This window comes from Vanellus vanellus (assembly GCF_965231255.1).
Source record: "Vanellus vanellus genome assembly, chromosome: 19".
NCBI lineage: Eukaryota > Metazoa > Chordata > Aves > Charadriiformes > Charadriidae > Vanellus > Vanellus vanellus.
This window is the reverse complement of record NC_138924.1, coordinates 489,394-615,014: the sequence shown is the minus strand read 5'-3', so window position 1 is coordinate 615,014 and position 125,621 is coordinate 489,394. Positions and strand designations below refer to the sequence as shown.

Here is a 125,621-nt window from a genome sequence, read left to right as displayed (position 1 = left end):
TGTGTCAAGGGTGCTGCGCAGTCCTGTGGAGGGAAGTACCCGGAGCCCCGATGACAGTTGATGTGGTACATTATATGATATGACACCATGAAATGATAGAGAACAGGATATGACCTCTCTTTTCCTTTCCCCTGACCAAAGGGCTCCGTAGAGAAACTAGAAGTAACGATTCAGAAGATCATTAAATGGACCTCTTACCTAGAAGTCACATGATGGCAATGGATGGAGAATGACCGTGGCTGCCACGCACTCATGTTTCCTCGAATATCTGCATCACAGACAAACTGGGGACCATTCACTTGTCCCACAGCTACTGGAGCGGGGACAGTCTGTGAGTCAGGCAGCCCTCCCCGGCTGCCTGCTCAGCGGGCCAGCGAGGCACACAGCATCCCTGCCCTGCCCCACTCCAGCGCTGCCCCAAGGAGATGGGGGCTCTCTCCATGGGACCCAGGAGGCCATCAGCATGTCAGCGTGCAGAGCAGAGGGTAGAGCACGGTTCCACCCCAGATCTGGGCTCCTCTTCTATCTTTGACCATCACTTGCAGCGAGGCATTAGGAAACTGGTTCTGTTGCTACATTGCAGTTTCACAAATACCAGTGACAGCTAAAATAGCACTGTCACCCACAGACATGACAATCGGCCATTAATGTTTACAAAGAGCTCTAGAAGCTCATGACCGTGTTGGCACAGCAGAGTTGGCTTAGATGATTATTTGGTTCCAACACCCTCCTGTCATTGCTTTGTCATTGTCCCAGCAGCCACAGACACATACAGAAGAGATTTGCTGGTTTAGCCCATATTGTTTGGGACAGGAATGGTGTCACTGTACTGGCAGTGACTCCAGCTCCTGTTGGAAATGCTGCATCCCCACAGAAGGGCTCTGCTGACTTCCAGGCAAAGGCTTATGGGCGAAGCATCCGGAAAGGAGGGGGAAGAGCAAGGTATTCGTGGTGCTAATGAATGTGTCCGAGTGCTGGACAACCACGGCCGCAGTGGGAAAGGCCCATGGACAGGCTGCCTTTCATGATGGTCCAGTGAAGAGAGGGATCTGGGTCCTCTATGGAGGAGGATGATTACAAAATAGAAAGCACTGCCCAAAGTGGTGGCCTTGTAGGAACGCAGAGGAGGAACGAGAAGGGAAATGAGGAGAATCTCTGGTCCGGCTGAAGGAGAGCTGATTCCACGCCTGGGGCTACTGGGTGCTCCAGGCCATGATGGACGTCATCACCACGTCTCAGTAGACTGAACTCTTTGAAAAACTGAGCCAGACTTGTTAGGAAGCGTGGGCTAGGTGGCATTGCAGGATTCGTTTGACGCAGAGCCTTTTGCTTCACTAAAACGCTCTGTTACTAAGCATGAGGAAAACTGAGCCAGGGTGAGACCACACGTGGGTGCCTTGCTGCCGTGGAGGCAGGGAGCCCGCACCAGCCTGCAGAACGGGCAGCCGGGGAGGGCGTCCCCGCAGAGCCCTGGCACCCCAGGGCACCCGCCGCCGGTGGGGCTTTGGGAAAGATGCAGGGACAGGCATCTCCCACCACACAGCAAAGTTGTCCCAAAACCCATGGGGTCGTTTACCCAATGTGCAAACCAATAACATGCCGTCGAGATATTGGCTATTTATTAGCAGTTCTGCACAGAAATGGGTGTTCGGGGGCTTTTCTGCAGAGCTAGCACACACAATGTTGGAACAGACATTCACTTATACATCGTAAATGACCATAATAATTAACATATTCACTGCTTATCAACTTGTTACCAGCGCTCATAATTCCTTCTCACGAAGCTGATTGGTGTGAAATGTCCTTGTCTTCATTTAAAGGTATAGTGTCTCTTAACTGTACTGTGCAAGCTCAGTGGGTGAGTGTCTTCAAGCGGAGGCGGGTATCCTGACTTCTAGAGGAGTGGTTTTCATATTATAATTAGTCAAGTTCACCTACAGGGCACATTTCATGAGGTATAGCCAAGTTTCTTGGGCAATCAGCCCACTGAAGTTTCTGATACCCGGTCTTAGGTCTGTTTGTTCCTTCTATCCCATTGTCCTGTCAAAAATCATTTACCCAAATGATTTATTGAGTTACAGCCATAGAGGTTTCGACATCAGCAAGAAGGCAGCCCCCATTCAGCCCACAACCCACGGTGCCTTGGCTGCCATCGCAGCTCAGTCCCCAGCTTTGCCTTTGCAGCAGCGAACGCCTTGGCACAGCCGTTGGCTTCCCTGCATCTCTTTCCCAGCACCTCTCTTTCCCCGTTGATGAGTTTGCTGCCACCCCACATCATGCTGAGGGGTCAAACTCCCAGAGCGAGAGTGAATCAAGATGGCCCGAATCAAGGCTGAGGCTTTATTTGCCTGTGGCAGAGAAGGACGCACGGTACCCCGCCTCTAAACAGCTGAGGTTCTCCAGATTCATCTGGGATCCTGCCTGCTCTATAATCCTCCTTGTCCCGTCCTCCAGAGCTCATTTAGACGCTAAGCCGAAACCTTGTGCCTCCAGGGTCACGAGGTCCCACCACCAATGTCCCAGGCTGGATCCACTCACCCCCACACTGCACGGAGTGGGGCTAGGAGGATGTCAGCCTGCTGCTGGTCCATCCCGTGAGAGGTCAGGAGTTGCTCGTCTTGCCTTAAGCATCTAGCAGGGAGCCTGGGGAGAGTGGCTGTCCCGGGGAGCTCCCAGGAAGGGGCCAGGCAGGCTGTGGCATGCCCAGCAAGAGATGTTAGCACCAGCAGCAGCAGCGCCAGTCTGGAAGGAAGGTGTGTGCGGAGCCATGATCCCAAATCCACAGCACCTCTGCACTCCCTCTGCCTCCCCGTCCCAGCTCTTCCTGCGACGTGTGTCCATTTGTGCTCCCAGGACATATAGCAGGTCCCCTCCATCCCCATGACCAATTCAGCCACGCCGCACCTCCAGCCCAGCCAGCACCCAGGCCACCCCCACCTCCGGGGAGCTCTTGGCACTCCGTTTCCCCAGTTGCTGCTCAGGGATGCTGGGGAAGGTGTAGGTGAAGCTGGGCTCCTGGGCAGGGAGCAGGGTGCATGGGCAGGAGCTGCCTGGACCCAGCAGCTCCCCTTGCACACCCCTGTCCCCATGGGGCTGGCCACACGTGCCTGAGACAAGAGACGTGACAGCTTGACGTGCCCAAGACAACAGACCAAGACTGACACCCCTGCCTGAGACAACAGATGGGCAGATTGAGGCTGGGTGTGCTAGAAACAGGCTTGGAGAAAGATCTGGCCGAGCCGCAAACTGCGAAACCACATGGAGAGATGCGACTGAGATGAGACGAGACCAGATGATCATGATGACCTGCTGACCTAGGTGCCACCAACGTCTACCACTTTCATTCCCCTGCTCCTGCCATTTCTACCAGTGCGTTCAGACCCAACGTTTGCGCACATTCCTTGTTCAGACCAATCCTAACGTTCCTGTTACACATCTCCACACAGGGACTAGAATAAAACTGAGAGGTGGAGAACAGGCTGGGGAATGAGCTGGAGACGTCCTTGCTGATGCAGCTCACACCAACACAGCCCAGCTTGGAGCTGCTTTTAGCTGAATGTTCTGGATGTTCTTGCAATATTCAAATACGGGCTTGATGGAAATGTCAAGATTCGTTCTGAAAAATCAATATTTTCTATCAGAATATATAAATGTGCCTAGACATTTTCAATGAATTCTCTCTCCTTTCAGATATGTCGGGCTGTGTTTCCTGCTTCCATTCATTGCAAAAGGAATTCTTGGAGGTTTTGACACCTCTGTTATTCCCCCTATTCACTGTTTTCCTCAACTCTGTTCCTTCCTTGAAGGAAGACTTCGTATTTCAGTCTCGGTTGCTCCTTCCTGCCAAGACAAATAATGCAAATCTCTAAATATTTTGATTTCTAAAACCTCCTCCATATCATACATCCTAAATAGTAGCTATTTATGGAGTCTGTAAAACCTCCACCGTATGGTGTGTTTCAGCTTTCGATAGAAACCACACATGGTATCTTTGGATCCATGACCAGAACAGATTTGGGATGCGGGAGGAAGTCTTTTTTTAGCCCCGAAGGCAGCCTGCTCCACCACACCGACTTGTAGGTTGGAGTCGTGTCTGGGGGATCACATTATCACAGTGCCCCTGGGAGCTGCCAGATCACTAATGTGGGAAACTCTGGTTTTAACTGGGAGCAAATCAGCTGGATCAGAAAGGGAATGAGTGGAGGCAGGCAGTGATTGCAGGGTGGTGTGGCTTTGAGAAAGACAAGCAAGATCTCAGATGAGAAGAGGTATTTTCCAGAGGGATCGAGACTTTCCAGCATGGGAAAGGGAACCTTGCCAGGGGGGATGTAATTGAAGTCTGCAAAATGATGAGTGGCTTAGAAAGAGGGACAAATAGTGATTATTCACTGTCTCTGCCGGAGCAAGAACCACGGACCATCAAATGAAGCTGGAAAGAGCTAGGTTCAAAATGAACAGGAGGAAGCAGCTCTTCATAAGAGGAGCTCCTTGCCAAGGGACATGGTGATCGCAAGGAAATTTCCATGTGTCTGAGTCAGGGCTTGGATTTCAAAGTGATAAGCTCAAGAAGATTTTGTAAAATGAGAATGGTTGGAGGCTGGGACTGCACTCGAGGGACGCAGCACAAATATTTGCCTTTCTTTTCAAGGGGTCTACTGTGGCGACATCTGAAGATATTAAGGCTGGGCTAGATGGACCCTTCACCTGCATCCCCTGGGACTGTTCACATTTGATTACTCGGGACAACTGGTCCTACAGGACTGTAAGGCTTATAGAATAGTTCATGAAATTGCACTGAAATTTATATATCAGGATATGCCTCCAGATGAATATTTTTGGTAAATGTCAGCAGAAAGACGCCAGCAGTTTCTAAGCACGCAGCAAGGCAGAAATGTATTGCTGCAGTTTGTGGGATTTTCCAAGACAAATTTGGGGTGTTTAGAAAAGCCTCACTTTTGGACCAAGAGCCTGAAGTGCAGGAGGTGGCCGGCTGCTGTGTCAGGATGTGGCCCACACAGAAATTTGGTAGCACTTCCAAGGACAGATGCAAGCTGTCTTTGCCAAATTCCAGCCATGCATATATACCTTGGTTCCCCTGAAGATGCCCTCAGCACCGAGCACCCGACCTGCCTGGAGCTGAGCATGGTTTGCCCAGCAGCTATAGCACTGCGTGACTGTGTTAGCTATGGCAGCTGAGGTTCAGAGAAACTAAGAGAAAAACATTTGGGTGTTAGCTTTGAGATACCCAGGACCTGATGTTTCTTAGGACTTGGCATTATGTGGTAACGTTCTACTTGCAAAGTCTGCCTCCTGTTGTCTTCAGCTGGAGGTACGTGTGACGTCCGCAAGCCAGACCGCAAGATTTCAAGAATCTGGAAAATAAAGACCATGCTCCACAAGAGCACTGGAGAACGTTGAGTTATGCCCATATCATAAAGGGAAGACAGGGATAGACTGGATGTCCACATCTACAGCCCATTCCTTCCTGCAGCCCCTGCCTCAGGCACTACCCACGCTCTTCTGCAGCAAGCACAGGGTCCTACACCCAACCCTGCCCACGCCAAGTCGTACACAGAAAACCTTTTCTCAGTGATCATGTTCTGGCAGTCGAAGGCTGTCTCGTAACACAGAAGCAAAGCAAGCTTGCCATGTCCTATTTTGGGAGAGACCAGCAAGCGCGAGGTGGTCACCCTCAGGGTTGCGTGTTGGGTTCCGTGCAATGCTGCAGCTGGACCTGCTGCCCCTGCAGTGGGGAAGCTCTCCAGCAGATGGCAAACACTTCCCACCTCCAGGCCCTGCTCCAGAGCAAGTTTCTCACCTAGGCAACCATCCCTGCAGAACCACAGCCCAAGGTTGCGTTTGGGTCCTGTCCTGTAGATCCAGCTGGAAACCATGCTCGGCTTTGCTTTTGAATTCTCGGACAAATGGAGGCAGTTTCTGAGACTTTAGTGCAGAGATGGTAATGTTTTGGGGTTACATCCCTCCTCGTAAAAGCTGAGCAAGCAGGAGACCTCGCCCAGGACCGGGGTGAGGGCCCCATGGACCCTCACGCTCCTTAGCTAAGCAGTCCTCTCCAAGATGCTCTCCCTGTCCCCTTTCAAGCCACTGCTCTGCCCCAGCTGCTCTCCCGGGCAGGAGCTGGCCCTCCCACACCAGGACTGTCCCTTCCCTTCGCCGCTCGCCACCCCACGTAGCAGCCATGGGGCTCTTGGAGAGCACCAGCAGACAAGGACTCAGCACCAGCATCTGGTTTGCCCAAAGCATGCAAAAACTGGATCAAAAGATGTAAAAACACACACACATAGACATGCAGGCTCCTCCTGCTGCACTGTGCTGCCCCAAGTGCTCCGGACCACCTCCTTTTGGCTCTGGACCACCACCTTTTGGCTCTGGACCACCACCCTGCACCTGAGAGCCTGCCCTCTCCCTGCACCGGTGGGGGCATTTTGGCTCATAAGATGTTTTTGTGCCAGGGTCTGAGGAAACAGCCCTGTCAGCAGGGCAGGGTGGCATCTGCGGTTGCAAGACTGCATTGTTGGAAGCTTTGCCACGGACACTGCCCTCCTGCCGCGTGGCTTTCCGGAAGATGTGTCCTCCAGGGACACCTCGTCTGCACCGGTGGGCTCAGGAGATTGTGCCTTGGGATGTCTAAAGCGGCAACTGAAGGGGTCCGATTTGGGACCTCACCTCTGGTGGGGAAAAGAGAGTGGGATCTTTGCACAGAGCCCTGAGCCCGCCGGCTCCGGCGCAGCCAGCTGGATAACAGAGGAAGGACTGTGGCGCTCTCTGTGCCTCTATTTTCCTGCTGAAACAAGGGGGATTTGTGCTCTCCCTGAGACTGGGCCAGGCCATGGGAGGGTGAGGAGTGTTGCAGCAGCACCCTGGGACTCTCCCGGCTCTGGCCGAGGAGGGGAGTTGGGAAGGGAGCCTCTAGCTCCCAGCCCCCGGGAAAAGAGCATCCCTCTGCCCCCGTCAGGGCCCACAGCCCCTGCAGCCCCTTCTGGCCCCTCTCTTGCCACTTCTTCTTCCCCTTTGCTTGCAGGTCCTTTGGGTTGAGACCAAGCTGAGAAGCAATGTCCTGGCGGAGAGGGAGAAGCCCCCTTCACGGCTGTTATGGGCGGGAGCCTTGGAGCACGTGAGTAGCAAGGGGAGGCTGCCCTACGGAGCCCTGCAATGGGGGGAAGGACCAGCTCCTGTCCCCCCTGTCCAGCCTAAGCCAGCGCTTGATGGGTTTCACAGGCTGCTGAGCACTAGGCTGCCTGAACAGAAGAGAGGGGACACACCATCGATGCTCTCCCTGTCCCAGCCGACACCAGACCTGTCTGGTGTCTCCTGCATATCATCTGCAGGTCTCCATCCTCTCAGGTGCAGACAACCCAGGCAGCTGCTGAAAGCGAGGAAGGTGACCGTGCTCCATAGCCCAAGCCAAGCCCAAGGTCTCCTGTCCCAGAAATGTGAAAGTGGCTGCACTGGGGTGGGTGGCACTTTCTGTCCCCGCACAGGCCAGGCACCCCCATGACAGGCTCTCCCATCACCCTTTGCCTCCAGGCCGCAGCCAGCTTCTTGGACAGGAGTGAGAAGAGCACAGAGCAAACCAAGCAGATGAAACCCAGCCATGGCTTCTGAAAAGGACCTGCTGGGTGAGAAGGAGTGGTGCCCAACCCACTTTTCCTCTGCCCTGCACACTAGCCCTTCCCTATCACCTCCCCATGGAACCTGAGGCAGAAGAACAGACCCCACACTGGAACAGCCCTGTGCCTTCCCCACTTCCAGAGCACCTCTCAACCTGCCCAAAAGCAAGGCACCTCCTCCCACCAGAAAGCAGCCCCAAAAACCCCTGCAGAGCAGCCTGAAAATGAAGCACATGGTCCCACCAGAAGGGAGCCTCCCAAATCCCCGCAGAGCAGCCGAGCCTGAGCCAGAGCCCCAAAGCACAATCCAGCGGAGCCTGGTGGTGGACTGGGCCAGCCCAGGGTGGTCTGACCAGCTGTCTGTGGGCTGGATCCTGGCTCCGTCCTGTCACAGCCCCTCTCTTGGAGGAGGCAGGAGCTGCTGGTAGAAACAGCCCTTTCTGAGCCGCATATGGCCCTCTCCTCTGCTCCTGCCCAGGCCAGAGTCGCCCAGTTGGCCAGCCCAGGTCGCAAAATGGGCACTCAGCCCTGGCCGTGGAAGAAGAGGATGTAACTTCTGCTCTTCAGTAAGAGGGAGAAGATAACACAAGCCTCGTGGTCCCTCACCTCGGGGTCGAGCTCCAGCCCTCCCAGAGCCAGGCTTGCACGCTGGAGAGGTCAGGCAGGTGCAGGATGCTTTTAGCCCAGTGGAGGGGTGGGAGAGGTAGGCAGACCACAAGGCCCTTGCCGTCCTTTGTTGAACGCCCTCCTCTGTTCTTTCTTTCCTCCACCTCTATTCGGCAATGACTTCATTTCTTCAATTATTAATGACTTGCTGCAATAGTGGCTGAATTAAACCCATTACGCCTCCTCTGGGACCAGCCCCAAGGAAGGAGGCAGGTTTCCAGAAAGTACATTAGAGAGAAGGCAGACAGGGAGTCGAGACAAGCTGGGGTGGGAGGAGATGGCCTTGGTGCACATGGGTGTAGGCCATTTCCCATCAGCTGTGAATCTGATATCCAAGACACAGAGACAGGTAAAGTCTATCATGCATGCAGCCCATTCACGCATCCCACTGGGAAGCGACAGGAGAGTGCTTGTGTGGCAATTCTTTCAGCTGAAAAATTAGCCACAAAAGTGAGTTACGCAGGGAGAACTGCTTGCACAAGAGCTCCTGACATCCCACATCCTCAACAGTTGTTCCCAGATTGCCCCATCACCCCTGGCAGCAGCAGACCAGGAGGGTTCTGCGCAGCTATACCCCACCTGAAGCAAAGACACTGATTTTGTGTGACCTGCTTTTAAGGTCCCAGGCACCCAGCTGGCACGACCCAGCATAGTGCCCTTCGCCATCGCAGGGGATGAACCAGCAAGCAGTCTGAGCGAGCTTTCAGTCTCTTTGCAAGAACACTGATTTGTCCAAATTTTGCAGAAAAATCTTGAAGCTCTGGCAAAGGACCCAGCGGGAAATTCACCCCGAGTGGAATGGGTTTCCTGGTCAAAACCACAGGAGCTGGTCACAGCGCAGCAATGCACCAGGTTGAGCTAGAGCAAAGAGCACAAGTCTCTGATGAGTGAAGGGACCTGAGACATGAACCTGGAACAGCTTATGCAAAAGAGCATCTCAGCCATCAATCTGCCAGATGTTCAAGGGAGGCTAAAACCTTCTCCCGCTTCTCTTTCCTTGTTTTTCAGGCATCTGTAACCATTTCTTTGCCCCTCTGCCGATGCTACCAGAGAAATGACCTATCCTCCTTGCTCTGCTCTGCCAGTTGTGCCTGCGGCTGCCTCCTACCCACGCACACACCTCTCCAGGGCCCCTCAGCCACAGCGTGGATGTCACAAGGGCCCACGCAGCCTCCCTGCAGGCTGCGGTCACCCTCTCCACGCTGGAACCTTCTCCCCACCTCCTCCCTGGCCCCAGGCAGGCCTGGGAAGCCCTGAATCCATCCCGCATGCCCAGCGAATCCTGCCAAACGCTGCTCAGCGGGATAGCGGGAGCGCGGCTCAGCCCAGCCACTGCGCAGGGGTCCTGGGGCTGACCTGGCGGAGGGGAGGGGAGGGCGACCCGCAGGCCCAGGGCTCTCCATAACCCGCTTCCCCCTCCCAGGCCGCACGCTGCCCCGCTGCCCCATGTCCGGTCTGGGCCAAGCCGCGGGGCACAGCGGATGCTGCCTCCCCCCACGGGGCCGGGCCAGGCCGGCAGCCCCGGGGAAAGGCCTCAGCGCGGCGGGAGCCGTGCAGGCCGCAGGCCCCGGGCCGTGAGACCACCACCCCACCCCCGAGCCTGCCCGCCCGGGCCGGCTCAGGCCGCCGCGTTGAGCCCTTCGGCAACGGGTCCCCCGAGCCCCGCGGGGGTCTCTTAGCGCCGGGGCGGGACCGGCACGGGCCGAGCGGCCTCGTAACCCGCCCCGAGCCCCCTCGCCGGCCCCGGCCCCGGCCCCGGCAGGGGGCGCCGCGCCGCGGGGGAGGGGCAGCGGGGTGTGAGCGGCAGGTGCGGAGGCCAATCATCACAGCGCGATGGCACGGAGGCGTGGCCGACGGGCTGAGGTGGGCGGTGCTAAGAGGGGGGTTCCCAAAGGCGGGGCAGAGGGGCGGGAATCTCGCGGAGGGGCGGGAGGTGGAGTTGAGTGGCGTCCTGCCGGACCAGTGAGCTTGCTGGAGGTCACGTGAGCTGGCCGACCGAGCCGGGCCTTCCCGGGGGCTCCTCCCGAGTGGCAGAGCGGGCGACCAACGAGAGCTCAGGGGCGGGACGGCGGGCGGAGCCGCCGGGGTGGAGGCGGTGCCGGTGGGGCGTGACCAGGCGTGAGTGGCGGGTGGGCGAACCAATGGCGCGGGGTCCGGCCAGCGGCGGCGACGCCGGAGCGGAGCGGTGGCGAGGGCGCGGCGCGGCGCGGCCGGAGCGGCAGCGGGCGCGGCGGGGCCATGGACCGCGTGAGCAGCTCCATGAAGCAGGTGTCCAACCCGCTGCCCAAGGTGCTGAGCCGGCGGGCGGGCGGCGGCGGCGGCCTGGAGGCGGAGCGGGAGAGCTTCGAGCGTGCCCAGGTACGGGGCGGGGCCGCGGGGCGCCCGGGTGATGCCAACCGGGGGACGGGGCCGGCCCGGGGGGGGCGGGGCCTGTCTGGGGGGCGGAGCCCGCCAGGTAGCTGGAGTTAATTCAAACGGGTGGGTGGCCCGCGTGGGCGGTGTAATTACAGATGGGCGTGGCTTACTCGAGTGGGCGGAGCCAGCCCAGGTGTGCTGCGGGGGGCGGGGCTGTCCCGGGTGGGCGGGGCTACCTCGAGCCGGTCTGGTGTTGTCCAACTGGGCGGAGCTTGGGTTTGTGGGCGGGGCTTGACTCGGTGGGTGGGGGTGGGCGGGGCCGGCACAGGTGTGCGGGGTTGGCTCCAGTGGGCGGGGCTGCTCCAGGGAGGTGGCTGGAATGGGTGGGTCAGGGATGGCTCCGCCCACCCAGGACAGCCCCACCCCATAGTGGGCAGGGGGATCCCCTGGGTCCTGCGCCCCCCGGGCTGTGGCCGAGCCTCAGGGAGGAGCCCAGCGGGTGGGGCTGGGGACAGAGGGGCATGATGGCCCCCCGGGGCTTGGGGACAGCAGGGCGTGATGGCCCCCGGGGGTCTGGGCCCTCAGATGGCTGTCCCAGCTGGGGCGGGGAGCGCGGGGCTCAGCCCTGGCCTTGGCCGCGGGGCCGGGGGGCAAACCTGGCTCCGGCCGGGGCCACTTCCCACCGGCTTGGGCCGCTGGCGGGGTGCGGCCTCCAAGCCCCGCCGGAGCCGGGCGTCACACCCTGGCCATGGCCGTCTCCACCCTGGGCTCCATCTTGCATCCTCTCCTCAGAGGACGCCCACAGGACACGGCGGCCTCTGCCCCCGTCGGCTGGAGGGGATGCGGGGCCGGTCAGCCCCTCGGGTGCTCCCCCCCAGGGACCTCCTGTGCCCTCGGGGACGCCGGCACGGGCAGGACGCGATGCGGGTGGCTCTTAGGAAGAGGTGCCAACGTGTTGAAAAGCGGCCATTGTTTGCTCCCCGGCAGCATCCCCTGTCCGTATGGGGCCTTTCTGCCCTTCGTCTGTGGTTTAAGTGGTGGCTGGATGTCCTGCGCAGAGGGAAGGTGGTGGCAGAGCTGTGGGGGCAGCAGGGACGCTTTGGGGTAAAAAGCTGGCGATTTGGGGAATGCTTGGAAGCAGCTGGGGAGATGCCCGGACAAGCCACGGGGAGGGAGAAGAGGGGTGGACGGCAGCGGGAGGAGCTGGGGACAGGGACGGGAAGGAAAGGCGAAGCGGTGCCGTCCTGACCTACCGTGGGAGAGGAAGGGAAACTGAGGCAGGAGAGGTGATGGCTGGTGGGACCGGCGCAGAAAGCGAAATATTAAGGCTGGATGCGAGATCACACACGGGGAGTCTTCTTACCTTCCTTGCTCACGTTACCTCAAAAATCAATTATTTATCGCACGAGAGGTGGAACTGGGACTAGTTTGTGCGTGCAATGGCCTGCCTGGTCCCTTGTGCCGGCAAACGACCCCACGCGATCCCCGAAGCTCCCTCGTGTTCCCCGAGAGCCGCCGCTCCCCCAGGAAGGGCAGACGGGCTCTGCTGGAGCAGCGGCACCGCCAGCCCTGCCGCCGCCTGCCACATCCCCGCGAGCGGGGTTTAATCTTCCTTGTCCCATTCGCGGACAAACGACACAGCGAGTATTTTTAGGAGTTCAGACCCTGCCTGGTTTTTCCTTCTTCTGTGTGTTCAGTTCTGTGCAATTTCCTTTCTTCTTCTTTTTTGCCTTTTTAATCCCTTTTTTTTTTTTTTTTTTTTTTTCATAATTCTGTCTTTCCAGTTTAGGGAACTTGCCACCAGGCACCCCTCAGATCTTCCACATGTTGGTCATCCGCAGCTTTTGTCGAACTTCTTCTTTCTGTGTTTTTTTTTTATAGAAACTTTGTGGGTTTTGTGGGTTTGGGTTTTTTTTTTTTTAAAGCGACTTTTCTTTAAAAAAGTTTAGTCTGTTAAATGGCCTTTAAAATGAAGATTTTACCCATGTTTCTGCATTTACAGGCTCATTCCCTCCTCGCCTCCAAACCTGCCTGTCTTGTGACAGCAGCACATTCACCAGAAAGACTATTCTGGGCTAAAAGACCCCCAAACAGGCAGAAAGTGTGTCAAAATGGGTTTTTGGTGAGCCTGAATACAACCTGCTTGGGTTTGGCACCACCTGATTTCTGTGGTTTGAGACTCAGCTTGGAAAAACAAGAGCATCTTATGAAGGTCTGGTGGTGGTGGTGGGACATTCTGATGGTGGTGGTGGGACATTCTGATGATGGGAAGGTCTGATGGTGGTACACTGTGTTGCTGGTGGGACATTCTGGTGGTTGGATGCTCTCATGGTGGTGGGAGATTCTGGTAGTGGGACACTCGTATGGTGGTGGGGAATTCTGGTGGTGGGATGCTTTTGCAATGGTTGTACAATGGTTCTGCCTTGACAACATCCGTCTGTTGGCTTGGGGACAAATGGGAATAAATTTCCTGGTGGCCTCTTCTCCCACGGCTGGTCAAGTGTCTCAGTTTTCCTGGTGATGCAAATGCGAGAAACCTGAGGACATGCCAAAACATTGTGTCCCTGCCGTTGTGCTGCTGTGCGTGTCCTTGCTGCCTGCTGGGCGAGAGCTGCTCAGTGAGAACTGCAGAGATCGGGCCATCTGCTTTGGACACACGCCCAAGAGCTCCCCTTTTCTTTTGCCATCAACGCTGATGGTTTTCACGGGAAGTTGAGCAACAGGGACACCAGATCCTGCAGTTCTGCTGTCCTGCAGATGCATGGCAGTATGGGGTGCATCACTGCCATGGAGGGGGCGAGTGTTGCAACAACTGTCTCCCATTTGCTGGTGTTTCACTTGCTGTGATTCACCGCTGCTCATTGCCTCAACCTCAATAGAATAAATCTTTGGGCAGAGAAAAGGTCACCAAGGGAGGAGAAAAAACACCAAAAGTGAAAATTCTGCCATATGTTGAGGTAAATGTTTGTATTTCACATGGTATCTGAGTCTGATGTTTGCATCCCCTGCAAGTTCTCCTGGTTGTACTGAGGAGCATGTCCTGGTGTTGGAGCTCAGGAGAAGGTCTGAAGACCTCCTCATTTAGGTTGGTGCATTGGGATCTTCCCTCCTTGGGTCTCCCTCCCCTTCTCCTCACCGCAGTGGTCCTCAGCAGTCATCATTGTGCCACGACGGTGCCGAGGAGCGAATCTCATTCTACACTGACTCACTTGGCTGGTTTGGTGAAGACTGGATGTCCAAGACTTGGATGAACCAAGATCTTGAGGGTGAAAACAGAGTCAGAAGGACGCAGCACTTCTGCAGGGCATGGAGGATGCACATCAGGGTGAAACGCCAGGCTGTGCTGCTTCTTCACTTGTGTTTCAGACTGCCATGGGGAATTTCCCTTCGTTCCCGGCAGGGACATGGCCAGCGAGGCCAGGTGCTGCTCAGCATCAGGACAGGATGAACTGCAGACTCACAGAGGTGGTGAGTGGCACCCCCAAGCACCAGCTGGCCCCTGGAAAGCTGAAGGTGTGGGAGGGTCTCCTTCTGACCCAGCATGATTCTGTTCAGCTGTTCCTGCACCCGCCTCTTCCCTTTTTTGGGAAACTCAACACTAGAGAGGGACAAATGCGGTCAGAAAGTGAAGACTGGGGAAGTGTCCTTGGAGTGCCAGCAGGCCATGTGCTGAGCTCCAGTCCTTGTTCCTGCCCTTGTGGCTTCTGGGCGGAAGGAAAGCAGTATATCGTGATTGCATGTTGTCTTCTGGGCTGCTGAGATGATGACATAACCGTCCTATATTTCCCCCTGTCCTGAGCATTGCTCTGACGCCCCAACCGTGCTTCATCGTGAGCATGGGCTGCCCGGTCCAGAGGCGATGCTGGGTCCTGGCCATGAGGACATCCATGCAGCGCTGGTGGAGACGGTGCCTGGGGTTGCAGAAGGGGACAGAGGTTTCGTGCTTGTCCCCCAGAGCTCAGGTCTGCTGGGGCTTTGGGCCAGGAGACGTGGTGCTACCTTCTACCGAGGTTGTGTGTCCATCAGGGTCCCTTGTGCACTTGTCTACTGGGGGCAATCCTAAGGGTGATCTGTCCTGATAGTGGTGAGTGTTGGGAGAAGACACTTCTTTAAAATTCCTCCAGAAAATCTAAAAAGCTTGGACTTTATCTTCTTTGGCTGCATTTTTTTCCTAAGAAAGTCACCGAGCAAAGAGAAACGTGGACCACCTGGGTTGCCCACGGCCACCACCTTCTCTTGCGCATTTGCACGATACATCCTTAGGACTGTGTGTTGCTGCTGGACCAGCAACAAAAGCAATTTATGACTCAGAAATTACCCTGGGAAGACGTATTTGCAGCGAAAGAGGATTGCTGAGCTGTCTGCATCATCAAGAGGGCCCTGATGGGGTGCAGAGGGGTGTCAAACCCTGCAGCTGGGGGCTTCCCCGTGGGGAGATGCAGCACGTTCCCAAGTGGGGAGATGCAACATGCTGAATGCAGACGGTGCCATGTCCCCTCAGAAAGGTTTTTTAAGGTCCTGGGCATCTGCGAGCCATCCCACCACGATCTTGCAGAGGCGGGAAAGCTGTTTTCTTTCCTGCCCTGCTGCTGGAGGAGCCCTCTCAAAAACCAGACGCGCAGAGACCGTGCGGAAGAAGAAAAAGTTTTGGGCACAAAATGATGTCAAATGAAATGGGCTGCTTTTTTTTTTTTTTTTTTTTTTTTTTTTTTCCTCCCCCAGGGTTGGTGAGTAAGTCCTGTTGATGTCAGAAGCAGAACTTTTCACAGCCAAACGCAGGTTGAAAGCGGCTCTGTGCGCACCGCACCCTGTGATGGGCTGTGCCACCTTCGGGCACCGTTGCAGCCCAACCACTGCTATTAATGCAATTAATCCCTTTCCCCCCTCATTTACATAATTGGGAATATGGCAACCTATCGGCCATCCACAGCAGCCCCGTTGGTTGAAGACCAGATCAAGCTCGGTACGGCTCACAGTCGCGGAGGAAATACCATTTTACTACTGAAAAAAAAACAATTTTTGTGGTTCGGATGCTGCAGCCGCCAGCAGCTTTGCCAAGAACTTCAGTTCTTACACAGGAAATGAGGCTCCTTTCAAAGCACCAGAGTGGGGCTATATATATAGCCTTTCTGAAAAGATATTTAAAGAAACATATTGACACTAGCGAGAACAGGAAAAAATAGCTCCTGGCTGCGGGGAGCGAGGGCTGAAGGCAGCTGAGCCCATCCTGGGGGAGTAGGTGATACAGGGGATTAATTCACGGCTCTTTCATCTCCAGGAAAATGAGCTCTTGTGCTTTGTGCTGCCTGAACCCCCATGCTTTGGGTCTCCTGTCTTTTAATCGGAATTAGAGGTGCTTGGGATTGAATACAGCCTCAGCAGCGAAGAAATGACTCATCTCATCGCTTTTCAGCGAGTCCCTCTTAGGAACTTATTTCCATCCCCAGGGAAAGGAAATAGTTTGTCTTTTACCAGATTAGGGGCTGCTTTTCTCTTTAGTGCAATCTGGGATGGAAGGCTTTGGGGTTTGTTTGTTTGTTTTTTTAATATATGCAGAAATAACTGAGTTTTTTAATGTGGTGATGGACTCCAGAAGCGGCTGAGCCCCAGGAGGATAAATAGTTTTGGTGCTGGAAGTGAGGGAACTTCTACCAGCGCGTGCAAGAGGCTGCTTCGGTCAGGGACGTGATGTTTTTGGACCACCAAGTGACAAGGGGAGACCTTGCCCCAAATCACACCGGAGGCTGAGCGGGAAGGCAGGGATGCCAAGTGCCGGGGGATGTTCTTGCCCCAAAAAACCGTTTGCCCTCGCTCAGCACATGCTGCCCTGATGGTTACAGGAGGCTCTTTAAAATCTGATCTTTGGAATCCAGATCAGCATGGACCATGTGAGCCGGGGTGGTTGTAACTCAGTGGCTCTGCAGTTAGGAGAGGGTTCAGGGAACATGTACTAAGGAGCGCGGGGGCTCTTGCCCTCTGAACTCCATCCTCCTGCAACGCTGGGGAGGAGCAGCCAGTCAGGTGGATTGTTTTTACAAAATTCCCCATCAGAGGACTCTGAACTGAGTGTGGTCCCCACCACTGGTACCAGCAGTGACCCTTGAGCCCAGGGAAAATGGAGGGGAAGGGCAGGTAGGATGTGGGCGCCTGCCACGAGGAGGGGGTAGCTCATCCCAGTTTTGCTCTTCCAGGGGAAAAAACCTCTGGAGAGACCAAAGTGGAGGGGCTGAAGCTGCAGGAGGGACAATTTTGGCTGAAGATTGAGAAACCAAGGATGGGGAGAAGGTGGCCGTTGCATCTCCCAGCGCATCGTCCCATGGGTGTGATGCGGTACAGGCTGAGCATCGCCTGCTCTGGCACCCTCCAGCACGCAGGCACCGAGGCGTGAGCCCCGGCACCCAAACGCTGTGCCCATCCTCAGCACATCGCTGTGTAACTCCTTCGCTCTCCCGGCTGGTGGGCTAAAACGACTGCCCCAGCCTTTGCGCAGATCCTGAGCTCAACAGATGCCCGGACCCTCCGACATGAGTATTTCTGAGCTGGAAAAACGGATGTATTCCTAACTCCAAGCAAGCGAGAACAAGGGCAGTGGTTAGAGCCAGAGGTTGCCACATCTTTGCAGGCTTGTTCTTGCACAAACCCCACACTTTAATTTAAAAAAAAAAGTTCTTTTTTATTAAAAAATTATTTTTTCATTATGAATATTGATACTTTTGTTTAAAAAAATATACCCAGCATACAGCGAGCGATGCTGGGAGGGCTGGTGAGGACTGCCCCAGGGACACCCCGGTGCAGGCAGGAGAAGAGGCTTTGCGGGCAGCCCCGTGGCTCAGCCCTGGTGGGCTGGGCGCTGGCGCAGGGGTGCGGATAATCGACTTAAAACCCCTCTGTCCTAACGGGATTCGGTCCCACTCCGTTTGCCCCCAAGGCTGACCCACGGCGGGGCAGTGGGGACGCGGGGCCAGCAACCCGGGGGGGGGGGGGGTCACGCCAGCAGCACGATGGCTGGAGGAAGGGCCGGATCCTGGCCCTAATCTCTGCCACCAGCTTGGCTGATTTGTTTTGCACAGTCACCAAATAAGAAAACTTCCTGGGGACAGACTGTTCCCCGGGTGACAGCAGCAACCAGCAGCGCAGCCGGTATTTTAGCCCGGATGCACGAGCCCCAGCCCACGGCTGGACTAATTATACATTGTGTGCTGTTCCGGGCTAATCAACGGTGGAAGGTAAATGATCCCTGGTCTACATGCAAAAGGTGAAGTTACTTGCTCAGAGGCATATACAGACATTTCATATTTTATCATGGACTCACAGAGTGGCTTGGGTTGGAAGGGACCTTCAAAGATGACCCAGTCCCATCCACCTGCCATGGGCGGGGACGTCTCCCACTAGACCACGTTGCTCAAAGCCCTGTCCAGCCTGGTCTTGAACACCTCCAGGGATGGGGGTATTCCCATCCACAGCTTCTCTGGGCAACCTGGGCCAGTGTCTCACCACCTTCATCATACGTTCCTTCCTTATGTCCAACCTAACCCCACCCTCGTTCAGATTAAAACTGTGTCTTAGCACACGGATCTTCCTTTTGTAACTGCTGGGTTTTGGTCCCTTCTTTGGTGGGATGTTTCTGCAGCTTGATAAGTCTCACGCTGATGGCAAGCATATGGTGTAGGTTGGTTGTGGTCATGGTTGGTTTTGTACCACGAGGATGGGCTGCTGCAGGGTATGGCCCTGGCCATGGCTTCCAACAACATCTTCATTCCAGCACAGAGGTGCTCCCAGATGGTCCCAGTCCCCACCGCAGGTGTTGAGGTGAGTATGTCCATCAGCTGTGTCTTGGAGCCTGTGCCCTCCTGGGGGGCTTGGTGCACTCTTGCTGATCCCTTCTTGTCCTGCCGTTAGCCAGCCGTGTTGGTTTGGCACTTGGACAAGCAGACACCGTTGTGTTCTCTGTTCCCACCAACGCAAAAAGCATCAGCGTGGTGGCTGCAGAAGCTGCATTACCGAGATATCAGGTAGCTCCAAAGCTCCTTCAGCTTTATGCAGCTCATAGATTACCAGGCTTTTTTTTATGGCTTTGTCATGAAACTCACGTTGTGAGGTTGACTTGAGTTGCCCAGATCTGCCATCCTTTGAGTCTTGAGGTGGAGAAGATGGTGGCTGTTGAGCAAACTAACAAAACTCTGCTGAGCATGCTTGCAGATCAGATTGCTGAAGCTGTGGTTATTTTATTCCAGGACTTTCGTAATTTTACATGCAATTTTTTACCTAGTCTGACTGGTAGCCAGCTTGATGTGATTGCAATAAATCCCAATTTAACAGCATCAGCCTGTGCTCTTCCTGGGTGGGTTTTTGGTCCTGCTGCCCCAAATGCTGCATCAAAGGCTGTTGACATCTGGGTTTCTGTTCCCTGGTGGTCTCCTGAGGTCTGGGCATCCACCTCCCGGCTTTCCACCACAATTGCCGCTTCACCAAGTGACCCGATTCCTGTGTGGGACGGTGGAGCCCCTCAGTCAGCCCCGCTGTGCTGCCGCAGATGAGCCCCCGAGGAGGGCACGTTAAATACGTACCGTGCAGAAAAGAGGCAAGTTGCAGCAAAGAAAGGGACCCTCTGGGAGAACAGGGCCAGGCTGGAGATTTGCTGTTTATTGTTACCATTTGCCTCTTTTATTCCATGCGAGCAGCTCAGCGCTCTCAATAGAGCGCATGGCATCGCTTTTTATTTTAATTAGCAAATGCTGGCTGGAAAATAGTGTTTTCCAGTCATTGTGTTCACATGGACGTGAACAATAATACAGGGTTTCGTAGGCGCAAATGGTGTTGCAAGGTGCTTGTGCCAGAACATCAGGGACACCCAGGAATTGTCCCTCCTCCTCCTCCTGAGAGACCAGAAAAGAGGTGATGACATGAGTGCTGAGACCTCAACAGTAGACCTCACCAACATAGTGATGCATGTCCTGAGATACAGCTCCCACCAGGCAGCGTTCCTTCAGGATCGGGCATCTGGGCACGGGAGGACACTGGGTACAGCTGCAAAGAGTAATCTGCATCTTCTGCACAAGTAAGATGTGGTCCTTCAACTGCTGCTGGTGAAGGTCACTGTTCATCCAGGTGTAGACTAAATGCCATCACTGCAATCCACTGAATCGAGCATTGATCAGCACTTCTGCATCTCAGCAGGCTTGGCAGCAGGTCACAGTGGTGCTAGCCCACTCTTGCTGGCCCTTGGGCATCGTGGTTGTCCCTTTCCTCCTGTGCCACAGTTACTGCATGCACCAAGCATGCTGTCTTCAGGTTGCTCCTTGTAGGCCACCCAGTCCAGCTCTACAACCCTCACAACTGCTCACATCAAAGATTTTCCAAGGTCTTAAGGCAATGCTGAAGTGGAGGCAGCGGAAGACTTTGACTTCTGTGTTGAAGAAGTCAATGTAGACTAGGAATGGCTCCACCAGAAGAAATGACATCTTCAGCACTGAATAACTCAACGAAGTCATTGAAGAAGACATCTCTTCTGGTGGAGCTATTCCCAGTCTGTGACCTGGTGGAGACCTTGTGTTTTCCCAGCCAGAAAGGTTTTGTGCACTGCACAAATGGGAACGGAATGTTCTGACAGAGTCAGCAAAGTTTGGCTGCTTCTGTGGAGGTAAATACTTGTCTGGAGGGTGCAAAGGTAGGTATTTCTGAGTTAGCTGAATTTTATGGTCTCATTCTGTTACCTGGAACTTGTGTGGTCCGGACTGTCCTGCTAGCATGTGTGGAGCGGGTATCAGGTGAGGCTGTTAACCCCTTCAGCAGCCAGCCTGGGGAGTGGGGACCTGTGTTTCGGTGTGGTTTGTTCCTCCCCGTGGTCCCGGGGGACACTTTGTGCCCTGTCTCTGCTCACTGTGGTACCTGTCATAGATGTTGGTGGATGTACCTGTGCCTCTCCCCAAGCACAGAGCATCTCGTGGCTGCGGGGACACAGCCTTGTGTTGAGGTGACGGGTGGGGAGGGTGATGCACAGCACAGCATGAAGCTGGACCTTCACCTCCTCTCCTCGTGCAGGAGGGTTGAGAGGTGGTGGGATGACTTTGGACATGACACAGCCCACGTTGCAGTGAGTGGGATCCAGCTTGGAGTTTCTACCGTGCCCCACAGGCTCCCTCCTTGGGGGCACCTCAAAAGGTGACATTAGCTGAGGACTTGGGTTGAGCAAGACCATCTTCTGGCTTTGCTTATCTCCTGGTGAGATGCTCTTGGCCTCAAGGGGAGGACACTCACCCCTCTTGTTTGTCTTCCCGGCTATTGCAGTCCCGCTCCAGCTCTTTTTATAGCTCAGAAAGAAGTGCCTTGAGTTTCTGAGTCGTCTGGGAGGCCAAGCACACAGGGAGGAGTCGCAGCTAGAAATAGGGCTGCTCTCTGCTTATGCATTCCAGTTTTATTATTTTTTCAGCTGAGATGTCCAAGTTTGAAGAGTCCCACTGCCGCGAGCGCCGAGCTGGGAACCGTGTCCTGCATTTTTTCCACTCAGACTGGGTCTTTTTTCTCCTTTGCCTTATTCCCAGTGCCCTCACACCAGGCGTTGAGCCTCCATGAGATGGCTTTCCCAGGGAGCGGGGTCTCTCACCCCTGCCTGTATTTTCTGTAAACCCCCAATTTTGTGCCTCGGCGTGGCTGGTTTGGCAGAAGAGCTCCCTGTGTGCCGGCAGCGTTGGCCGAAGCTGCAGAAATTAATAATATCTGGGGTGGGGGGGGGGTGGGGGGGGTGGATGAGCGATCGGGTATTTGCTAAAGCTGCTGGGTGGTGAGCAAAGAGCTCAGGCAAAATGTTCGGCGATTTCTGCCCACTGGGAGGGAAGCAAAGCTTCATCGTGCTGTACGGACGTGAATAAACTGGACCAAAAAGGAGAGGACGCTTTGTTTGACCAAACCTGTGGTTTTCAGCCCCTTAAAATTAGCCGGGATTTTGGCTGTGGTGCAAAGCCAGAGCAGGGGCACGCGGGCAGGGCATCCCGGCGGGTCTGCTCCTCTCTCCCACGGGAGAGGGGTATAATTAACTCTAGCACCTCTAGACTTCTCCGTTAATCCCTTAATACTTGGATACCGTTTTGGGGCATGCCATGGCTGCAGTCTCCCTTTCCGAGAGTTTATATCACGTGGGAACCATTTAGGGTCCCTGCTGCCACTTGCCTGCTGGTGTCTGTGGTCCCGTGTGATAAACCCACCGACACCGATGCCTGCTGGGAATGGGACATACCTGGGAAAAATTCATCTCGGGTCAAATCTGAACCAATTCTTTCTTCTAATCAGCCATCATGTGGAAATGGCAATTAGCCTGACTGTCCCTCTTACATCTTTTATGATTTTAACCCTTTTTCCTCCCTTTCCGCTGCATTCAGTAGCTCCGGGAGCAATTGCTATCCAGCTTCTCTTCCCATCAGTGGGAAAAAGAGATTTTGCACATTGTCGAAGTGCGAAGAACGGCAGATTCCTATCGGAGGGGATGAAGTCGGCCAGCTCCTTTCTTCTGATGATAAGCAAATTTGGGGTATCTGATCCCAGCACCTCCAAAGGACTGTTCCTTTCCAGCCTGCCAAGAGATGCAGCGTTTACTGCTCGCTGACGTAACCAGCATCCTGTGAGCAGCGTGCCTAACCATGGCAAGAGCTTCTTATTCTTTTCCTAGGTATTTCCATCTTTTCCAGCCCTGGAGGGTAAGAAGGACCGGTGCTCAGCTCCTTCTGCACGACTGCCCCATGTCGGGACTGCAGCACCGCAGCAGCGATGCCCGGGCGGTCCCGGCAGCCTGGGTGCTCCTGTACCTGGATGTCTGCTTTTCACTTCCATTTTTTTCCTTTTCCTGGTGTTTAGTTGCAATGTGCTCTTCTCCCAGGTAGCAGCATCGTGCCAATTCTCACCATGCGGATTTTTCTTTCTCCGTGCCCCACCAGTGAGCACTTGGGTATGGTGCGGGGGACTGGCCGCGGCAGCAGGGCTGTGTTCAGGGCTCTCTGGGTTGTTTCTGATAGTATCAGCCAGTAGATTTCTAGCACAATCTTCTTTATTTATCCAAAAATGTAACAAAAAGCCCTGATTCCCCGAATGCCGTAGGAACACAGAGGTTTTTCTCCGCAGGAGCGCTGGGTGCAGCTCCTGCGGTCCTTGGGCTGGTGCCTTGCTCAGCCATCCATTGGCCTTCGGCCAGATGATTCTGGTCCCTGTGGCTTTTGTGTCCAAGAGGCTGGCTGTCCCCCGCCGGCTTTCACAGGAGCCCTTGTCCCTGCAGCATGTCAGTCACACGGGAGCCCTTGTCCCTGTGTCACAGCAGCCAGCCCTGTCACCTTCCAGCAGAGCATATCCCGTGCAGGAGGATGCGCTGGCGGTGGTTGAGGACCACGGTCCCCTGTGATGGGCTGAGCTGGCAGTGTCTGACAACTGCTGAATTGCTGAAAAAGAATTAAATTGGGTGTGTTTCATAGGATGTTGTCCAAAGAAGCTGTGGCTGCCCCATCCCTGGAAGTGTCCAAGGCCGGGTTGGACGGGGCTCGGAGCAACCTGGGCTGGTGGGAGGTGTCCCTGCCCAGGGCAGGGGGGTGGCACTGGATGATCTTCAAGGTCCCTTCCAACCTAAACCATGCTGTGGCTCTATGTTTGATTTTAAGTACTTGATAAACTTCGGGGCTTCGCTGCACCAGCAGGACCCTGTGTCGCCGCTCCGGGAGAGCGGGATAGAGATGCTGCACGTGGCTCCTTTGCTGCCGTGAGCGCTGTATCACAGATGGGGGTGGCGGGTGGCTTGGGCAGAGGTGTCTGCTTCCACTTCAGTTCCAGCTCAGCTGTCGATACCTAGCCAGGAGCACACATTTTGTATCTCAGAGCTGATCCCTCATCGGTTTGTTGTCCTGTGTGCCCCTCTGCCAGTGATGCACGCCCAGCGTGGGGCAGGCAGGAGGCGGTTGGCAGCAGTAAAGTCATCCATGCTCTGGCTGATGTGATTTGCTTTTGAGAGCAGAGTTATCCCCTCTGATTTCCTGAAACAACATGGAGATACTGGGGCTGCCCTTCCCTCTGCCCTATTTAGCTCTGGCAGGGGCATCAGCCACCCTGTCCAGCACTGGGCTGGGGCTGTGCTGCTGCCTGAAGCACAGTCAGGGCTGTGACCAGGGCTGTCCTGCGCCCTGGAGCCATGGGGACAGGTAGGGCATCCCCCCTAATGGAGGGAGACCAGTGGCGAGTGGCGTTCCTCAGGGTTTGGTACTGGTGCTGTTTAACATCTTAGACGGTAATTTGAAAATGGCCTTGAGCTTTTAAAGCACCGCTCCAGAGCGGGTATTTTGCCTAAATCAAGATTTTCAAAGGTATTTGGGCATTAGTCAGCCGGGGGGATTTCCAGAAGTATCGGGGCACCCAAACACCCTTTAAACTACACAGGGCAGTGGTGGAGTCCCCATCCCTGGAGGTATTTAAGGGTCTTGTAGATATAGTGCTCAGGGACATGGTTTTGTGGTGGGCTTGGCAGTGTTACGTTAATGATTGGACTAGATGGTCTTACAGGACTTTTCCAAGCTCAGAAATTCTGTGTATAATTCTGTGTAAATTTGCCTCCAGCGCGAGCGCAGATTTTGTGCTGAAAAGCAGCTGGTTCACCAAGACTGTGACGATTTGGAGGATATTTTTTTACATCACCGGTGTGAGCATAAGGGTTTTCTGAAGGTTGCTGGAACCCTTCCGAAAATCACCGTGGTGTGGGATCAGCCCAGAGGGGTTTGGCTGTATTGCAGTGTCTGAGTCCAGAGAAACTCATCACACCTTCAGCTTCTGCCGATGCGGCTGCTCCATCCCTGTATCCCAAATAACCCATGGTGCGATGCTGCCCGTGGGGAAGGCGTCCCGGGCAGAGCTTTTCCCTCAAAGAGTTGCAGCCAACGGCTTGATGTCCAAGTGGAGACCAGTGTCGAGTGGTGTTCCTCAGGGGTCGGTACTGGGACTGGCGCTGTTTAACATCTTTGTTGGTGACATGGCTATTGGGATGGAGGGCACCCTCAGCAAGTTTCCTGACAACACCAAGCTGTGTGGAGCAGTCAACATGCTGGAGGGGAGGGATGCCATCCAGAGGGACCTGGACAGGCTGGAGAGGTGGGTCTGTGCAAACCTCAAGAAGGTGAACAATGCCAAGCACAAGGTCCTGCACATGGGTTGGGGCAATCCCAAGCACAAATCCAGGGTGGGCAGGGAGTGGCTGGAGAGTAGCCCTGAGGAGAAGGACCTGGGGGTATTGGTTGATGAGAAGCTCACCATGAGCCGGCAATGAGCGCTCACAGCCCAGAAAGCCCCCCGCACCCTGGGCTGCATCCCCAGCAGCGTGGCCAGCAGGGTGAGGGGGATATTCTGCCCCTCTGCTGCGCTCTGGGGAGACCCCCCTGCAGTGCTGCCGGGCCCCAGCATAAGAAGGATCTGTTGAAGTGTGGGCAGAGGGGGCCATGAAGATGCTCTGAGGGCTGGAGCCCCTCTGCTGGGAGGAGAGGCTGAAAGAGTTGTGGTTGCGGAGCCTGGAGAAGAGAAGGCTCCGGGGAGACCTTAGAGCCCCTTCCAGTCCCTAAAGGGGCTCCAGGAGAGCTGGGGAGGGACTCTGGATCAGGGAGGGGAGCCATGGGACGAGGGGGAACGGTTTGACACTGAAAGAGGGGAGATTTAGATTAGATAAAAGGAAGAAATTTTTCACTCTGAGGGCAGTGAGCCCCTGGCGCAGGGTGCCCCGAGAAGCTGTGGCTGCCCCATCCCTGGAGGTGTTCAAGGCCAGGTTGGACGGGGCTTGGAGCAACCTGGGCTGGGGGGAGGTGTCCCTGCCCAGGGCAGGGGGGTGGACTGGGTGATTTGTGAAGGTCCCTTCCAGCCCAAACTGTTCTATAATTCTGTGGTTCTAACTTTCCCACTGCAGAGAAGGTTTCATCCTGCTCACAGGGCCAGAGGAGGGAGGGAGCGGGGTGGCGGGTGCCACCCCGAGCATGGCCGGGTCCCCATGGAATCACCCGTGGGTGAACTGTGGGCACCAGTGGCTCCCAGCATGGGAGCATCTCATCCTGATGCTGGAGAGGCTTCCGACGGAGCCGCCTCTCGCAGTCTGTGCCCAGTCCAAGGGCATCTCAGCCATGTTCCCCATCCTGCCAGGAGGCACAGCCGTGTTTTCCACACCCGGAGCTGGGTTTTATGCTCTCGGTTCCCCTCCAGCCGCGGTGCTGGGGCTGGCAGGAGCGGGACAGTGCAGGCCTTTCTTCTTGGGCTGGGGAGGCCGAAGGGCGTGTTTGTTTTCGAACAAGGAAAATGAGTAAAAACTAATATTTAGATCTCAGGAAGGGATTTCGCACGGAATCGTGCCTGCCGTTCCCCCGCTGGTAAGCGTCAGACAGGCAGCAGTATACACATGGAACACAGTTTCCTTTATACGCCGGGGTTGTTGTTTTTTTTTCCGCCTCGGGCTCCACCCTGCGTCCCAGCGGAGATCCCTGCTCCGGCTCCGCGCGCTCCCCAGGCGCTTCCCACACCCAGCGAGCGGGCGGCACGCCAGGGGCTCGCATCCCGGCAAAGTCGTGGACCTCTGCGGTGGGGAGCATCACCTGCGGTGAGGAGCATCCGCAGGCACCGGAGAGGTGTCAAACACGGGGAATGAGGCCCGCTGGGTACTTTCAAAAAAGCACGAGGAAAGCTTGAGCTCACATACCGGAGCGGGACTGGTTTAATTTCCAGTTATACATCGATCAGAGAACATCCCTTGTTCCTCCTCTGGCCCATCCTGCTCCTCTGCACGGGGAATGGACACCCCATCGCTGGGTGCTGAGCTCCGGTTAGAGCCGGCGGTGCGTGGTGGCCTGGGCATCAGGGAGAGCTGCCAGGGCCGGGGACTTGGGGACCTTAACAAAGATGGATGCTTGTTGCTAAAGTCCTGGGAGGTCCCAGAGGGACGCACATGGAGCTCCGTCCTGCTCCAGTGCTGACAGCCCTCTTGCCTTTAGGCTCAGGTCCTATGTATTTATTAAATACCTATAGGCTTAGGTCCTATGTATTTATTAAACCAGTATTTATTAATTATAAAGGCCAAACCTTCCCAGTGGCAGAGATTTGGACACCAGGAGTGTGTCCTTGCTGGGGGGAGGGGAGGAGGTTCAGCCACAGGGTATCATCCCGGCACTGGTCACCCGCCGCACGTGGGGGGATGCTGAGCAGTGAATGAAAAATGTCATTTTTATCTGTCATTTGGCCATGAGTTCGTTTGCTCCGCTGTTTTCCCCCCCGGACTGAAGTGGACACCTTGATCCCGCTGGGTCTGGTGGGAGGGAGACGAGCCGGCTGCCCCTTTGCAAGACCACAGGCTGCAATCCCGCAGCCCTTCGGAGCCCCCGGCACACCGGCACTTGTGGGAAGAAGCTCTCCGGGAGATGGGGAGGTGGACAGAGGTCTGGGCAGCCAGGCTGGGCAGAGAGAGAACTGGGAACTGGCTTGCCATGCCAAAGAAAGCAGAAAAACCTCCGGGAGCACTCGGAGGAGGAGGAGGAGGAGGCAGAATTGCTGCGAGCTGGTGTTGCCCGCTTTGCTCCGACCTCTCCCCGCAACCGCGTGGCGCTTAAATATGAACATAGTCAGAGCTGGAAGCTTCTCCGGGGCTGGAAATATGTTGCCCATTTCCTATGAATACTTTCACCGCTGCCCGTTAGCTAGCGGCAGGCTCAGCGTCTGCAGCCCTCTGCGTCCCTCCAGCACTGCTTTGCGGAGCGCAGGCAGGGGCTGGTGGGAGCTGGTGGGATCTGGCAGGGATCTGGCAGGGATCTGGCAGGGGTCTGGTGGGATCTGGTGGGGTCTGGTAGGGTCTGGTGGGACCTGGCAGGGATCTGGTAGGGGTCTGGTGGGGTCTGGTAGGGTCTGGTGGGACCTGGCAGGGATCTGGTAGGGGTCTGGTGGGATCTGGTAGGGTCTGGTGGGACCTGGCAGGGATCTGGTAGGGGTCTGGTGGGGTCTGGTGGGGTCTGGTAGGGTCTGGTGGGAGCTGGCAGGAGTCTGGCAGGGGTCTGGTGAATTCTGGTAGGGTCTGGTGGGGTCTGGCAGGGATCTAGTAGGGGTCTGGTGGGATCTGGTGGGGTCTGGTAGGGTCTGGTGGGACCTGGCAGGGATCTGGTAGGGGTCTGGTAGGGTCTGGTAGGATCTGGTGGGACCTGTCAGGGATCTGTTAGGGGTCTGGTGGAGTCTGGCAGGAGCCTGGCAGGGGTGTGGTGGGATCTGGTGGGGTCTGGTAGGGTCTGGTGGGACCTGGCAGGGATCTGGTAGGGGTCTGGTGGGGTCTGGTAGGGTCTGGTGGGATCTGTCTGGAGCCTGGCAGGGGTCTGGTGGGATCTGGTGGGGTCTGGTAGGGTCTGGTAGGGTCTGGTAGGATCTGGTGGGACCTGGCAGGGATTTAGTAGGGGTCGGGTAGGGTCTGGTAGGATCTGGTGGGACCTGGCAGGGATTTGGTAGGGGTCGGGTAGGGTCTGGTAGGATCTGGTGGGACCTGTCAGGGATCTGTTAGGGGTCTGGTGGAGTCTGGCAGGAGCTTGGCAGGGGTGTGGTGGGATCTGGTGGGGTCTGGTAGGGTCTGGTGGGACCTGGCAGGGATCTGGTAGGGGTCTGGTGGGGTCTGGTAGGGTCTGGCATGGTCCGGCCCCATAGGGTGGGGTCCAGCCTCAGGAAGAACATTTGCTGTAGCATTTCCCAACCTATTGCATCAGGTGGTTTCATTTCCGATGAGTTGGTTCCTCGTTCGTTACGTGCACACGCTGAAGCTGTTAACATATAGGGTTCTTGTAGGTGCTGAGGTGTGTGGACACGTCGCAAATCTGCCGGGAGTATCCGCTCAGCCCCCTTGTCCCCCGTCTTCTGGTTTGCGGGGAAATGAAGCTCAGGAGAAGGTGTGAGAAGGTCCTGGACGGTGGATGTGCAAGTCCCGGCTGGGCATTCAGCTGAAGCATCATGCAGGTGGCATTGCCACCAGGTCTGCAAATCTCAAGTCAAGAGGCAAATGAAAGCAGCTAATTAAAATAATTCCTCTGATGGGGCAATTTGAAGGTCACCAAAGGCAGAGGTTTGGAAATTACTGAAGGGAGGAGGGGTCCATGCGCTTTGGGAGAGGGAAGAAGGCACACAAGAGCAGATGCTGAAGGTATTTTGGCATGGCTTCGTCTCTGGCCCCACAGGCACCAGCTGTGCTCCACGTGAAGCCTCCAGCTCCCCATACATGAAGCCACCAGGGCAGGACTTTGGGTCTTCAAAAGGAAATTGGTGGGAGCAGTGTTTTATAGACCGTCTCCTGAGGCATTGGTGGCACTGATCCAGACACAGAGGGGCTGCAAAGTGGAGGAACGCAAACAAAATCAGGAGCCACTGATGTGGGCAAGCGGTCCCATTGATGGGGATGGATGGATGCTGGGGGCATTTAACCCCATAGACCTCTGGGGCTTGCGAGGAGGTGGGTGACAAAGGAGCTCTGGGCGCTGGCAGCCCAGGAAGCAGCGAGGTGGCAAACATGGGAGCGGTGAGCACAGCGCTGATGGTCCGGTAGCGCAGTGGTGACCTTTGCTAACCCTGTTTCCTTCTTCTGGGCGGTTTGCATATCTCGATGGTGTCAGCGTTAGGCTTACAAGAAGGAAGCGACTAACTACAGCGGTGCATTGTGCACGTGTAAAGGAAGACCGAGCCTCAGCTGGAGTCGAGAAGGGGTTCCAGATAATCTGCACGTACTGATGGGGCTGCAGGGGGCACAGAAGAGATCTGCCAGTAATGAGCAAGTGGTCACGTACATATTAGCTGAGGTTAAGTGTGCAGGTTTACATCCCACTGCCACGACTCACGCGGTTATTGCTGTGGCTGCTGAGGGCTGTCCTTTTGGATCGAGGGCTTAAGGTGGTGCCTTCCCCATCCATCACAGGATCATGGACTCAGAGAGTGGTTTTGGTTGGAAGGGACCTTCAAAGATCAGCCACTCCAACCCCCTGCCCTGGGCAGGGACACCTCCCCCCAGCCCAGGTTACTCCAAGCCCCGTCCAACCTGGCCTTGAACACCTCCAGGGATGGGGCAGCCACAGCTTCTCGGGGCAACCTGCACCAGGGCCTCACCACCCTCACGGTACAACATTTCTTCCCCACGTCCATCCTCACCCCACCCTCGTTCCGTTTAGAACCGCTGCCCCTTGTCCTGTCCCTGCAGGCGCTGGTCAAAAGTCTCTCTCCCTCTTTCCTATAAGGCCCCTTCAAGGCCTGAGCAGCCGCAGTGAGGTCTGCGCGGAGCCGTCTCTTCTCCCGGCTGCACACCCCCAACTCTCTCAGCCTTTGTCCACAGCAGAGGTGTTGCAGGCCTGGGACCATTTTGGTGGCCTCCTGTGGGCCGTCTCTCCCAGGTCCGCGCCTGCCTTGTGCTGGGGCCCCCAGGGCTGGAGGCGGTGCTGCAGGGGGGTGTGAGGAGAGCGGAGCAGAGGGGGAGCATGCCCTCCCTGGCCCTGCTGGCCACGCTGCTGGGGATGCAGCCCAGGAGACGCTTGGCTTTGTGGGCTGTGAGTGCACATTGCCGGCTGATGTCCCGTTTGTCACCCACCAGTCTCCCCCCATCCTTCCCCACAGGCTGCTCTCCATCCATCCCTCCCTCCCTCCCCCAGTCTGTGCTGGTACTGGGGTTGCCCCGACGCAGGTGCAGGACCTTGCACTTGGCCTGGTTGAACTTCATGAGGTTCACATGGACCCACTCCTCCAGCCTGTCCAGGTCCCTCTGGATGCCACCCCTTCCCTCCAGCATATCAACTGCTCCACTCAGCTCGGTGTCACCCTTTCCATGGCTTCCTGGCCCTCCATGCCAGGTGGGGAACGGGAGTTTCTTCTGCTCCAGGTTTGGATGGGAGGATCTGCCTGGGATGGGAGGATCTGCCTGGGATGGGAGGATCTGCCTGGCTCCTTGGGACATCAGCAGGAGGGTGAAGAAGCGAGCGGGGAGGATGCTGCTTATCCCGTGTCTCTCTTTCCCTCTTGCATTTTTAATCCCGTTGGCTTTGCAGAGCCGCCCGCAGAGCTCCTGCTAACCTTGGGCCGGCCCTGTCCGCAGGCACTGCCTGAGCGACGCTACGCGGGGCTGGAGCGGTTGCTGTAACACCAACGGGTATGGATTGAACAAGGAGCTAAAAATAACAAACAATCAATAATGGCAGCGTGAACCCTGGCTTTTTGTTGTTTTTTTGTTGTTTTGTTTTAAAAAAATCTGTATATTGACAACACAACAAAGCAGCTTCCTGTGGAGGCGGGAGGGATAATGGAGCCGGGCTCCCTGCACCCCGCGGTTCCGCATCCTGGGAACCCTTCGTTGACCTTCTGCTTGGGGCGATGTGGAAGGGCAGCGCTCCTCCCTGACCCCCCCGGGCTGGCCCAGCCCGTGGTACCCCCTGAAATAACCTCCTCGCCGGCAGCTCCGGGGCTGCCCGCTCCTGCCCGCCCTGCCTGCTGCGTGCCGGCACAAGCCTGCGGTGGAGCCGCCAGCCCTGGACCCGTGCCCGCTTCAGGCTGATCTGCTTTTTCCTCTCGCTTTCACATGCCCAGGAAACGGCCGCATTACAAGGATTTGAAAATGGCCTTGAGCTTTTTAAGCACCGCTCCAGAGCGGATATTTTGTCTAAATCGAGATTTGCAAAGGTATTTGGGCATTAGTCAGCCGAGGGGATTTCCAGAAGTATCGGGGCACCCAAACACCCTTTAAATCTGCCTCCAGCGCGAGCGCAGATTTGGTGCTGAAAAGCAGATGTTTCACCAAGACTGTGATGATTTGGAGGATATTTTTTTACATCACCGGTGTGAGCGTAAGGGTTTTCTGAAGGTTGCTGGAACCCTTCTGAAAATCACGGTGGTGTGGGATCAGCCCAGAGGGGTTTGGCTGTATTGCAGTGTCTGAGTCCAGAGAAACTCATCACACCTTCAGCTTCTGCCGATGCGGCTGCTCCATCCCTGTATCCCAAATAACCCATGGTGCGATGCTGCCCGTGGGGAGGGCGTCCCGGGCAGAGCTTTTCCCTCAAAGAGTTGCAGCCAACGGCTTGATGTCCGAGTGGAGACCAGTGTCGAGTGGTGTTCCTCAGGGGTCGGTACTGGGACTGGCGCTGTTTAACATCTTTGTTGGTGACATGGCTATTGGGATGGAGGGCACCCTCAGCAAGTTTCCTGACAACACCAAGCTGTGTGGAGCAGTCGACACGCTGGAGGGGAGGGATGCCATCCAGAGGGACCTGGACAGGCTGGAGAGGTGGGTCTGTGCAAACCTCATGAAGGTGAACAATGCCAAGCACAAGGTCCTGCACATGGGTTGGGGCAATCCCAAGCACAAATCCAGGGTGGGCAGGGAGTGGCTGGAGAGCAGCCCTGAGGAGAAGGACCTGGGGGTATTGGTTGATGAGAAGCTCACCATGAGCCGGCAATGTGCGCTCACAGCCCAGAAAGCCACCGGCACCCTGGGCTGCATCCCCAGCAGCGTGGCCAGCAGGGTGAGGGGGGGGATGCTCCCCCTCTGCTCCACGCGGGGAGACCTCACCTGTGTCCAGCTCTGGAGCCCTCAACATAAGAGGGTTCGTTCTGGGCGTCATCTCAAAGCATCTGGAGAAAAAGAAGGTTATCAGAAGTAGTCAGCATGGATTCACCAAGGGGAAGTCACATCTGACTTATCTGATAGCCTTCTACAATGGCATGGTTGGATGGGTGGGTGAGGGGAGGGCAGTGGATGGTGTCTACCTAGACTTCAGCAAAGCTTTTGATACCATCTCCCACATCATCCTCACAGGCAAGCTTAGGAAATGAGGGTTAGATGGATGGACTGTGGGGTGGGTTGAACAGTGGCTGACAGATAGAGCTCAGAGGGTTGTGGTTAGTGGTGCAGAGTCTGGTTGGAGGTCAGTAACAAGTGGTGTTCCCCAGAGGTTCCCTGTTCAATATATTCATCAGTGACCTGGATGAAGGGATAGAGTGTACCATCAGCAAGTTTACTGATGACACAAAACTGGGAGGGGTGGCTGACACCCCGGAAGGCTGTGTCACCATTCAGCGTGACCTGGACAGGCTGGAGAGTTGGGCGGAGAGAAACCTTATGAAGTTCCACAAGGGCAAGTGTGGGGTACTGCATCTGGGGAGGAATAACCCCCTGCAGCAGTACAGGTTGGGAGCTGACCTGCTGGAGAGCAGCTCTGTGGGAAGGGATGTGGGAGTCCTGGTGGGCAACAGGATGTCCATGAGGCAGCAATGTGCCCTGGTGGCCAAGAAGGCCAATGGCATCCTGGGGGGCATCAAGAAGAGTGTGGCCAGCAGGTGGAGGGAGGTCATCCTCCCCCTCTGCTTTGCCCTGGGGAGGCCACATCTGGAGCACTGTGTCCAGTTCTGGGCTCCCCGGGTAAAGAAGGACAGGGAACTGCTGGAGAGGGTCCAGCAAAGGGCTACAAAGATGATGAGGGGACTGGAGCATCTTTCTTATGAGGAAAGGCTGAGGGACGTGGGGCTTTTTAGTCTGGAGAAGAGAAGGCTGAGGGGGGATCTCATAAATCCTCCAAGGGAGGGTGCCGGGGGGATGGGAACAGTCTTTTTCCAGTGGTGCCCAGTGACAGGACAAGAGGGAATGGGCACAAACATGACCACAGGAAGTTCCATCTCAACCTGAGGAGGGACTTCTCTCCTGTGCGGGCAGCAGAGCACTGGCACAGCTGCCCAGAGAGGGGGGGGAGTCTCCCACTCTGGAGGGATTCCAAACCCGCCTGGACGTGTCCTGTGCCACTGCTGGAGGTGCCCCTGCTCTGGCAGGGGTGGGACTGGGGGAGCTCCAGAGGGCCCTTCCAGCCCTGACCAGTCTGGGATTCTGTTAAGAAGGACATGGACCTGTTGGAGCAGGGCCAGAGGAGGCCACAAAGATGATCTGAGGATGGAGCCCCTCTGCTGGGAGGACAGGCTGGGAGAGTTGGGGGGGGTTCAGCCTGGAGAAGAGAAGGCTCCGGGGAGACCTTATCGCAGTTTTCCAGTATCCAGTAGGACGGCGCCTACAAAAAAGCTGGGGAGGGACTTTTTACAAGGGCATGTAGTGATAGTACGAGGGGTAATGGCTTCAAACTGGAAGAGGGGAGATTTAGATGAAATATTAGGAAGAAATTTTCGACTGTGCGGGCGGTGAGCCCCCGGCGCAGGTTGCCCCGAGAAGCTGTGGCTGCCCCATCCCTGGAGGTGTTCAAGGCCGGGTTGGACGGGGCTTGGAGCAACCTGGGCTGGGGGGAGGTGTCCCTGCCTGGGGCAGGGGGGTGGGACTGGATGAGCTTTAAGGTCCCTTCCAACCTAAACCATTCTGTGATTCTATGACATGGAGCAGCGCAGGGCATCGGTCAGGAAAGCTGTTCCGTGTTATGATGCTCAAACCTCCCAGCTCAGTGGGGAAAAGAAAAAAAAAAGCCATTGCCACAAACGGGGATGGCGAGGTGGGTTTTTCCTCTAAATCATGCTGTTGCAAATTACACCCCGGCGCCCGGCATTCACTCCCTTCTCCTAAAAACCACAACTCCTCGCACAGCCAGCGATGCTCACCCGGTTCCATGGACCAGAAACAAACCCCAGCCTAACGAGTCCTTGAAGGCGCATGCCCCAAGCAAGCGCCCCAGATCTGGAGAGATGCTGAAAAGAGCTGAAACCTGCAAAAGAGAAAATAAATCATTTTCTAAGTGCTTGGTGGGTTTCCCACTGAACCTGCTATTCTGCATTATACCCAGAGCTCTGAAAAACCCCGGGATCCTGGAGATCCCGTATCAGAAGGATGCTCCGGCAGCATCCTGCACGGTTAAGCCATGGGGCAGGACTGGTTTATCGTGAGCTGAGAACTGCTCTGGGGAGGGGGGTTTAAACTGCTCCTACAGTGGAGCAGCTGGAAAAAAAAAAAAAATGCCATTCCAGGAAGAAAATGAAATTGAGAGACTGTGAATCCGAGGGGTGGTTTGAGAGCGCGGCTCCTGTTTGGTTCCTCCCCTCGGGGAAGACTTGGGAAATACAGAGAGATCAAGAGGGAGCAACAGATATTATTAGTCATCCAGGAGGGAGGCGGCTGCAGGGGAAGAGGGTTTAAAAGGCTTCAGCGTATTTTTAGACCTGGTAAAATGAACAGAGCGGGGGGGAAGAGGCAAGGAGACCTTTGAGAGAGACATAAATGCTTCACGGAGCAGAGTGGCCCGGGCTTTCCGCGCCATCCCGCCCCGAGCATCAGCTCTGGCAGAGATTTGCTTAAATAGAAGTAGGGGATGTAAAACCAATAAAAGAAAACGCCGTCTAGATCATTACCCGACAAACCTCATCAAGCTGGCTGTAATGACAAAAGGCCACATTTGCCGAGAAGTTTTGGCCCTAATTCCCTTCATTTTAGCGGGAGTTGGTTGCCGCAATAGAGTTTAAAAGCCGCTTTGTGGAGCCTCTGGCGGGCTCAGGCGAGATGCTGAATGGCTGTTCCTTCTTCATCCGTCACGGTCTGGACCACACGTACCCTCCTGGCAGCTCGCAGGAGAATAACGGAGCTGCAGGAGGTTGGAGGGTGTTTCCAGGGTGGTGTACGTGGTCCCCTGCACAGCACCGCAGGAGGTTAAATACAGCCAGGGGGGAGAGGAGAGGACTCTCTACCTCTCCGGATCAGCTGGGAGGATGATGAAGGCACTCGGGGGACAGGGTGAAGAAGGGGGCTGCCTCCCCCCCTGGTTCTCTTTGCTTTGCCATCCCTGTTCCCTGCTGGGAAAGGTCCCTTCCTACCCCACCCCCACCCCCCCAAGCCAGAGGGGTTGGCAGAGGCAGCGCCTTTGATGCCCTGGGGTTTTGCAGCATCCCCACAACTGCCCTCATTTGCAGGGCAATTCCCTCCATCCCAGCCGGAGCGCATCCAGCATCTCCCTCCGGAGATGTCCATCTCCATCCGGAGAGGCTGGTCCTCCGCAAGCTCATCCCGAATCGCTGGGAAGGGATTGCAGGAGCTTGGGATGAAGCGTGTGGGTTTGCGCACCCGACTGGGATGCTCCGTATATCCCGCCCCGCTCCTGCCGCGGCGGCACGGAGATTGAGAGCAAATTCACTTATTGCACAGCCTTCGGTGGATTTGTGTGAGTAATTTAAATATTATATAGGTATTTTTGCGTCTATAGCAGTTGGAGGAAAGCAGTCTGAGAGCAGAGGTGATGCTCCTGCAGCTGCAAGGAGCAGCAGGTCGGTGCCTTTACGGGAGCCCCTGGGAATAACCCGGAGGCACCGTGTGGGGCCGGAGCAGCTCTCCTGTGCCCGCACCAGCGTTTCTCCACAACAATGCGGTGAAGCACAGCGGGGAACTCCCCTGGGCTCCGTAAAGCAAGAAGGGAATTCCTTTCAACCTGACGTAGAGGTGGGATTTGTCCCCACGGGTCACCCTCATCCCTCCTGAGCCAACCCGGCTCGGTTCTTTCAGCATGCGGAGCTGGGGAATTTGGGTTTCCCTTTGCTCCGGGGACCCTCCCGAAATTACCTTTCACTTCATTTTACGGTTTTCTTCTAGAGCTGCCTTGGCTGTTACTTTTGTCCTCTAGCTGAAGACAACCCCCCCCCCCTCCCCTTGCTGTGAAGCCGGGTGGACCTGGAGCTCTCTGCCCTTTCCCGGAGTGCTTCCCACAAAATCCGGGCTTTGCCAGCCTGGGGAGGCTCAGCCACAGGCAACCACGCAGCAGCCCCCGCCGGGCCGCACCGGCCGGACACCCGCATGTCCCGGCTCTGCAGCATCCGTAGGAGACCAGCGATAACGGCAATAACCATCTTCCCTCCGACCCGGCTTTAGCACCAAGGGCGAGCTTGGCTCAAAGCTTTATTTTGAACAAAAAAAAAATAAGCTCAATGGTGATGAGTTGATTTAATTGGCGGGATTAAGGAGGGAGGGTGGGAGCACAAAGGCTGTAGGCGGGAGGTGGGCAGCTTGGCACGGCTGCACACCAGTTTCGATGGTATTACGGGGTGTCGCCAGTAAATACGGGCTGAAGGATGGATCCCGCGTATTTTTTTTGGTGCGCTATTTCCCACGCAGGTGGCACAGTAGGAAAAGCCACGTCCTCCTATGCGTGGTGGGGGCGGATTGGGGTTTGCTCCAGAGAATGCTCTTTGTTTTCGGCTGTGCCTTGGCTCCTTGCACACCTGCCTCAAGGTCTCTTCATGCAAATGAGGCATTAAAACCCGATGGCCGAGCGCTAATTGCAGGGCTGCGGCCTCTGGAGAGGATGCTCTGGGAAGCAGGGAGCGCATCCCAGGACAGCAGCGGTTGTGGCATCGGGTTCAGAGCGATGCTAAACCCAGCTAAGGGTGAATTAATGAATTCCAGGATCCCATTAAGCTGGGGATGGGGGGAACACCAGTCTGGGAGCTGGGCTGTGCAGCGAGGATCCAAGCTCCCGCTTTCCATGCCGGCAGCATGGTTGGGAATCGCTCGCCATGTGGGGAGGGCGCAAACCCCGTTGCCCCTTCCCCGTGTTCGATTCTGGGTTTGTCCCCTCTGATTCGGGGCCTGCTTAAAACCATCTGGTCCAGCAAAAAAAAAAAAAAAAAACAACGAGGAGTCGCATACCTGCAGTGCTGCCAAGTGGTGAGTGCGGCCGTCCATCTGTCCGTCCCAGGAATCGCAGCCACCGGAGGAAAACACGACGTGGGTCTCGGCCCTAAAAGCTGCTCCCGTAGCCCGGGCTGGGTGCTGGCAGGGTGTGGGGGTGGCAGCGCTCTGTCCCCACAGGGATGTGGGATCCCATTATCTTATTAAGAGCAGCCAAGTCACCATCCCGGAGTAAGTGGCTGAGCCGCGACTAGACTAGAGTAATCCCGGGGGATTAGCGTGTTCGGCCGGGGCCAGCACCGCAGGAGCATTTTTTTCTTAGGGCTGTGAAGCTTCTCGGCCTTCAGCCGAGGGGCAGCTGAGATGGTTTTCCTCCTCCCTGCTTCGGGGCTGCAGAAATCACGGGAAAAATAGAAGAATTGTTTGGGTTTCTTTCATGCCTTGCATCGGAAGGTGCTGAAGTGCTGCTTGAGCACTGGCAGGAGCTGGGAATAAACAAACTACTCCCGCCTGGGTGTTTGCCTGTCCCACGGTGGGGTGGCAATCCCTGCTGGGACCACAGGCGACGCAGGCGGTCAGCGTGCCGTGCCTGCCCGAGGGTGGGGGACAGAGGCCGGGGGCACTGGTTTAGCACCCCAGTTTAATTGCTTTTGTTGTTGGAGCAGAGATGGCGACAGCCAAGTGGGCTCCTGTGCAAGGGAAACCCTGTGCAGGTCACCCGCCAGACCCTCGGGTGCTGGGCACAGAGATGGGGCAGGGGATGGGGCAAGGGGTCTGGCAGTGGGGCAGGGGATAGGGCAGGAGGTCTGGCAGCGGGGCAGGAGGTGGGGTGAAGGATGGAGGAGAGGGTCCGGCGGTGGGGCAGGAGATGGGGTGGAGGATGGAGGAGAGGGTCCGGCGGCGGGGCAGGAGATGGGGTGGAGGGTGGAGCAGAGAGTCCGGCGGTGGGGCAGGAGATGGGGTGGAGGATGGAGGAGGGGGTCTGGCGGTGGGGCAGGAGATGGGGTGGAGGATGGAGGAGGTGGTCCGGCGGTGGGGCAGGAGATGGGGTGGAGGATGGGAGCAGAGAGTCCGGCGGTGGGGCAGGAGATGGGGTGGAGGATGGAGGAGAGGGTCCGGCGGTGGGGCAGGAGATGGGGTGGAGGATGGAGGAGGGGGTCGGGCGGTGGGGCAGGAGATGGGGTGGAGGATGGAGGAGGGGGTCGGGCGGTGGGGCAGGAGATGGGGTGGAGGATGGAGGAGGGGGTCGGGCGGTGGGGCAGGAGATGGGGTGGAGGATGGAGGAGGGGGTCGGGCGGTGGGGCAGGGGCCGGGCCAGGCCGCCCCGGGTGGGGGGTGGGGTGCGAAGCCCACCGCACCGGGCATCCCCACCACCACCTCCACGCTGCCGCTGCCCCGCCCCCCCCCCCCCGGCGGGGCGCTCCGGAGTGGGCGGTCGGTTCAGCGTGGGCGGTGTCCTGCCGCCCCCCCCCCCCCGCCTCCCCCCGCGTGCCCACCCCCACGCGCGCCCCCGCGGTGCTCCTTTGTTATTCCGGCGGAGCGCCGCCGCCCCCCCCCCCTCCTCCTCCCCCTCCCCCCCCTCTTCCCAGCTCGGCTGTGCCGCCCCTCGCGGGAGCGCGCCGGTGCGCGGGTGCGCGCTTCCCCCCCCCCCCCCTCCGCCCCGTAACCCCCCCTCCTCTCCCCTCTCCGCTCCGCCGCTCCGCCGCCGCTCGGCAGAACCTTCCAGCGCCGCCGCCATGGGCGCCGCCGCGCCGCCCTGAGCCCGCACCCAGCGCCCGCGGGGGCCGCAGCCCCGGCTGCCCCCCCCCCCTCCCCCAACCCCCCCCGCCGCCATGGAGCTGGGCAAGGTGGTAAGTGCGCGGCCGCGGGGATCCCCCCCCACCCCCCCACCCCCCACCGGGGATACCCCCACCACCACCCCGGGGATACCCCCCCCTCTTCGGGGACTCCCCCCCCTCCCCATCCTTCCGGAGAAACCCTCCCCCCCCCACCCCCCCCCCCCTTCGGCAGGGCACAGCATCCAGGGTTATTCCTGGAATCAGGGTTCGCATCCAGGGAAAGTCCTTCCCGGGGAAGTTTGGGAGCCTGCGGATATCGGTGTCTCCCGGTGTAATATCGCGGGGGGGGGGCAGCGGGGGAGCCCCCTCCTTCGGTTCCCGGGGGGCTCATCCTCCCGCTTAACGCTGATCATTCCCCCCCCCCCCCCATCCTCCCGGAGCTGCTGCAGCCTGGAGCGGCGTTTGCTCCCACCCACCCGTTTTTAACTTGCTTTCCCCCGGGCTGCCACTCGGCTCGGTCCCGGCGGTGTCCCCACGTACCGCGGTGTCCCCACCCGAGGGCAGCCCTTCACCCAGGCGTTAGGGATGCAAACAAGTTTGGGGTGAAAAGGGGGGGGGGGGGGGTGTTTAGGGTCCGTTCCTGCGGGGAGGCGCCTTCATCACCCTGCGCCGCTCACCTGGAAAAGAGGGATTTTGCTTTTCACGGTGCTCCGGCGGAGCCGGGTTGGGGACGGGGAAGGTCCCTCGGGTGTCGCCTGGGGCCCGTGGGGTGCTGGCTCTTCTCGGCTCCGTTGCAGGATCCAGACATCCCGGAGGGAAAACAGGAAGGGACACCCCGAGCTGCCTGCGGGAGCTGCCGCTCGGCGGGAGGCGTTGCATGGAAGGATTTCCACCAAAGCTACCTTGGTACCACCGGGCTCCGCATCCCCGCAGCATCCCGGCTCCGTAGAATGGGGGAGCATCCCGTTAGGGCGATACCCCACCCCGGGGTAACGCTTCCCAAGGAAAGTCGGTCCTGGGATGGCGGCTGATCAGCGAAACGCGCGTCCGGAGATGAGCATCCTGCCATCTGCTCCCCGCATCCTCCACTCTCGCTCCTTTATATCCTCCTGTTCCAAAAAAATGCCCAAATATTTGCATGTGCTGGGAAGCAGAAGACTTCGGTTGGGACCATTTGGAAGGTGATCAGGAATATTTGAAGGCAGTGGAGGACCTCAACCACCGACCCTGGAAAACACAGCCATCCTCCCTCCCTGGATAGAAATCACCGCTGCTGGAAGAGATTATCTTCGCATAAAATCCCCACTTAAAATTAAAAGCCCGGCTAACGGGGCAGCCAGCAGAAAAGGCTCTGGCCGTGGCCGAGCCGGCTGGGCAACGTGGAGCACAAGTGATGGAGTGCCCATGTCAATAATGAAACGAGAAGAGTAACGAGTGTTTTTCGTGGGGAGCAGCCGTGGAGAGGGACGGGGGTCCTGGGGAGCCGCCTGGTTTTCTGTCTCTCCCGGGATTCAGCCGCCCACGCTGGGCTCTGGTTGTGCTGTGGGGTCTCCGGCTGTGGTGTGTTGGGAGCGCGCGGCAGAGGTGGCCCATGGTGGCCCCTCACAGTGCTGGAGGTGACCAAAGCACTCCCCAAGCTATGCTGCAGCCTGGGTTGGTTTCTCTTTTGACTGTTATTTCAGCTGGAGCCTTCAAAGGGATCTGAGTTGCATGGTGTCAACTTCCCTGATGGTCATTGTTGAGGTCCCTGATGGTCATTGTTGAGGTTTGGCTTCTTCTGTAGCTTTGCTTTTCTCCCTAAATCAGTTTTTTTGCTGTCCTTTTTTTTTTTATTTTCCCCAAAGGTTTATCTGTGTATTGGAAAAGTCCATATGCCTCAGAATGCGTTTAGAAAACACATGTCCAAGTAATTAATCTGCAGTGGAATCTCGTGGCCCAACACTTTGGGTGCTGGTCCTCCGGTGGTGGGCAGTGATGTGTTCAACGTAGCAAGCTCTCGTCTCTGGTGTTGGTAGAACCAAACCCTTCCAGCCAATGGTGACCAGCACTGCTCTCCCCTCCTGGCATCGGTTGTCTCGCTCGAGTCTTTGGGACCCACCACAAGTCGGTTGGGTGGTCGTCTTCGTTCTTTCCCTTTCCTTGCCTCCAAGATGGAGGAGTGGTGGCATTGCGCTGTCTCGTTCTGCCCCAGCTCTCGTGATGGTGTTGAACTCAGGATTTTTGCTGGAGGCTCTGGAAAGGCCAGGAGGAGCGGTGGTTTAAGTCCTTGCACATGCAGCTCGTGGGCGCATCACCCTGTGGATCCCAACCTCTGCTTTGATGCCACCTTGCTGCCCTTGGGAGGAGCTGGGTGCTGGTGGGGTGGTTCAGGTACACTCAGAATGTGTATCCTTCAACTTATTTTCATTTTTCTGCCATGATAATGGTACCGCAGCTCCCGAGGCGAAGGGCTTGGTGGGAGTTGGACGGCAGCTGCCATGCTCTTGTGTCTGTTTGTGAGGTGAAGACCTCTGGATATCACATCAGCCCTTCCGGGCTTGGCCCAGGTGGTTTCTTTGCTGGAAGCACCACATGTGCTGGAAGAGCTTCTCCATAATGCTCACATCAGGCTTTGCCAGGCTCCAGAGAGCGCTGACAGTGGTGGGTAGACCAAGCATGACGTCAATCTGAAGTCATCATCTTCCCAACCTTGGGCGAGCAGACCCGGAGGCGGTGATGCCAGGGCAGGTGTCTGCCAAGAAGACCCTCGTGGCCCTGCCATCGGCTGCCAACGTGGCTCACAGAACCCGTGGTCATCTTCCCAGTGACTCCAGTTTGGGGTGTCCCATGTGCCACGGGGTGGGGGGCGGAGGGGCAGCAGGGCAGGATGTCCCCAAACACCCCCCTGAGGCCCCTGTGCTGGTGTCCCTTGGGATTCAGGGCTGTCTCTGGTACACCTCGGTCCTCCTTCTCCTGCTGGCATCCCAGCTGGTGGCATCGACGTCTCCTCCTAGAGAGGTACATCTCGAGCCACCACCAGGACCAAACCCCAGCAGATGCAGCGAGGTTTTGGGTTTTTTAACACTGGAGGCCAACATTACTTTGGGGGAAACGGGGTGGTTTTTATGGCCCAAGCGAAGGGAAATCTGAGATCCGTGTCATTTTGGGGATTACTTGGCATGCGGTGGCAGCAGGAGGCGGGAAGGGCGACAGCGCCTTCAGGGAGATGCTCACGCAGCCCCGGTGCAGGTGCTTCATCCCGGCACGTTGCCGGCCAGGAGAGGAGCGCTTTCTTTCCGAACTCATGGATCCGGCAGCGGATGCAGCCAAATCGGCGTTATCCAGCTGGCTTTGCTTCGGCATCTTGCCAGGGAAAAACCTTTCCCAAGCCCCGGCGAGGCTGTGCCTTGCTTTTAGCTACTGGTGGTGAGCGGTGTTTAAAGAGACACGTGTGCCTTCCGAAAAGCTCGCCCGGCATCCCGCACGCCTCCAGGGCCGGAGCGAAGCCTTGCTACGCTGGGATTTGCAATTTCATTAAGCTCACGGATTTTTTTTATTATTATTATTATTTTTAATTTCTTTTTTTTTTTCTTTTTTTTTTTTTTTTTTTTCTTTCCCAGGCTTGTTGTTGTCAGGTCTCCCCTCCGCTCGCTTCCCCCGGCGCCCCTGCGGCTGCGGGGCTCGGTTGCGAGCGGTTTTCCGGAGGTATGGCTCGTCCCAGCTCTCCATTTATAGAAAGGAATTAAGGAGAAATGAGGGAGTGTTACTAAGAGGATTTGCGCTGCGACTTACTCAGTTTCTCCAAATAATTTGCAATAGCTCTGGATTCTTTAATCAACACTCATTTCCTTTTGGAAATAAGAGGGAAGGTGCCGTGCAGCTCCTGAGCAGAGTTCGGCTCTTCGCTGCCGGACGGGAATTTGCAATTCAGAGGAGCCTGAGAGCGTGATTTGGGGAGATCTGGGGGGGGGGGAGGGGGGGGTGTGTGCTTATGTGCGTGTGCAAGAGAAGGGGAGTTCTCGGTGCTCAGAAAACCGCCGTCGCAATGTCCCGGGTCCCTCCGTGCAGTTTTGGGCTCCTCTGTCCCTGTCTGGAGCGGCCCCACACCCGGAGAGGTGTTTTAATTGATGTGAACCACGGTTGGGGGGGGGGTGGGGGGGGGTGGATGTCACCCCGGTGCGGAGCTGTCGGTGGCCCCGCTCTGGTGTTGGGCGAGAGTCAGCAGTCGGCGGGGGTCCTGTGGGATGCGGTCCAGCTCGCTCCCTGCCAGCGGGATTCCTGGAGTCCCATGGGAATGACGCTAAATTCCCCCGGGACAGGGCTGCGGTGGCATATCAAAACCACAGGAGAAGACCTTGTGTGGTCTGGGGACCCCTTGGGTGCTGCCGAGGGAGGAGGAGCTGCTCAGGCAGGTCCCACTGCGCCGGGGCAGAGCTGTCGGGTTGGATAGGCCCTGGTCGGTACTACCTGACTGCTCCTCCTCTGAACGGCCTCGGCCTCTCCGTGCTCCGGGCAGTGGGGTTTCCTCGCCCTGCTCCAGAGGCGCTTGAAACGCTAACGATGCTTGCGGCGTGACCGGTGCTTGCGGCGTGACCAGTGCTTGCAACGTTACCGGTGCTTGCAGTGTGACTGGTGTGGCGTGACCGGTGCTTGCAAAGCTACCAGTGCCTGTGGCATGACCGGTGCTTGCGGTGCGACCAGTGCTTGTGGCATGACCAGTGCTTGCAGTGTGACTGGTGTGGTGTGACCGGTGCTTGCAATGTTACTGGTGCTTGCGGCATGACCAGTGCCTGTGGCATGACTGGTACTTGCAGTGTGACCAGTGCTTTAACGTTACTGGTGTTTGTAACGTTACAGGTGCTTGCAGTGTGACCAGTGCTTGTGGCGTGACCGGTGCTTGCAGTGTGACTGGTGTGGCATGACCAGTGCTTGCAGTGCGACCAGTGCTTGCAGCGTGACCAGTGCTTGTAACGTTACCGGTGCTTGCGGTGTGACTGGTGTAGTATGACCGGTGCTTGCAATGTTACTGGTGCTTGCGGCGCGACCAGTGCTTGTGGCATGACTGGTACTTGCAGTGTGACCAGTGCTTTAACGTTACTGGTGTTTGTAACGTTACAGGTGCTTGCAGTGTGACTGGTGTGGCATGACCGGTGCTTGCAGTGCGACCAGTGCTTGCAGCGTGACCAGTGCTTGTAACGTTACCGGTGCTTGCGGTGTGACCAGTGCTTGTGGCATGACCAGTGCTTGCAGTGAGACTGGTGTGGCATGACCGGTGCTTGCAATGTTACTGGTGTTTGCAAAGTTACCAGTGCTTGTGGCATGACTGGTACTTGCAGTGTGACCAGTGCTTTAACGTTACTGGTGTTTGTAACGTTACAGGTGCTTGCAGTGTGACTGGTGTGGCATGACCGGTGCTTGCAGTGCGACCAGTGCTTGCAGCGTGACCAGTGCTTGTAACGTTACCGGTGCTTGCGGCGTGACCAGTGCTTGCGGCGTGACCAGTGCTTGCAGTGTGACTGGTGTGGCGTTCCCAGTGCTTGCGGCGTTCCCAGTGCTTGCAGCAGTGCCGGTGCTGGTCGCCCAGCCTCAGCCGAGCAGCCATGGCCCAGCCCTGTCCCAGCTGCTGCTCCGCTGAGCTCTGTCCCTCACCCCAGCCGCTGGCCCTGCCAGGGGGATGCTGGCGTGGCGGTGTCACCCCCTTGCAGCTCTCATTGTGCAAACGGGGCCCCGCCGGCCTCTCCTCTCACTTCCCTCCCGGCCCCGCTGCCGTAGCGGCGTTGCACAAGAGGAAACACCGGGGTTGCCTTTGCCGGCGGTGGCGGTGGCGGCAGGGCTGTGGGGCTGAAGGGAGGGCCCGGCTGCCCCACGCGGGCTCCCTGCACCCCCCGAGGCCCCCTGCCCCGCTCCCAGCGCTGGGGGGGCGGCAGCAGGAGAGGAGCCCTTTGGGTGCCCGCGTGGGCACGGGGACCAGGGACTGACATCCCCCTCCGTTGGCAAGACGGGATGTTGAGGCCGTGCTCGTGGGATGGCAGGTTAGAAACAGCCCTTGTGGTGTAGACGCTCGTAATTAAATTATAATTAAAATCCCATCAGCCGGATGGCATTGGGAAGCAGCACCTGTGGGTGGGGGTGAAAGACCTTCTCGGTGGCAAAGAGGTCTGAGCTTTCTTTCAAGGCAGCCCCAAATTTCCCTCCTTCTTGACCCAGGTTCGCGGCCAAAACTCGTGGAGGGCGGTGTGTGCCACCATCACAATCCCCGACCCCGCTTGTCCCTTGGAGGTGACACTTGCAGCCTCGGTCCCTCGCCGCTGCCCTGCGCTCCTGCGGGTTGCTTGGGCAGGCACTGCCGGAGCTGCCGGCCGGTGGAGCGGCGATTTGGGCATCTCCCAAGTCCCTCCCCGAGGTGCTCGCGGGATGGCACCCCTGCCCTGCCCTCCCGGGGGAACGCAGCGGGGAGGTTGGGTGCCCACAGCACCCGCAAGGACATAAAACGTGGAATCCGGCTTTTCCTCGGAAAACCTTTCTGCCGTCCCCACGGACATCGCGTGTGCTTCAAGCAGAGTGGGGGGCTCGGGGATGGAGGGTCCTGGAGGCCACCGCCCATCGCTCTCCCACCGTATCTCCCCACTCGCCGGGGGTCACTGGGGGCCACTTCGGTTGGAAAAACGTCTCCTTGCTTTACCAGGAAAAGCCGGCAGGAAACGGCACTTAAACGGGGAGCTCCGTTTCCAGCTTTCCTGGAGATGCGGCAGCCCCCGGCACTGCTTTCCCTCCGGAGACTGTCCCCGTCCGGTCTTTCAAGGACAGCGGGAGCAGATACGTGTCGCGGTGAAGCCACCGGCTTCGGGAGAGCGGTGGTGGCCCCATCCTGCCTCCGGCTCCAAGCTTCCACTCGCCGGCTCCAGCTTTGTGCTTGGCTCGTTACTTGTGGTCCAAGAGTCCTGTTTGGAGGAGGGGCGTGTGTTTAAACGCCGATCCTGGCGCTCCTCGCACCATGCTGGGTGGCACGTTGTGACTGTCCTGCCTGCGCTGTCGTGGCTGGAGACTGGGATTTTGGACATGGACAAGCTGCACCTGGAGCTGGATCCGTGGCGTGTGTCACCGATGGCTGTTGGGATGTGGGTGTCACCCTCCAGGCTGCCACCGCTGGCAGAGAGGCGCCTTCCGGAGGATTTTGTTGGGATTTTTTTCATGCTGAATTTTATTCTATGGGTTTCATAAACGACAAAGGGCTGCGGCCGCGGGGCCGGGCAGAGCTGCAGGGGTGGCTCCCACCCGTGGTCCTCCTGCGTGGGGAACCTGCTCGCCTCCATCCAGCCCCGTAGGAAGGGACACCTGATGGCATCAGGTTTCTCCACCGCCTGTGTTTCTTTCAGCTCTTCTTAAAACCAAGCTGAAATGCCGGTTTTTGTCCGTGTCCAGCGTGCTGCTGGACTGGGATGCTCATGCCTTGCAGCTGGTGACCGGGTCCCCTGCCAACCCCGAAATGAGCCTCTCACACCTTACTGATGACCTCCATGGTCACCTCCATGGTCCTTACTGGTCACCTCCATGGTCACCAGTAAGCAGGGACCTGGTGGTGAGTGTGGTGAGCAGCTCTGCGCGGCTGGAGACCCACCGTGGTCCCCAGCGTCGTAGGGATGGGGCTGCAAACACCATGGGGATGCACGGACCGGCCCTGCTCGAGAGCATCCCCGCAGCAGAACTGGTTCATACTGGGACATCAGGACCCAGCCCCTGTGTCTCAGCTGAGGGGGTGCTCGGCCCTGGGGTGGGGGTGCAGTCGGCAGCTGTGGGTGAGATCAGAAGCTGTCTCAGCCCTTCGGCACATTGTCCCCGCTCCAGCTGGTGGCTGCTTTGGTGGCAGAGGGACTTTCGGGGGAGGTGGGTCGGGCTCAACGCTGGGGGGGTCTGGGCCATGCCCAGCCGTCCGTGGGGTGCCCGTGGCTGGTGCCAGTTGCCCCCCCAGCCCCGCTCAGCACAGAGTCACCGGGGTCAGTCGTGATGAAGCCGTAGCGGGGCTGCCTCTGAGAGGGTGAGCAAGCCGGGGGGGGGGGGGGTCAAGAAGGATTGCAGTGAGGAAGGCGCTGGGATGAATCCCGCTGCTTTAATTGGTTTATATCAGAAATTAGCTACTTCTGGCAGCGCTGTGCCAGACGGTTTCTTCCCTCGGCAGCGGGATCCTCGCAGAGCAGGTGCCAGGCAAGTGCTCGGCATCACCGTGTCACCAGGAGTGATGCGGGAGCTTGGGGAGAGGGGGACCCTGTGCTCCCCCCACGCCGTGGCCAAGTAGGAGCAGCCACGGTGTCCCCCCCCAGCTGCCGGCACAGCTCCCCGAGGGGGCAGAAATGGCATAGGGTTAACAATCCTGCCCGGCAAACACTTCCAGCAGCTGCTGCTGCCTCTCCGGAGGCTAAATGGAGCGCTGTCTCTGCCCAGGCGTGGGCTTCCCGCGGTCCCCGACACGGTCGCAAGGCTCGCCTGTCCCGGCCAAGACCAAAAGGGCGGTTTTCGGGCAGGGTTGTGCTGGGGAGAGGCCGCCGGCCCCACGGGAGGGTTGTGCGGGAACGGTTGTGCCGTGGGCGGATGCGCCTGTCGGCGGTGGGGTGGCAGTGGGCGCCAGCCGGGGCAGCTGCCTGCGCTGTGGGCAGCGGGTGCGTCTCCTGCCCCTCTGATCCCGCAGCTGGGGCCGTGTCCTCTGCTGCCAGACCTCTGCGCTGTCCTCCGCAGCGCACGGTGGTCTCGCCATCCCACTGCCGCATTCCCCGTGGCCCCCTCCCTCCCCCCCCCCCGAAATGCCCTCTCCCCTCTGTTCCCCCTGAAAAAGAAGCAGGAGCTGCCGGCTGCTGCCTGTGATGCAGAGGGGTTTGCCTTCCCTCTGCGCATCCCACCGCTCCGAGGGCAGGAGAGGGTCCTTTGTTGGTCGCTGCTTTAATTGCAGCGTTATTATGCTGAGTAAATGAGTCCTGGCAGCAGCTGAACCTGCCAAATGCCAACCACATCCCAGAAAGGCATCCGGCAAGGGCAGCATCCAGCTGGCACGAGCAGGGGCCGGGGACCTGGATGGGACCCAGCCACCCACAGGTGCCGGGAGAGCTGAGGGGTCTCAGCGGGTGAGGGGGGAGCGAGGGGGGGGGGGGGGGAGCCCGAACCCTTCCCATCTCACCCCCCTTCCTCCACCGCTTCTCTTTTGCAGACTGTCAGCATCAATAAGGCTATTAATGCGCAGGAAGTGGCTGTCAAGGAGAAACACGCCAGAAATATCCTTCCCAAAGTCGGCGGCCGTGGGACAGGCGAGCGTGGGAGCGGGGCCGGGGCCGCCCGGAGAAGGGGCAGCAGCGAGGCGGCGCGTGGGGAGAGGTGCTGGCGCAGCCGGGCCAGCACTGCAGGCTGGCTGGGGGGGGGCTGGATGGGACCCTGGGGTGCTCTTGATAACGGTTGGGTTTTTTTTTTTTTCTGGCGCGTCACGGGGTCCCTGCTCCTGCTGGTGCAGTCTTTTCTTGTCGGTGGGTGCCCAGCCTTGTGCTTCCAGCGCTGCCATCCCATGGAGGGGGGGGGGGGGGAGGGGTGGATGCCCACAGCAGGTTGTCAGCCTGGGCCGAGGATGCTTTTAGTCCCCAAAGGTGCTTGGGAGTACGCTTCCGCTGAAAGGGGATCCCCCGCATCCCGGCAGGGCAGCCGGGAAGGCTCAGCGGAGGCGCAGCCCCAGCCCTGAGTATGCCACGGTGCTCACGGAGCGATGATGTGGGGCTGGAGGAGAGGGGACAGCGTGTGCCACCCTTGGGGGACAATGTGTACCTGGGCTTGGCAACTTATCAGCTCCCTGCGATGGCCCAGTTCCCCTCGGCTCTGCAGGTACCAGCCGGCTTTGGGGTGGCCGCTCTCCATCGCCGCCGAGGGGGAAAGGAACGTTTCCTTGACTGGCCACCACCATGCATCCTGGGCACGCACCACGAGAAGGGGGCTCAGACCTTCTGGTCGGTGGTGAACCGGCTGCCGCTGTCGGGCAACGCGGTGCTCTGCTGGAAGTTCTGCCATGTCTTCCACAAACTCCTCCGGGACGGCCACTCCAACGTGAGTGCCATGAGCTCCGCTCAGCAGCTGCCTCGGGGCCAAATCCTTTCCGCGGTGGGGCTGCGCGGTGCGGTGGGAGATGCTGGCAGGTCGGGTCGGTGCCCTCCTGGGTGGGACCGGCGCTGGGACCGTTCCCTGCTCGCTTTGCCGGAGCCTTCCCGGCGCTGCACTGCCTGCAGCCCCCCCTGCACTGCAACCCCTGGTGCCAACCGCGGCACCAGTGCGGGAGGAAACCGCAGGGCACTGGTGCAGGAGCCATCAGCAAGGATCCTCCTGCCCCGTGTGCGGATGGGGAAACTGAGGCACCCTGGGGCTGGCGGTGGTGACACCACCGGCAGGCTGCAGGGTCGGGAACGCATCAAGACCTCCCATTCCTTACCCCGGTTGCCGGCTCTAAGTATGGCACGTCTTGCCCTGGTGCTCTGCCTCCTGCCCACGTGCTTTCGTCATCATTCCTCCAGGTCTTGAAAGACTCCGTGAGATACAAGAACGAGCTGAGCGACATGAGCAGGATGTGGGTAAGTGGCTGACTCCACCAGCCGCCGCGGTGGGGACACCCCGGGGGTCCCTCAGCAGCACTCCGTGTCCTGGCCAGGCTGGAGGAGGTCCTGGCTTGGATGGTGGTCTCACCCAGGAGGAGCCAGGCTCCGAGGGCCGAGCAGATGCTCAGCCGTGGCTGACCCGTGACGACCGGGACCTCTCCAGGCTGGGTTTGCTGCTTGTGTTCAATATCCCCTTCCATCAAAATCAAATGCCTTCTTCCTGTTTTATGGCAAAAGCCGGTAAAACTCAGCTCTGGTGGTCAAACACAGCATTGAAATGTGCAGAGAAGGTGGTGAGAAGGTCTTGACCAAATCCTTTCAGCACGTTTGCTGCAAGCCAGCCTGCAGCCCACGTGTTGGCGAGGAGGGTTTTGGCGGTGTTTTTGGGGGAGGTAAGGGAGGTGTCACTCACGGCGCGAGGGGAGAAGACATTTTCACAGCCTGCCTCAGGTCTCAACAGCTTTTTGGTGTCCCCAGGGCCATCTGAGCGAGGGCTACGGACAGCTCTGCAGCATCTACCTCAAACTGCTGAGAACCAAGATGGAGTTTCACACCAAGGTGAGCATCGTCCCATCCCCACGGCCCCAAAAGGAGCGGGTGGTGACACACTCGGACAAAAGCTATGGCAACGTTGCTGTGCAGGAGAGGGGCTGGCAGAGCTGTCCCGGTGCTGTCACCCCTAAGGGTCCTCTCTTCTGTCATGGCTGTCCTGCTGCCTCTGTGCAACATGTCGCAGGCTGCCAGGGTCCATCCTTAGCCTGGATAAAAAGTGGCCCAAGGACCAGTGCCTCAGGGATGGACAGTTTCGTGGTGGATCAGGACTGCTTGGAGGCACCTGGGCTGGGAGTTGGGGGGCTACAAGTTGGGGTGCACGTCCCCTCCCAAGTATCTGAGATGGGCAGAGGTGGAAGTGGGGTCCTGGAGTGGGGAGGGCATGTGGGGGCCGTGCCATGCCGTGCTGTAGGAGCAGCTCCTGCCCATCCCCAGCGCTGCCCTGGCAAGATCGGGAAGGGCTAAAGCAAACGCAGGCAGCAGGGACAGGCAGGAGGCAGCGCAGGGGCCAGCACCGAGCCATAAATCACCCAGAAACCCCTGTGGCAGAGCCTGACTTTTCTGCATCACCACGAATGCGGGGAGGGATGGCGGGAATTTGGGCTGGGAGGTGCCCCTGGTCATGCACGGAGAAGGATGAGCAGCAGCACCGGCTCCAAACGGCACGCGAGCGTGGAGGATTATTTGCCATGGTCAGCAAAGGAGAAATAATATAGATGTGCAGAGAAACCTGCCTTTGATTGGGACTGACGTTTGGATGTAAGGCACTCTAATGCTTTCTGAAATAAGGTTTTTATATGGCAGGAAAAGTGGAGTGGGAGCAACAAGTCAGCCTGGAAATTCAAGAATGACAGGGAGATAGTGAATAACTTCATCTGAGCACCACTGAACATGCACAACTTAGTTCTCAGCGGAACTTCAACAGAGTCACAGGTGTAAGGTTTCCTTATGAGCACCCAGTTCATTGCAGACCATAAATCCCACTTTAGTTTTATCAGGGAAATCAGGAAATCGGGATGAGATAGCACTGAACAAACCTCTCGGTGCCCAGCAGCTCCCAGGGCTTCTGCCCTCCATCACCTGCCGCACTTGGTAAACATCACTACGCACGGGACACTGCAGGGTTGGTCCCGGCCAGAGTCAGCGTGATGTCCCATCCTGTCCCACCCAGTGCTGTCCCCAGCTTGAAATAATCAGTGCCGGTCACCAAAATCCACTTATTCTCTCTTCCCTTTGGGCTCTTGGGCCGTGGGTGTTCCTGGGCAGGGGAATCCCAGGGCACCATCCCAGATTAGGGTTTTTTTTCCCCATTATCAGGAGCTTGTTTCCAGCCCCTGGAGCAGCGCTGCTGGGCAGGTCCCTTCTTCGGGCCGCCCTTCGGAGAGGATGCGCCGGCTCCGGGTCTGCTCCGTGCTGTGCCGGCTGCCAGGGGTGATGGGGAGCGTGTATTACAGAAAGGGAAAAGTGCCCTCTCGTGCCTGAGGAAGCTGCGCTCATGTCAACAGAGCTTATTATTTAGGCAGATGGAATGAAAGAAATAGAAATAGAAATAGAAATAGAAATAGAAATAGAAATAGAAATAGAAATAGAAATAGAAATAGAAATAGAAATAGAAATAGAAATAGAAATAGAAATAGAAATAGAAATAGACTAAGAATAGGAATGGAACGGAAGAAGAGAAGAGAAGAGAAGAGAAGAGAAGAGAAGAGAAGAGAAGAGAAGAGAAGAGAAGAGAAGAGAAGAGAAGAGAAGAGAAGAGAAGAGAAGAGAAGAGAAGAGAAGAGAAGAGAAGAGAAGAGAAGAGAAGAGAAGAGAAGAATCTGCTTGTGGCATTAAGATAACAGCATGCTACCAGGAGGAGAATGGGAAGTCATGGTGGCTTTGAGCGCCCTCATCCTTACAGTAACCGGCTGCGGCAGGTTTGGTACCTGCGGTGTTTCCTTCATTTCCGAGCTGTGCTGGAAAGAAGTGTTTTCTGAAGCCAGGCTGTATCCATCACCCCGATTTGGTTTGGAGCCATGACGTGACCTTCCCCAAAATGCCTGGGCAGCATGAAGAGGCTTTGCCCCCCGGGGCAGATATTGGCTCCTTCCCCTCCAGCTCTAGGGGATGCCATGCGTGAGCTGGTGGCCCCATCTCCTCCCTGCTCAGCAGGTTTCTAAGCCCAGGGAGAATTGGCTTTTCTTGTTGGGGAGAATATGGGCACCACGAATTGGGGATGCTGCGGTCAGCCGGGACTCAGCAGACCTCGTGTTAGCCCCCTTTCCTTCTGACATCACTCTCAGCACATGCAAAGAGCCGTCCCGGTCTCTTGCACTGAAGCCACCAGCCGGATGGGCAACCCTGCTGCTCCCAAAGCTGTGGATCAGGAGATCCTCCAAACCCCTTTCCCAACTCTTGTTTTGCCACGCAGAATCCCCGCTTCCCTGGCAATCTCCAGATGTCTGACCGGCAGCTTGACGAGGCGGGGGAGAACGACGTCAATAATTTGTGAGTGCGGGGCAGGGGCAGGAGGCGAGGGAGGGGGGCAGATGCAGGCAGGGCGGCACGGTGCTGCCGAACCTCACCGGCAGCGTGACCCAGCCGGGGACGGGACCTTGCACCTTCTCCCCAGCCCTGCTGTGGGTGCTGGGAGCAGGCAGAACCCTCGGGCAAGGCTGGGCGCATCCACGCCGGAGCACCCGCTCCTCCCTCTGGGGTGGCACCTGGCACGGATTGAGGTGGCCATAAGGATGCTCCCCAACCATCCTCATCCCTTTTTCCTAGTTTCCAGTTGACGGTGGAGATGTTTGACTACCTGGAGTGTGAGCTGAACCTCTTCCAGACAGGTGAGCCCCTGTCCTGCCCTGGGGTGGTCGGGGTGGGGGTCTGCGGGGGCTGAGCCGGCTCCAGGAAGGATGCTGTCGGGAGGGCCTCGCAGCTCATCTCTTTTTTTGGGTGCTTCACCTGAGTTATTACCACCTGCAGTCCCTGCGTGCCAGAGTGGTGCTGCCTCGTGGCAGCCCTCTGGCAGCACCGCGGAGCCGGCTGCACCGCACCACCCCGCTCCCCCCCAGGCGACACCCCAGTTTCGGGCTCTCCCGCTCCAGCAGCCTCCTCGGGCTGAATTTCTTCTCGTCTTAGCCATGGGCTTGCGACAGGTTTTGGCTTTTATTTGCAGCGAACTCGAGCTGCCAGGGGAGGGGAGGGGGGGGGGGTTATGGCAGTGCTGGAGCTGGGGGAGGCGTGGGGGCACCCTGCCTTCCTCCTGCGCCAGCAAGTTGGGGGGGTAAAAAAAAACCCGGTCTCAACACTCAGGGCTGTCGCGCACCTCTGCGTGCTCGAGCAGTATCAGGTTTGGGGTACATTAGAGCAATTCTGGGATGAGCCTTCATCTGCAACAAGCCCTGGGTGCTGGTGGGACAGGGTTGTTTGGACGGAGCACCCGCGTCTCGGGGCTGCATGCTGGCTGGGCCGGGCAGTGCTGGTGCCGAGGGGCTCGTCCCGTGTGGCACAGCCCCGTCCCCGGAGCGCTCTTGGGAGCTCTCGCTGCTCTGCCTGTCGGAGGGGAGCTGCTGGATGGAGGGAGATGGAGCTGGCATCTTCTCCAACTGCCCTGCTAGCCTGCCTGCTGCACCAGCGCGCCTTGAGGGCCACCGTCCCATGCCTCCCGGGAGACCTGCAAGGCTGGACTGTGACGCGGGGACTGGGCACGGCTCCAGCAGCCCGGCGTAGAATGATAGAATGGTTTAGGTTGGAAAGGACCTTGAAGATCATCGAGTTCCAACCCCCCTGCCATAGGCAGGGACACCTCCCACCAGACCAGGTTGCCCAAGGCCACGTCCAGCCTGGCCTTAAACACCTCCAGGGATGGGGCCTCAACAACCTCTCTGGGCAACCTGTTCCAGTGCCTCACCACCCTCACAGGGAAAAACTTCTTCCTAATGTTCAATCTGAACCTGCCCTCTTCCAGTTTAAAACCATTCCCCCTCGTCCTATCGCTACATGCCCCAGTAAAAAGCCCTTCCCCAGCTCTCCTGTAGGCCCCCTTTAGGGACTGGAAGGCCACAATAAGATCTCCCCGGAGCCTTCTCTTCTCCAGGCTGAACTCTTTCAGCCTCTCCTCATAGGAGAGGTGCTCCAGCCCTCGGATCATCCTCGTGGCTCTCCTCTGGACACGCTCCAGTAGGTCCATGTCCTTCTTATGTTGAGGACTCCAGAGCTGGATGCAGTACTCCAGGTGGGGTCTCACGAGAGTGGCATCCCGCGCCCCAAGCTGCCCCCAGCCCCGTGACACCGGGGCACATCCTGCAACCCCGGCACGAGATGCAATTCACCGTGACGTGGACAAAGGATGAGGGACGTGAGGCGCTGCCAGCTGCTCCCAGCCGTGTCTGGAGCGTGTCCCCACCGGCACACACGGCACACCCGAAAGCCCGCGGGACGGCTGTGACGGGCACAGCACAGGGGCTTTGTGTCCTCGGGGGCTGGGAGCTCTACACGGGGACTCAGAGAAGACCAGGCACCTCCAGCCCACAGTGCCGGGCTGAAGTGTTCCCACGTCTGCGGGGGAGTCCTGGGTGGGAATTTCCCCTTCCTCTGGACCAGCAAATGGCTACGGGGTGGCGGGCTGGGTCCCCAAGGGCCAGCGGGTGTCTCGCTGCGGGTGAACGTCTCTTGTTCTGGGTGACAATTGCGGACGTGGCCGACACGGCATGGCACCCTGCGGTGCTGCCGGAGCCCGATCCTATGCTCCTTTCCCGCAGTGTTCAGCTCCCTGGACATGTCACGCTCGGTGTCGGTGACGGCCGCGGGGCAGTGCCGCCTGGCCCCGCTCATCCAGGTGATCCTGGACTGCAGCCACCTCTACGACTACACCGTCAAGCTGCTTTTCAAGCTCCACTCCTGTGAGTGTCCCCAGCACCAGCTCGGGCCCGGGGGGGGGGGACACAGAGGGGGACACCGGGGGTCACCACCCTGCTCAGGCTGGGCCATTCACCCCCCATCTCCTTCCCAGCCTTTTTTGGGTGGTGAAGGGATTCACTAGGATAAAGGACAAGGAGGTGCAAGTGCTGGGGGACCGAGTTGTCCCAGGAGCCAGCCCTGCTGAACATCCCTCAGACATGGGGACGGTGCCCACCAGGAGCTCCTCTGGCTTTGGACAGGCACTGGCTGCAGAACCGCATCGCCCAGGACCTCAAATTATGGTGGCAGCTGCCTGAACGCCGGCTCTCTGCCTTTCCCTGCCCTGGGGGTGTTTGGGGGGGACGTGATCGCCTCCTGCAGCGGGACGCCGACCCCGCAGCATTCAGACCCCAGGAGGAGGGTGGCCATCTCTGGGAAAGACCCATCCCCCCATGGCCATGCCAGTGGGTTGTCCCCTGATCCGTGCTTCCTTCCCAGCTTGGAGACACCCAGTGACGCTTCTACTTGCTGCTTCTTCCAGGTCTGCCGGCGGACACGCTGCAGGGCCACCGGGATCGCTTCCTGGAGCAGTTCAGAAAGTAAGTGCCCAGACCCGGGGCGCTGGCTCTCCCTGCCGCCGGCGATGCTCCGGGGGTGCTCCCAGGGCAGAGGGAGCGCAGGGGGACACTGGAGCCCCTGTGCCAGGGCTCAGTAGTGGAGTGATGGAGACGGAGGAAGGGCAGGAGTCGGTATTGCTTAGGGCTCTGAAATCCAGCCCGCTTCGACCTCTTGGCTTTCCCTCCGGCTTCCGCCAGGACAGCCGCTCTGCTTGGCTAATCCGCAGCTATTGAATTACCAGATAACGGTGTTATTAATTCTAACGAGTTCCATTAATTGAGAACTCAGAGGGTTGTGATCAGCGGCACAGAGTCTAGTTGGAGGCCTGTAACCAGTGGTGTCCCCCAGGGGTCAATCCTCAGTCCAATTTTGTTCAATATCACGGAATCATGGAGTTTTCAGAGTTGGAAGGGACCTCTAGAGATCACCCAGCCCCACTCCCCTGCCAAAGCAGCATTGCCTGGAACACATTACTCAGGACTGCATCCAGGTGGGTCTTGAAAACCTCCAGAGAAGGGGACTCCCCCACCTCCCTGGGCAGCCTGTGCCAGTGCTCTGTCACCCGAACCGTAAAGAAGTTTTTCCGTGTATTTGAACGGAACTTCCTATGTTCTAACTTGTGCCCGTTACCCCTCGTCCTGTCCCTGGGAACCATTGAAAAGAGCCCGGCTCCATCCTCCTTCAACCCACCCTTTAGATACTTGTACGCCATAATAAGGTCTCCCCTCAGCCTTCTCTTCTCCAGGCTAAAGAGTCCCAGCGCTCTCAGCCTGTCCTCATAAGGGAGATGCTCCAAGCCCTTCATCATCTTAGTTGCCCTTCGCTGGACTCGCTCCAGCAGTTCCCTGTCCCTCTTGAACTGGGGAGCCCCAAACTGGACACATATATTCATTAATGACCTGGATGAGGGGACAGAGTGTATCCTCAGCAAGTTTGCTGATGATACCAAACTGGGTGGGGTGGCTGACACCCCAGAGGGCCGTGCTGCCATCCAGCGTGACCTGGACAGGCTGGAGAGCTGGGCAGAGAAGAACCTAATGAGGTTCAACAAAAGCAAGTGCAAGGTCCTGCACCTGGGGAGGAAGAATGCTGGGCACCAGTACAGGTTAGGGGCGGACCTGCTGGGAAGTAGTTCTGAGGAGCAGAATCTGGGGGTCCTAGTAGATAGTAAATTATCCATGAGGCAGCAATGTGCCCTTATTGCCAAAAAGGCCAATGGAAACCTGGGCTGCATAGGGAAGAGTGTGGCCAGTAGGTCGAGGGAGGTCATTCTCCCCCTCTACTCTGCACTGGTGAGGCCACAACTGGAATACTGTGTCCAGTTTTGGGCTCCCCAGTTCAAGAGGGACAGGGAACTGCTGGAGCGAGTCCAGTGAAGGGCAACTAAGATGATGAAGGGCTTGGAGCATGTCCCTTATGAGGAAAGGCTGAGAGCGCTGGGACTCTTTAGCCTGGAGAAGAGAAGGCTGAGGGGAGACCTTATTATGGCGTACAAGTATCTAAAGGGTGGGCTGAAGGAGGATGGAGCCAGGCTCTTTTCAATGGTTCCCAGTGACAGGACGAGGGGCAATGGGCACAAGTTAGAACACAGGAAGTTCCGTTCAAATACACGGAAACACTTCTTTACGGTGAGGGTGACAGAGCACTGGCACAGGCTGCCCAGGGAGGGGGGGGAGTGCCCTTCTCTGGAGGTTTTCAAGACCCGCCTGGATGCAGTCCTGAGTAATGTGCTCTGGGCACTCCTGCTTTGGCAGGGGAGTTGGGCTGGGTGATCTCTAGAGGTCCCTTCCAACTCTGAAACTCCATGATTCCATGATTCCGTGAGGCGTTCGGCGGCTGGCAGCACATCCGACGATTTAAAACCCTCAAACCCTTTAATTGCAATTTTAAATGCAATTTGCGATTGACGTGCCGAGATGAAAGTCTGGGCACGGGCTGAGAAGGTGAGTGCGGGGCGTTGCTGGTGGGGACACCCTGGGGATGCCCCAGGCTGGCTGTCGGCTGAGCAGGGCGCTCAGCACCCTTAGCAGCATTTTCTGCTTGCAATGGGTCCGTCGGCACTGTCGGGAGAGAGATGCGTTGGTAGAAGCAATAGGGTAGGAGACGGTAACCAGCATATGGAAGCAGTTTGAGATGTTGCTGGTAGAAGGAGGGTCTGCACAAGCCGTTCTCACGGTCATGGTGCTGGGAGCATGGGACAGGGAAAAGAGATTTTCCCCCCAATTCTGTTGAATTTAAAAAAAAAAAAAAAAAAGCCAGCTGCACAAACCTGAGGGAGCTTGTTAAAAGTGGCAACCAAAGGGTGAAACCTTTGGGTGTTGCAAAGCTGAGGAGGGGTCCGTGAAGAGCCTTGCAGAGAGCCTGGGTGCCAGGGGTGCTGCTGGGTGGTGCAGTGGAGCGGAGGTGGCTTTCGGGTGGGAAAAGCCATCCTTGGGTGGGGACAGATAGAAATGGAAAAGGTAAAGCTCATTTCACCAGTGTCCCCATGTTTGTCCTAAATTAAAATATCAATAAGAGATTTTAAAAGCAGCAGATAAAAGGTTTAGGAGGAGAGCGCCAGACCTGAGTCATGGTCACCCAGTTACCCGAGACCTTGGACATGAGGGTGGCTGTGATGCTGCTGGAGTATTACCAGTGCCCAGGGCCGAGAGGTGTTACGGTGCTGGTAAATAAAAAGGGCTTCAGGGAGAGGGGAGGAGGGAGCGGAGGGGCTGACCCGGTGCCTGGCACAGCAGGGAAATGAGGTGTGGGAAAGGGTCTTCATCAAAAAGACAGCATGGGATGGGGTGGGTGCCGCTGCATGCGGAAGGTGGGAGTTGGGTTTGTGAGAGGCCATGAGCTGATGCAGGGTGATGCTGAGCACGAGCATGGGCATTTATTTCCAAAAGCTCTGGGAAAAAATGGAAATGCCCTGCAAAATGTGGGTGACACCGAGCTGAGTGGAGCAGTTGATATGCTGGAGGGAAGGGGTGGCATCCAGAGGGACCTGGACAGGCTGGAGGAGTGGGTCCATGTGAACCTCATGAAGTTCAACCAGGCCAAGTGCAAGGTCCTGCACCTGGGTTGGGGCAACCCCAGTACCAGCACAGACTGGGGGAGGGAGGGAGGGATGGATGGATGGATGGATGGATGGATGGATGGATGGAGAGCAGCCTGTGGGGAAGGATGGGAGGAGACTGGTGGGTGACAAATGGGATATCAGCCGGCAATGTGCACTCACAGCCCACAAAGCCAGGCGTCTCCTGGGCTGCATCCCCAGCAGCGTGGCCAGCAGGGCCAGGGAGGGCATGCTGCCCCTCTGCTCCGCTCTCCTCACACCCCCCTGCAGCACCGCCTACAGCCCTGGGGGCCCCAGCACAAGGCAGGCACGGACCTGGGAGAGACGGCCCACAGGAGGCCACCAAAATGGTCCCAGGCCTGCAACACCTCTGCCGTGGACAAAGGCTGAGAGAGGTGGGGGTGTGCAGCCGGGAGAAGAGACGGCTCCGCGCAGACCTCACTGCGGCCGCTCAGGCCTTGAAGGGGCCTTATAGGAAAGAGGGAGAGAGACTTTTGACCAGCGCCTGCAGGGACAGGACAAGGGGCAGCGGTTCTAAACGGAACGAGGGTGGGGTGAGGATGGACATGGGGAAGAAATGTTGTACCGTGAGGGTGGTGAGGCCCTGGCGCAGGTTGCCCCGAGAAGCTGTGGCTGCCCCATCCCTGGAGGTGTTCAAGGCCAGGTTGGACGGGGCTTGGAGCAACCTGGGCTGGGGGGAGGTGTCCTTGTCCACAGCAGGGGGGTGGACTGGATGGTTTTTGAAGGTCCCTTCCAACCCAAACCACTCTGTAAGTCCATGATCCTATGAGACACGAGGAAAAGTCTTGCCTGGATTAATAACTGCACAGAGGTGAGGAGATAAATGGTTGGGTTTTCTGTCTCAGGGTGATCCCAGCTATGGTGCTGGAACCGGTCCTCTCACCCTCTCACCGTGTTTTAAATGAGATCAAAAAAGACCGAGCAGTGAAGTGTCACGGCCCCTGGTACGTGATTATTTAGGGTAGTCAAAACAAAAAACTGGCCAACGAGAGCAGTGTGATGATGTCACGGCACCGAGGGACAGCTCGATTCAAGGTCATAAACTGCAAACCAGTGCCCATGGGTAAACCACCAGGCAGTGACGTCAGTAGATAGCAGGGCTGTCCGTGGGCTCTGACCACCCAGGGCAGAGACCTTGGGGCAGGTATCAACAGCACCGAGATACCGGCTGGGATGCTGGGGTGGCTGGAAGGGAGGGGAGCTGCAAGCGGCACGGTTGGGCACCACCTCTCATCCCCAAAACTGGAAATCCTGAAGAGGTGTATCCCTGCTCCTGGGGGAGATGTTCCTGCGGTGAGCTGAGGGGATGCTGCGGATGTGGCCTCCAGGCTGGAAGCCCCCAACCCACTGGTGGCCAGGACCATAGTGGGAGCAATGGTGTTGTCCCTTCAAGCTTTGGCCATGGTGAGGATGACAGAGAGGTGACTCTACCTCGGTATGACCCAGTGCAGCCATCCTGCTGCAGTTCATGGTTTCATAGACACAGAGTGGTTTGGGTTGGAAGGGACCTTTGAAGATCATCTAGTCCAACCCCCCTGCCATGGACAGGGACATCTACCACTAGATCAAGCTCCTCAAGTTTCAGATCCTTCTCTCTGCTCATCAGGTCCTGGGTTTATGGGAGGAAGCCTCCAGCAGGCAGTTTGTGCCAGAGGGAGGCTGGTGATGGGGTTTTCTCAGGATCTGCTGTGGGTTTGGTGGCAGCATACACCACCGTCCCCTCTGGCGCAGTGTGGTGGCCCGGTGACACCATCATGGAGCCAGGCGAGGGGTTGGAGCTACCCACATTTGGGGTGGGGTGTCTGGGTTAGGCAAGAGCCATCCCTAACCATTCCCTGCCCCTTGCAGGCTGAAGGACCTCTTCTACCGTTCCAGCAACCTGCAGTACTTCAAGCGGCTGATTCAGATCCCGCAGCTGCCGGAGGTGAGACCCTGCGGTCCCCACACTTGCTGTCCCCGTTGCTGGGGTTGGTGGCACTAGGAGATGTGTTGTCCAAAAAGAGTCGCATTGCCACCTTGCCCAGCTTCCAGGGGCTGGTGGCAATGTGGGGCTCCTGGAGCCTGAGGCTCATCCCTGCATCCCTCCCTGGGTGGGATCCTGCAGGATGGAGTTGCCCCTCCAGCCGGTGGCTGGGATCCCCGCTCTCACCAGCCCTCAGCCCTTGCCGGGATTCGTCCCCATGGGTCCTGGCTCCATCCCTGCTGGTCCTAGTTCCATTCCTACGGGTCTGGGCATGGCCAGCTCAGCACCAGGGCAGGATTTTGACCAACCATGCCTGAAGCCCTGTGGCAGTGCTGGTCCTCCCCCACCCAGCCATGCTCCCCTCCCTCCCCAGAACCCTCCCAATTTCCTACGTGCCTCAGCGCTGTCAGAGCACATCAGCCCCGTGGTGGTCATCCCCGCCGAGGCGTCCTCACCCGACAGCGAGCCCATCACAGATCTGGTGGAGATGGACACGGCATCACAGGTGAGCCGCTGCGGCACTGCCCATGCCCCTCAGGCTGTGGAGAGGACGGTGGGTGCCTTTTGACTCCAGGACCAGGGTTGTTTCTCCAAAACCATGCCGTGGGGGGGGGCTGAGACAGTGGGATGGCCTCAGATCATGGAATCACAGAGTTTCAGAGTTGGAAGGGACCTCTAGAGATCTAGTCCAACTCCCCTGCTAAAGCAGGATTGCCTAGAGCACATTACTTAGGGCTGCATGGGAGATGTTGGGGAGCATCACTGTGGGAGGGCAGTGTGGGTGCTGGGTGTCACATGTGGGTGCCACTAGGTCTGAGCCAGGCTGAATTAGAATTGTAGAGTGGTTTAGGTTGGAAGGGACCTTAAAGATCACCTCATTCCAACCCCCGTGCCCTGGGGAGGGACACCTCCCACCAGCCCAGGTTGCTCCAAGCCCCGTCCAACCTGGCCTTGAACACCTCCAGGGATGGGGCAGCCACAGCTTCTCGGGGCAACCCAAGCCAGGGGCTCACCGCCCCCACAGTGAAGAATTTCTTCCAAACATCTATTCTAAATCTCCCCTCTTTCAGTTTAAAACCGTTACCCCTCATCCTGTCGCTTCGTCTCACGGTGCTTCTCTTAGTGGTTTGGTGCCCTCCAGTGATGGCTGGCTGAGGTGTTTGGCTTCCCAGCATCGCCCCTCAGCTCTGCGTGCTTTCCTTAGGTTTTTGCTCCCCTCTCCACCAAGGGTTGTCCCCAGGCACAGAGCATTTTGGGAGGGGAAGGGACGTGCAGTGAACATGGCTTTGGGGATCTTCCATCCCTGCCGGGAGTTAGGTGGGGACAGACCACGGATGCTCCATATTCAACACGTTCAACTCCCTGGGAGCAGCGGAGGGGATCCAGCCCTGGTGTCCAGGCAGCACGAGCAGGCAGCAGCCCTGCCAGCACGTGGGTTGGCTCAGTGGTGCCACCGGGAATATGGAGGGGATGAGGGCTCCCAGGTGGTGGTGGTGGGTTCACTCCAGGTCCGTGCTGCTCTCCCCGCAGAGCCTGTTTGACAATAAGTTTGACGACATCTTCGGCAGCTCTTTTAGCAGCGACCCCTTCAACTTCAACAGCCAGAACGGGATGAACAAGGATGACAAGTGAGCGGTCCCAGTGATTCCATGGGGGTGGCCGGGATCGGACTGGGAGCTCCCCTCCCTGGCTCAGCATCGCAGCTGCCTGCCAGGCTGCTGCGACACAGCAGCCACGGTGGCACGGGGGACGCCTCCCCTCCCAGGATGCGTCCCCACCTCACTGACACGGCTGGTGGCACAGAGGATGGTACCCCATGTCTCTCCTTCCCAGGGACAGGTTAATCGAGCAGCTTTACGGGGAGATCGCAGCCCTGAAGGAGGAGCTGGAGAACTTCAAGGCCGAGGTGAGTGACAACCCTCCGGTGGTGCCACACAGTGAGCACCCGCGTGGCAGCCCAGGGGCAGGATGAGACCCAGCAGCTCACACTGGGAATGGGGCTGGTGGGGTGCTGGCTGCATCCCCAGGTGGGCAAGGCGGTGACTCCATCTGTCTGTCTGTCCTGCCCTGTCCACGATGGCTTCTGCATCCCTGGCGCAGCCATCCCTGCCCGTACGGGGGGTCCCCACGTGTGCTGCGGGGGGGGCTGCATCCCTGCCGGGGGGTCCAGGCTCACCCCCACTGCCCAGCATCCTCAGTGCTTCACCCCGCTGCATTTGGGGCTTGGCGGGGTGCTACCCGCGGGGTGGCCGCTGGACAGTACCGGCGGGCATCGGCTGGTGCCAGCAGCTACCGAACGGCACCGGGAGCTGCTCGCCTGCCGTCCCCGCAGAGCGCACGGGGCACGGTGCAGCTGCGCGGCCGCGCCAGCGAGCTGGAGGCAGAGCTGGCCGAGCAGCGGCACCTGAAGCAGCAGGCGCAGGATGAGAGCGAGTTCCTGCGCGCGGAGCTGGAGGAGCTGAAGAAGCAGCGGGAGGACACCGAAAAGGCGCAGAGGAGCCTGACGGAGATCGAAAGTGAGCGGGGAGAGCCGGCACCCAGCTCGGGGTGGGGGGTGCGCCCTGGGGTGGGGGGGTCCCAAGTGCTCACCTCGGTGTCCCTGCGTGCGCGGCAGGGCGGGCGCAGGCCAACGAGCAGCGGTACAGCAAGCTGAAGGAGAAGTACAGCGAGCTGGTGCAGAACCACGCCGACCTGCTGAGGAAGGTGGGCTCCCAAAATCCCCACCCCACCCCAGCATCCCCGTGCCCCCTGGCCGTGCCCCCTGACACTGGGGGTCCCTCCCTGCTGTCCCCAGAACGCAGAGGTGACCAAGCAAGTGACGGTGGCCAGGCAGGCCCAGGGGGACGTGGAGCGGGAGAAGAAGGAGCTGGAGGACTCCTTCCAGCGGGTGAGCGAGCAGGCTCAGAGGAAGGTGAGTGGGGATGGGGTGGACATACTGGGAGGGGGGTGATGGGCTTCCCCATGGGGCACCGGCAATCTCCCTTCTCGCCCGCAGTCTCAGGAGCAGGCAGAGGTGCTGGACACGCTGAAGCGGGAGCTGGCTGCCAGCAGACAGGAGCTGCAGGTCCTCCAGGGCACCCTGGAGTCCAGCACGCAGGTGAGAGCCCGTGGGTGGCCCCCACCAGCGCCACCACCGTGGCGGGACAGGCAGCACGGGCGAGAGGGAGGTCTGCCCGCTGTCACAGCGCTTGGGTGAGGTGTTACCCCTCCAGGCGTTACGCACCATTGCCCTGAGAACCAGCTCCCTGTCTTCTTCCTCCCCACATCTGGATGGGTTTAGTGGTCGTACCAGGGGGTTTAACGCTTCTGGGTGCAAGAGCGGGTGGAGCAATGGCCTCCAGCAGCCGGATCACTGACCAAAATCCCTACAACAGCAGGGTCAGGCAGGGCGGCTCTGCCCGCTGTAAAACCCAGGCAGGGAGCGTGCCATGCCATCGCAAGCCTTTGCACGGGCTTCCTGGCGTGCCAGAGGGTATTTCGTGCCTGCGAAGCTGTGGAGGGCAGCGGGGGGTTTCCAGGTTCGTTGTAGAAAGCAAAAGGTGGCAGGAAAATGGAGCTGCCCGGCCCCGGGGTGGGCAGACACTCTGCAGCGGGACAGGGATGGAGCAGAACCAGCTCCAGGGCTGGCAGCCCGCACCTTCCATCTCTTCCTCCATCAGGATAATAAAAGTGAATTTTCGCTGATAAAAGCGAAAGGGCTCCCCAGGGAACCTCAGTCGGCCCCAGGCGAGGCCGTCAGAGCTGCAAGGCTGCTGCCGGGCAGCGGGTGATGCAGGGCTGCGACCCGCATGGGCTGCGATGCACCGAGCAGGGACGGTTGGGGTGACACGAGCCTGGACCGCGAGCAAGTCCCCAAACCAGAGGGTTCACCCTCGGCACAGCTCCGACCACTGTTTTGCACCCACCCAGGCGGGAGCGGAGCAGAGCACCCGGATTGCTGGCCTGGAGCAGGAGAGGGACAGCCTGAGCCGGGCAGCGGAGCGGCACGGGGAGGAGGTGGCCGCCCTGCGGGCCGAGCTGCAGCAGCTGCGGGACACGCTCAGCCGCGAGCAGGAGAGCAGCAAGATGGAGCTGGAGACGTTGCAGACCCAACTGAGAGACAAGGTACCCCGGGGGCATCCCGGCATCCCCCTCCCTGCCAAGCTGCGGGGCTTCAGCAGAGCTGGAGGCAGCGGTGGGGGGGGGGGGGGATCCCCAGCCGGCGTGGCGGGGGCCGTGACGCCCGCATCGGCTCGGCAGGAGAGCGGGGAGCGGGAGCTGCAGCAGCGCCTGGCCGAGGAGCAGTTTGCCCTGCTGCAGGGCACCGCGCGGGAGGCGGAGCGGATGGTGCAGGATGCCCTCGGTCGCATGGAGGATCCCTCTCACATCGGCTGCACCGGCTCGGCAGGTGAGTTCCCCGGCGTTGACCAAACTCAGCGTTAACCCAACCCGACGCCGTGCAAAGCCCTCCATCCCCGCCGTCCTACGGACGTTGGAGAGTGGCTGTGCTGCCGGGTTTGAGCCCTGCCTCCTGTCTGCCTGCAGATTGCCTCCTCTCCAGGACGCTGGCAGCCTCCGAGTGTGTGGAGCGGCTGCGGGATGCGCACGGCAAATACCTTTCCAATCGCACAGGTGGGAGCCGGCAGCCCCGGGCAGGGCTGGGCTGGGGGAAAGGGGCAGCTCGGGCACTCGTGGGCCGGGTGGGCAGCGCCCGCCGGGGCTGAGGCTTGTGCCCGCTCTCCCACCGCAGCCGTGGGCTCCCTGCTGCCCTGCCTGGCCCTCTTCGCCCACCTCGTCAGCGACACCCTCCTGCAGGGCAGCGCTACCTCCCACGTGGCCCCCATGGAGCCCGCTGACCGTGAGTGCTGCGCCGCGGGGCGGGCAGGGGGCTGGGGCGGGCAGGGGTCCGGATAGATGGGAGCTCTGGTGGGCATGGTGGTGGGTTAAGCAGAGGCTGGCGCAGGCAAGGTGCTGGGGCGGGCAGGGACCAAGGTGGGCAGGATTCTGGGGCAGGCGGGATGCTGGGCTGGGCAGGATGGTGGGGCGGGCAGCGGTTGCAGTGGGCAGAATTCTGGGGTGGGCAGGGGTGAGGGCAGACAGGGGCTGGGGTGGGCAGGGGCTGGAGTGGGTAGGATTCTGGGGCAGGCGGGATGCTGGGCTGGGCAGGATGGTGGGGTGGGCAGCGGTTGCAGCGGACAGGGTCTGGGGTGGGCAGGGGCTGGGGCAGACAGGGGCTGGGGTAGGCAGGATGCTCGGGTAGGCAGGGGTCGGGGCAGGTGGGATGCTGGGGTAGGCAGGATGCTGGGGTGGGCAGTGGTTGCAGTGGACAGAATTCTGGGGTGGGCAGGGGTGAGGGCAGACAGGGGCTGGGGTGGGCAGGGGGCTGGGTTGAGCAGAGGCGGGCACAGGCAAGGTGCTGGGGCGGGCAGGGGCTGGGGTGGGCAGGATGGTGGGGTGGGCAGCAGTTGCAGTGGGCAGGATGCTGGCGCGGGCAGGGGTGAAGGCAGACGGGGGCTAGGGTGGGCAGGGGCCAGGGTGGGCAGGATGGTGGGGCAGGCAGGGTGCCGGGGTGGGCAGTGGTCACAGCGGGTAGGATGCTGGGGTGGGCAGGGGCCAGGGTGGACAGGAGTAAGGGGTATCTGTCCCCACGTGTGGCATCCTCAGCCTCTTGTGCTGCCCGCACAGGTCTGCTGGAGATGTGCAAGCAGTGCGGCAGCGAGGCTGTGAGCTACCTCAGTGCCCTGCAAGACCCAGGAACGGTGGAAGGTGCCGACTGCAGCCCGGTGACAACCTGCCTCGGTCGGATTAGTGCCATCGGGGAGGTGGGTGCCCAGGGTGGGCTGGAGGGAGGGGGTCAGGCCATGGCGGGCACTGCCGGAGCGGCTGTGCCACCCCTGGATGGTCCCTTTCATCCTGTCCCCTCCCCAGGAGCTGCGGCCCAGAGGGCTGGACGTCAAGCAGGAGGAGCTGGGTGACCTGGTGGACAAGGAGATGGCAGCAACAGCAGCGGCCATCGAAACGGCGGCCGCCCGCATTGAGGTGAGGGTCACCGTGTGCCGTGTGGCACCCATGGGTGTCATGTCCGCCGGGACTGCTGGCGCAAGGCCAGGATGGCACCCGGGGCTCAGCACAGCCTCTTCCCCCTTTACCAGGAGATGCTGAGCAAGGCACGGGCTGGTGACACTGGGGTCAAACTGGAAGTGAACGAGAGGTGAGCGATGGCCGGGGCGCTGGAGGGGGCCGGGCAGGCAGGAGGAAGCCCGGCGCCACGGGCAGAGCGGCTGGGCACAGCTCTGGGGTCTCCCTACCCCCCACAAGTAGGAGGACTCAGTGGGGTTTGTCTCACAGGATCCTGGGCTCCTGCACGGGCCTCATGCAGGCCATCCACATCCTGGTCCTGGCCTCCAAGGACCTCCAGAGAGAGATCGTGGAGAGCGGACGGGTGAGCTGGGGGCAGGGGTGCAGGCAGGGGTGCAGGCAGGGGTGCGGGCAGGGGTGCAGGCAGAGCATAGGGCAGCCTGGCCAGCGGGGGATCACTGCACGCTTGCCGGGGACGTGCTGCTCTGAGCCTTGGCCTGTTGGGGCATCAACGCTGGCTGCCAGGAGCTCCTGCCCCCACCCTGGGGTGTCACCCTGGCTGCGGTCCCCGGGGTGTCACTGGGGTCCCTGATCTCCCTTCCCATGTAGGGACCCCGTGATCCCCCGGGTTCGGTGTCCCCAGCTCCCACGCACATCCTAAATGAAACCCCGATACACTCCGTTCACCCAAGAACGGGGCTTTGGGGGTCCCAGGCCCTGCCACCCCCCTGTCCCCAACATGTGACCATGCCTTTCCCCATGGCAGGGTGCGGCGTCCCCCAAGGAGTTTTACGCCAAAAATTCCCGCTGGACCGAGGGTCTCATCTCCGCTTCCAAGGCCGTGGGCTGGGGTGCCACCGTCATGGTGTAAGTGCCACCATTACCGGCGGGGGGAGAGGACGGCAGGGTCCTGCTGTCCCCACGGGGAGGGAACGGGGGTGGCGAGAGGATGCTCCAGCTCCTTTCTGCCCTCCCACAGCGACGCTGCCGACCTGGTGGTGCAAGGCAAGGGGACTTTCGAGGAGCTGATGGTCTGTTCCCGGGAGATCGCGGCCAGCACTGCCCAGCTGGTGGCAGCCTCCAAGGTAGCCCGGCGCCCCGGCAGCTCTCCCACCACTGCCTGCATTCGGCTCTGGGAGATGCTCCATCCCCGCGGAGGCACCAGCGGGGCTGCTCCCCTAGCCGCGGTTTGGGGTGACCCTGGGGCACGACATGGTCACCCCAAACCATGGGGCTGGTCTTCTGCTCACCCAGCGGGGTGTAAGCGCAACCCTTCTTGCTGCCCCGGTAGGTGAAGGCAGACAAAGACAGCGCCAACCTTTGCAAGCTCCAGCAAGCCTCCCGGGGAGTCAACCAGGCCACCGCCGGTGTGGTGGCCTCCACCAAGGCCGGGAAGTCACAGGTGGAGGAGAAAGGTAAGCATGGGGCTGCGGGAGCATAGACCTGCCCCGAAATCTCTGCTCTTCACGCTCGCCGTCTTCGGTTAGCCCTGCCCCAGTGGTGTCTGCCTACACGTGTATCCCATGGGAGCTGCCGGGGGGGGGTCTGAGCTGGGGAGCAGAGCTTGAGCGGGACTGGTGGTGTGTTTCTCTGCAGACAGCATGGACTTCTCCAGCATGACTCTCACCCAGATCAAGCGTCAGGAGATGGACTCGCAGGTAGGAGGTTCCTCCATGTTTTGGGAAACACACGTGGTGGGTGGGGGCACCAAATGCGGTGAGTGGGGGCACCCTACCCGGCCGCCTGACCCCAAGCAGCGCCAGCTCTTGGGGCAAGCCCAAGGTGTGAAGGCAACAGATGGGTTTGGCCAGGAGCCGCCTGCAGTTGGTCCTCGAGCCTTCCCCGATGCTGTTCCCATCATGGCACAGCAGCCCATGACCTCCCCCTGCTCCTGCGTGCCCGCCTGGCCGCCCCACAGCACCCACCTCCAGCCCTGGGGCATTCCCCTTCCCTGGCTGCCTTCCCCTGCCTGCACCTGAGGTCAGTCCCCTCCCCAGGACCACTTGCCATCGAAGCACTCATGGGATGTATTTCGGTGGTCTTTGGGCTCGATATTGGGGAGATAATGGGTGCAAGAGGGGGTTGTCCAGCCCAGCACGGCTCCGTGCCAGCCGGAGCACCCGGGGACTGTGCCAGGACGCAGGGTGCCCATGGCATGCGTGATGTCCTTCAGGTGCGGGTGCTGGAGCTGGAAAACCAGCTGCAGAAGGAGCGGCAGAAGCTGGGGGAGCTGCGCAAGAAGCACTACGAGCTGGCAGGAGTGGCGGAGGGCTGGGAGGAGGATGGTGAGTGGATCCCAGCCCTGCTCCAGCCGGGAAGGAGTGGGGGTAGGTTGGGGAAGCCATGTCTGCAGTCCAGGCAGCGCGCCGGCACGGGTTTCACTCCGGCTGGCACAAGTGGAGCCTGGGGGTAATCTGCACGCCACGGGCAAAGCCACGGGGCCCCTCACCTGTGCCAGAGTCTGTGGCATCCACATGGCCACTGGCACGGTGCTGCTGGGGCTCTGCCGCCCTGCAATGCCCTGGGATCCAGGGGGATGGAGCGGAGGGATGCTGGGGGGGCACCGCCTTGCTCCGCACCCCCTTACCCTCTCTCTCCCTTCCAGCTGCGGATTAATACCCGCGGCAGAAGCAGCCCGCGGGGGACACCCCCACGGCGGGCTGGGACCCAGCTCGGTGCAGCCTTTTGGGAAGATCCACGATAAACCGGTGCAAAAGCCACCCCGAAGCACACGTCCTCCGCGTCCCCCCTGCCGAGAGCCGCCTCCAGCGCCGCAGCACCGAGAGCCGCCGGGTGAGACCCCGGGGCCGGGAGTGAGGCCTCGCCGGCCTGACGCCAGCCGCGAACCGCACGTGTATTTATTAGAGCTGCTTGGGGTTGGGGGGGGGTCTCCGGGGAGGGATGGGGGGGTGGGGGTGGGGGGTGTCTTTAACCCTTTAGTTTTGTTTTTGCACAGATTTTCGTAGAACTTTTTGAGCCGGCTCTGGCTGAGCGAGAGCGGTCGGGTTTCTTTCACCTCTCGCTGCTTCTCCAGCCTTAACCCGGTCCCTGGCTCGGCGTGAACATCCCCCCTCTTAAGGAGCCTGCCGCGGTGCAAAGGGCCCCGGGGGTGCTGCCGGGTCGGGAACCAGCTTTTGGGGTGCTGCTGTGCTTGGTGCTAGGTGTGCTCCCCCTTCCAGCGGGGGCACCGAGTGCCTTTGGCTGCTGCAGGGTGGGTGGGAGCGTTCCCGTGGGACAACCCGGTTGGGGAGACCGGGATGCTGGCAGTGAGGAGGGAGCGGGGCGGGCGGTGGGAGAGATGCTGCCGTGAACTCCTGCCCCCCCATCCCGGCTCCCCAGAATGCCCCCCTCTCCCACTCCCCCCCCTCCCCGGAGCTGGGCTGCCCTGCCCCGACAGATCACTGTGTTCATGCCAGCAATAAACCCTCCGCAAGGTGCTGGGCGCGGGTTTGGGCAACCATGGTGCCACCACACAAGCCACCAGCTCCTGGGGACAGGGGGTGGCTCTAGGGCAGAGGGTTTGGGGGGCAGCCAGGGTGCCCCAAAACCAGAGCAGCCTGAAGCCAGAGCGAGCAGCTCCCCCTGCCCGCTTGCTCTGGGCCGGTGCCACCCCTGCGTCCTCGCCACCCTCTTTGGTGCATAAGGGGATCTGTGCTGGCGTTACCATGGGCGGGGGTGGCCATGGGGCTAGCACTGGCCAGGGAACCTTTGTGCCTTGGAGCTGGGGGCTTGGAGGGCAGGGGGGTGTCTGCCAGCTCCGGGCCCCCTGGCTTGTCTTGCTGCAGTGGGGACGGTGGCATCAGACCACACAGCGATGTCCCCGTCCCCCGTGGCCGCCCCCATGGTCCTGCCGGTGCCCCTTGCAGGGCACCCTGCCTTCAGGCTGCCGCTTCCCGGCGGGGAGACAGCCAGACCAGCCCCCTCGGGCTGCTGGGGGTGCAGGATTTGGCCTTTCTCCCTTTAGGAAGTGGTGGCATTGCCCAGAGTGGCTGGTCTGTCACCGCGTGCTTTCCCAGTGACGTCCGTCAGCCCTTGGCTGGCACAAGGAGCAGTGGGACCCGCCTGCATCCCCCTGCCTGGCCGGCCCGTCACCATGGCCTCAGGGCTGCCCCCCCCTTATGCGCAGGAGAGTGCAACCGTCCACCGCGCAGGGAACTGGTGTCCCCGCGTCCCCCAGCCAGCCCTGCTGCCGGCACACCGGCTACGTGCCCCCAGCCTGCCGGGGGGACCTCGGGGCTGCCCCCCCCCGGGGCTCCCACTGCTTCCCCACACCCCACCGCGGCCGTACCCCAACCCGCGCCGGCTCCCCTCTGGATGCAATACCAACCATCCCGTTCCTGCAGGACACGGGGAGCCCCAAAACCCTCCCTGCTCTTTTGGGGTGGGGTCTCGCCTGCATGGGGTACCCCCAACTACCTCAGGCCTCCAGGCTGGGTCGGGGCCGGGGGGCGGCGAGGGGGTCGCGGTGGCAGTGGGGGCTCGGGGATGGCGGCATCACTCTCAGCCGAAACCACTTCTTTTTGTATCTCGGCCGGGCGCTGGCAGGGAGAAATGTCCCCCACGCGGTCCCTGGCACTGGCGGCTGGTGACAGGGACGGCGGGGATGCCCCTCCACTGCAGGTTGGGTTGATTATTTTTTTTTTTTTCATTGTATAATAATAATTACTACGTTGTGTGTTTTCGATTTTTCAATAAAGCCTTCAGCCCAGCCGTGCTGGCTCCGGGGTGGGTGGCAGGGGACCTGTGTCACCACAGAGGTCCAGGGACTCTGCCCTGGTGCTGTGTACCCCCAGAAAAATAACTCGGGGAGAGGCTGTTTGAGGTGACCTGGGTGATGTCCTGGCGATGATGTCCCCCTCCCGGCTCTGTCCCCTGGGCCACTTGAACCTCACCTCTGTTGTTCCTTGGGAGGGGACCAGGATCTGGTCCCTGCTCAGCTCTGAGAAGCTGGGGTGGCTTTGGCCTCCCCACCACACCAGTCCATTCCTGGGGAGTGACACTGCAGTGGGGGGGCTGTGCAGACCACCCTGCCCTCCCTGGCACAGGGCATTGCTGCTGGGGGAGCCATGGGGGCCATGGACGGGGACATGCTCGGGGGAATGTCCCCTCCCAGGCATGATGCTGCAGCAGGACATCACCCTCCTGGGCTGCTGTCCCACCCTGGGCATCACCCAGACTCCCCCAGCCCGGCCAGGGGCACCCACCCCCCCTGGACTGCAGAAAGCCCCGTGACAGTCTGTCCCTGCAGCCACGGGGTGTCCCCACAGCCATGTCCTACGTGGTCCATGCCATCATTGCTGCTACGGTCCCTGCTGTTGTCCGCTGCTCTGCGGGACACAGCAGGGCTGCCGAAGCTGCAGACAGCAGGGCGGGCAGCAGTCCCTCGCATCCCCGTGGCCACCGGGAACCCAGTGGCACAACCAGAGTGGCCCTCCCATGGTCCCCAGCAGCTGGTGGGGTGGCTCGTCCCCAGCCCCGCAGAACAGGCTGGTGGTGGTGGCAGCATTCATCTGGGGCAGGGGGACAGGGGATGGCCACACAGGTGACCGGGGACAGGTGGGTGCCTGACTGTGCCCATGGGTACCAGCAATGTTGCGTCGCGTGGGCAGGAATGGGGTCAGGATGGGGGACACGCAGGTGACCATAGCGGCTGGGACAGGGGACACACAGAGGCTGGAAGGGTGCAGGGGGCTGTAGGGGAGGACACAGAGGCTGGAAGGGTGTGGGGAGGGCTGCAGGGGACAGGGTGGGGGTGGTGACATAGGGATGGGGAGGGGGGTGACACGGGGATTGGGATGGCAACTGGGATGCTGGTTTTGGAGTGGGGGTAGGGAAATGGGAATCTGGGTGGGGGAGACATGGGGGTCAGGGTGAGGATGGAGGGTTGGGGACAGGAGGACCTGGGGACAGGAGTGGGGATGGGGGAGACCCGAGGGTCGGGGTGGGGACACGGGCACGTGGGCTGGGACAGGGGGCTGTGGATGGAGATGGGGGACGCTGGGGGGGACGGGGGGGACAGGGACGGGGACGGGAGGGCACCAGGGTCAGGGTGGGGTCCCACGCGGGTCAGGACTGGGGCACAGAGGTGCTGGGACGGGGCAGGGGACAGCCGGGGACGAGGGCGGGGGTAGGACGGGGACACGGCGGGGGGGGGCCGGCGGAGCTGGCCCCGCCCACCCCGCGCAAGCCCCGCCCACCCCGCGCAAGCCCCGCCCCAGCACGGGGCAGGCCCCGCCCCGCGCCGCGCAGTGCATGCCGGGCGGGCGGGCGGCCATGGCGGGGGGCGGGCCGGGCGGGGGGCGCAGGCGGCAGCGGGGCGCGGCGGCGGCTATGGCGGCGACGGCGGCGCTGGTGCTGGCGCTGGCCCTGGCCTGTCTGCTGCTGCGGGGAGCGCTGCTGGGCGCGGCGGCGCTGGGCGCGGCGGGGGCCTGGTGCGCCATGCGGCCCGGCCCGTCCGCCCCGCGCCCGTTCCCTAAAGCCGCCGCTAACGGCTGTCCGGCCGCCGCCTCGGGACGGCCTGCCAGGGCTCCGCCGCGCCGCCTCGGCCTCGGGTAAGCGATAGCGGGCGAGGGAGGGGGGGGGGAGAGTGGCGGGATGGCCCCGGCGGCGCTGACCCATCTCTGTGTTCTCCTCTCCCCGCGCCCCCTCCTCCGCAGGACCCCGCCGGCCGCCCCGCGCCGCCGGTACCCGCTGCCGCAGGCCCGGAGCGCAGTGCCGGTGTGCCTGCCCGCCGCTCGCTGGGAGGGCTGCTCGCCCCGGAGCGCGCCCTGGGCTCGCCGGGCCGCTCCGCTCCGCAGCCCCGTCACCGTGAGGATCGCCCGACCGGACGCCGGCCTGGCCCGCTCCCCAGCGTGAGTACGGGAGTGGCGACCGGGCCCCGCTTCGGCCTCGCCACACGCGTGGGCAGCCCCCTTCCTTGATGGGGCTGAAAGGGGAGGGGGCGGGAAACCGGTTACCTGGCCCTCAGCCGGTTGTGCTGCCCGCCGTGGTCCCCCGGGGAGGGTGCAGCGGTCCTGGGCTGGCTAGTGACCGCTCCGTCCCCATCCCGAGCCTTGCGGGGAAGGTTGTGCGACCTGAACCTCCCGGAGAGGCTTCATGGGAGAGCCCTTTCCCGCCTTCTGAGGGGGGACACCACGTGAGGTGGGGAGGTGTCTCGCTCGGGCGATCCCAACTCACCTAACACCGTTGCTTTGCTTTGCCTCGCAGCCTGGAGCAGCTGATCTCGCCCATGGCCTTTCCGGCCAACAGCAGCGTGGACCCGTGCGCGAAAGAGACTGTGCTGAACGCCATCAAGGAGAGCAGGAAGAGGGCTGTGGAGGAGGAGGAGGAGGAGGACCAGGCTTTTGGAAACAATCAGGAGAGCAAGAGAAGGTAATAAGCCAGCAGTCCAGGTCGCTGCCAGCACATTGGGAAGGTTGTAAATGGGGTTAGTGCTTCAATGGTGACAAATGGGATGTGTCCCAGAGAGCGCGCTGGGCCCCATGTGACCAGGAGTCTGGGTCAGAAAGTGCTGTGGGAAGTGAACTGCAGAGAGGAAACATAGCCCATCGCCCGGCCCTCTGGGCCATGTCAGAGAGTTCTCCGAGACTTTGTTTTGTCCTTGAGATCAAAGGGATGTGGTTTAGGTTTTTGGTTAGGCAAGCTCTTGGGTCAAGTGTGTCCCCCTGCGTTGCTGGGATGTGGTCTGGGGAAGCCTGGCAGAGCTCCTTGGCAGGGAAGTGGCTTCTGTCATCCCAGGGGTTTGCAGGCTGAGGAACCGCGGTGGGAAATGCTGATATCTGCTGTAGGCTCATCATATCTATCCTTCAGTCAGCCCCAGACTTCCAGGAGAGATGGGATCCCAAAGTCTTACAGCCCCAGCTGGAAGCATCACGCTTTAAAAGATCCGCATGCTTCCTTTGTGCACTGTAGCTAGCGAAAGGAGGTAAAACACAAAGGTAAACAAGAGAGACTATCTTCTGCTATTGTTAGTCAAGGTCAGTGATTTCCGGCTCTGAGCTCGAAGAAATGAGAGTGCAGTCTCTTTGCCTGCTCTCTGGGAAGGACAAGGCATCAATCCTGGGTGCCAAGGTCTGCCGGAGCCTTTCTAACTGCCCGGGCACAGCGCTGCCTCGCCGTTCTCCCCTCCAGTTTTTTGTCCTTCCCACTTGTGTACGTGGAGGCTGTTCGCCTTGTGCCCCTCTGCCTCTTGCGTGTGGGAGCTGCCTGTCTGGGCTTGAGCAGGGGAGCTGAGAGACAGTTTGGGCAGTGCCCAGGGGCTGCTGCTAGAGGTGGTCCGGAGAGCACAATGGGATGAGCGGTGGTTCGCAGGGAGCCGGCGGCTGCCTTCCTGCTGCGGCAGGGCATGCCATCCTCTCTGCCGTCGCTGGATTTCCCTCTACCTTAGAACCTTTACCTTGGCTTGGTGAGTCTAAGCCCCACAAGAGTCGAGCAGGATGACAACAGGATGGGTACACAGACCGGATCAGCTTGGTTTTTTTTCTTTATTCTATTTTTTTTAACATGCTAATACCCAGCTCTGCCACAAAAGCCAATTTTGAAGGCGTTAAAGCCTGGCAAGCACAAAGAATGCTTGTAGGCAGAAAAATCCTGCAACCTTTGAAGGCAGAAAGGAGCCTGCGTCAGCTGGGGAGTGCTGGATCGCCTGTGCGATGGGGGGCAGCGTGCTTGAGCTTGAGGGAAGGACTTGGGCTAGGTGACAGGGCTGATGTCCTGTCCTCCAGCTCTGCTTCACAGCAGAGTTTGCTTTAAGACTTCCAGACTTCAGATCTTCACTGATACATGGGAAGGGGGATTTGGTTCCTGACTCAAACAGTCCAGGGCACTGGCTAGGAAGAGGTAGGAGATCTGAGTTTTGGAGCTCAGGTCTGAGAGCTGCTGATACTCTCTGAAATGTTTTTGGCTTAGTATAATGGATTTGAGCAAAGATTTTGTTACATCAAAACTACTCTGCCGAGCAGGCAGCTGGTGGAGCTGCCGTTGTCTGGGCAGTGGCAGCTCGGGGTGAGAGTGAGGACAGGACCAGGCGGAGAGAAAATCCACAGCAGGATGTGGATGGGGAAAACCTCTGTCCTTGGGTATTGGGTGACAGGTTTTTGCTTTCTCGCTGCTGAGCCCACCTAGAAGGTGTCTTCTCCCAAGGCTGGGAGGGCAGCCCCTGTCTCTGCTGCCTCCACACTACCACGGGCTTCTGCCCTCTCTCCCACAGGCGCCACGATAGCAGTGGAAGTGGACAGTCGGCGTTTGAGCCGCTGGTTGCCAACGGTGCCCCCGCCTCTCTCATACCCAAGTAAGTGCCTGTCAGGCCAAAAGCAACTGCTGTGAGCTGGGAGGGGGGTCTGAAAGCCTGCGGGCTCTGGAAGAGGTGCTTGGCTTTTGCTTGAGGAGCCCAGCTTTGGGGGAGAGCAAGAGACGCTATGGCCGTGCCTTCAGGCTGTCGCCCTGAGCACAGGCTGATTGCCACAAGGACTGTGCTGCCACTGAGGCCTCTTCCCAAGCTCTGTGCTGTGAGAAAGAGTGGGATGGCTTTCCTCCACCCGCCCTCCATTTAAAGGACCTGTGGGCAGAGTGGTGGGGAGCTCATAAAATCTTCTTTGACCTCCTCTAGGCCTGGCTCTCTGAAAAGAGGCCTTGTCTCGCACTGCCCGGATGACTGCTCAAACAAGAGGTCACGCACCTCTTCCGTGAGCTCCCTCAACAATACATATTCTGGCGGAATCCCCAGCTCCATCCGCAACGCCATCGCCAGCTCCTACAGCTCCAGCCGGGGCCTCTCACAGGTAGGAAACACCCCGCCGAAGGCAGCGCCGGAGCCCAACGCGGTGTGTCTTGACCCTCCTCTGGGATCGCCCTGTGTAACTCAAACCCTGCGTCGGAAGGGGAGAGCGGTGTCGCTGGGTGCCTGGCAGGGAGCGCTGCGGGGAGTCTGCGGCGCAGCTCAGCTGGGTAGTTTCATCTCCCCGTGGGTTAGGCAGGCTGCTGGGCCGGCAGCAGCAGGCAGCGATGTTACTTGCCCTTCGGTGCACGCTGCTGGGGCAGTCCCCAGGCTGAGCTGTCCTGCTGCGGTGTTTGTTTTACACCAAAGCAAGAAGGAAGCTTTTTCCCCCCTCCCTCCTCAGCCTGGACCAGTCTGCTAGGGTGGATAGATCCAGGTGAAAGGAGAAAAAAAAAAAAAAAAAAAGAATAACACTTTACTGTGCTGCCAACCTTTTCAGCTGGAGTCAGCAAGTATTGCAGCTGCACACTCCCACTTCGACCCAGGTCCCCTCAGCAGCTGCTGAGCTATAATAAAACACTGCTTACGTCCTGGGTCGGGGTTGCAGATGTGATGGTGGGACTCCATGGCTAATGGAGCTCTGCGGTCTTTGTGGGGAAAGGTTTTCTCCAGGGTATACTGGTAGGGAAAGGTATACTAGCTGGGGTATACTGGGTATACTGGCTGGGGCACCTCATCTTGAGGTGAGATCCATCCACTCTGAGCTTTTGGCAAGGACGTGGCCTGCTCCTGCAAAAGCAGCCCTGTGCCTGAGAGGGTGACTGAGACAGCATCCTCCCTCCCCGTCCTCTCGGCCAGGCTGTAACGAGCCTGGAGGCCGCTCGCTCCCAGAACAGGTTCAGTTTGGGATGGCCAGACTTTGTGCTCCACAGAATGTGGAAAGGAGTTAAGCGGTGTTGAAGCCAGAGAGACGCTGAGCTCGTTAGCCACGGCCCTGGGAGATGGGATTTATTCTGTGGGTGAGCATGAGGATGGGAGGCTGTGCTCCCTGCGAGCCCCTGTACTGAGTTACTGCTGGTCTCATTCTGCATTCCAGCTGTGGAAGAGAAGTGGTGTGAGCGTGTCCCCGCTGTCTAGCCCAGCGTCCTCCCGCTCCCAGACGCCGGAATGGCCTCTCAAGAGAGCCAGGTAACTCGCTGCTCGCCCGGCGAGCGCCTGCTCGTCGACACCAGCCGGGAAGAGAGCAGTCGCCTTGCCAGCCATTCTGGTGCCCGAGTCCTGCTCTCCACCAGAGCCAGGACAGTCCAGGCTCCTTTCTGAGACCTGGGTGCTGGGTCACCCACCGGTGTGGAAACCCCCTTGTGTCGATTGGCATCCCCGCCGCCTTGTTACACGGCGGTCCTGGCAGCAGTGCTGAGCTGCGCTATCCTGCCCCGCTCCCAGGCTGAGTTAGAGTGTTAAGGGCTCAGATTGCCGCAGAGGCAACATTGCCTCGTGGTGTTGGCATGGCCTGGGTCGCTGAAGCGTTGGGAAGAGACAGGCCCTGATTTTTTTGCCATCTCCTCAAAATCAATTCACAGGAGCTACAGTAGGGTTGTATTTTAGCACCTGCTTTGGAGCACAGGCCCTTGTTCTCCTCCCCCAGCTCGGAGAAGGACCTGAGCTTATGTCAGAACTAAAACCGGCACAACCCACCAGCTCTGGCGATGGGATGGGTCCAAGCCACCCTGAGGCTAACTTATCCTGTGGAGGGTGCGCAGGCTCAGCAGCTTGACCGAGCTGGCTCCTGGGGAGGGGAGCAGCTCCTCTGCCTGGAGCTGCGTTCAGGCCGGTACAGTGAGGGCAAGGCTGTTGTCCTGAGGTCTGTTGTTCAGCGGAGGCAAAGAAACACACCGGGGATGCTGGTGGGAGTCCTTAGTGTGTTCAGTCTCGTCCTGCTGCCTGGGAACGGGGCCAAGCATGGAGTTGACCCTGACTAGCTCTCTCTCACTTGCACAGGGAAGAGGAGTTACATCGCTCCAACGCTTCCACTCCAGTGAAATCAGACAAGGAGCTGCAGACGGAGAAAGGTGAGCGTAGGTGGGCCCCAGCTCTGTGCCCGGGTTGGATGGGCCACCAGTGTGAGCAAGCAGCGGGACAGGAGGTGGCTGAGGCTGGCTGGTGGGATTGGCTTGAGACATCACCTAGAAACTAGGAACATGCAGGTCCCAAGGCAGTGGCACTTCTGCTGGCCTCAGTGACTGCCCTAAAGGGATTTCCAGGTGATAAGCCAGGGGTGCTGACAATGGCGGTGTGCTAGCGGGTGCCTTGGAGCTGGCTTGCAAGAGGGAACATCAGCCCCCAGGCCAGCACGGGTCCAGGTGTCGGCCCTGGGGCAAGATCTGCTGTGGTACAAGTAGCACCCTGCTCAAATTTCAGGCTGAGCTTATTCCAACGCTTCCTCAGCTAAAATGGAGAGGAAACCCTTTGTGCCCGTTGCAGATAGGGTCCTGTGACACAGCACTAGATGTGGCTCCTGCAGTTTGCGTGGGTTGGGGTTTGGATAGGCAGCGTACAAGGACCATCTGTGGAGGTGGGAAGGGGCTGCTGCCCTGTGGAGCCCCAGCAGGCTCTTGTAACAGACTGCCCCAGGATGTGTTGCAGCCAGTTGCTCTTCCAGGGCATTGCATCCTTCTCGGCTTAAAGCCGTGCCCCTGGCTCTGCCCTCTGGTCATCGAGAGGGGTCAGAAAGGACAACCCTGTTGGTACAAGCCGAATGCCCCCCTCTGCCCAGAGCCGGTCCTGACTTATCTCCTTCTGTAGCGGTGGAGACACCAGTGCGGAAGAAGCAGAATTCCCTGAGCCCGCCGTCCGCATCTGGGAGCAGTGGGAAGCGCAAGCGGAAGATCCAGTTGCTGTCATCTCGCCAGGGGGACCAGCTGGCGCTGGTACGTCGCTGTCTCGCAGCCCCTTTTGCCCTCCTCTGGCGATAGAATGTGCTCACTGCAATTTCTGCAGGGCTGGGGGGAGACTGACCTGCCTGCCCTCAGGAAGGAGGCCCCGTCCTTGGCCGAGTGGGAAGTGACGCTATCCCCAGCCCCAGTGTCTGGTGGGCTGTGCGTGATTGTGCTGCCTGCTGCCGGACCAGGTAATGGCCTGGGGAAGGCCTGCCGTGCCCTCAGCGCCAAGCCGGGGGCCAAAATGAATGGGAATCGGAGCTCCGCGGTAGCGTGCTGTGGCAGAACCAGCTGCTTCACGGGTCTTGCGACGGCCAGCCTTCACCACACGTTCAGAGAGGCTCTGCCGGCTTCCCTGAGAAGGAGCTAAGCTGCTGCTCTCTCTTGGCAGCCCCCGCCGCCTCAGCTGGGCTACTCCATCACATCAGAGGACCTGGACGCGGAGAAGAAGGCAGCGTTGCAGTGGTTCAACAAAGTCTTGGAGGATAAGGCTGGTAAGGATGGACTGGGAATGCGGGAGGGACGGCAAGGAGTAGAAACCCAGGGCCAGTGCTGGCAGGGCAGTGGGGTATCTGTGTAGCACAGCCTGGGGAAGCTCCTGGGCCAGTCCAGCAGGGTTCTCAGGTCTGGGGATGCTCTTGATGCCTTCAGACTTGGGAGAACTCGTGCCCTAGGAGCCCCAGGTTGATGGGTGAGGTTCCCCATGGATGGAGCTGTGGAATGTTTGTGCACTTTCTGTACCCGCTGGGAAGCTCTGCGAAGGGATAGTCTCCTGTGGCGAGCTGCGGATCCTGATTTCTCGCTCCTTCCCAGTAGATGCGGTCCCCAGCACCACTGCAGAGACTACACCTGTGTCCAGGCCAGTGACGTTCACCATGACCTCCCCGGGGCCTGCTCCTGCCTTGACAGCTCCTGCCCCAGCCAGCACCAACTCGCTCCTGGACAGCCTGAAGAAGATGCAGAGCAGCCAGGCTGCACCCACGCCAGCAGGTGAGGAGGAGGAGGGTCGGCAGGGCCAGACTTTGGCCGGTGCAGCAGGAGCTCTGCATTGCCTGTGGGAGGCAGTTGGCAAAACTGCCTGTTCAAATGGTCTGTTGGCATCAGAGCTGGTGGGCAAGTTTGGGGACACTGAGCCCTTTTGGAAGCTGCGGTAAGCGTGGAGGGCTGGGTCTGTACGGTACAGGCAGGTCCTGCTCCAGGAGCCTTTGCAGCAGCGAAGGTGTGTGGTTGGCAGAAGGGCTGTCCATCCGTAGGTGACCCTAAATAAGCTCTCTCCCACTTTCCAGACTCCACTGGAGCTGCCGTAGCGTCCCAGCCGCCTTCATCAGCCGCACAGCCACTGGCTCCTGCTGTATCACTGGAGGCGAGTTCTCTGCCTGCCACCTCTGCTGACACCAAGTCTGTGCCCGTGTTGAGCACGACTGCCCCTACTGTCCCCCCTGCCTTGGGGGAGCAGGTCCCCAGCAGCCTGGCATCTCCTGTGTTCACAGAGCTGGGCCAGACCCCCAGCAAGCCTCCCTCCTTCCCGAAGCCAAACATCCTCTTTGGAATGCTGAACACCCCTCCAGCCAGCCAGCCTGCAACGACCACGGCCGCTGCTGTGCCCACCACGGCCGCTGCTGTGCCGCCCACCACCGCCGCTGCTGTGCCCACCACAACCCCGGTCTTCAAACCTATCTTTGGTGCTTTGCCGAAAAGCGAGAGCACAGCACCCTCTACGGCTGTCATCTCCTCCACAATCACTGTGTCTGCAAGCTCAGGCCCTTCTTCGACACCTTCCACCACCACCATGTTCAAGCCTATCTTCGGCAACGTCACCGCAGCTTCATCTCCAGCGAAGGCCTCTCCTTTCGCCTTCAAACCAACGTCACAGCCAGCCTCGGCTGCAGATCTTCCAGCAGCCTCCTCAACTACCCAGGCAGGATTCACAGGTCTCCCTAATGTCATCTTCACCACTGCAGCTACGACTGCCACCACGCAGAGTTCTTCCACAGATGCCACCATTAAACCTGTCTTCAGCTTTGGACTCAACCCGCCCACCTCCACCAGCCCCGCCGCCAGCCTGACCGTCACCGCTGCCACCTCCACCAGCACGTCGCAGCCCTTCCTGTTCGGGGGCCCGGCCAGCTCAGCTCCCAGCACAGAGACCAGCTTTGCCACCCCAGGGCCAGTGTTCCAGTTTGGAAAGCCACCTCCAGCCGCAGTCACTGCCACCACCAGTGTCCCAGGAGGCCCTACCTTTGGCCAAGCACCTTCAAACTCGACGGCTCCTACCACCACTGGGGGCTTTAGCATATTTGGGGGCACCACGCTGACCTCTTCTACCCCAGCCACCACAGGTCAAGCAACGTTGACATTTGGCTCCTCGGTTTCAGCTTTTGGCAGTTCCTTCAGCACAAGCACGAAGCCGCCACCGCCGTATCCCGGTGCAGCGAGTCAGCCCGCTTTCAGCGCCGGTGCTGCGGAGAGCCAGCCGCCCGCCAGCAAGCCTGCCGCCGGCCCCGTCAGCTTTGGCCCCCCGTTCAGTTTTGGAGCCCCTGCGGCCCAGCCTGTAGCTCAGCCGGCATTCGGCAGTGGTGCTCAGCCAGCCTTTGGCACAACCAGCGCCCAGGGCTCCTTCGGCACCGGCAGCACCCAGGCGGCGTTCGGGACCACCACGTCGGTCTTCTCTTTTGGGACAGCCACCTCCACCACCGCCAGCTTTGGTTCCACCACCCAGACCACGAGCAGCAGCACCAGCACCGCCATCTTCGGCACCACCCCTTCTCTTTTCACTTTTGGGGCGACCGCCCAGCCGGGCCCCTCCTCCAGCGCCTTTGGGATCGGCACACCCGCCCTGAGCACTGGCTCTCCCGCAGTGGCATTCAGCTTCGGGGCTGGGCAGAGCGGGGCAGCCCCGGCCGCAACGCCGTTTGGCTCTTCCCTGACGCAGAGCGCACTGGGTGCGCAGAATCAGAGCACGCCGTTCGCCTTCAACGTGCCCAGCACGCCCAACAACAAGCCTGTGTTCGGAGGTGAGTCAGGGCGGACGGACCTTCTTGGGGGGGGTGAAGGTGTTATGGTTTGAGAAACCCACACAATTGTCATTTAGACAATTATTCTCTTGCCCAATGAACCCTCCCAACCCGAGAAGGGGAATTGGAGAAAAAACCAAGGAAACCCAAGGGCTGAAATATAAACAGATTTAATAGAATAAGACTAAATAATTAACATCAGTAACACTAAAGAACCAATATTGATCCCCATACCAATATAAAATACACAAGGATTGTCCTCAGCCCATTCTATCAGTAGGAAACTGTGCACTCCCAGCTACAGCTTCAGAAGGAAGGGAAGGGCTCAGGGCTCCGGCACGGGGGCAAGAAGTTCTCAGGATCGCAGCCATCAAGGGAGAGAGAAAACTTCTCAGCAAACTTCCTAATTTATCGTGAATGTGGTGTTCATGGCATGAGATAATCCTGTTGGCCAGCTTGGGTCAAGTGCCCGGGTCTCGCTCCTCCTCATCCCTGCAACTGGCTAACTCGAAAACACCGAGACCTTGAAACCCACACACCATAGCTAGCTATAAAGTAAATATTTTCACAAATTCAGACACTAGAGTCTTCTAAAAATGCAGTCTTCCCAGGCATTAGAAGAGAAATTAGTCCTGTCTCACTCAAACAGGGACAGAGGGGCAGGGCGGGATTCAGGCAGCAGCTTTCCTGCCGGACCTTGCGGTGCTCCCCAGGCTCAGCAGCCCTCGAGGGACTGGCGCTCCCGCTGTGCAGAGCCTTGCTGTGCGAAGGGATGACACTTCCATCGCTCGCTGTCCAGGTCCCCAGCCCTCGGTGGTGGAGGGGAATCCTCTGAATGCACAGATCCGGAGCCCCGTGTGAGCGCTGAGCCCAGCCAGGTGCCCTGCAGAAGCCGAGGTCTTGCCAGTGCTTAAAAGCAGTCTGGAGCTTCTTGGCGAGTAGAAACACTGCCAGGCAGCGATTGCAGTCGCTTCTGACACGTTCTCTGAGGTTGTCCCTACCGCTTTGCACCCTTGTTGGGCCATCTCACCTCCCGCAGGGCTGAAACCCACATGCTGAGCAACTACTTGATCTAGAAAGACAGAGGCCTTTGTTCCTCCCCAGCCTGCAAATCCTCTCCTCCTGCCCTGTCGGCAGGAGAGCACAGGGATTATGACGAGAGCCCAACTTTTTGCATTAAAAGGGCTTCTCGGGTGAAGAGGCTGATCCCGGGGGACTGTGGTGGTGCTTCAGCCCCCGGAGGGAGATCTGTGCCTCCTGGGGGTGCCGCCGGGCTCTTCCTTCTTTCCTGACCCTGACTCATGGTGGTGTGTTGCTTTCCAGGAACTCCTGCGCCCACCTTCGGGCAAAGCACACCCGTCCCAGGAGCAGTGGGGAGTGGAAGCAGCAGCCTTTCCTTCGGGACACCCAGCACTCCTGCCTCGAGCTTCGGAGGAGTCGGCACTTCCTTCGGTAAGGAAGGAGTTGGTGCTTTGGCCTTTTGGCTGATGGGTCGTGTTGTCCCCTTGGGTTGGGGACGGCGGAAGGGCCAGGCTGGGCTTTGGGAGCTGGCTCGGGTGGTACCCACTGGGCTCCGGGGGATGCGAAACCTTCCATTCCCCCATGTCAGCTCTGAGTGAGGCTGCAGAGACCTGAGCAACCTTTCTGCTTCCAGGTTCCTCCACCCCCGCCTTTTCCATCGGGGCGGGATCCAAGATGGGTGCTCGCCAGCGGCTGCAGGCACGGAGACAGCACATCCGCAAAAAGTAACCTCCGGTGCCGCCGGCCCCCGTGAGGAGCCCCTGCGTGTGTAGGTGGGGGGGCTCCGGTCCAGAGCGGTCCCTGCGACGGGACCAGTGGTGATGGGGCCAGGCCCCCGTCTGATGCCAGCCAGAGACTGTGCTGGGTGGCAGCGACCGGGGTGGGACAGGATAAACCAAACTCTTCTTACTTGAACAGTTCCACAGCCAAGGCTGCATGAACCTCTGTACATATCCGCAGCGTTTCCTCCCCCAGTTTATTTTGCCATGTTTCATAACGTGTAAATTTTTCCCCATTTGCTTCTTCTAGCTGTTCCTGTGCCCTCCTCCCCAGCCCCCCGACAGTCAGCCCCCTGCCCCGCGGCACGGCAGCCGGCAGAGCCCTGCAATCCTGCCGCCCGCGGTTCCCAGGCTGCTGAAGGATGTCGTCTTCTCCAGGTCCCGAAATCTTTCCCCCTTGTTTCATCCCGTGGCCTGGTGAACACGCTCCCTCCGGAGGGCTCTGCTTCGTTGCCATCCCTGCAGAACACGAGCTGGGGTTAGTGCCAGCCTGGCATGGGCGTCTTGGTGCCGTGGGTGACCGACCCAGCTTCTGGTGCTGGGTGACGACCCCCTCGTTGTGACTTAACCTCCCATCAGACACCATCCGAGGATGCGCCATAGCCTGGGACCTCGGCTGGAGGTGCGGGGTGGGGATGGGGGTCCCTTCACCCCCCTCCCAGCCGCCGAGCTGCTCTCTGCCGGGCTGCGGGCTTCCCCCCGCCCTGCTCGTGTCAAATCCCCTCTGTTTTGCTTTATTCGTGCTCCTGTTTCGATGCGCTCATTGAATCGAGTTTGGAGGAAGAACTGAACCGTGTGCGTGGCGGCATGTTGGTTATGCCGGATTTGCTGTTTGGAGTTTCTTTTTTTTTGGGGGGGCGCCTGTCCCTTTGCGGGGGACGCGCCCTGGCTAATTGGGTGTTGACAGTAGCATCACTGCGTGGCTACTCGCGCTGGGGGAGTTCTCCCTTCGTCGTCGTGACTGAAAGGCAGGCAGCCGGGGTGGGGGGGCGGAGGAACACGGGGCCCGGACCCCCAGGCACGGGGGCTCCCAGCCCTGGCAGTCTCTCCCCTCCCTTCCCTCTCTCCTGGTGCCCCTTCCCCACCCCGGGGGGCTCTGGAGCCACTAATGGAAGGAGTCCAGAGCGGATGGGTTTCCCCACCCCCCCACCTTACCCTCCCCAAATCCAATTCGTTTTTAATTTTTTAACTTATCCCTATCCTTTTTGGGTTTTACCAGCTCCTAGGAGCTATGGTGCTGCCTCCCCTCTTCCCATCCAGCCAGGAGCCCTTTCCCTGCCTGGAGTTCCTACGGGAAGAGACTGCCAGAGCCGGGGGTCACCCCAGAGCTGCTCCCCACCCTACCCCGGGCGAGGGACGGGCACCCCTGCCCGCAGGCTCCCCACCACTTCCAGGAGTGCTTTGCTGCCGGGTTTTTTACTCTGCGAGCCGTGTGAGTGTGTGTGTCTGCTGAAGTCTAAATTAAAAAAAAAAAAAAAAAAAAAAGAAAAAAAATAACCACAAACAGATATTTAAACGTTTTTTAACAAAATAAGAATTTATTTTTATATTTAAGCTAAATTGCCTTTGAATTCCTTCAAGCTTGGTTCAGTGAGGTCGCCAGACCCCGCAGCGCTGTTGGTAGAGTTTAGCTGTGCCGTCGCAGCCCGGTGAGGAGCCGGCCCGTGCCCTGGCTCTGCCCGTGGGAACTAGCTGTGCCGGGGAAAGGCAGCTACATCCCGCGGGCTCTGCTACTGCACGTTCCTCCTGGCCTGTAACAACATCTCCTTCATTTTTTAAAATGTGATATATGTGGATGTGACTAAAATGTTATGTTGGTTTTTTGTTTTTTTTTTTTTTTGTTTGTTTTTTTTAATTATTTCTCTGAGGATGAGGAGCAGAAGCTCTTGCACGTTACGGTGACAAATGGTTTTCTTGTCTGCCAGGAAGGCATCTCTCCCAGCGGGTGGAAGGGGGGCAGGTGACCAGGCTCTGTGCGGTGCAGGGGGGGGATAGCCCCTTAGCAGGGGGGGACAAAGGACATGCTGGCAGGGGTTTTCTAGCCTTCACCCCAGCGGGCTGTTGGAGCAGGGGCAACCAGCCTGGGCAAAGTTGTCCTCGGGGGTTGGTAAAGCAGCTGAAAAGGGGTTAGTGGAGGGGAGGGCTGACCCTGGCGATTCCTCCCTCTCCCCCAGGCAGGGTGCTGAGCCAGGAGAGCACCCACTTCCCAGCCCTCGTGGGTGGCAGTGGCACAAAGCAGGACAGTGGCTCTGGGGGTACAGGAGCCAGGGCTGGGGTTTGGCCAGGTCAGCTCCAGCAAGACCGGCGTGGTGGGGATGAGCAGGGGCCAAAGTGAGGGCACCCTGGGGAGCACTGGCTGTTGGTCACTGCCCCCTGACCACGTAGCTGCCCCCTCCCCCCTGCAGCTGCCCCATTTCGGTTCCAAGTGCCCACATCCTGCGAGGAGTGGGGCTGCGTACCCTCCCCACCGCACAGACCCTGCTGGGAGAGAGCCCCAGGCCTGGGCTGCCGTACGTGGCCGGGGGAAGCTGGGTTTTAACTCAACTGAAGACTTGGATCATTCCTGGTGTGGCTGATGAGGATTTTAGTGTGAATGTGCAATTTTTTTCCTTGCTTCTTATGTCCCTGGTTTAAAATAAAAAGACTGTGTTCATGGCTGCCTTGCCCATGTCTGATGCCTGGGCCCGCACAGGGCCAGCAGTCCTGGGTCTCGCTTTCCAACACCCTCCAGCTGCCCCTGTTCAAAGGCAGGCGTACGGACAAGATCATTATTAAGAAGTATTATTTCACTTCCCCCTCCCTCGTTCCCCCCAGCCACTTTGGCTCAGCTATGAGCAGTGGCAATTTCAGGGCAAGCCTGCACAAACATGCTGGAAAAGACAGTGAAGAGAGAGCAACTTTAATGTTTCATCCCTACAGTCAACGGCTTTTCTGAAACCCTGCATCAGGCCAGGGGAAGGATTTTTAGGGGAGGGGGGAACATAATAAAATGACACCCTCTAATCCAGCTGGAGTGCTCCAGCCGCTCAGGGTGCAGAACCAGGGGCTGTGTCAAAAACTGCAGACTTCCCAGGTCTGGCTTTGGGGACCAACTTTCTGCCAGGGGCAGCCCTGGAAGAGTAGATTCCCCCTCCCTGGCACTAGGGCTGCCCTAGGGGTTGGTACTTGGTCCCAGGGGAGCAGGGCACCACAGAATTCCACCACGGCTACAGCTTGCGCAAAAGCTTTACTTGTGTTCAGAGGCCCCACTGTCCCCGGGGCAGTGGTGGCACTGGAAGAGTGCTCCCCACCAGTCCCAGCTGGGTACTGTGTGGCCCTAAACACGTTATTTCACTCTGTCACCCGCTGCTTTTTCCTCTTCCTCTTCTTGGGAGCTGCTCCTGGCTCTGTTCCCTCGGCGTGCTGTAGGTTCTTCTCAGCTGCCGCGGGCAGGGAGCTGTGGACAAGAGCAAACAGCCTGAGCCACGCACCGCAGGGCCCGCTCGCCGTGGTACTGCGGCTCCTGCCCACCCCTGCTGCAGCCAGACCCCTCCACCTCCTCATGCCAAGAAGGCAACACCTTCCCCCTGACTGCCCCGAGCCCAGCCATGGTCCCCCCCCAGAAGCTGCTGAAAGCAGGCAGAGTCCCCCTGCCCAGGGTGCCCCTCTCACCTGGGGGCAGCAGCCCCTTCCCCGCACCGCTCCAGGACGGCCACAAAGAAGCCGTGAGTGAGTGTGTCTGCAGGAGAGGCGCGGAGGCAGCACTCGGCCCCGGGGAAGGCAGCGAGTCCTCGGCAGGGCCAGGAAGGGAAGGCGTTCACCAGCCTGTGGCGTGGGACAAGGGTCAGCGCCGAGCCCTACAGCGTGTCCCCCCCTGCGATCCCCTGATGCTGGCGCACCTGAAGGCTGAGCCCCGCTCCTGCAGCACAGCGTGCACCACATCCTCGTTCTCCTCCCGGTGCAGCGAGCAGGTGGAGTAGACCAGGCGCCAGAGAGCTGGGAAGCTCAGGGCATGGCTCAAGACCTTGCGCTGGAAGCCGGCCAGTGCCTGCAGCCGCTCAGCGCTCGGGGCAGCCTCCTCCCTCGGCAGCCGGTTTATCATCCCTGCAGGGAGAGCAGCCGTCACCCCCGGCTCCACACACCCAGAGATGGCTCCAGGTGGGGCAGCCGGAGCCCTGCACGTTACCTGAACCGCTGCAGGATGGGTCGAGGAGGATATAGGTCACCTTGCTGTACTGGGGGTCTGCGGGATCTACCGTCAGGAAGTCCTGCTGGGCCAGCTGGAAGCCGGTGACCCCAGCCCGCATCAGCATGGTGTTCATGGTGGCCAGGCGCTTGGTGTCCACATCAAAGGCAAAGATCTGGCTAAAGGCAGAGCCCGGTGCCCAAGAGAGGTATGAGCATCCCGCCCGGCCCCAGGAACCACACTGACGGTGGCAGCTGCCCCAGCAGCCCCAAACACCGGCTGTCTGCCGGGTGGGCAGAGCTCGGGAGCTGCTCCCCCCGGCAGGAGTACCGAGCAGGGCCGGCCTTGGGCAGAGCGGGGTCAGGGGCTGGGAAGTGAACCCCAACGTGACTTCACATCCCCTCAGGCCCTTCCAATGGCCCAGTGCTATCAGAGCCCCCAGCCCACCTAGGGAGAAGCGGGCATCAGCCTGAGTTAGCAGGGCAGGGTGACAGGCTGCAGCTCTTCCTGCCACCTTCTCCTTGTGCTCTCTGTGGGCTCAGGGGGCCCAGGGCCACCTGCACCCCTTCCCTCCCCCCAGCACACAAACCTGCCCTCACCCCTTGTTCTTCAGGATGGCAGCCAGGTGGCTTGTCTTGTTCCCCGGGGCAGCGCAGGCATCGATGACGTGGGAGCCGGCGGCAGGGCCGAGGAGGAAGGCAGGGAGGCAGCTGGCCTGCAAGAGGGCAAAGCCCCATAAGAGCACCCCAGGCCCCTCCTCAGGGCATGGCTGATGCTGCAGGGTCACAGCGAGCCACTTGTCACAAGTCCCCGAGGGCCACCAGCATCCACCACTGGAAGCCTCTGCCCAGCTCACAGCCCCATGACCCTCCCAGCTGCTGGTCCCCAGCTCCTACGGGCCATTTTTACAGCCCTGTTCAGAGCAATTCATCCTGTACATACAGGCTGTGGAAGCAAAGCCGCGGGGGGAACCCCACAGCTTGAGGCTGCATTCACAATTTCTGCTTAGAGTTCAAGTGCTGCAGCAAAGCTGGCTCAAGCCCAATCCTCAGCACATAGGAAGGGGCCAACCCTCCATCCATGTCAGTGGTTCTCCCGCCCCTGCAGTCTCCTGCTCCCCAGCTCCCCCACCTTGTCCTGCAGAATTATGTGTCCTGAAGTATACAGCAGGTTGTCATGGAAGTCCGTTTGGGGAGGGAAAACAAGCAGCTCCGGGAGATGAAGATCCAAAAAGAATTTCTTCCCGGAGAGGGCCCTCAGTTCCTCCACGCTGCCCACGAGGCACAGCGAGGATGAACACACAGTCCTGCTTCACCGTGCCCCCACCAGAACCCAGGCAGAGAAACCCTTTTGTCCCAGGCCTCCTCTCCACTTTGGCACCACGCAGTACCCGGAGAGGTGGAAAGTAAGAGCGGGGAGTGATGGAGACCCCAACCTGCCCTCCGCAAGCACCAAGACCAACAACCCTTCCCAGGACCTCATCCAAAGCCCTTGCTACTTGCTGACGTCCCAGATAAGGTGGGGCAGCGCATGGAACCACTCACCTGGCTGCCTTGCCCAGGTAGGAGTAGCCCTGGCGCTTGAAGAAGTCAATCACATCGTCCACACAAGTCTTCAAGGTGTTGACTCGGACGTAGCGCGGTACCTGGGAAGCTGGGTGAGCCCATCGGGTCAGACACAACCCACCAGTACTGCCAACACAGGGAGAGCACCCGACCCCAAGGCCCACTCACCTCCGGGGCTCACTGCCTGCGCCGGGGCCAGGAGGTCCTCGTTGCGGCTCACCTTCTGTTGCACCTTCAGGCGGGCCAGCTCAGCCTCCAGCCGGGCCCGGTGTCGCCGGGCCAGCGCCTTCCAGCGGCCCCCACACTTCAGGCCCTTGCCAAAGAGCAGGTCGTACACCAGCACCTGCGGGGATGTGAGTGAGCCTGGCCCTGCCCCACCGGGCCCTGCTGCCGAGGAGCCGCCCCCAGACCCGTCTTACCTTCGCCAGATGCAGGGGCAGCTTCTTCTCGGCCTGCAGTAGCGCAGCGCTGGCCAGCAGCTTCTCCAGCACCGGGGAGTAGCGAAGGGTCTCGGACACCAGGGCGTACAGCTGCCGGACGTGCTGTGGGGTGGTCAGAGGCTGCTTGGGGACAGGGACAGGACCTCCCCGCCTCGGGCCCACCCTGCCTCGGGACTCACCCCCTTGGGCCTAACCCACCTCGGGCCTACTCCCCCCAGGGCTAACCCCCCTTAGGCCTCCCCTCCTCGGGTCTAAACGCCCCGAGCCTCCCCGCTTTGGGCCTCACCTCCCCCGGGCCCGCATTGCCACGGGCCTCCCCCCCCTCGGGCCTCCCCCCATCGGACCTACCCCCACTCGGGCCTAACCCCCCGCCGAGCCTCCCCACTTTGGGCCTACACCCGCGGGCCCACACTGCCTCGGGCCTACCCCCCCTCAGGCCGCCGCCCTGCCCTGCCCTTCCCTCCCCCTCCCCTCCCCGGTCCCCGCGCCCCCCGCACCGGGAAGCGGCTGTTGTACACCAGGCTCTTGATGCCGCCATCGCCGCGCTCCAGCCCTTCCAGGACGGCGGCGGCCGCGCTGTACAGCGCCATGTCCCCGCTCGGCCTCCGTCCCTTCCCCTCCCCTCCCCGCGTGCCCGCCCGCGCCGCCGCCACTTCCGGCGGTGCGACCTCCCGGCCGGCAGGGGGCGGTGGGGCCCGGTGACTCCCGGCGGGGCGGCAGGGAGGGAGGGAGCGGCCCGCTGCGCCAGTGACGGTTACTCCGGCGCGGAGTGCGCGTCAGCGGTAATTAACGCGACGCAGCGGTAATTAAGTGACGCGCGGGGGCGGCGGAGCTTTCCTGGGGGCTTCCCGGGCGTTGCTCATGCCGAGGTGAAGCGCGCCGAAGGGCGGCCCGGCCCCGGCTTCGCTGCTGGGAAGCTCAGAGGAGGCCATGGGGGACGACGGGTGCCAGGGTCGGCCGAGGTACGCCGGCCTCCCGGCCCTTGACGGGGGTCTGAACCCTGCCGGCACCCTCCGGCAGGAGGAACTCCAGCCAGACCGACTGCAGCGACGTGTGGCCCGGGAGGCACGCGGTGAGAGTGCCGCGGAGAGCCCGCTGGTTGCCGGCGAAGTCTGCTGGTGACGCCAAAGTGAGCGGGGAAGCGGACACTTGGGAAAGGGGAGTCACCCTGCAGGAAGACCTGGATAGGCTGGAAGAATGGGCTAACCCCGTTCTTATGAACCTTATGAAGTTCAACAAGGACAAGTGTAAGGTCTTGCACCTGGGAAAACATAATCCGGGAGCGCAGCACAGGCTGGGATCTACCCGGCTGCGGAGCAGCTCTGTGGAAAGGGGCCCGGGGGTCCTGGTGGAGAAGCAGCTCAATATGGGTGAACAGTGTGCTGCTGCGGCGAAGAAAGCTAACAAGATGCTGGGTTGCATCAACAACCTGCAGAGACAAAGAAGTCATTATTCCACTGTACTTGGTGCTTCTCAGGCCACACCTGGAATACTCTGTTCAGTTTTGGTCCCCACTATACAAAAAAGATGTGGACAGGCTGGAGAGGGTCCAGAGAAGGGCCACCAAGGCTGAGAGAACTGGGTTTGTTCAGCCTTGAGGAGAGAAGGATTAGGGGAGCCTTTATCACCACATTCCATTATTTAAATGTGGCAGCAAAGAAGATGGAGACTCCCTTTTTACAAGGAGTCACATGAAAAAGACACGGGGTAATGGGTACAAGTTACTCCTGGGGAGATTCCGACTGGACACTAGAGGAAAATTTGTCAATGTGAGAACAATAGGCCACTGGAATAATCTCCCCAGGGAAGTGGTGGATTCCCCAACATTGGCCACTTTTAAAATTCAGCTGGCCAGGGTGCTGGGCCATCTTCTCTAGACTGTGCTTTTGCCAAGAAAGGTTGGATCAGATGATCCCTGAGGTCCTGGGATTCTATGACTGAAATAGAATCATAGAATGGTTTAGGTAAGAAAGGCCTCAACAACCTCTCTGGGCAACCTGTTCCAGTGCCTCACCACCCTCACAGTGAAAAACTTCTTCCTAATGTTCAATCTGAACCTGCCCTCTTCCAGTTTAAAGCCATTCCCCCTCGTCCTATCGCTACATGCCTGAGTAAAAAGCCCTTCCCCAGCTCTCCTGTAGGCCCCCTTTAGGGACTGGAAGGCCACAATAAGATCTCCCCGGAGCCTTCTCTTCTCCAGGCTGAACAGCCCCAACTCTTTCAGCCTCTCCTCTTAGGAGAGGTGCTCCAGCCCTTGGACCATCCTCGTGGCTCTCCTCTGGACGAGCTCCAGCAGGTCCATGTCCTTCTCATGTTGATGACTCCAGAGCTGGATGCAGTACTCCAGGTGGGGTCTCATGAGAGTGGAGCAGAGGGGCAGGATCCCCTCCCTTGACCTGCTGGCCACACTTCTGATGCAGCCCAGGATACGGTTGGCTTTCTGGGCTGCAATCACACATTGCCGGCTCATGTTGAGCTTCTCGTCAATCAGAACCCCCAGGTCCTTCTCCTCAGGGCTGCTCTCCAGCCATTCCCCACCGAGCCTGTATTACTGTGATTTACTGTGACGGGTGGTGTGGGTGTTTAGGGATGAGTCCAATCGTGTTGTACCCAAACAACTGAAGGGTGTAAGAACCCCATGTAAAACCCCATTCGGGTGCTCCAATTTGGTGGGGACGCCTCATGCACAGGAATAAATATTTACCCTAGTCATGGTATATTTTGTGTCCTAACCTCTCCTCCGTCAGCGCAGGCCAGTTTGGTGACAAGCCCTACGAATGGGACCCCAGTGACTCTGGTTAGTAGTGACGCCGACTCACCAAGAGGTGGTTGGGGAGCTGCCCCTGGGCTGTGCGCAGGGCAGCCACGCTGGTCGGGCCATGCTCCCCGCTGTGTACAGGCGCCCAGCCCCGCTCCCCTCACACTGCCGGACACATGTCCCACCCAGGAAGGCTGTGCGCGTGGTTCCCTGTGCCAGCTCACATCCCTGAGGCGCTGGAAGAGGCGTTGCTCTGGGCAGGCCAGCATCCTCCCACTGGGGGCTGACCTCTGTTGCCTGGCAAACCGTGCTCTGCTGCTGCTTTTTTGGCTTCTGTTTTCCCTTCCTGGCAGCCCTTCTGCAGAGCACTGCAGCTGCCCGCTCAGCTCTGGCTGCGTTCAGTTCCTCAGAGGCAGTACCCAGGTTAGCCAGCAACCAGCTCATCTAACACAAACTCTATTTATTCAGAAGACAGACATGTGAACAAAGACCCCCGGATGCTCACAGCTCACGCTTTTCAGGCAGGTGCTCCTTTCCATAGGGAGATCTTTCGCAGGCCAGACGTGTTTTAGGCTTTTGGGTCAGCCTGCTATATTGGTGATGGGGATTCACAGGTCAAGACTGACATTTTATGCTCTTAGAGGAGAGGGGAAGGACACTCCCGTGCTGCTGAAGCTCACTCTGTTGTACCACAGCTTCCACGGGAGGACAACCCTGCACACAGCCTGACTCTCCTCTGCCACAGGCCCTTGGGACTCAGCCACAGCCTTCCCTGGCCACAGCCTCATCCCGCCAGCTGGGCTATGGCTTTGTGGGTTCCTCTGGGGCAGGATGGTTATATGGTACCTGGGGGTGCCGGCTCATGGTGGGCACGGGCAGGATGATGGGGGGAGAGTAGGGCCCTCGCTCTGGCCAGCACAGGTCCACGATGGGGTAGAGCTGGCCCTGGAACTCTGCCTGGAAGGTGTAGATGGGGCTGAGCTCGTCGGGGTTGTCGGCATTGTAGAAGGTCAGCTCACCCTTCTCGTAGTGCAGGTAGATGCCGATGCGCTGGGGCCGGGCGGTCAGTGGTAGGGTGGCCCGCGGGGTGTTGAAGGCCTCGTAGACTTTCCCTTCCTTCAGGCCGATGAGCCACACACCATTCTCGGGAGACTTGCTGAGCTTCCCTTTGCGGCTCACTGTACCCTTGATGATGCCCACGCGCCAGTGGTTCCTGGTGCCCACAATCACCTCCCAGTAGTGCTGGCCACAGGAGAAGCCCTTGCAGGTGAGGATGCAGTTGCTGGAGTTGAAACGCTTGGGGTTACTGTCCCGGCGCTGGTAGAGCCCACACTGCACCACCGTGTCACCCTTGAAGAGCTCCAGGAGGGGATGTGCTGTCACCGGGTCCAGCTTCAGTGTCTCTGGAGCTAGAAGGAAAGCAGGCAGGCTCCAGGCACACCGATAGGCAGGGGTCCAGCTCCGGGAAACCCCGGGGGCTGGCACAGCCGGGCAAGGTGGCACTGCTGAGCTTTAAGCAGCTGGAGCGTTACGCCAGAGCAGGCTGCTACCAGCACGAGACACGGCCAGCCACTGCTCCAGGAACTCTCCTGGGGGTGAGGAGCGCACAAGCAGAGAGCAAGACGGAGGCCGGGGCAGCGTGACGCTGGCTGGGCAGCCTGTCCCACGCACCAGTGAGTCAGGGCACCCAGGGCGCTGCCAGTGGGGCAGGTGGGTACCTGGCAGGACGCGGCGGTGCAGGCGCTTCCACACAGTCATCTTGATGTCATCTTGGTGGAAACACGGCTTGAAGGACACAGGGCTGAAGATGCCATCGCCTGGGTACAGGCTGGGGAGCTCTGACCTGGAAAGACATAGGCAGACACAGGAAGGACCTGTGACACAAGTGACAGGGATGGCATGTCACTTGCTCTCACCTGGCCACTGTGTGTAATGGAGCCACTGGTGTCTCGCCAGCTGCTCTTGCCCTCTTCTGGGCTGTGCATGGCTGTGGCCATGGCTGTCCATCACAACAGCAGTGTTCATGCGAGGCTGCCCCAGCAATGCGGAGCTGCCCACTGGCCTGGAACCTCTAGCCCCAGTGCGGAAGCACTGCCATCCCCATTGCTGCTGGGTCCCATCACTCACCTGAACTGGGATGAGCTGTAGTTCTGGAAAACACAGGGAAAGAGAGAGTCAGTGGATGGGAGACTGACAGAACAGCGGCTCCACACATCTGTGCCCTGGTCTGGAGAAGCCAGGGCTCTCCTCTCCTCTCCTGGGAGAGCTATGGGCATCGCCCCTCGCGGGAGGCAGGTCTCTCCCTCCTGGGGAAGCACTGGCTGGACATAGGACACCTACATGTCACTTCTTGTGCTGTCCCAGCTGTGCTTCGTGAGGGTGCCCGCTGCTCAGGGCTATCAGCAGCCGGCTCAGGGCTGGAGAGCCTGGCTGACCCTCGCTGCCTTCACTAGCAAGTGCACTCACCCGGACGAAATCAAGCTGGCTTTCGTTGCTGAGTGCCTCCAGGGAGCTCTGCATCTCCTTAAGCCTCTGCAGGGCATCCGATGTCTGCTTCACCTGGGACTCAATGGAGGTGATGAGCTGGGCAGCCTTCCCCTCGATGCTCTCCAAGAAGGTGGCCTTCTCCTCGTCGATATACCTGTGCAGCTCCTGGAACTCCTTCCGGATCACCCACTTGAAGACATCCGCCTCATTCTGCCAGGAGACAGCAAGTGGCTGTGCAGGACTGCCTTCCTCCATCGCCTTCAACCGCTTTTTAGTTTCAGAGCTGTCACCAGCAATGTCAACATGTCCCAACAAGCCACCCTCCACTGGCTTTCCAAATAAAGTGCAGTTCTGTATAGCAGGGTAGATGTTGTTTCATCCTGCTGTCCTCAGCCACTCACCACCATGGCACCCCAGCCTTACACCTCTCCTCCCCCAGATTTTGATTTCCTGATGTCCCAACCAGCTTCAGCAGGGCCTTGAAAGAGCTCTTGGACCCCTCTGCTTCCAGGGCACAACCTGTGTCCTGGGCTAAAGGGGAGGAAGTGCAGCTCCAGTTGCATTTGGGCTGAGCCCTTCTGAGGAACCCCACTGGGAAGCTTTAGCCTCAGAAGGGATGCCAGGAGGCCCCTTGGAGACATCTATTGTGTGGGAAATGGACATGCAGCTAAACCAGGCAGAAATTCAGTGTGAAACCAGCAGCATTGCTCTGACTGGGAAGCGTGTTCTGAGTGGGGTCACTTGTTATCTCCCCACCTCCAAGGACATTCGGTCAAACCAGCTCTGAGTGGTGCTCTTGCCAGGATGCTCGGTGAGAGTTACATCACCCCTTCTGAAAATAGGGCTGTGCCACCAGAGAGGGCTACCTCAACCCTTCTCAAAAACAGGTCTGTGCCACCAGAGAGGGCTACGTCACCCTTCCCGAAAGTAGGTCTATGTTTAATCCCTGAGTTCTGTGGAGAACACAAACCTCAGGGAACGGGGTAGAAGATAAGCCCTGTCTGGTATCCCCGGGAAGGGGAGTAGAGGAGCCAGGGAGACACAGGAGCAGAGGTTGCTCCAGGGGCTGTGTGGGACACAGAGGGCTCAGGGACACAGGCTCCCTTTGGCACATGACACTCACTGCGATGCGGCTTTTGTTGTTGATGAGCTTGCTGAAGTGTTCATCCAGGTTCTTCTTGTACTGGTGGATATCTGTCAGCAGCACAGACAGCTCCTCCTGAAAAGACAACACCTCTGTAGGACAGACCTCTGTGGCAGCCTCCTTGATCGGAGGCAGTGCTTGTCAGCCCCTTGTGGAGCACATGGCCCTCAGAAGCTATGTTCTCCTAAGCTTTCTCTAAAGCCTTCTGGGGCCCTGCATGTCCTGCTGATCTTTACTCTCTTGATCTAGAGGATTTGGGGTTGCCAGAAGCAGGAAAGCGCTCAGAGCATGGCCCTGATCTGGATGCTGCTGACCAAGTAGTCTTGCCAGGAGCACCATGTCTCTGCTCCCGTTCCCAGCCCTCCATCTCTCACACCCCGTGGTGGCTCTGCACCGGCCAAGCAGCCACAAGGCAGCACCAGGCCAGCAGCACCCTCTCAGTGCCGATGCTGGGAGCTTGGCTGGGACAGGAGCGTTTCTGGTGCCTCCTGCTCTTATCTGCCCGGTGTCAGGAGCAGAGGGGACGGGTGGCCCTGTGCTTTTCCATTCCTGGGGCTTTCATGTGATGCTGGGCAGGGGACATCAGCTGTTTACTCTGCCTGGCTGGGGCCCCTGTTTCCCTGCCTCCTTGTTCTCCTGCGGCACCTCGCCTCAGCCCTTATCTTCAGACTTTCTTTGATGGTATTTGGAAACAGTCTTGAAAGGCCCCGCCGGCACACCCTGACCCCCAGCTCTCTCCACTGCAGTTCAGCCACCAAAACCATGAACCTGCTCAGCTGAGGACGTGCCGAGCCTGAGAAGCAGCTGCACCCCAGCCCAGGGACCCTGCCCCACATCTGGCTGTGCCATGGGACTGTGCTCGCCACAGTGGCATCATTTCCAGCCTGTCCCTTGAAGGAGAGGGGACATTTGGCCAGCAAGCACTGCAGGTGCCTTCACCCCCAACCCTGGAGCCCTGGCTGCCTCTGCCTGCCGACCTTCATCCGGCAGTAGGCAGTAGAGATGGGGGTGATCTTGTGCTGGCGGTGGTTGCCGATGGTGCCGCACAGCCCGCAGATCACCTCTTGGTCAGCCTCGCAGAAGAGGCTGAGGGGGTTGTGGTGCGTTGGGCAGGACTCCGGGGTGGGCTCTGCCTCACCCCAGCTCTGCAGTGCCTCAATGACACGGGCCAGAGTGACATTGGGTGGTGAGGCGCTGCAGTCCACAGTTTGGCGGCACACGGGGCACAGAAACTGCCCATCCAGCTCTCCAGAGAGTGACACTACGCAGGACTTGCAGTACGAATGGCCACACTGCAGCATCAGGGGCTCCTTGAAGACCTCCAAGCAGATGGGACAGAGGAGCTGGTCCTCCAGCTCATTGATGCTCATCCTCCGAGCCATCCTGCCACCTTCCCACGCAGCAGCACAGACCTGGCCTGGGAAACACGGGTGGGAGATCAGGTCTGTTCCAAGAGCAACATAAGCAGAGAGGAGCGAAGACAGAGAAAAGGTGAAATGGAGAGACACCTTCACCTCCCCAGCAGCAGCACAGACAGTTGCACACACATCATTAGGCTCCAGGCAAAGTTTGAGATCCTTGTTTTAACCCACGATGGGTTTGGGCTCTGGAGACATGAGACCACACCTGGCCATGCCTGTTGGATCTGCCTAAGGTGTCAGAAGGGACCACCAAGCTGTTACCCATCTTGGGCCTTTGCCTGGTAGGGGTGTCAGGCTGCAGCCCAGCTCAGGGCAGACATGCCTATGTGTCATGGCTGGAGACAGAGCCGAGAGGGATTTCCTGCTGAAAAATTCCAGTATTGACCCTGGCCTGTATGAATTTCTACACATCTCTTTGGGCTTATTGTCTCAGTCACAGACATCCTCAGAAGGACCGTCATTAGCTCAAGTGATGCCTCTAAGCAAAAGCAGAAGGAAACCATAAAAAGCACATTTATCTAGGAGATAGGGACAACCACCACACGATAAACACCCATGAGGCTGGATTTGACCTGTATGAGGGTTGGGAAGCTGAGGCACAGTGAACAGGGCTATCACTGCAGCTCATCCCCTTGAAACACACTGTGGACTCTGGTCCCTACAGCGCTCCACACTCCGGGCCAGCACTCCCAAGAGACACAAGCCCAAATCCCAGCCTCTCCCCTCAAGCCCTGGGGCTGCACGTAGCCAGCTTGTTGAACAGCTTTGTTCAACAGGTTTGTGCAGTATTGCCTCCCCTGCTCTTCCCGGCACTGTGGGATGCAACTGCCAAGATCCTGGGCAAGTCAAAGACATGACCTGAAGTCAAAGAAAATAAACCTGAAGTCAGAGACTCGGTAATTTCCCTCGGGAAAGGGGAGACAGCAACCTGAGTTCAACTTTTATCATACATTGCTACAGGATCCTGGTGAATCAAGGAAGGGTTGAATGTCAGCCTGTGACCCATCAGACACCATAGGACTCTGTATAAGGGAACCAGCTTCAGCTGCTCCCTCTGCTCACACTGAAACACCTCCCGGAGACCCGAATAACAGCCTCCTGCTCGCCACACCACTCACGTGTCCTGCACTGCTTCCTCCCGGCCCAAGCTCAGGCTCCACTCATTCCAGTGTCCCAAGTCTGACGGACGTCACTCGGCTTCTCCTGATCAAGCTGAAGATTTCCACCCCATCAGAGGGGTGGGCAAGACAGGTGGTGGTACTGGCAGCCCCTCGGCAGGACAGGGAGAGGAGCTGCTCGCTTCCTGCAGCCTCAGCCCCACCAGGGATGTCCCTGCTCGTCCGGGAGAGGCCAGGCAGCCTTTTGTCCCCCTCTCCTGCTCTGAGGAGGATGACACACCCCCACGAAGGGCTGCCCACCGCCCTGCTGCGCAGGTACAGGCACACACATCATATGACTGGAGCCTTGATAAGAGCCAGCGGTGTTTGCCTCTCTGAGCGGCCGTCTCCCTGAGTCCCGGTGAGGTTTCACTGCTTGGGTCAGCGGAAACATTCTCACCAACACCCCTTCTCATCAACTAACCCCCTTTTTTTTTGGTTGAAACAGTGGGGCTTTTTGTTGTTTGGAGAAAACCTTTCTTTCTTTCGGAAAAGACTGGAAGGAAACCCAAAGCATCGCTCCTCCAGTGTGGGGCTGAGCACACACGTGTTTTTGTCTGACTGCAAAAAATGGATTCTCGTGTAATTACTCTTGCTTCTTAACTTGCAGCCAGCCTGCGGCTTCCCTCTCAGCATCACCCGGGGGGGCAGGGGATGAGAAACGCTTCTCAGCCTGGAGGGTCCAGTCTTGGGGAGGCTGTGGGTGGGGGGAAGCAGAGACAGAAGTTAACAGATTAGCCCGGGGCTCCCCCCTCAGCCTCAGACTGGAGGCGCTGGGTCTTTGGGCCGCAGTAAGGCGGGAGGGCGCAGCACCCATCCCGCTGGGGGGCTGCTGGGGGAGGACAGGGACGTCCCTCTCTCGAAGGGGCCTTTCCCGCAGCCGCGGGAGCACCCACGCCCAGGCCCCCCCAGTCCGCAGGCCCCACTGGGCCCGGACGTGTGGTGCTGGGGCTGCTGCCAGTGCCCCACGGGGGGGGGGAAACCCGGCCCCGGCCTGCGAGCAGCCACGTCCGGCGGGACCCTCCGGGTGTCCCTGAGGGACACACTGCCCGGAGGAGGCTGCTCAGCCCCGCGCGCCCGGCGGGACAAGGCCTCGGTACCGGGACCCGGACTCCGCCGCGCCCCGCAGGCCGGGGCGGCGCCGACTACATCCCCCAGGGTGCACTGCGCAGCCCCGTGACGCACCCATCGCCCATTGGCCGGTACCTGCGCAGAGGCGTGTCCTCCCCGAGAGGCGCCGGCGCGTGGCTCTGAGGCGGCGTGTTGGGAGGCCGTCGCTCCTCGGAGCGTGATTGGCTGAAGGCTCAGCATTTTATGGGCGGTGATTGGTGAAGAGGAAGAGGGGCGGGGCGAGGCGCAGCGCTGCAGGTGATGGCGGGCGGCGGCGGGGCGGCCGGCGAGGCCGGGGTCAGGCCTGAGTCGGAGGGGAGGTTGCAGTCGGCGGGGCGGGCCACGGCCATGTCCCCTTTCCAGTGTCTGGCGCGGGTCCGGGGCCTGCAGGATGTAAGCAGCGATGGCGGAGTGCTCAAGGAGGTGCTGCGCCCCAGCAGCGGGCAGGCCGTGCCCCCGGCCGCCTCAGTGGCAGGTACTGCTGTGCAGGCCCAGGGGCCTGTATTCGTCCTGTGGGCTGTGGGAGGCCGTGTGGCAGCAGCTGGGCACACACACGCCCCCACCCCACCCCATCACGGCACCCGGCCTGGCTTTCACACCTTCGCCAGGGCTCTGTGTTGCCGGCCAGGCATCCTGCTGTGGGTGCTGCACAAGCTCACAGCTCTGCTCCCCGGAGTAGTAACATCGTGCCCTGCTTTGTGGGTACAAGCCTACAGGCTCCACTGACCATCTTCTTTATAAATGGCGATTGTTAAATTTAATCTGTGGTTAGCAGGATTAAGAAAACGTAAAATTCTTGGAAGCATAGACTGAAGTTGGGGTCTGGTGCTCCTCTATGTCATTTACATCTTGGTGCAAGGTCCTTGCTTTGGTCTGTGTGGCTGGGCCTGAATTGTGTGCTGGGGGAAGTAGAGAGTGCAGAACCTGTTGTAAAAGATCCCCTGAGCCTCTGATGTTGACGTGCTGTTGGCTGGCAAACCTGAGTGCTTTTGGTTTCAGCATGATATCATAACAAGAACTTATAAGTGCTTATATTGTACAATAGTATGTTTCTGGTTCAGAGACTGCTCTCCCTTATCAGTGTTCTAGCACTTGGGATACTCTGTTTAACTTCTTGTGGCTGACGGCTTAAATGAAAGGGCATCCTGACCTTGAGAAAAGCAGAGTTTCCAGGTTCCACCTGTGTTCCCAGTACAGAGAAGAAGTTTGAAGCTGAACATGGTTCTTGAAGTGCAAGGGCCTGGTATCATGTCAAGGGAAGCCCACTGGAATTATCTGTACAGCTCCACGGGAAGTGGCTGAGCTTGGAGGCATACATTTCCCCTTTTGTTTCTCTTTCTAGGGCTCCAGCTTTGGTTGGGAAAGGCTTGATTACATATTTCTGCAGATAATCGGGGCATTTTAATCTCTGCAGCTGAAGTTTCAGTTCCAATTCTTAGAAACACAAAATCACATCTCTTGATTAGAAAGTCATCAAGACTGTGAAGCAGCTGTTTTATTTGGTGTTGATGTTAAAACATAATCAACACTGCTTGGATGTGACCAGGTTTTTGGTACAAAGACAAGGTAGTTTGTGATGACTCTGATGTTCTACAGCAGAAGGAAGGAAGGAAAGCAGGATAAAAGGGTGATGTTGCAAAACCAACTCCTGGTGTGTTTCTGATGGTACTGTTGCTGAATATGAAATCATACTTTTGCTTTTCTCTTCTCCCCACTCCTTGCTTTGGGCTGCAGTGAAGTACTCTGGGTATCTGGAACACAGGGATGAGCCCTTCTGCACAAATGGCTACAGCAAGTCTCCTAGGCTGATGAAACTTGGAAAAGGTAGGTTTGAGCCAAAAAGTTTGTCCTGGGACTCAGGGTTATAAAGACCAGCCTATTAAGACGTGACAATTTAAATGCTGTTAAGTATCTTTAGGTTATTTGAAACCTTTAAATCTTGTTAATGGAGTCCAAAAGCCTCCTGCTTTGCACAGGTGATGGTCAATCTGGAACTGATCACCCTCTGCCCCACTTGACTGTGGGAGCGAGCAGCAGTGCCCATGCTGTTCGTGGCAGCGGGGCTACTTGCCCTGAAGCACCTGCTTGTCTCGGTGTTTTTAAATCACCTGAGAGGAGATGTTGCTGTTTACTGTGTGCTTGGTCCCACAGCAGACTGCCTTAATAAGCCATAACAGGGGGCAGCTGAGATATGCACTTGCTGAGATATGAGCTACCAAGGATTTTTTTTCCTCCAGGCTTTTGGAGGAATTGTTGTTTGGAGTCTGAGGGGGTTTCCAGGTTTGTGTCTCTCATGACTTTTCATTTCTCGTTGCGACAGACATTACGCTGATGGGCCTGGAAATTGGCCTGCTGACAATGAAGAAGGGAGAGGTGGCAAGATTTGTCTTCACGCCAGATTATGCCTATGGGCGGCAGGGCTGTCCTCCTCTCATTCCCCGGAATGCTACAGTCATGTTTGAAGTGGAGGTGCTGGACTTCCTAGACTCGGAAGAATCTGACACATTCTTTGAGTTGACTGCTGTGAGTTGCCTTAATAAGGTTTGAGACCTAAATCTGGAGGATAAACCTTTGTTGTCTTTCCTTCCAGTTGCTCTTGCTCATTTATTACATGTGTTTAGCTTAATTACAGGTGCAGTTATCTAGACCCTAGGCTGCTAGCTGCACTCTGATACAAACACATGCCCTCTAACGCTGCCCCTGCACACCTTGCTCTGTTTGCACTCCTGTGCTGAGGGAGAAGCTGAGTGCTGCCTTTGTTTGCTCCCTTGTGCTGGAGCCAGTGAAATGACTTCCATTTATTTTTAGCTTTATGAGAAACCTCATGCTTTCGCTAGAGGGCACCAGCTTCCAGGAATTTCTCTGAAGGAACAGTAATGAGCTTGTCTGTAAAAATCCCGTTCAGTCTGCAGAGTTCAAGTGCCCCCCTCCCCTCACCCCCTGCCCTTTGTCTGTGCTTCTTGGCTGCTCTCCCAAGTGCTCCTTCACTGTTCCCTTTCCTCCCTAGTGAGTTACGGTGTTATTGTTAATTCCCCCTTTTCATGTAAAGGGCTTTGGACTGCGGTTATGGGTCAGTGAGTGGGGCACAGGCAGCAGCGCTGGTAGGGGAGGCCCTCCTCATTCCCTCCTGCTGCTGCACAGGCCACTTTGTCCGCACATAGCCCTGCGAGCAAACAACACTTGTTGCAAGAGGGCTTACTCCCCTTCTTGCCAGTTGCCCGCCCTTTCTGGCTAACTGTCCTCTCTCTGTGAGCTGGTTCAAATTTGGAAACTCAGGAGAAAACCTATCCCTGAATTTTCATCTTTTTTTTTTTTATTATTGTTTGTTTGTTTTGCTGGTTTGATATCTTGTGCTGGTGTCAGGCTGATCCCAGAGCTGGCCTGAGGCAGCCGCCATGGGTGATACCGAGCCATTAGAGCAACGAAGCCTTTCAGTCAGCAATAGCATTTGTGCCAGCAATAGCATTTGTGCTAACTCTCTGCTCTGTGCTAAGCAGGTGAGAGTTGGGCAGGATTTAAGAACAAATTCCTGCTGTTTTTTCCCCTGCCCTGGAGTCTGTTTGGTCCTGGTGAGCTTCCTGACCTGGTTGGTAGCACTCTTCAGCAGGAGTTATCAGCACAAGAATGGTGGCATGTTTTAGCCTGGTGAAGGGAAATGCCACGTGGTGGTGGCCAGGCTGGACACTGCGGGGGCCTTGGCAACGGCCTGGCTCCTCCTCTGTGAATAGAAGGGAACTGTGCAGGACTCTCCTGTCTGAGCTCTCTGCTTGTGTTGTTTTGTTTGAGCTGAAATTCGGGTATTTCTTTACACAGGAGCAGCAGGATACATTTCCGCTACAAAAGGTGTTGAAAGTGGCAGACACGGAGAGAGAGTTTGGCAACTACCTCTACCGTAAGCAGCACTTTGAGGGTGCCAAAGACAGATACAAAAGGGTATGACACCAGAAAAAGTGCGTTTTCCATTGTGAAAAGCTGTGAAAGCAACGATTATTAAGTGCTAGCTCACCATAACAAGTACAATTTAGAGGTTAAGTAACTTCATTATGTTTTCCAGGCATAGTTTATTATTTAAGAACAGATTTTTAAACACATGCTTTTGTGTGAGTGGCAATGGTAAATGACGGAGGAGAAGGGTTGGCAGAAATGGGCAGACCCCTTTTCTTTCAGGCTTGTTCCCTATGGGCTCTAGCTGAAATGGAAGAGTACATCTTGGCGGCTGTGTGAACCCTGAGTAGTTTGCGTGGCTGACTGCTGAACTGGAGCCGTCCAGGCCAGCTTCTGCTGGGAGATGTTATAATACAGCATGGTCTTGTATAGCAGCAGCATGCTAGTTAATGCTTTGAGAAGTAGTCTAGAATCCCTGCAATCTGGAAACGGAGACATCCCTGGCATCCTGAGCACTCTACTTTCAGCCTTCCAGTTGGGAATCACACAGTACTTGAGGTTGGTAGGAACCTCTGGAGGTTCTCTAGTCCAGCTCCCTGCTGAAGAGAGGTCAGCCACAGCAGGAGGCTTCCCAAGACTGTGTCCGTTCAGGCTTTGAACGCCTCCAAGGACAGAGACTTCACAACCTCTCTGGGCAGGAAAATACTCACTTGTTCCCAAACTGGAATGCACTTGCCTTTGTTTCAGAAGTAGTGAGGGTTAGTGAGATTTTTCTTCCCTCCATTTAGGGTTGCTTTTTCTTGGTATTTCTTTGTAATAAAAATAATGTAAATTCCCTCTCTCCCTGTAGTATTTCATTTCTGTCTTTGGCCTTAAAATCTGGGTGTGTATTTTTATTCTGCTGCTTTCAAGTTCCTCAATAGGTTCCTAAACCTGTAGTCTTATAGCTGAGCTGGCTAGTCGTGCTGATAATGCCGTGCAATATATTTAGAATTTTGGTTATTACTATTTTTAACTGACCTAGGTAAACAGAACCATGGATGTAGCTGGTTGATGAGATGGAATTCTCACTTTCCGTAACAGATTTGTTGTGCTCTAGTTCTTTTTTCCTGTCTGTTCAGGCGTTCTCCATCCTCCATCGCAGCCCTTCTAATGAGGCAGAGCAGTGTCAGATCAATGCTTCCAAGTTGCTGGTGCTCCTGAATCTCTCGCTTACTTACCTGAAACTGGAACGTCCTGCCCGAGCTTTGATGTATGGGAAGAAGGCCTTGGAGATTGACCAAAGAAATGCCAAAGCACTGTTCAGGTGTGGCCAGGTGGGCAAAAATAAATTCCTCTGGTAGCCACATCAAGAAATACACCGGTCTGACTGGCTATGAATGAATAGCTTCGAATGAACCAAGGGGAACCACTAATTCTGGGCCAGGCATCCTAAGCTGCTGCAGCAGTCAAGGTGGTTTGTCTGCGTCTGACCTTTTGGAAAATCTCTCTCTTTAAATTTGTCACATAGATCTTGTCATGGGGTATTCCTGAGCTACCTGGGTCTGTCTCAGAAATGTTTGTGGCTGCACATGTTTCGGCTCTGAAGAATGGCAGCGAGTCTGTATTTACCTTGTGATGCATCTGTTTTCTTTCAATGGCAGGCTTGTCTCTGCATGACAGAATACGAAAAAGCACGGGATTTCCTGGTCAGAGCTCAGCACATACAGCCGTTTAACCAGGATATTAACAATGAGCTGAAAAAGCTGGCAAGGTGAGAGAACTCCTTTCCATCCCTGTGGAAGAGAGTGCTTATACAGGCTGGAACACCCACTCAAAAATATTTAAAATGTTTAAAAAAAAAAAAAAAAAAACACCCTAAAACGCAAAACTTCTGGGTTAGTAAGCAACTTGGGAAAATGGAGGAGGTTTCTTTTAGTGTGGAGACAGCTGATTCAAACGTTTTGCAGACACAGCGGTTACAGGTGATAGGTGAGAAGCTGAGAGCACCCACTCTTTCCATACGGTTTCTCTGGGGGAATGTGTGTTATGCTCCTTGCGAGTACGTAGGTCAGGGTGATGACAGGGAGACAGGGGCTGCTGAAAAGCCTCAAAACCAATGAAATGCAGTAGGCTGGCGCTCAAGCCGGTAATGTTCTGGATTGGTAAATATGACTTTCATTCCCTTTAAGATGCGTTGGTTAATTGCAGCAGCTCTTCTGTACTGCGAGTGCTTTGGTGTACAATGCTGCAAATACTAATGCTTGTTTAAAAGTGAATTTCTTGCTGTCTTGGAGGTAATAAGTGAGCAATCCTGAAGGCAAACTTTCCCTGTTCCCGCAGGCTGAGTACAGCACAATCCTGCCAGCTTTAGTCATGCCCCACCAAAACATGACTAACGCTAGTCTCTGCCCTCATTCTGTTATTCCCTTTGAAACTGGGAAAAGCACTAGCTGGTTCCCAAAAGTGTATGCTGTACTTCTGGCACTGTTCACAGACGCAGAAGGCGATGCAGTCCCCAGCTTCAGAGATGACAAAGCAGCCCTTGAATACAAACCCTCTTCTTTTGTGTGTCACTGCAAGGCATTTGCAAAAAGGCTTATAGGCAGCAGTAGCATCTCTTGTTAGAGTAGTTGGTGCGGCTGGAAAAGCCAGTCTCATGAGCTGAGTGCCTTCATCGGGTAGTGTTTTGGTAGACAGCTGTCCTTGCACGTTGGTGTCCTGTATACCCACGTTGTCTTTAATAGTCTGTGATAATACCAAGTCTTCAAACTTGTTCTGTTACTCCTGAAGTACAAAGAACTTGAAGGCAGTATCAGCTGCTGGTCTGGAAATCTGAAATAAACCGTTGCTATTCATCCTGATCTGTCTCTGGGTATGTAGCTACCAAATTGCTATAGATGAGCCCAAGTAGTTATGAAATAGATCTGGATAGCCGGCTAGCTCCTCTTGGAGTGGGTAGTGTCAAAGACCCCTGGTACAGTGCTAGAAATCCTGATTCTGGAAGCCTCGTGTGTTCCCTTAGACTTATTTGAAATATGTTGGTAGGTAAAAGAGAAATCTTGCTAATAATGTTGAAGTTATGCTGCCAGGAAGCAACAAGGCATTCTGCCTTTGGGGGAGCAGTGGACGAGCTTGTTAGCTCTAACTCTGGAGGTAGCAGCACGTACAGCTAACACGTGTGTCAGTAAGCTGAGTACGCGTTAAACCACTGTTGTCTTGGAGTTTCTGCTTCAGTGCCAGTTAAAATTGGTGTATTTTTTCCTTTTACTATGACAAAGAGTGGAATTAGTATAAAATAGACGATGTTATTGGGTGTTGTTAATTATGCCATACCTCAGTCTAGATCCTGTAATGTTGCCAACCTGCCTTGCCTGAGAAAACTCTTAATGGGATCTGGCAAATGCTTGAGAAATGGAATATGAATCAAAATCTTGGTCTTAGAGGCATTTAATTTCCTTACTGGGTACATTTATACTTTGTAAAAAGGAATGTTGTGTGTTAATTGACAGCTACCTTTTGCTGTCTAAAACAAAATTTCGAAAAGCAGCTGTTTAACAGCTGAACCAAGTTCTTGGCAAAATTCACTTCTCTGGAGAACAACAGGCAGAATCCAGGGTGAGGGTTTTGTGGAATACATGTCTGGTCCAGCTGTAGTGGTCTTGGTGGTGCAAATTCTGCTGCTGGATTTGGTATTTTTATTCGAAGGCTTGCATTGCGTCAAATCCAGAACAAAATGGGGTTGTTCCAACACCTGGCATGAATCCGTGCCACCGAATGAGGGGCTTCTGGATTTTCTGCAGGAGTATCTACAGTCTAGGAGGGCATCCCTCATCTACTCGGTGTGGACAGTTGTGGCAACATCTGTCTGAGACTTAACAGAAGAGACTTGCTGTGCTGGGATTTCACTGAATGGAACACTTAGCACCCCTCAGTCCAGAACCTCTGATGGTAGGGAGCTGTTGGAGCATTAACCAGTGTCACACTTGTGCTTTTTCTGGTGTATTGCAACAAAAACCTTTGCTTTTGACCTTATATGGTAGGAGATGCAGGAGAGCTGACCATGTGGGCAGCCATTGATCCCTGGGACAGTGCCCAAACTGAGTCACCCTCTGCTCAGGGATTCCTCACCAGTGAGACCTTGTTGCCGGTGAGGTGAGAGCACAGGGTGCAAAGGACAGTGTGCTGGGAGAAGCAGTGATTAAAATGGAGCAGTCTGGGAAGCTTTTGCCATGCTAATGTGATGCTGTCAGGGAAGTGGGAATGGAGGAACCATCTGCCCTGTCATCCACTTTGTCGAGACACAAACCTCTGCTGTCTCCTACCCATCCTCTGCGTAGATTTGGTGGCAGTGGTAGATAAGCTGGAGTAGGGCGCTTGGGTGATGTCCCTTGCTAGGTGCTGAAGGAGCTCACACAAGGAGTGGCACAAATGAGGAGACAAGAAACTGGACCACAGGATAGAGGTGGGGTTTCCTCTGCATCATCATATTCTTGCAAAACTGGTGTAGAAAGCATCTGGCTACCAAAAGTCAAATGATCTACTAGCTAATAGTCACCAGCGGAGCCGAGACCCAAGGTCTGGGGCTGAGGCACAGTGTTTCCAGCTCTCCTTTCCTGACATGGCAGAAAGAAGGGCGTGGAGGAGCTGTCTCTCTGATAACAGTATGTTCTTACACTAGGCTAATGTGTTTATATAGAAAAAATAATACTTATTTTGTGTTTGTGGCACTGATGGGCAGGCAGTCCACAGCCCGTGATGCCATGCTGTGCTCTCATTTGCAGCTGCTGCAAGGACTACATGGAAAAGGAGAAAGAAATGTGCTGCCGAATGTTCGCCCCTCCCAACTCTTCTTCTGGCTAACTAGAAATAAAGGTAATCAAGCTGTGAAAAAGGCTGAGGTCTACCAAAACCTCTGTCATGTCTGAACTGTGTTTTCAGGTGGGGAACCTGCTTCTCTTCTGCATGAGAGGGTTTTGGAGACAAAATATAAGGTAACAGGAGTGGGTGGAGAGGAAGGGGCAGGATGGTGGGGTGAAACGCTGCTGCAGTGTCGGCTTGGGGTATCTTTCCTGTGAGGCAAGCTGGCGTGGGACGGGAACCTGAAACTGGCAGCACTTGAGTAAGTTTGGTTTTGTTGTTTCCTGTGCTGCTCATCCCAGCTATTCCTTGTCAGAGCCAGGGGGAAAAATAGCTGTGCAGTCTTGTTTCTCTGCCAATTAAAAGAAACAAAAAAAATTGTTCCTGTCAAATTTAAGAATTGGATTTCTTCCTCCCCTCCAGCGCTCCTGTCTGGAGCTGTTGGAATGCCTCACTTCAGAAAAATCTAAATATTTTATTTCTGGGTTTTTTTAAATATTAAAAAACCTGTTTGTATAGAAAATTTCAAATAGATGTTTTGGACTCTTTAAAGCCTTAAATCTTCTAGCAAAATTGACGGGTTTATAAATGCACAAAGGCTCTTTGATCATTTTTTTTTTTTTTTTTTTTTTTTTTTTTTTTGTGAAAGCCTTCCGGGGGTGTAAGGAGGAGTGGAAATCTTCGCTGGTCTCTTGCCTCAGGGTAAACCCTAGGGAAAGAGTTGCAGAAAATGACAGCAGCCTTCTGTCAGAAAGCATCACCAGCTCAGGGCCGTCAGAGTTTGCTGCTGTTTTCTCTCACGCGATAGAGGCAGTACCTCTTCTACTTGTAGAAAATGAGTATTGTCAGCCTTTCCATCAGCAGCAGTGCGAGTGCAGGGTGCAGGTCTGGTATTTTAAGGCTGGCTCTTTTGTCTGTGCTTGTGAGGAAGCTAAGGTGGTATTTGAGGAGGAGGTTTGACGGAACAGCTTCTTCGTAAAGTGACACAACTCTTTTCTGTGCCTCCCTGCTGTAGTCTTTCACCCCCGTGCCCCGGTCTGAGCTGGGTGTGTTGCTAAACTGCCTTGGAGCAGAAATTCTTCTGCCCCGGGTTCAGGATGAGACTGTTCACGTCTGCTAGCAGGTACCTACCCCCAGGCAAGTAGCTGTGAAAGGGGATTTAAGACTGATGTGTGATCTTGCCAGCGTAGGCAGGAAGCCCGTGGCTCCGGATTTGGCAAGGAGGCTCCAATTCTCCACTTGCTGAATTTCAGAGACTTGCAGTTTGGAAGCCTGTAGGACTTGGCTCTTGTGTCTGATGGCAGTATGTATCAGTGCCTGATCTGGGATGCTTCTTGTGTTGATCTGTGCATCGGCTGTCCCTGCTTTGTGGTGGGAACTCTGGATGAATGTGGTGAGCTGCTGGTTCACCAGACAGGTCCATCACTGGTAAAGTTGTGTGGCCTCTTCCCAAAAAGCAGCTTGCAAAGATGCTGATTTCCACAAAGTTGGTGTAATGGCACATAGCTATTGTTGTAAGTAAAACAGTGTCTTCAGTTAGTGGAGACTGAGAAGTGCAAAGGGGAAGGGGAAAAAGAGAAACCTGTGCTGGAGGCAAGCTTAAAGATTCGGCTGAGCTGTTCATCAGCCAGAGTTTCTCCGCTGACTCCTGCTAATGCACACGTACAGCGCTTTCCTGGAGTTCTCCTGCCTTACGCAGCTGATGGACAGCTGTCAGTCAAAAAGATTTCTAACCTTCTTTGAAGTTGATTTTAGTTACAGTATTAAAATAAATTAAGTTTTCCAGACAAACCTAAATCACAGACCTACACAAGAATCTACTGTTAACTTCATTGCAAGAAAAATCCCTTGCTGGAGGAGGTTCTTGCAGGGTAGAACCTTGTGCGAGCTGGAGGTTGATTTGCTGCTGTGCCATGCTTAAAAACTTCATTACGTATTCTGAGAGGAGCAAAGCAGTTCCAACTGGAGCTCCTGCTCTCTATCAAAGGCACTGCTAATTATTCAGACTCGAGGCAGAGCATTCTTTGGCGTTTTCTGACAACTTTGTGCAAGTTCAGTTCAGGGCACAAGCTGTACTCAGTCAGTCTGGCAGGCCTGCTTCATCGTTTCTGTCTTAGGCATTTAGTGAGTAGATGGCCTGTGAATGCTGCCTGTAGCTCGTGTTTGATGATCCAGTGGAATCACAACAGTTATGGAAAACTTTCCTATGTAGCAGCTGGCAGGTGCTTGTTAAGCGTTGACCTGACCCGCTGTCCAGCTTGCCATCTAAATAACTCTGAGCTGTAGCTGTGGCATTTTCTCCCTCCTGGCGCGCTGCTACATCCCTCCCCCTGCTTCAGAGCTCCTTCCCAGGTGGGTTTGCTATACCTTTTGGTGAGTTCTGCAGTGCTTGCTCCGTTACAGGGACAAATGCTTCACTTCTCTATGGAATAATCTAGGGCTGTGTTGTATGTTTCGCATAATGACACTCAAACCCAGATGCACTTGAGTACCTTCATTCTGCCCGGTATTTTTGTATCCCTCTCGCTGTGAGTCTGGTTCCTCTAATTGACACAAACAACATCCTGCTTAGAACAAACTTTCATCCTTTTTGATGGAGTTTTAGGTCAGAATAAATCTTCTCTTTGGTGAAATGCAAGGTCACTTACAATGCTTCCTGGGGGAATTCAGAAATACTCAGAGGGAGGAAATAGAAGCACAAACAATTTCTTAAATCCATCCTGCTGCAGTTCCTTGCAAATGCAGTGGCTTGGGTCTCGTGCTTACCCCTCATTGGGTTTGGGTTATTTGTCTGCCTCTGTACGCGGTTGGTTGTCTGCCCCCATACGCTTTGTGTGGTGCAGATGTGTCAAGCCGGGTTACCTGGGATGTGCAGAGCTGAAAGTCTTCCTCAGTTTCCCCTAAATTGCGGGATGGATGGGCTGAGGACCACTGGCTTATTGGAGCTTTTTGTTCTTTCTTGTTTGAAAGACTCGGCAGAAAAAAGGGAATTTCTTATTGTTGTATTGCTGTGGTCCTTCATGAGCAAGAGAACTTAATAATGAGGAGTGGGGTCAAATTCCCTAGAAATGTCTGGATTCTAGTAGAGGGTCCTTAGTGATAGTTTTATCCCAGAAAGGTGTCTCTGAGCTTTTTTTTATTTATTAAAGGTGGGCCAAAGTTGAAAGCTTGCCTCTAATGTGTATCTCGGCTCAATACACAGGAGAAGGGGTCTCAGTAGTCGAGAGCACACAGGAAAGTGTTCCAGCGAAAACGAACAATGCTGAAATTATGGGAAGAAACTATGACTCTGAGGTCAAACTTGAGATTGCTACGAATAGCAGGGTCTAGCAATTCTGAAGCCATTAAATGGTGAGAATTGGCTGCAGAACTGGGGCTGTGTCACCAGGTAGAAGTGACTATAATTGGGCTTAAAATCAGCAGCCGTTGCCAGTTAAACTGACCTAATAAGCTGAAAGAGACTTGCAAATAAACTGAGAAGTATGTGCATAACACAGGCAAAACTCCTGCCTTGGGAAGGCTCCAGACTTTGATTCAGCAGCAACTTGCTCCTTCCCCTCCTGCTCTCCCTTATTACTGAGCAGATCTAAAATGTTGCCTCCTGCTGATACTGTCCCTACCCGCTGCATAAAGCTGAACAACAGAGAACTGGCAATTTCACTTCTCCTTTAGAATACGCAAATTATTGTACCACGGAGATGTCCTGTGCTGCGAAGGAAATTAAGTATCTGCTTTATGCTGAGCATTGCTGGAGCGAGTGGGAAGGCTTGAAGGATGACTTAATTAAGCATTCTCCTTGCTAAGCAGAAGAAGGAGAAAAGCTTTAATAAGGTTGGGTTGGGTTGTTTTTTTTTTGTTTTCCCTCCAGCTCTCTCCTCTTCTAGCATCTTTCTTTTTTTCAGAGGAGTTCTGCAGTTCATGCATGCAGTAGTACCTGTAATAACTCTGGAAGATTGGTGGGTTCTGGTCTCTTCTAGAGGCTCTCTGGCAAAATGACCATACCACCTCTGCTTAAGGATGCCCTGCCACACATGCTTCCCAGTGAGGCCTACTGGGCACACATCCCTGGTTTGAATGGACAGTTGCGGTCAACAGCTCCATGTCCAAGTGGCGAGCAGTGACAAGTGGTGTTCCTCAGGGGTCGGTACTGGGACCAGTGCTGTTTAACATCCTTGTCAGTGACATGGATATTGGGATGGAGGGCACCCTCAGCAAGTTTCCTGACAACACCAAGCTGTGTGGAGCAGTCAACATGCTGGAGGGGAGGGATGCCATCCAGAGGGACCTGGACAGGCTGGAGAGGTGGGTCTGTGCAAACCTCATGAAGGTGGACAAGGCCAAGCACAAGATCCTGCACATGGGTCAGGCCAATCGCAAGCACAAATCCAGGGTGGGTAGAGAATGGCTGGAGAGCAGCCCTGAGGAGAAGGACTCAGGGTGTTGGTTGATAAGCTCACCATGAGCTGGCAATGTGCACCCACAGCCCAGAAAGCCCCCCGCAACCTGGGCTGCATCCCCAGCAGCGTGGCCAGCAGGGCGAGGGGGAGATTCTGCCCCTCTGCTGTGCTCTGCTCTGGGGAGACCCCCCTGCAGTGCTGCCTCCAGCTCGGGGGGGCCCAACATCAGAAGGACACGGAGCTGTTGGTGTGGGGGCAGAGGGGGCCATGAAGATGATCCTAGGGCTGGAGTACCTCTGCTATGAGAACAGGCTGAGAGAGTTGGGGGTGTTCAGCCTGGAGAAGAGAAGGCTCTAGGGGGACCTTAGAGCCCCTTCCAGTATCTGAAGGGCACCTACAAGAAAGCTGGAGAGGGACTTTTTACAAGGGCATGTAGCAATAGGACGAGGGGTAATGGCTTCAAACTCGAAGAGGGGACATTTAGATTAGATATTAGGAAGAAAATTTTCCCTGTGAGGGTGTTGAGCCCCTGGCCCAGGTTGCCCAAAGAAGCTGTGGCTGCCCCATCCCTGGCAACGTTCAAGGCCGGGTTGGATGGGGCTTGGGGCAACCTGGGCTGGTGGGAGGTGTCCCTGGCCAAGGCAGGGGGGCTGGAACTAGATGATCTTTAAGGTCGCTTCCAACCCAAACGATTCTGTGATTCCACTAGGGGTGGGTTTGCCTAGACCAGGAGGTCTAGCCTGGACTTATAAGTGAAAAGATAACATGAAATGGAAAGGAGGGAGACCCATGCAGTTTCTCAGTGCCTTACCATGCCCATCTTCCAAGGCATCAGTAAAGTGAGGGTTTTTCAGCCTCCTCAGAGGACTGCCTTGGGGCCCAGCCCAGGGCCATCCTCTCTAAGGCTTAGCAAGTGCCTAGAGCCTGGGCTTCCCCTTTGTGCGCTCAAACATGAAGCTTCCAGATCAGGTAGGGACAGGTTCCTGGCTGCGTTTCTTCTCAAGCGCCTGTCTGCCTGCCTGAGGCCACCCAGCTTACTTGCCCTGGATGGGGCAGGCTGAGCCTCCAGTGAATGCCCTTGTGTGGGCTTTTATTTCTCAGAGCTTTTGCCAGCAGCAGGAAGATAAAATATGCTGCCATTACAAATAAGGAGAGAGTGAAAAATACGCTGGGCTCTTTGTTCCCATGATAATACTTGGTTTATCATGCAGGTAGAGTTTAAAGAGAATGGTCTATGTGTAAGATGTGAATTTCTTTAAGAAGAAAGTTTTAGTTTTGCAGAACATCAGAGTTACTGGCCTTGGCTTCCAGTATCAAGGAGACGCATGGTCATTTTAAGGCTTTCTCTCAAGTATCATTGTTAAAGTCTCCTTTCTTCACCCCTCATGTTTCAGTTGTGATAAGCTGTATAAAGTGTAAGTAAGAATGTTTTGTTACCTTGATGAGTAAAAAGGCAAACTGGATAAACCTACACCCAAGCAGGTAGTGACCAAACGGATTTTGGATGGGATCCTGCTGCAGGTGCCTGTGACTCATATGCCCGTGATCAGGTTACAGCTTACTTGTGCTGGTAGCTGAGGCACAGAAGTCCCCAGTGCCACTTTTGGTCCTTGTGGCATTACAGACGGTGGTAAGCAGCTCCCCCTGGGCTCTTGCCAATCCAGGCAGAACTGGCTTGCCTGGGCACCAGTCCTGCTGGTCTGGGGTGCTCCAGACTTTCTCTCTGAACTAGCAGAAGAAATGTCTTTATCCTATTCTTATTCTATTATTATCTCATCCTATTATTATCTTATCCTATTTATCTATTTCTCTTAATCTTAAATCTGTGGATTTTAAAAGATGATGCCTTAGGCAGCAAAACAAAGGGCCTTTTTCCGTACTTTACTATTGTGTGCTTGTTCTTCTAGCCCAGTTTCTCAAAGGAGCGTTGAGTGTGGAGGACTGCAACCATGCCTATATGAAGAATCACGTATCCTCTTGGACTTGGAGGACGTTGCCACCTCCAAAGAATGAAGGATGTCTTTCACTGCCTGATTTCAGAGACATCTCATCCTGGGCAGACATGCTCAATGATCTAAATCACTGTGCATGGACATGGCCAACTGTGGTCTGGCTGGTGTACCTACACTGGGGTGTCAATGTCACTGAACCTGGGTGTCCCTGTGTCTTGCTGTTTCAGCGTGGCACTGCACTGACTCTGCTGCCAGGACCAGGTGTCAGAGCTGATAGCAGCATTCAGAGCAGAGGGGAGCTGGTGCAAGTAGAAGGGAACAACCAGTTGGGAAGAAAAAAAACTTTCAGATGATGATGGTCCTCGTGGCTGATTTTTTTTTGGGGGGGGGGGGGCTTCCATAGTTGTTTTTTGGGTTTGTTTTTTTTTCTTATTCCACAGTCTCCACTCTTTTTGTTCAGATGAAACTTCAAACTTTTAATGACTTGACACCCTAGGCTTCAGGTGAGATGCTCCTCTGGTTACGAGAGGGTGCTGGTCAGGGTCTTGTGAGCCCTACCAGCTTTCCGCTCCAGCAGAGTGAGCGGTGAAACACTGACAAACTTTGGAAGGGTTTAAAATGCTCTAACTGGGCATTGCAGTAGCTCTGATGATACAGAGACAGCTGAGGTTACCAAAAAGAGTGCTAAGTGCCCTCAAAAGTGTTCATGGTGGTTTTGGGAAATACTCCTCTGCGCCGCTTGTGAGCTACCAAGCGTTGTTCACCAAGTGCAGCCCAAGGGGTGTCCTTTCCATCAGCAGTGACACAGAGCAGCTGACAGGGGATCGGGGGCTACACCACTGCTTGAACAGCACCAGGGCACCGATTGCTGTGTCTGACATCGCGGCAACAGCACTTTGCAAAAAGACAATGTTTATGGTTGTCAGCACCAGGAGGCAGGAGATACTAATGAGGGCTTTGGATTTGGAGAATGCTGCTTTCGGAAAGGCGTCTTGCTTAAGACGCAGGGAGTGTCATGGCACTGCTGTGAGTTGGTTTGCAGAACTGCGGAGTTATTTCCAGAAAGGGTAGACGTGACCTTCACGTGCCTCTCCCACTACCCACCCTGCTTTATCAGGGACCTGTTGATTTGACAGAATGCTGAGTATTATTGACATGAAAGTTATCTGAGCTCTTGAAGGACTGGGAGCTGCTGTAAGGATCAGTTTCATCCCAGACTTGCTGGCTGAAGTCCTTTCTGAGTCAGAAGTGTGTGTTGAAGAGTTCATCCTTTCTTTCACCTTCCCATAATTGTCTCTCTTCTGAGACCTCCTGCTCTCTGAACAAGTTGTTTTGCTGCTTTGTCTGGGTGCTGTTCTAAGGGATTTTTTCAGAAATGCTTGGGAAAGAGCTCTGCTTTCTGATTTTCCTTTTTGCTTTAGGTATCAGTGTCCTATCAGAGATCTGAGCAGGCTTGACAGATCCTTATTCCATCACCTCAGGTTCAGGATGGGAGTGCATGTCATCAGCATTCAGGGTCTTTGGAGTTGAGACTTGTTAAAGATCTCTGGAGAATTCATCCTGCCACTGAGCTGTCTGTCTAGCATACAGGCAGTGCTTGTAACTCCTTTGCAGAGCTGAGGATCATGACAAATTGACTTGCAAAAAAAACCCCAAACCCCATCCCGAGAAAAAAGCGTGTAAGGCGCAGATCTTCAGATGGCAATGGACATTCATATAGCTTGGTTATATAAATGAGGAGTAGTGCATCTGCTTCTTCCACCTTCATCTGTGAATTTGGACCTCTGGTGCACCTGTGATGGGGGAGTCAAAGCCTGCTTGAGCTTTCAGATACCGGGAGTCTCTGGGTGTCTGCATGTTCCTGTGCTGGCGCACTCTAAAGACAGGCTTCACAGCCATCTTGGCCATAAAAGTGAGCCCACTTGAAGCACTAACAGCTGGACAGCCCCAAACAACACGTTAGAGAGGGAAATGAGGGTATGGCTGACCACAGAATCGCTGCTGTAGAGAGCAGATAAGTGGTACCCTAATTAGGCAATTTTCTGAAGGCACGTCGGATGCTCAGAAACAGGCTCCCTGGGATGGTGATCCGTCGTGTTCCCTCTAATAATTGTCCAGATAAAAGCATGATAGCCTGGCGTTGTAAATAGCTGTTCCTTCTCCTCATAACAGGGTGGATTGCCCAGCACATCTCGTTATCGGCTAGCTGATAGCACCCAAGCTGTTGCTGGGCTTTCTTCTTGCCATTCAGGAGAGTTGGAGCCTGTCAGTAAGTCCTCGTGGCATCCATGTGGTGTATATCAGAAGGAGCTTGTTCGCCTCCCGGTAGCGGTGGTTTTTCTCCAGGCTGTCGTTTGCGAGTTGCAGTTCCTTTTGGACTTGTCGGGGTTTGAGTGAAGAGCACTTTTCAGGCAATTGCCGTTTAAGAAGCTTTTAGCTCCTTTATCTATGCTCCAAATGTCTGCACGTATCGTCTCCTTTTCCAGTGTGCTCATGTGGAGCTGTGGTGTAAGATGGACTATATCTCTCTGACGACCAAGTCAAAACTTTGCTTCCATTCTTCTCCATGGTCGGTGAGAAACCTATTTAGATTGGAACAGAAGTGTTGAAAAGAAGGCGTTCCGTCTCCCATAAGAGATGTGGGGAGGCTGTGTTTCTCTGAATGTCCTTTAAAGGCACTTCTCTGGGGTGTAAAGGCCAGGCCAGCCTTCCATCTGCGAAGCTGATGGCTGGATTGCTTCTCTGGAGGAGCACTCTTCTCACTGTGGAGTTATCTCAGTGCTGCTTCAACGCATGGGCTCGATGAGGGCTGAACTGGCAGGAGCTGCGCTTTAAGCGTGCGCTTCTTACTTTCCAGTTTTCCTGCGCTTTGGCAAAAATCTTATCAGCTGCATTTGGTGCCTACGTGACGCTTACCTGCGGCCCTGCTAGAGATGGAGGCGGGAAAGGGGGAGCTGGGGAAGACGCAGCAACAGTTCTTTACGCAAGAAAGCGGCTTAAATAAATTTTAAAGCCTTAGTTAAACATTAACTGTTAATTATGGCTTTAATGCAGAGTAAAGGTGACTGTGATTATAAACGACCTGTGACCTGGCACGTTGCTCACTGTAAATTGATGATCGACTGCCTTGTCTTTCTGAAGCATGAATTAATATAGCTGGTACCAACAGACTTCTGTCTGAACTTCAAAGTGAGCGTGTGCCTTGCTGGTTTTGGTGGCTGAGTTGCTGCCAACCTGCTGTTAAGGGAAGGAAACAAATATTGGAGCGGAGTCCTGGTTGGAGCGCGCTGGTCTCCTACCTGCAGGAGCAGCAAACGCTTTGAACGCGATCCAACTCTCTGCGTCTTCAGGGCCGTGTGTTTCCCCTGCACTTCTCTTTTGATTGTGTAGCCATTAGGTGAAAATGAAAGAGATGAACTGATCAAACACTCCTTGAAATGGCTTTAGGGTTTCGGTTTGAATATTTTTTTAATTAGCTCCATGTAAAGACTTTATTACTTCAAATAGCAGCCGTAAAACCAGAAGACTCAGAGTTTGATCCTTTGTTTTTATGGTGCACAAGAAGTCTCAGTAGCGGTAGGTTTTATACCCAGCTAGACACCCCAAACCACAACTAACAGCCAGTGGAAACATCAAGTGATTATCTTTTAAGTCTGCCTATCGGGGACACATAAAAGGAAGTGCGGTGTGGGGATAATATTAGACTGACAAGAAGCAGAGTAGAAGTCAGTTGCATTTTAACAGGAGCAAAGATGCTTTTCTCTAATAACGCGCAGAACGCTACACGCGAGTATAATGATTTTTTTCCACTGTGGAAACCTTTCTTTCCTTGTCCTAGTTGCTAGAACTTTATGCTGTGAACTGGAGAAATGATTTAAGCATTTCTACCTCTGATTCGTTTTCAAAGAGAAGAGATCAGCTGAAGTGTCCTCCAGTAGTTTTCTTCTTTAGAAACTTCCTCTCCCCTTCTCCTGGGCAGGGTAGATATTAGAAAGCGCTGCCGACCTGAAGCTGACTGTGAATATCTGGTGTTACGATGAACCTCTTTATATCCCAGGTTTGGAAGGTTTGGCAATAAAAGGTGGCCTGTTAAATGAGACTGTGATGTGGGATTTCGTGACTCTGGGTGAACCAGGACCGTGACTCTGCACTGGCCTGTTACTGTGAATCCCGGGTTGTGCTAGGCTAGAGGTCTTTACTTGTGTGTTTCTGGAAGTCTTTACCGTTTCTCAGCTGGTTTTGTGCTTTTATTATCCTACGCTTTAAAGCGTGCCTCTCTCAGCCCTTGAGAGAGGCACGCTGTCCTGATCCAGACTCGGTTTTCTGGCAGGGTGGCATTTGAGTCATGGGTTTCGTGTGGCTCTGAGCATACAGACTGACTAAAACCCGGCTTCTTCAGGGTCACGAGAGGAAGATGAGTAATCTGGTCGACCTCATAGCTAACCCTGCTCTGAGCAGGAGGTTAGATAGAGACCTACTGATGTTCCTTGCAGCCCTAATTATCCTGTGATCCTGTGGTGCCTTTCAAGGATATATAATGAATGAGGTGTGGATTTTGAGCATCATGTGATGCTTCATCTCCTCATCTTTTAATCAGTAAAGCATCTGTTTTCCTTACAATTACTGCTTCTTTTTTTTTTTTTTTTTTTTGCCTTCTGGTTAGCAGTCTGTAAATCGATACCCTCTAAGGAGCAGGCTTCCCCATCTTGCTACTAGTAATTTGATTTACATTTGCGGGGATTGCCACAGCAGCTGAGCTGGCTGAGCAAGCTGCAGTGGCTATGGCTGCTTGAAAGAGTTTGGAAAATTGGTTTGGGCTCCTGGTGTTCTTGAGGTGAGAGAAGATAGGGCATCGTTAGAACGTACCTCCTTTGATCCTCAGAACTTCTGTAGGAGACAGATAATGGGTTATCTTGTGGAAAGGTTTCCCAGTTTTTTTCTGATTACCTCCCCCCCCCCCCCCCCCCCCCTTCCTGCTGTCCATCCTATGGATGAGGGCGGGACGAGGCTGACTTTTCTGCAGTGTTTTGGTACCATCTGCGCTCTGACAAATCAGGGAAATACCCTCTGCATCAGTATTTCTCTGTGAATCTCTCTGAGGTGCCAGTTGCAGCAACAGCGTGAGCAGTGGGATGTTGAAATACGTAACAGCCACATCAGAAAGCAGCGTGAGTGTGCTGAGTGTGTTTTATCCCAGGTGCTTAATGGCTTTGGGGACAAGAAGGGAACGTTACACTTGTGTGCTCCACAGCTCCACCGCAGATCTTGCAGTGTTTGACCACCGCTTGAAAACCAACTCACACAGCCTTCGAGGGCCAGGGAGGAGAAGGTGCTGGTTCTGCCTGCAGGCGGAGGGGCAGAGGGAAAGCGTGGTTGGGAGAGGCACTGCAGGAGCAGGCGAGCTTTTGGCAGCAAGGTCCGTGTAGCCTTGGAGGAGGTGAGGCAGGTGATCCAAGTCAGGGTTGGAAAAGCACAAGTGATAGGTAGTGTGGATGATCCCATACAGGGAGGAAGGTGGCCTGAAGGGTGTTCTCAGGGTTTCTCTGAGGTAGACTTGCTAGTTTTGAGTTCTTAGAATCAGAATAGTTTGGGTTGGAAGGGACCTTTAAAGGCCATCTCATTCCACCCCCCCTGCAATGTGCATGGACATTTTGAACTAGACCAGGTTGCTCAGAGCCCCGTCCAACCTGGCCTTGAACGTTGCCAGGGATGGGGCATCCGCCACCTCTCTGAGCAACCTGGGCCAGGGGCTCACCGCCCTCACTGAAAAATGTCTTCCTTTAATCTAAATCTCCCCTCTTCCAGCTTGAAGCCATTCCCCCTCGCCCTATTGCTACATGCCCTTGTAAAAAGTCCCTCTCCAGCTTTCTTGTAGGCCCCCTTCAGATACTGGAAGGGGCTCTATGGTCTCCCCTGGAGCTTTCTGTTCTCCAGGCTGAACACCCCCAACTCTCTCAGCCTGTCTTCCCTGCAGAGATGCTTCAGCCCTAAGGATCATCTTCATGCCCCCCTCTGGCCCCGCTCCAACAGGTCTGTGTTCTTCTGCTGTTGGGACCCCCCGAGCTGGAGGCAGCACTGCAGGGGGGGGTCTCCCCAGAGCAGAGCGCAGCAGAGGGGCAGAATCCCCCCCTCACCCTGCTGGCCACGCTGCTGGGGATGCAGCCTGGGATGCCCGTGGCTTTCTGGGCTGTGAGCACACATTGCTGGCTCATGGTGAGCTTCTCATCCACCAACACCCCCAAGTCCTTCTCCTCAGGACTGCTCTCCAGCCACTTGTGCTTGGGATTGCCCCGACCCACGTGCAGGACCTTGCACTTGGCCTTGTCCACCTTCATGAGGTTTGCACAGACCCACCTCTCCAGCCTGTCCAGGTCCCTCTGGATGGCATCCCTCCCCTCCAGCGTGTCAACTGCTCCACACAGCTTGGTGTTGTCAGAAAACTTGCTGAGGGTGCCCTCCATCCCAATATCCATGTCACTGACAAGGATGTTAAACAGCGCCAGTCCCACTATTGACCCCTGAGGAACGCTGCTCATCATTTAATACTCCGTTTCCTCCAAATCCTACATGAGGAAGTTGAATGAATTTTGTGGGGATTTCACTGTGCCCATTCCACTTGTGCTAATCCACAAGATTCGGGGTGTTTCTTTCAGGGCCGCTGTGGACATGTGCTAGTAACAATTGATTGTTTAATGCTAAAATTGAATAACATATACAGGTGATCCCTGTGGGACGCTGACTGTGGTATTTTGTTATCCTAGGACCTCGCCAGCTGACAAAAAGAGCCAATCTTGGACGGGAAGGAGACGTACCTCTGGCACACGGAGATCTTGGCATCGCATCTATGTTTTGAGAAAAGGTGCAAGAGCACTGTCTTGTTTTGAGAGTGTGAAATGGAAGTTCTGTGTTTATACACAACCTGATTTTCATGAAGTTGGTTTTGTTTGCAATATTCTGAGGCTGTTCCCAGAAGAACAGAGTCCTGCTGTAGGAGAGAGGAAGGTGTTCCCTCCATTCTCCCCTGCACACTCGTTTGAAGAAAACTCTTTCCTGACACCCTACCTCTTGCAGGTTCTGGGCTGCTTTTTGGGCATCTGTAAATGGGAGTGGGATGCCATGAAGTTTTGTATTGTTTATACAGGTTGTTCTTTAAAAAAAATTAGGTTTGATATTTTTGTTCTGAGAAAATAAACCAACCTGAGAACCGATACTGGCAGGACTTGTGCCAATTTATTGTGCAAGAGTCCTTTTGGTGTAAGGAGCTGGAATTTGGAAATAGGGTCTGGTTTGTTGCTGTCTAGCTAGCTCCCTGCTTGGGCAACAGCATGTTGTGCTCTTTGTTTTGGCTGAACGTTCCTCTGAATGTTGATACTAAATTTCAGATTACTTAAGAATGCCAGCTTTATCCCCTACAAATATTGATGACTCCTTTAGCTTCGATCCAGTTGGTTTGCGTTTGGAGCAAAATCCACTGTGTACTGCCCGTGTCTCTCTGAACATACACCTTCGTGGTGTGGCTGAGACTTACTACATGCAAAATCAAGTGCTGCGTAGTGAGATGGTGGCAGGTAGATGCAAAAATAGCAAGAAGCCATGGAGGAGGAGGAACCTGATAACATGAAATGATGTTTTCACGGTGGTTGTCCTGTCCGTATTTGACTAGGATGGATAATGTCTTCTAAACATGATTCAGTGCCTTGTTGTTGACTTGCCGGGCAGGGAGGGTTGCCTGTGGTCACTGTGCGATCCAGGGCGGCCTCTTGCCAGGAGAGAAATGTCTGAAGCGTTCTTGTTCTGCCAGCGTCTTTATGGCTTTTGGATTCCTTACCACCACGCTCTGACAGTGTCTTAAAATAAAATGCCTGCTCGGTAGGATGTCCCAAAGAGGGGGCCGAGGGGAAAGGTTAGGAAAGCTTTGGGTTGGCAACATCTTGCAAGCACACTTCTGGAGCCTGCTACTTGTTCTGGTCCTCTGTGTTTTTGGAGAAAGGACGGCTTGGTCTCCAAGAGGAGGTCAAATCCTGCTGTGCTGCTTAGTTTGAAGAAAAGAGACCTAAAGGGAACGCAGGGTTTGGGTTTTGTCATCTCTCCCCTAAGAACAAACAGTGATTAGTTTTTTTTCCCAGATCTGCTTTTTTCCAGAAAGCTCCACAAACCTTCCTGATGATCAGAAAGGAAGAAATGGAGTTAATGATACTAATTCTCTTAATCGTACACTGTGATGCTTTGTCCTGATGAATGGCATGCAGCGATAATACGCACCTGAAACGCAAGTGTTGCGTGGAAGGTTGTCGGCGAGACTTTTAACTGAGCCGGGCCGGCAACTCAAATCGCTCGCTCTGATTAAAGGATCCCAAGCCTGGGCTCTCTCCCTTGTCCGACGGCTGGCTCCTTGGGGTTGGATTTCCACAGCCATTTTGGCCAGAACTTCCCAGCTGGCCTCCTGTCCCAGGCAGCCTTGTCCCGTCTGCTTGGCGTTGCTCTTTGCCAGGAGGGTGTTAAAACCGTCCCCGCACGGTCCCAGTTGGGCTGGTGGTAAGGGGAGGGGGATGTCTTGCCGAGTCCTTTTTCCTGGGTCGACACTAGGTGGCAATGCCTCCCTCGTAATGCTTTGCCGAAGGCAAGTGGTTCAGGGGGTCGTTTCTGGTGGGCTTTAAATCTGGATATTGGTCTTCTCTACAAATTGTTCTGATAACTTGCTTTGATGGGCAGCTGATGCCTCTTCCCTACAAGAAGCAGAGAACTTTGTGTTTCCTGACTGTTGGGATAAGATAGGTCTGAAGAGCTAAACGTGGCCGAGTTTTCCAGCAGGAGACAGCTGTGCCTTTCATGGAGCCTCCTCAGCCTCCGCTCTGAAGCGGGGCGTGCTGGCATTTCTCTGACAGCCTTTGGGCACTTGGGTTGAGCGAGCACGGGCAGCTGGATCTGCTCATGGAAACTTGGCACATCCCTGTCCGGCAGTGACCTTGCAAAGACAGGACCTTCCGCTCCCCAAACTGTAGGGACAAAACTCATGGGGAAGGCGTCGCGCCTGCTGAATCTGGAACGTAGACGTGTATGTCGGCGGGGTGGCTCGCTGTGGCGAGGAGCTTTGTAAGTCTCTGGAAGGTTTGCTCCTGGCGTCAGCTGCCCGCTGCCAGCGGTGCGCGCTGCAGGAATGGCAACTGCCCTTCCCTGAGCGGTCGCCCAGCCCAGGCCAGTAACTTGTGTTTGACGTAGAGCCCGTCTCCAGGTTGATGGCCAGTTTACTGCTGTGTGAGAGACTTCCTGTGCTTAACTAGATTTTGCTAAAGTGCATTTTTCCATTTTTCTTGACCAAATAATGGTGAAAAACTACTTTCCTGATTTTTTATTTTTTTTTTTTTTTAATTAAAGGAAGAAATACAAACTTTCAGCCTCTGGGCAAAATCAAAGATGTGTTTGGATCTTGACTTGGCATTAAAACAGAAATACAAGTCCTTGAGCAAAACAGACAAAAACCTCTACAGGGAGCCATGCTTTCTGATAGTTAACCAAAAAATGTGGACCTTTGAGAAGTTTGCTCCTGGACCTTTTATTTTTGGCCAAAATGGCTTTTCCTTCACCCTCCATGAAATAGTTTGACAAACATCTCCAGCATGTTCCCTGGAGAAACTGTTCTAAAGGCTGGTTACAGCTTAAAAGTGGTCTTGTATTTCCAGTTTGAGTTTATCAAATGTCAACTTAATGCTCAGCAAAGCTCAGGAGCTGCTGCTCAATTAAAATATTATCTGATATCATATGATGTTTTCCTGGCACCGGTGTTCAGCCTGAGATGTTGTGTACCCTCGACCCATCCGTTCAGCTCCTTGTGCTGCAAGACAAAGATAAACCCTGTGTGAAGTGTGAATCCCAGCCCCTGTGTGCCACCTGTGGGTCAGGTCTCCCAGCTTGTCACCCCCCCTTGCGGACCTCCTCCATGCCAGCAAGCTCCTGAGGGACATGGAAAAGGAAACGAGACCCCGTTTGGTGTCTGTGCCCTCCTGTGGCAGCAGATGCTGGAACCCTGGAGAGCCTTGGTGAGTGGTGATGTCCCCACCGTGTTGTGGGCTGT

The 125,621-nt window shown here is 57.0% G+C and overlaps 5 protein-coding genes across 5 annotated transcripts; 3 read left to right on the top strand and 2 right to left on the bottom strand.

Moving 5' to 3' along the window:
* Positions 1-10,524: 10,524 nt before the first annotated feature.
* Positions 10,525-69,630, top strand: HIP1 (huntingtin interacting protein 1; the record flags this gene model as incomplete). The annotated part of the gene is given in 34 exon segments (XM_082492953.1): positions 10,525-10,655; positions 48,193-48,280; positions 48,928-49,070; positions 49,532-49,588; positions 50,090-50,170; positions 52,578-52,654; positions 52,931-52,992; positions 54,910-55,050; positions 55,590-55,647; positions 60,594-60,669; positions 61,082-61,213; positions 62,239-62,336; positions 62,542-62,614; positions 63,041-63,224; positions 63,323-63,411; positions 63,503-63,619; positions 63,704-63,805; positions 64,618-64,812; positions 64,948-65,095; positions 65,233-65,319; positions 65,438-65,545; positions 66,373-66,509; positions 66,616-66,726; positions 66,840-66,898; positions 67,036-67,129; positions 67,532-67,632; positions 67,745-67,850; positions 68,057-68,180; positions 68,362-68,423; positions 69,371-69,451; positions 69,457-69,501; positions 69,504-69,553; positions 69,555-69,579; positions 69,583-69,630. Coding segments are annotated over 34 exon segments (3,279 nt in total). The 5' UTR covers positions 10,525-10,535.
* Positions 69,631-73,330: 3,700 nt separating this feature from the next.
* POM121 (POM121 transmembrane nucleoporin) lies at positions 73,331-86,885 on the top strand. The gene is made up of 12 exons (XM_082492997.1): positions 73,331-73,616; positions 73,972-74,136; positions 75,974-76,054; positions 76,373-76,544; positions 77,577-77,668; positions 78,479-78,549; positions 79,283-79,407; positions 79,808-79,910; positions 80,230-80,406; positions 80,703-82,430; positions 83,754-83,882; positions 84,085-86,885. The coding sequence occupies exons 1-12, from the start codon at positions 73,360-73,362 to the stop codon at positions 84,177-84,179; spliced, it is 3,195 nt and encodes a 1,064-aa protein (XP_082349123.1). The 5' UTR covers positions 73,331-73,359; the 3' UTR covers positions 84,180-86,885.
* Positions 86,886-87,008: 123 nt separating this feature from the next.
* NSUN5 (NOP2/Sun RNA methyltransferase 5) lies at positions 87,009-91,010 on the bottom strand. The gene is made up of 10 exons (XM_082492996.1): positions 90,897-91,010; positions 90,379-90,501; positions 90,128-90,302; positions 89,939-90,047; positions 89,526-89,664; positions 88,994-89,109; positions 88,395-88,573; positions 88,108-88,312; positions 87,881-88,033; positions 87,009-87,665 (listed from the first exon to the last, which is right to left on the bottom strand). Exons 1-10 carry the CDS (start codon positions 90,987-90,989, stop codon positions 87,560-87,562), a joined length of 1,398 nt encoding a protein of 465 aa, XP_082349122.1. The 5' UTR covers positions 90,990-91,010; the 3' UTR covers positions 87,009-87,559.
* A 2,757-nt stretch (positions 91,011-93,767) lies between these two features.
* On the bottom strand, positions 93,768-98,170 carry TRIM50 (tripartite motif containing 50; the record flags this gene model as incomplete). The annotated part of the gene is made up of 6 exons (XM_082493136.1): positions 93,768-94,566; positions 94,876-95,000; positions 95,285-95,307; positions 95,624-95,854; positions 96,768-96,863; positions 97,766-98,170. The coding sequence occupies 6 exons, from the start codon at positions 98,168-98,170 to the stop codon at positions 93,959-93,961; spliced, it is 1,488 nt and encodes a 495-aa protein (XP_082349262.1). The 3' UTR covers positions 93,768-93,958.
* Positions 98,171-100,737: 2,567 nt separating this feature from the next.
* Positions 100,738-109,203, top strand: FKBP6 (FKBP prolyl isomerase family member 6 (inactive); the record flags this gene model as incomplete). Its single annotated transcript, XM_082492900.1, has 7 exons — positions 100,738-100,951; positions 102,211-102,300; positions 102,797-102,999; positions 104,290-104,409; positions 105,483-105,677; positions 106,005-106,114; positions 109,125-109,203. 7 exons carry the CDS (start codon positions 100,738-100,740, stop codon positions 109,201-109,203), a joined length of 1,011 nt encoding a protein of 336 aa, XP_082349026.1.
* Positions 109,204-125,621: the final 16,418 nt, after the last annotated feature.

What these genes read in the sequence shown, in the direction of transcription:
- POM121 (XM_082492997.1), top strand. Translation starts at nt 73,360, where the DNA reads ATGGCCCCGGCGGCGCTGACCCATCTCTGTGTTCTCCTCTCCCCGCGC. An exon ending in AGGGGGACCAGCTGGCGCTG is followed by an intron (nt 79,408 to 79,807) that starts GTACGTCGCTGT and finishes CTCTCTTGGCAG; the next exon opens with CCCCCGCCGCCTCAGCTGGG. An exon ending in CAACAAGCCTGTGTTCGGAG is followed by an intron (nt 82,431 to 83,753) that starts GTGAGTCAGGGC and finishes GTTGCTTTCCAG; the next exon opens with GAACTCCTGCGCCCACCTTC.
- NSUN5 (XM_082492996.1), bottom strand. Translation starts at nt 90,989, where the DNA reads ATGGCGCTGTACAGCGCGGCCGCCGCCGTCCTGGAAGGGCTGGAGCGC. An exon ending in ACATAATTCTGCAGGACAAG is followed by an intron (nt 89,110 to 89,525) that starts GTGGGGGAGCTG and finishes GCCCTCTTGCAG; the next exon opens with GCCAGCTGCCTCCCTGCCTT. An exon ending in GAAGGGGCTGCTGCCCCCAG is followed by an intron (nt 87,666 to 87,880) that starts GTGAGAGGGGCA and finishes TCTTGTCCACAG; the next exon opens with CTCCCTGCCCGCGGCAGCTG.